The sequence below is a fragment of the Cajanus cajan genome, chromosome 6, assembly GCF_000230855.2.
Source record: "Cajanus cajan strain Asha chromosome 6, NIPB_CcT2T_4, whole genome shotgun sequence".
In the NCBI taxonomy this organism is placed as follows: Eukaryota; Viridiplantae; Streptophyta; class Magnoliopsida; order Fabales; family Fabaceae; genus Cajanus; species Cajanus cajan.
The window spans coordinates 60,639,397-60,779,603 of NC_138522.1; the positions used below are offsets into that span (position 1 = coordinate 60,639,397).

General features: G+C 31.8%; 20 protein-coding genes and 1 non-coding gene across 34 annotated transcripts in view; 10 read left to right on the forward strand and 11 right to left on the reverse strand.

The window, feature by feature from the left end:
* The first annotated feature begins 2,825 nt into the window (after positions 1–2,825).
* Positions 2,826–13,019, forward strand: SWP (RNA polymerase II transcription mediator). 2 transcript variants are annotated; one of them, XM_020356465.3, is made up of 8 exons: positions 2,826–3,334; positions 3,416–4,483; positions 5,505–5,602; positions 5,685–5,859; positions 5,964–6,954; positions 7,067–8,088; positions 9,693–10,756; positions 11,799–13,019. In XM_020356465.3, the coding sequence occupies exons 1-8, from the start codon at positions 3,122–3,124 to the stop codon at positions 12,598–12,600; spliced, it is 5,433 nt and encodes a 1,810-aa protein (XP_020212054.1). In that variant the 5' UTR covers positions 2,826–3,121; the 3' UTR covers positions 12,601–13,019. The 2 variants fall into 2 exon arrangements, with proteins under 2 accessions (XP_020212054.1, XP_020212055.1); XM_020356466.3 differs by having other exon boundaries at positions 5,508–5,602.
* Positions 13,020–14,547: 1,528 nt separating this feature from the next.
* Positions 14,548–15,264, reverse strand: LOC109797756 (Bacterial sec-independent translocation protein mttA/Hcf106). Its single transcript, XM_020357885.3, has 2 exons — positions 14,853–15,264; positions 14,548–14,777 (listed from the first exon to the last, which is right to left on the reverse strand). Exons 1-2 carry the CDS (start codon positions 15,165–15,167, stop codon positions 14,661–14,663), a joined length of 432 nt encoding a protein of 143 aa, XP_020213474.1. The 5' UTR covers positions 15,168–15,264; the 3' UTR covers positions 14,548–14,660.
* A 2,113-nt stretch (positions 15,265–17,377) lies between these two features.
* On the reverse strand, positions 17,378–17,947 carry LOC145958799 (uncharacterized). Its single transcript, XM_083076345.1, has one exon. It carries the CDS (start codon positions 17,945–17,947, stop codon positions 17,378–17,380), a length of 570 nt encoding a protein of 189 aa, XP_082932471.1.
* Positions 17,948–19,161: 1,214 nt separating this feature from the next.
* On the reverse strand, positions 19,162–22,850 carry BZO2H3 (bZIP transcription factor family protein). The gene is made up of 6 exons (XM_083059207.1): positions 22,443–22,850; positions 21,933–21,999; positions 21,381–21,600; positions 20,572–20,647; positions 20,366–20,491; positions 19,162–19,665 (listed from the first exon to the last, which is right to left on the reverse strand). Exons 1-6 carry the CDS (start codon positions 22,698–22,700, stop codon positions 19,312–19,314), a joined length of 1,101 nt encoding a protein of 366 aa, XP_082915333.1. The 5' UTR covers positions 22,701–22,850; the 3' UTR covers positions 19,162–19,311.
* Positions 22,851–32,650: 9,800 nt separating this feature from the next.
* Positions 32,651–35,814, forward strand: LOC109797468 (GDP-mannose 3,5-epimerase 2). Its single transcript, XM_020357518.3, has 7 exons — positions 32,651–32,803; positions 33,197–33,607; positions 33,708–33,801; positions 33,891–34,020; positions 34,138–34,270; positions 34,765–34,972; positions 35,340–35,814. The coding sequence occupies exons 1-7, from the start codon at positions 32,751–32,753 to the stop codon at positions 35,493–35,495; spliced, it is 1,185 nt and encodes a 394-aa protein (XP_020213107.1). The 5' UTR covers positions 32,651–32,750; the 3' UTR covers positions 35,496–35,814.
* On the reverse strand, positions 35,461–42,818 carry LOC109797778 (calcium-binding EF hand family protein). The gene is made up of 4 exons (XM_020357913.3): positions 42,448–42,818; positions 41,608–41,802; positions 40,404–40,585; positions 35,461–39,680 (listed from the first exon to the last, which is right to left on the reverse strand). Exons 1-4 carry the CDS (start codon positions 42,728–42,730, stop codon positions 39,369–39,371), a joined length of 972 nt encoding a protein of 323 aa, XP_020213502.1. The 5' UTR covers positions 42,731–42,818; the 3' UTR covers positions 35,461–39,368.
* Positions 42,819–45,544: 2,726 nt separating this feature from the next.
* LOC109797987 (ammonium transporter 2 member 4-like) lies at positions 45,545–47,969 on the reverse strand. Its single transcript, XM_083059208.1, is given in 3 exon segments — positions 45,545–46,805; positions 47,079–47,784; positions 47,787–47,969. Coding segments are annotated over 3 exon segments (1,449 nt in total). The 3' UTR covers positions 45,545–46,245.
* Positions 47,970–53,719: 5,750 nt separating this feature from the next.
* Positions 53,720–54,804, forward strand: LOC109797652 (calmodulin). Its single transcript, XM_020357753.3, has 4 exons — positions 53,720–53,918; positions 54,027–54,184; positions 54,371–54,451; positions 54,541–54,804. Exons 1-4 carry the CDS (start codon positions 53,843–53,845, stop codon positions 54,673–54,675), a joined length of 450 nt encoding a protein of 149 aa, XP_020213342.1. The 5' UTR covers positions 53,720–53,842; the 3' UTR covers positions 54,676–54,804.
* Positions 54,805–57,303: 2,499 nt separating this feature from the next.
* On the forward strand, positions 57,304–59,275 carry LOC109797278 (putative aldo-keto reductase 1). The gene is made up of 7 exons (XM_020357262.3): positions 57,304–57,429; positions 57,563–57,733; positions 57,880–58,083; positions 58,222–58,394; positions 58,501–58,597; positions 58,693–58,846; positions 58,953–59,275. The coding sequence occupies exons 1-7, from the start codon at positions 57,376–57,378 to the stop codon at positions 59,138–59,140; spliced, it is 1,041 nt and encodes a 346-aa protein (XP_020212851.1). The 5' UTR covers positions 57,304–57,375; the 3' UTR covers positions 59,141–59,275.
* Positions 59,276–62,510: 3,235 nt separating this feature from the next.
* On the forward strand, positions 62,511–65,078 carry LOC109797537 (putative aldo-keto reductase 1). Its single transcript, XM_020357598.3, has 7 exons — positions 62,511–62,682; positions 62,800–62,967; positions 63,074–63,277; positions 63,393–63,565; positions 63,989–64,085; positions 64,178–64,331; positions 64,583–65,078. Exons 1-7 carry the CDS (start codon positions 62,638–62,640, stop codon positions 64,759–64,761), a joined length of 1,020 nt encoding a protein of 339 aa, XP_020213187.1. The 5' UTR covers positions 62,511–62,637; the 3' UTR covers positions 64,762–65,078.
* A 1,392-nt stretch (positions 65,079–66,470) lies between these two features.
* Positions 66,471–70,262, forward strand: LOC109796749 (putative aldo-keto reductase 1). The gene is made up of 7 exons (XM_020356523.3): positions 66,471–66,627; positions 66,707–66,874; positions 66,983–67,186; positions 67,299–67,471; positions 68,734–68,830; positions 68,904–69,057; positions 69,844–70,262. The coding sequence occupies exons 1-7, from the start codon at positions 66,583–66,585 to the stop codon at positions 70,020–70,022; spliced, it is 1,020 nt and encodes a 339-aa protein (XP_020212112.1). The 5' UTR covers positions 66,471–66,582; the 3' UTR covers positions 70,023–70,262.
* A 1,496-nt stretch (positions 70,263–71,758) lies between these two features.
* LOC145949385 (cinnamoyl-CoA reductase-like SNL6) lies at positions 71,759–78,071 on the forward strand. The gene is made up of 3 exons (XM_083059210.1): positions 71,759–76,692; positions 77,239–77,392; positions 77,685–78,071. Exons 1-3 carry the CDS (start codon positions 76,618–76,620, stop codon positions 77,954–77,956), a joined length of 501 nt encoding a protein of 166 aa, XP_082915336.1. The 5' UTR covers positions 71,759–76,617; the 3' UTR covers positions 77,957–78,071.
* Positions 78,072–78,946: 875 nt separating this feature from the next.
* On the reverse strand, positions 78,947–80,788 carry LOC109797282 (protein ECERIFERUM 26-like). The gene is made up of 2 exons (XM_020357267.3): positions 80,213–80,788; positions 78,947–79,877 (listed from the first exon to the last, which is right to left on the reverse strand). Exons 1-2 carry the CDS (start codon positions 80,639–80,641, stop codon positions 79,056–79,058), a joined length of 1,251 nt encoding a protein of 416 aa, XP_020212856.1. The 5' UTR covers positions 80,642–80,788; the 3' UTR covers positions 78,947–79,055.
* An 11,891-nt stretch (positions 80,789–92,679) lies between these two features.
* Positions 92,680–102,970, forward strand: PNG1 (peptide-N-glycanase 1). 9 transcript variants are annotated; one of them, XR_014427590.1, is made up of 19 exons: positions 92,680–92,836; positions 92,920–92,973; positions 93,051–93,212; positions 93,286–93,384; positions 93,815–93,901; positions 94,175–94,257; positions 94,539–94,652; positions 95,157–95,211; positions 95,326–95,412; positions 95,995–96,050; positions 96,141–96,200; positions 96,358–96,445; positions 96,574–97,317; positions 97,409–97,469; positions 99,319–99,421; positions 99,922–100,056; positions 100,684–100,788; positions 102,145–102,192; positions 102,650–102,970. XR_014427590.1 is itself a non-coding variant. In XM_020355384.3 (18 exons), the coding sequence occupies exons 1-17, from the start codon at positions 92,759–92,761 to the stop codon at positions 100,779–100,781; spliced, it is 2,151 nt and encodes a 716-aa protein (XP_020210973.1). In that variant the 5' UTR covers positions 92,680–92,758; the 3' UTR covers positions 100,782–100,788; positions 102,650–102,970. The 9 variants fall into 9 exon arrangements, 5 of the variants coding, with proteins under 5 accessions (XP_020210973.1, XP_020210974.1, XP_020210975.1 ...); XR_014427589.1 differs by having other exon boundaries at positions 100,697–100,788; XR_003804043.2 differs by lacking the exon at positions 102,145–102,192.
* On the reverse strand, positions 101,469–105,991 carry LOC109795839 (putative B3 domain-containing protein At5g66980). The gene is made up of 4 exons (XM_020355389.3): positions 105,469–105,991; positions 102,883–103,330; positions 102,638–102,795; positions 101,469–102,083 (listed from the first exon to the last, which is right to left on the reverse strand). The coding sequence occupies exons 1-4, from the start codon at positions 105,556–105,558 to the stop codon at positions 101,799–101,801; spliced, it is 981 nt and encodes a 326-aa protein (XP_020210978.2). The 5' UTR covers positions 105,559–105,991; the 3' UTR covers positions 101,469–101,798.
* Positions 105,992–107,684: 1,693 nt separating this feature from the next.
* Positions 107,685–108,827, forward strand: EMB3119 (Ribose 5-phosphate isomerase, type A protein). The gene has a single exon (XM_020355388.3). The coding sequence runs from the start codon at positions 107,843–107,845 to the stop codon at positions 108,677–108,679; it is 837 nt and encodes a 278-aa protein (XP_020210977.1). The 5' UTR covers positions 107,685–107,842; the 3' UTR covers positions 108,680–108,827.
* Positions 108,828–109,063: 236 nt separating this feature from the next.
* On the reverse strand, positions 109,064–109,135 carry TRNAH-GUG (transfer RNA histidin (anticodon GUG)). The gene has a single exon. It is a non-coding gene; the product is annotated as a tRNA-His (tRNA).
* An 879-nt stretch (positions 109,136–110,014) lies between these two features.
* LOC109795778 (protein IQ-DOMAIN 19) lies at positions 110,015–112,765 on the forward strand. 2 transcript variants are annotated; one of them, XM_083059214.1, is made up of 4 exons: positions 110,015–110,958; positions 111,054–111,420; positions 111,508–111,747; positions 111,957–112,765. In XM_083059214.1, the coding sequence occupies exons 2-4, from the start codon at positions 111,064–111,066 to the stop codon at positions 112,467–112,469; spliced, it is 1,110 nt and encodes a 369-aa protein (XP_082915340.1). In that variant the 5' UTR covers positions 110,015–110,958; positions 111,054–111,063; the 3' UTR covers positions 112,470–112,765. The 2 variants fall into 2 exon arrangements, with proteins under 2 accessions (XP_082915340.1, XP_020210907.1); XM_020355318.3 differs by having other exon boundaries at positions 110,017–111,420; positions 111,957–112,764.
* Positions 112,766–112,944: 179 nt separating this feature from the next.
* On the reverse strand, positions 112,945–120,039 carry NEK2 (NIMA-related kinase 2). Of its 4 annotated transcripts, XM_083059212.1 has the most exons (16): positions 119,736–120,010; positions 119,452–119,489; positions 119,045–119,159; positions 118,873–118,939; positions 118,500–118,565; positions 117,996–118,042; positions 117,829–117,874; positions 117,606–117,686; positions 117,466–117,508; positions 117,323–117,372; positions 117,149–117,230; positions 117,004–117,053; positions 116,249–116,322; positions 115,947–115,998; positions 113,969–114,415; positions 112,945–113,782 (listed from the first exon to the last, which is right to left on the reverse strand). In XM_083059212.1, the coding sequence occupies exons 3-16, from the start codon at positions 119,128–119,130 to the stop codon at positions 113,126–113,128; spliced, it is 1,848 nt and encodes a 615-aa protein (XP_082915338.1). In that variant the 5' UTR covers positions 119,131–119,159; positions 119,452–119,489; positions 119,736–120,010; the 3' UTR covers positions 112,945–113,125. The 4 variants fall into 4 exon arrangements, with proteins under 4 accessions (XP_082915338.1, XP_082915339.1, XP_020213730.2 ...); XM_083059213.1 differs by lacking the exons at positions 119,452–119,489; positions 119,736–120,010 and adding an exon at positions 120,019–120,039; XM_020358141.3 differs by lacking the exon at positions 119,452–119,489.
* A 10,110-nt stretch (positions 120,040–130,149) lies between these two features.
* Positions 130,150–132,878, reverse strand: LOC109796661 (trihelix transcription factor GTL2). Its single transcript, XM_020356406.3, has 2 exons — positions 132,258–132,878; positions 130,150–131,728 (listed from the first exon to the last, which is right to left on the reverse strand). Exons 1-2 carry the CDS (start codon positions 132,605–132,607, stop codon positions 130,462–130,464), a joined length of 1,617 nt encoding a protein of 538 aa, XP_020211995.1. The 5' UTR covers positions 132,608–132,878; the 3' UTR covers positions 130,150–130,461.
* A 5,004-nt stretch (positions 132,879–137,882) lies between these two features.
* Positions 137,883–140,207, reverse strand: part of LOC109796954 (Pseudouridine synthase family protein) — a 10,385-nt gene continuing 8,060 nt past the window's right edge. Inside the window, exons 15-20 of the mRNA XM_083059215.1 lie at positions 139,921–139,988; positions 139,718–139,778; positions 138,884–138,921; positions 138,694–138,762; positions 138,239–138,581; positions 137,883–138,168 (exon numbers count right to left, since the gene is read on the reverse strand). Of these exons, the coding sequence (XP_082915341.1) occupies positions 138,139–138,168; positions 138,239–138,581; positions 138,694–138,762; positions 138,884–138,921; positions 139,718–139,778; positions 139,921–139,988 (609 nt within the window). The 3' untranslated portion in view covers positions 137,883–138,138. The remainder of the gene's footprint in view (positions 138,169–138,238; positions 138,582–138,693; positions 138,763–138,883; positions 138,922–139,717; positions 139,779–139,920; positions 139,989–140,207) is intronic.

Sequence of the window (140,207 nt, forward strand, 5' to 3'; positions counted from 1 at the left end):
AATACTTACGAGTACAAATTTATTTGTCATTCCTAACTCCAACTCATTGCACATAGTTGTGTTGGGTTTGGTTATTTTTTTAGGCTTATGTGGTTATATTAAGTTACTTGATGTGTATTTTTGTGAAATATGTGGGATTTGACTCCATATGTCATTAATGTGGCTTTACACAATTCACTATTGGTTTGGTGTTTTAGATTTGGAATCACTAAGTAGTATATTCCAACCAATCAATGTTCAAAAAATTGGTTCAAGCCGACCAGTCGAACTAATTGAATTAGTAGTCCAACTAGTATGAGTCTTGAGTTGGATCAATCATGGATTTAACTCATTATAAATTAGAGCAAACCAAAGGGTTGAACCAATTCAACTAGTGCTCTAAAAATTAGCTCGGACCGATTGATCAGTTGAATCGAAAAACTAGCCAATCTGACCCTTGGTTGGACCAATTCAGCCATGGAGATGTTGTCTATCGCTTAAAAAAAAAAATCAAAGGAAATCACAATATATGGGAATCGAAACCTACTCATGGGAGCATGAAGAACCTTATTAAACACTACAATGATTACATGTTCCAGTACATTTGTTTGTAACATGTGCAACTTAAATATTTTTTATAGTATATTATCAAATTTCAATTACATATTTAATAACATAGTATATATGCAGATATTATATAAACTATTTTGTGATACCAATTACAAGTATATTATATTTATATATATGCTTATTATTTATCTTTCTAATTTGTAATAATTTATGCAGTTTAACATGCAACTTTTTCATGTATTTTTTATACAAAATAAAAATAATGATAATTTTAAATAAGATGGAAATTGAAAGTTGATATACGATATGAACTTTATTGAATTTTATAGGTATAAAATATATACATCATTAATATTTTATTTTAAAAAATAATAAAAACAATGTCATGCAGTTTAATTAGTGATCTATTGATTTAACTTCAGATTTATTGACGCAATATCTTAATCGATTTGATGATTGGTTCAATTTTTAAAACTATGATCCTAACTATCAATATTTTGTCATAAAACATTGCATAACCCTTTAAGTCCACGTAAGTAGGATGACAATGGGATGAGTGTTGGTTTCAATGTCTCCATCCCTGTATTTTATACCCATCTTCATTTCCCTGTTTGACAGATATAAAATTTGTGTCTCATACTCATTTTCGTTGTGTTCGTCTCGTACTAGTTCAAAAATTAGTTATTTTTTCACAAACAAATATAAAAAATTAAGATTTTTGACATAGAATAAAAATTTTAAAGTTGCATTAATTAACTTTTATTTGACTTAGAAGAATAAGAATTACATAAGACTCAAGTAAAAATATATAAAAAAAAAATTAAATTTCTATAATATATGTACGGGTACGAGACCATCCCTGTACCTACTTTGATAAATAAAATATTACCTGTATTCGTGATTAATTAAATTAAGAATTTTTTTGTCAACATTAGGATAAATTTAAATATTAGTAATAGGTACAAGGTTACTTGTGACTCCTAAGTGCAAATATCTACTTATGGGTGAAATGTAAGTAAATGAGTTGGAGTTTGGGGATAACATGAAAGATATCCATTATCTATTGTGAAACATAATAGACCCATATGCATTTAGTGTGAAGCATGAAATGTGAAAGGGTCAGAGTGAATCGTAAGTTTAGGAAGAGTTTTTTTTTGAAAGAAAAAAAATGTAATCTACTTATTTATATATGAATGCTCCAAATGCAGAATCATATTATATCTATATGACTTGTATAAATATTTAATAACCTTAAACTTTTCGATACAGTGAAAAGTTTTTATTAAGTACATTTAATTAATACAAACTTTTGCTTATAAAAAGATTATAAGAACAATGTATTCATATTAAAAATATATTTTAGTTGTGTGATCTACTTATTCTTTTGTTCATATATATATATATATATATATATATATATATATATATGTTTTTTTCATGAATAATATTTATTGGACAGACGTTCCTATCATGCAAACAGTATGATATTGAGATACTCCAAGAAGAATTCCATTTTCTTCAAAATTCTAAATCATATATTACCATGCAATGACTATGATGAATATTATTATTATTATTATTATTTATTATTTATTATTATTTTTAATTATTTATCGAGCAAAGGAAAGGGCATTTGCATCCATTTTTAATTTGTAGTAAGAGCATCCAACGTAGTTTAGGGCATTTGAGTCCATTCCACCTCAGCAACTTCCATCCAAAGTCATTCATGCTATGGAAAAATGAATATATCTGTTGTCCTAACTTCCAAAGGGAAGAATTAGCGGAGGTAGACCAAACAAAGATCAATTAAAAAAAATAAAATAAAAATACAACAAGTTTTGTAAAATCCCACGTGAATGGGTAAGTATGTTTTGTAAACACCTATATAAGCATATGAATATGTATTGTATCATTTCTTGTAAAGATAATTAGTTATAAGGATAATTTATTATTTTTTCTCAGTGTAAAATAAAATAGTAATATTTACGGATAAACTCGTAAAACATTTTACTAAATACCTTGTACTCTCATTCTCAAATTATAACTTTGAAACTTCTTATATCATATTTTAGAAATCATATTCCTCGATAATTCATTAACTACGTGTTGAATCTATAACATTATTATGGCTTAACTGCACCCAATGAAAGTAAAAAAAATAAAAATATTCCAAGGGAAAACAATTAATTTAAAAACAATTAATATATAATATATATTAGAAACATTTATAGTAAATAAAGGATTTGCGAGTGATGAAAGGAGTATAAAAGCGAAGAGAAGAGGAATATTTATTAGCGAGGGTTGCATTTGCAATCCGAAAATTATTAGTCTTTAGTTGGTGGGCGGTGTGGTGTGAGAGAAGAGAGGAGAGCATTGAGAATTGAGATTGAGTCAAAGGGCTTTTGAAGAAGAAGAAGAAGAAGAAGGAAGAAGGAAAGCAAGAATATATTGGAGAGAGAGGAATCGGGAAATTATTCATTCTGGGGAACAATTTCCCTCTTTCTTTCCCTAAAACCCTAGTTTCGATGCGCTGACACACCAGATCGGGAACAACCCTAACGAGCGACAACCAATGGCTGCGGAGTTAGGGCAACAGACGGTGGAGCTCTCCACCCTCGTCACACGCGCCGCTCACGATTCCTACGCCTCCCTCAAAGAACTCGTCGACAAATGCAGGTCCTCCGAATTATCCGACACCGACAAGAAGATTAGCATCCTCAAATTCCTCAGCAAGACGCAGCAGCGCATGATCCGCCTCAATGTCCTCTCCAAGTGGTGCCAACAGGTTATTCAATTCTCCCTCTCTTCCCTTTCCCTTCCCTTCTTCAATTCACCTTCTTATTCCCTTGTTATCAAATTCTTGCAGGTTCCTTTGATACAGCACTGTCAGCAACTCGCTTCCACTGTTTCCAATCACGACATGTGTTTCACTCAAGCCGCGGATTCCCTATTTTTCATGCACGAGGGCCTTCAGCAGGCGCGTGCACCCGTTTACGATGTTCCCTCCGCAATTGATATTCTTCTCACCGGAAGTTACCAGCGTTTGCCCAAGTGTATAGAGGATGTGGGGACTCAGTATGCCTTGACCGAGGATCAGCAGAAGCCTGCGTTGAAGAAGCTCGACATGCTTGTTCGCTCCAAATTGCTTCAGCTTTCTATTCCCAAGGACTTTTCTGATATTAAGGTTTCTGATGGTACCGCAACGCTTAGGGTGGATGGGGAGTTTAAGGTTTTGATAACGCTTGGCTATAGAGGGCACTTGTCTCTCTGGAGGATATTGCATTTGGAGCTGCTTGTTGGTGAGAAAAATAAGCCTGTCAAGTTGGAGGAACTGCGGCGGCATATTCTTGGAGATGATTTGGAGAGGCGAATGGCCGCCGCGGAGAATCCGTTTTCGGTGTTGTATTCGGTTCTTCATGAGCTGTGTGTTGCGCTTGTCATGGACACGGTGTTAAGGCAAGTGCAGGTTCTTCGACAGGGGAGGTGGAAGGATGCAATTCGGTTTGAGCTAATATCTGATAGTCATGGTGCGAGTTCTAGTTCTGCGCAGAACCCTGATGGGGAATCTGATTCCTCTGCCCTGCGAACTCCAGGGTTGAAAATTGTGTACTGGCTGGATTTTGATAAGAATGCCGGTGTGTCGGAATCCGGTACATCCCCGTTTATTAAAATTGAACCAGGGCCAGATCTTCAGATAAAGTGTCTCCACAGCAACTTTGTCATAGATCCCTTGACGGGCAAGGAGGCAGAGTTTATTTTGGACCAGAGTTGTATTGATGTTGAGAGGTTGCTGTTGAGAGCTATTTGTTGCAACAGATATACTCGTTTGCTAGAAATTAAAAGAGAACTGGTGAAAAATGTTCAGGTCTGTCGAACGGCTGATGATGTTGTGCTCCAGTCTCGAATGGGTGAACCTGATATTGAATATAAGCAGGTTGGTTTACATTTATTGGGGAAAGTTTTCTCTCATTGGGAGTTTGGACTTCCAATTTGGTGTGTTGCAATTGTCCTTAGAGTAGGTTTGGTAAGGATTAAATTTGGACAAATACTCCAGTGTCTTTTAAAGGTTCTCTCAGGAAGCTGGCTAACACCTGCGATTGTTTTCAAAAAATAAGCTGAACCAAACATATAGTGAGAAGATTATTTTTGGGGTTTTGTTTTATTGCTTGTTTGGTGTCACTAGGGGTTTAAATTGTGGTTTCACGGTAAACCTTAATATGGTGGGAGATTGCGAGCAAATGAGTCAAAAAACCTTGTTGTGACAATGCGGTCAGAGACTTTTTTGAAACCATGGGTAATCAGTCCTTTTGGGGTTTGACTTTGTTAACATTCTTTTAGTTTCAGAAGTAGATCCTCAGTTTCTGGATATTCAATTTTTTTAAATCCTTGATTATCAAAGTTCTATGCCAGATACTTTTGTTGCTTAACAGTCAATTTTGGCTAATTATGCTTTATGTAGGTTAAGATAGATGGATTTTAAGTTCTGGCCAAAATTATATTCATCTTAATACTGAACATGTTCAAGTAGTGTTCTGACTAATATAGTTCTTATTAGGGTTCTACAGTCCTCAACCTCACCCAACCAGCTTGTAAGGTGGGACCTGCCCAAGCCTTACAAGGACGACATTAGCTGTATCTTCGGTTGTGTGATATTGACCCAAGCCCCCACCCCATGTTGATACTCATGTTTAGGCGGGAACTGCCCAAGCTTTATAAGCCTTATAAGGACTACATTAGCCGTATCTCTAGTTATTGTGTGATCTTAACCCCAACCCTCCACCCCCATCCCATGTTCATACAAATGTCCGTTCCTGAATATACACTTTCACATCATTCAAACTGCTGTTGCGATTTTATAATTTCATTCTTTAGTGTAATGTGTATAATCCAATGCCCTACCTTCTTCCATTCAATCTTGATGGGGTTTTTAAATTAAAATCTGCTTCTGTATGTAGAAGGATGATAAATGTGGCAGCAAGGTCTCTGAGGGGCATGAGGTATTGCGTGTGCGTGCCTATGGCTCTTCTATTTTCACTCTTGGAATTAATATCAGGTATCTCACTTTCTCTTTTCTTATCTCTTGCATTTTAATTTGAGAGGTTTTTTCAAATCCATTCCCCTGTTTTGCTATTCAGGAATGGCCGTTTTCTTCTTAAATCATCACAAAACATAGTGGTTTCTTCCGCTTTATTAGAATGTGAAGAAGCTTTGAATCAGGGATCTATGACTGCAGCTGAGGTCTTCATAAGCCTGAGAAGCAAAAGTATCTTGCACTTATTTGCATCTATTGGAAGGGTTTTAGGTCTTGAGGTATATTTACCTTTTTGCTCACCTTGGACTGTATTGAGTTTATTATTTGAATTATTGGCTTACCCTGGAGTCTAAGACCTATGGATTGTGGGGCAATCTTGCAGGTATATGAGCATGGATTCAGTACAGTTAAAATACCCAAGGAGGTTTCAAATGGTTCAGCTATGCTATTGATGGGATTTCCGGACTGTGGAAGCTCTTACTTCCTGCTGATGCAACTTGATAAGGATTTTAAACCCTTGTTTAAGTTGTTAGAGACTCAGCCTGACCCATCTGGAAAAGATAATTTATCTGGTGGTGACCTTAATCAGGTGCTGCGGATTAAGAAAATTGATATAGGACAGATGCAGGTTCATGAAGATGAAATGAATTTAAGCCTGGTTGACTGGGGAAAATTGTGTTCTGTTTTGCCCAATGCTGTTTGTTCAAATCAAACATCTGGACATGAGTTTTTTTCTGATATTCGCCTTGAGAATTCCGTACAGGTTGCAAGAGGTCATCCATCAGGATTTTCATCACTTGTTGATGAAGTGTTTGGACTCGAGAAAGGGTCATCAGCACCCCCATTTTCCATGAATGCATCCCTTCCTTCTCAATATGGCTCTGTCCCTATGAATCTCCATACTTTAAAGGCTGGAAGCCCTTCTCCAAAGTGGGAAGGAGGAATGCAGATGTCACAGGTTAATAATGTATTGAAAGCTTCTGGTGCTACTAACCACTATAGTGGTTCCTTGTTCACATCAGGCAGCATGAAGGGCCCAGTTCAGTCCAGTTCTGTTGGCTCCATTCCAACTGGACAAGGGAGGAACACTTCTGGGAAAAAGCTATCTGCTTCCAAGTCTGAACAGGATTTGGCTTCTCTTAAATCTCCACATTCAGCTGACATTAGTTCCTCTGCTGCAATGGATGAAGAACAGTTAAGAGTGTTGAGTGATACTTCTAATGATGCTCTATCTGGAAGTCGGTCAGCTCGACTGCTATCTCCTCCACGACCGACTGGCTCTCGAATGGCGATACCTAATTCCAGACCTAATGGACCTCAAGTTGAATCATTTAAGGCTGCTGGGTCGGGTTCATGTGCTACAACTCCCGTATGTAAGATACTTTCTTTGAATCTTCATCTTTATCGTGTGAAGTTTATTCTTGCCGATATTTTTTTTTTATCTTTTGTTAAGCAATATATGACTGGAAAAGTGAATGTCTGCAGCCCAACCACTGGAACCCACAACTAGTTATAGCACAGGTGAAGATGTTACCTCCAAAAATGATAAGAAATCTAGAAAAAGAACAGCTTCTGATATGTTGACTTTGATTCCATCTCTTCAAGGCGTTGAAAACAACCCAGGAATCTGCAAGAAAAGAAAAATTTCAGATTCATCTAACTGTCAACTGTCTTTGCCACAAGGTGCCATGTCCACTGACATGATACCCAAAACAGAAGGATACAGTTATGGAAGTTTAATAGCAGAAGCGAACAAAGGGAATGTTCCATCTAGCATTTATATTGCGGCTCTTCTTCATGTGGTCAGGCATTGTTCACTTTGCCTTAAGCATGCTAGACTAACCAGTCAGATGGATGCATTAGACATCTCATATGTTGAAGAAGTGGGTTTGAGAAATGCATCCTCTAACATTTGGTTTCGACTTCCATTTGCTAGAGGTGACTCATGGCAACATATATGTTTGCGACTTGGCAGACCTGGTTGCATGTATTGGGATGTTAAAATAAATGATCAGCACTTCAGGGATTTGTGGGAGCTTCAGAAAGGGAGCAATAATACACCATGGGGTTCTGGTGTTCGAATAGCTAATACATCCGATATAGATTCACATATACATTATGATCCAGATGGTGTTGTTTTGAGTTATCAATCTGTTGAGGTAGATAGTATAAAGAAATTAGTGGCTGATATCCAAAGGCTTGCCAATGCAAGAACATTCGCCCTTGGCATGAGGAAATTGCTTGGTGTAAGAGCAGATGAGAAGTCAGAAGAGCTAGTTACAAGTTCTGATACCAAAACATCTGGTGGTGCGAAGGGTGCTTCAGATACTGCAGACAAACTATCTGAACAGATGAGAAGGGCATTTAGAATTGAGGCAGTTGGACTGATGAGCTTGTGGTTTAGCTTTGGTTCAAGTGTCCTTGCTCGTTTTGTTGTTGAATGGGAATCGGGTAAAGAGGGTTGCACTATGCATGTATCTCCTGATCAACTTTGGCCTCATACCAAGGTTTGCTAATTCCTCTTCAACTGATTACTATTTGTCTCTTGTTTTTTCCCCATTGTGTTAATTTTGGAATCAGTAATATATGCATTTTTTTTTCCATTTAGCTTCAAAATTTTTTATAGTTATGTGAAATTAAAATGGTATATGCATGCCAGTCATGATTGTTGGCTTTGATCTGTTTTTTTGGTTCACCATTAGAGATGACAATGGCTAGGGTCTTACAGTACACGTCCCTGTACCTGCATTTAAAAATAATACATTTATCCAACTCCATACCTACGTGGGTAACAATTTCGATATCCATACCTGTATTTGCAACCTGCACTTTACTTATAAATGAGGTTAATAATAGTAAATCAATAAAAAAAATAATTAAAATAATTACTACAATTATATTAAAAATTCATTCTTAAATAATCCATGTTTATAATAGTACATACTCTGACAAAAATACTCTGAAGCTTTCCTTATGTAAAACCAAACCAATATGAACAATAAAGAACACAACCAATGTTTATAGAACATATCCTTCATCATTCAATTCTCTACCCCTCAAAAGATAATCCTTATATCTGACTTCAAATTAATAAATGATTTAACTCTCTACCACCAAAAAAGGACACAGAAGTTAAAAAATTAAAACACCCCCAGTACCATTAAAATACCAGAATTTAGCAAACAAATTTTTGGTTCACAATTGAAGAGCCAAACAGAATATTGGAATTAAAATCAATATTAATTAAATTTCTCTTTTCAATATTTCCAATTTAGAAACAACTTTCAGTTAAATAAAACTAATTTAGCAATTTCTCTTTTTAATAGTACCAAACGAAAATTAGCAACTGCAGTTTTGAGTTCAACCTAGCAAGATGGAAAAAACAAACCCGATATAGTGAAGCCTTAAGGCCAGACAGGTCAAGGTGGTGTCTAGATGAGTTGGTGAGAGAGTGAAACAATGGTGGTGTGCAAATGGCAAACTAGATGGTGTGGTTGTGTGTTGCTTCAACCGGTGGTGTTGCACTCGCAGTGTAGCTTGAAGTCACAATCGTGCAAGCCATGGATTCATAGTGGTGTCTCGTAGTCACGAGGTGTTGGTGTCATGATAGAGTCGTGCAAACAGTGAAGCTCAAACTGTCACACTATAGAGACGCACAGCACCATCATGACTCGGGAAGGGAATGAGATTAGATCTAGGGTTTCTCTATATTGTTAGACTTGTAGTATTAGTCTTAAAATTAAATAATATAATTTGCTCTGACTGTAGCTGGTTGATTTCATATTTACTCTGATGGTTTATGCTACCTTTTGGGTGAAATTACTGTGGAAGATTTTTCTTTTTGCTTTTTTGGCCAACTATGCAAAGTTTGAATATGAACTGCATTAATTTAATTGGTGCGGTTATTTCTGCTGATGTATGTGTATGATGGTGACAGGTAATGCTTGATGCCATTTTTTTCTTTTGATATTTCAGTGGTTATAAGAAACCAATTCCTTAATGTTAAGTTGTCTTTTTTATAGTTGTATCTAAAACTTTGTCCTGATTCTGTTCCCAAGACAAATTCCTGGCCCTATATATTTACTGTATTAGATGCTTGTATTCTATACAGTTTCTGGAAGATTTCATAAATGGAGCTGAAGTTTCACCGCTTTTGGACTGCATTCGGCTGACTGCAGGACCCTTGCATGCTCTGGCAGCTGCAACCAGGCCAGCACGAGCTGGTCCTGTTCCAGGGGTTGCAGCTGCTCTGTCTTCTATTCCTAAACAGACTGGTGGCTATATATCCTCACAGGGACTTCTGCTTGGTAATTCAACTACTAATGTTGGTCAGCCTACATCTGGTCCTGGGGCAAACACTGTCTTGCCTACTGCTAGTGGTCTCACTAACCAACAAACCCTTTCAATGTTAGCTGCTGCTGGGCGTGGTGGCCCGGGCATTGTTCCAAGTTCACTTTTGCCCATTGATGTCTCTGTTGTGCTCCGTGGTCCGTATTGGATACGAATCATGTACAGGAAACTATTTGCAATTGACATGCGTTGCTTTGCCGGAGATCAGGTGTGGTTGCAGCCGGCAACACCACCTAAAGAGGGTCCTCTTTCTGGAGGGTCATTGCCATGCCCCCAGTTTCGGCCTTTTATCATGGAACATGTTGCTCAGGAGTTGAATGGATTGGATCCTAGTTTCACTGGACAACAGGCAGGTGGGCTGGCAAATTCAAATAATCCAAACCCTAGTTCAGGATCCCAGATGATGGCTGCAAATGGAAATAGAATAAACCTGCCAATTTCTGCTGCAATGTCTAGGACAGGAAACCAAGTAGCTAGTTTAAACCGTGTGGGAAATGCTTTAGCAGGCTCTTCAAACTTAGCTATGATGACATCAGCTGTCTCTCTGCGGAGGCCACCTGGAACAGTTGTCCCAGCACACGTCAGAGGCGAGCTGAACACAGCCATTATTGGTCTTGGTGATGATGGAGGATATGGAGGTGGTTGGGTTCCTCTAGTTGCTCTTAAGAAGGTTTTGAGAGGTGTTCTCAAGTATCTTGGAGTGCTATGGCTTTTTGCCCAGTTACCCAATCTTTTGAAAGAGATCCTAGGATCTATTTTGAAGGAAAATGAAGGTGCACTTTTAAATTTGGACCTTGAGCAGCCAGCCTTGCGTTTTTTTGTTGGGTAAGTACTTATTCCCCTCCTCTTCCTCTCTCTCTCTCTCTCTATGCTACTCCACTTCTTTTGTTTCTAGAATTTTTGTATTTAAATACCTCTGCTATAATTTTTGCATTCTTTCTTGATACAAGGATTTCCTTTTCCATATGTTTACCCTTCCTGAGGGAAATGATTGCAGCATGATATTGCCAAGTTGGTGCTTGATTGTATGCCTCATTTTCTTATTTCACTGTTTGTTTCATTGCATTGTTTCCCTGGGTAATTTAGCCGGGTAAATTCTTGCAACAATAATTTAGAATTATTGAATTTTTATTTGGATGTAAAATAAAATGCCTTCAACCAATTGTTCTTATTTTTATATCTTTTATGATACATCAAATTGATTTTACTATGTTAATGAACATTATGCATATTGATACTTTATGACTTATTAGTTGACAAAAGGAAAAAAAGTTGATTGCGTTTTGTTCTCTTCAGTATTATGAGAGTTCAATTTTAGACCCCCTTAATTTCAGTTGGAACAATATCTCCGGTTTAGAAGTTGACGCAAAATATTAAATCCCCCTCCCCTCCCCTCCCGTACATAAGCTGTTGGAAGTGGCTATTTTTGCTAATGGACCATTTTTGTCAGACTGTCATCGAAACTAGAAATTGGGTGGTGCTTCCCTACGGTTTCCCTTTCTTTATTATTTGTACCTGTACTGTCTAAGCTTTAGCTTTATAATTGTAGTTAGAGTGGGATACAGTGATGACCTACTTCATAACTAAGGTTCTACACATTCAATATTACAAGAGTAAGAAATCAAATGTAAAGCCATGTGAGCAAAAACAGTTGTTTGGGGGGCGGGGGGGATTGCTTATATACGGAAACTACAGGGTAACGTAGCAATTGTAACCAAAGTCATATTTGGTGAAACTAGGTCTAAAATTTTAACTAAGCTAAAAAATGAAAACAGCTAGCGTCTTCTCGGGCTCCTAAATATTTGCTATTTTTATTCCAGTTATTAAACACACTAAACTGAAATGCTGTCTTTTCATCCTTCTGCAGAGGATATGTATTTGCTGTTAGTGTCCACAGAGTCCAGCTTCTTCTTCAGGTATTAAGTGTAAAACGATTTCACCAACAGCAACAGCAACAGCAGCAAAATTCAAATCCTGCACCAGAGGAATTAAGTCAATCTGAAATAAGTGAAATATGTGACTACTTTAGCCGTCGGGTGGCATCAGAACCCTATGACGCCTCTCGTGTTGCATCATTCATAACTATGCTCACTTTACCGGTATCAGTACTGAGAGAATTCTTGAAATTAATTGCTTGGAAAAAAGGATTATCCCAGGCACAAGTTGGAGATGTTGTGTCAGCTCAAAAGCCACGGATTGAGTTATGTCTTGAAAATCATTCTGGGTTGAATGTGGATGAGAACTCAGAGAGCTCATCTACATTCAGAAGCAACATCCATTATGATCGTCTGCATAATTCTGTTGATTTTGCGCTTACTGTTGTCCTTGATTCTGCTCACATCCCTCATGTCAATGCTGCTGGTGGTGCCGCATGGTTGCCTTACTGTGTTTCGGTAAGATTGAGATATTCATTTGGGGAAAGTCCTAATGTATCATTTCTTGGCATGAATGGTAGCCATGGTGGTAGGGCCTGTTGGTTGCGTGTTGATGATTGGGAGAAATGCAAACAGAGGGTGGCACGAATAGTGGAGGTTAATGGGAGCTCAGCAACGGATGTAAGTCAAGGTAGGTTGAAGCTGGTCGCTGATAGTGTGCAAAGAAATCTGCATATGTGCATTCAAGGGCTAAGAGATGGTAGTGGGGTAACATCCAGCTCTGGTGCAACGTGATTGTTTTGTTAATAGCAGCAGTATGTTGGGTTAGTGCTGTCAATTTTGCAATTTGGTTTACCATAATGTGAAATGGTGCCATGCTGAATTTAAGCATGCCCCCATCCCAGCACGTCTCTTCTGCTCAGGTTATGCAGTTCTATTCAAGAAGAGCTTTGGTGTAACGAAGAAAGTGCACAGGTGATTACAGATATTTTTGATAAAACTATTTTTGATACTCAAGCTTAGATTTGCAGGCACCAATTTCAGATTACTAACCAAATATATATAACGAGTATTCGACGTTTCTCAGATCATTAATTAGGTTGTACAATATCTTTGCTGATAGTGTAGTATCATGGTATAACTTCTTGGCTGGTGGCTGTTGTACAGATGACATCAAATGAATAGATTTAGTAAAGGAAATTTGTTACGCTCAACCCCTATTTACAATGAACACGTCCAAGTTATTGAAAGATCTTGCTGCGCATTTAATTTTGCATTCAATCATTCATCTTGTCCTTGGCGATGCGCTCTTTTTCAACCGCGATTGCTTTAATGTAATTCGTAATAACTCATTTGCCAGGTTCTTATTTGTGTTACGTGCATGTTATTCTTACCATTGAAACAGCTGCAAGGGAAATTATTTGAATTTTGAATTCAATTATTTGGACACAAGTGATTTTGACTGTTCAAAAATACTATTTTCGCATTATTTGAAAATATTTCTAATTTAGAAAAAATCGTGAAGAAAATTTAGCAATGTTGAAGGGTCTATACATTGTTTGTGTGAGGAGAAATTCAGATTAAGAAAACGAAGATAAAATAAAGAATGAAGTTAACGATGGAGAAATGGTATAGAAAGAAATGAGAAATAAAGAAAAAGTAATTATAACTAAAATTACGGTGATTTTGTTATTTTACCGTTTTCATACTCTTTTCCCTTGTATGCAAACTGAAGAGAGACCTAGTTATGTAGGCACCTACACGTTTTTATTCTCTATAATTTATCAGCCAGACCAAATTGAGAGAAATGCCTAATGATTTATTTTTTTCTTTTTCCCATCTTCTCGTCCTTCACCCTCTGCGTTACCAAATGAAGTATCCAATTTATAAATTTGATATGAATTAAAATTTAAATTCAAATTTAGTTAAATTGTATTTTTAATCTTACTATTTTTTATTACATTATTTTAATTTCTTTATTTTAAAATAGAAATATTTTTTTTTATTTTAAAAATACAAAACTATGATTCTATTATCAATTGATTTTTATTGATTATTGAATTTTGACGTTCAATAATATGATATTTAATGCTGTGATATATAAAAATAAAAATTAAAAATAATATATAAAATATTTTTATTTTTATCTATTTAAACACCTAATTGTATTTATATCATTGATAAATTTTATTTACAAGTTTTTTTTATTGTTTTTATCAATCATGTTACTAAATATTATATTATTTATGCATGAATAAATATTAAAATTTAATAATTAATAAATATTAACTTGATAGAAAAACTAAAATTTTATATTTTAAAATTAAAAAAATTAAATGTCTTTATTTTAAAATAGAAAGACAAATAAAAAACCAAAAATATAAGTTATTCTTTTAAGTGTGTTTGGTTGAGTTAAAATTGAGCTTAACATACGCTTCATCTATGTAGCGTTGTTTAAAAAAAACAAAAGTATATGAATTTAATATATGGAGTGGATTATCGTATATAGTGGTAATGGTAAACCACTCCACTCCTGTTAGATTGACAAGCATTGTTGTGCTGATTGAAGGGATGAAGAATGTAATGCAGCAATCGAAATATCCGCGAAGGGAAGAGATAACTGATTCATAATTTAGACGATGAGGAGGTTGGAACACGGTGAGTGGTGAGTGGTGTTATGTAATGGGGTATGCATCAAGAAAACAACATTTTAATGTAACGAGCAAAGTGAATTTGTTAAAGTTGAAAGGATAGAAGCATGAGCATGGCATGATATATTAAAAGCATAGTGAGGATTTAAATAATGAAAGCGAGAAAGGCAAAAATACTAAACAGTTCTTAGAGAAGAATGAAATTTAATTTGATAGAGTGTCCTTAGAAGTAGACACCTCCGTCTCCTGCTTCTCCTGAGAGTCGTCTCCATCTGCAGAATCAGGTTCCTTCTTAAGCTCCGACTCAAACTCCTTCGCAGCCTACAACGTTCACAAAATAGAATAAATAACCTTAAAAGCAGCAATACGATTATAGTAAAGAAAGAGATGAAAAACCTGTTGGAAGCTCTTGACGGTTTTGCCGATGCTGCGGCCCACTTCAGGCAATTTCTTGGGCCCAAAAACGAGGGCTGCCACGCCGGCAATGACGACGAGTTCCGGCATCCCCAATCCAAACAAGGCCCTGCAAGTGAGACCTTTGGGTTTGGGGGCCTTCAGCGATACCCTTGCCCTCGCTCTCACTGTTGCACAATTCAACGATTTGGGGCTACACAAATAAGAAGAAGAAGAGGAAGCGAGGCCAATACCGCCTTTTCTTGCTGTTGGGATTGAACTCCAAATCGATACGCAGCTCATCATCATCGTCTCCATCTCCCACTCTTTCTCTCTCTCCGCTCTGTGGCTAAGATTTTTAGATTTTTAGATTTTTTTTAATTAGATGATAACCTAACAAGACTTTACCCAAAAACAAAAACCACTACTAACTACACCGCCAACATTGACTATGCTCTATGGGTATTTATGGAAACACAATAAAATTAATAGATAATCACTTATACACCGTCAGCCAATCATATCTTTTAACAGTGTCATGTCAGTTGCTTATTTAATAAAATAATAATAAAATAAAATAATTTAAAAGATATAATTCGTTGTTAGTGTATAAATTCACTGAACAGTGTATGAATAATTAACTCTAAAATTAAACCCTCCTCCTTTTATATATATAGCCAGGATTTTATTCCTCAAACGTAAAATTTTATTCACCCTACAAATGTTCAAGAGTACTCTTACAAGCAGTATTTTTTTTTTGTTCGTCCCTAAAGAATCCACCGTCGGTAACAGTGACTAATTTCCTCGTTACGTTGAAGGCACCTCAAAGAGTAGGATAGTTGGTCCCAAGATTTAACGCGACTGCATACACAAGTAGTATTACTTTTCTATTCCTCCAAAAGAAAAAAGAATATATAAATTCTATATTGTTTTTAAAGTCTAATTAGGTTATAATAATTTCAAAAATAAAGGTGAAATCTTTTTTTAATAATTTTTTTAAAGTTTATTTGACTCAATAATTTGGTGAATCAAATTAAATTAAACTAAACTTTTAATTTTAAGACCTAAAAAAGATCAATTAAATTAAATTGATGGGTCAAATAAGTTAAATAAAATGATAAAAAAGCTAATCAGAAAGTTACTAAACTTATTTCATTCAATCATAAAAATACATGAGAAAGTAACAATAACAAAATGAATTAATTTGATTCAATCATGTATATGGAATAAAAAAAACACAAGTCAAAAGATTTATCTAGCTGGTTCAAATTAAAGAACTTATTTCAACAATACTATTAAAATCACAAAAATCAGTTTAATGGTGAAAATTGAAATAATATATACAAAGTGTTAAATTTAAATTTTAATGTCGTAATTGTAATTCTTATTAATAAAAAATATCGTTGAACATTATTTAGTCTTTCCTGTATAATTTGATATATATATAAAGAATTATTTTTGATGATCTATTTTTCATTTAAATTATAAAATAAAGAGGAACTTCGAAGGACATTTATACGGTGTATAAATTATAAACATATTTCTCATTATTAAGTTTTATTTAAGAATTGTATATTCATACATCCGTAAACTCTTTTGTTTCTTTCTTTTTTTTTAAATAAGTTCCTACACTATAAAATTTGTAATCGAATGCTTAATTTTTTTTTTAATTAAGTCTTTGGTGTCTAAAAGAAATAAAGAATATTATGTTAAGGTTAACTGTTTGTAAATAAATTATCTTCCTAAGGACTTAATCACAAAATTTGAAAAAAAAAATTAAAGACTCAATTATAATTTTTTTATAAACTAACCTATTTAAAAAAAGAGTTAATCACCTGTACACTGCAAGTATAAATTTTTTTACACGGGCAATCTATCAGAATCGTTAATAGTGCCTTTTTTTTATTTTAATTTAATTAAATGAGCAGATAAAAAGATACTATTAACAGCTCTGATTAACATTGTATAGGTGATTAACTCTTAAAAAAATAACCTAAAAAATTGGTAATTACATGTTTCGATAAAATATTTGATTATCTCAATAAAAATTATGTTTTTAGAGCATGTAAGAATCTTAAATATTAAAGATGTCATTATTATGTGTAAATAAGATTAGGTAGAAATCCTTATCATATCATTATAGGATATCATAGAAAAGATGAAATGAATATGGTGTCATAAATAAAGTTAAAAGAATGTTATTATCTAAAATTTATAGTTATACATATGATAAAACTTTGTTAAAACTTTGTTAGTTACAATAAAAAGTTATAAATAAAATTAGATATATGTTGTATAATGGAGGATTATATTATAGTTCAAGAGAGATCTGACCGTGAAAAATTATTCTTTAGCTTAATTTTCATTCTTTTCTTTAATCAATTAATCTTGATTTTTAAAATCCTCAATTCTTCCATTTTCTCAAAGCATCGAATTTTCCAATTAAGTTCTCAATCACCTCTTTTGCCCACACATAATTTTTTTTTTTGGTAAGCCAAAGCTAAGAAAACAAACAGAAAAAAGGAAGATTACATCCTACGAAACACTGTTCCAGCTGCATCCGCCGTCACAAACGGGTGTAAACCCTCAGGCATGGTATCCAAAACTACTAGATCAACACCACAATTTGGCCCTAATTTTGACAAAAAATCAGCACTTTGGTTTCCTTCTCGAAGAGAATGGCAAAAACAAACACTCCAAGATTGTTGCAGTAACTCCTTAATGTGAGCAATGATAGGAGTATACTTATGCAACACATCCAATGGTCCCAACACCAAATTGACTGCCAGTAACGAATCAGAAACACAAAGTATATTGCAAAAGTTAGCTCTCCACGCCAACTTCATACCATGTAGGATAGCTAATAACTCCGCTTTGAGATTGTCCCCAACTCCAGCATCCCCATAAAAACCCATAAGCCAACGACCAAAGTTGTCTCTACATAAACCTCCATAACCCGTCAGACCCGGGCTACCAAGCGCATTGCCATCCACATGCACCGTGACTTGCCCTTGGCTAGCTTGTAAGCATGTAACGTGACGCTCCTGTCGAGCCACCCTTTCCTGTGGTCCCCATAACGTTCTAAACAGAGATGACATAGCCTGAATACAACCAACCAAAATTTTGTAAGGAAAATGATGAAAACTCAATATTTTTTTTATAACCATATTATTAGTTTAAGACTTAAATATAAAATTTTATTTAAAAAAAGTGAGTTTAATCCATTCAAAATGATGATTTGTTGGTATAAAACTTAACTCTAATAATGCATTTGAAATAATAATTCTTTTTTTGTGTATAAATAAATCTCTCATGTCTTGAGAGAAAGGGAATTGACATAATAATTCTATATTTGATTCTCGTTTGTAGTAAAATAATATTTGATTATCAGAAGTTACGTTCTACAAACACAAATTAGTCTTTAATTATCAACTTTATAATATTGTATATACCATATTAATAAATAAAAAATAATGCATGTCTTTTTCTTTTTCGTCGGGATTGAGGTAATTTCTAGTGAGTGTACACTTTCTTGTACTCTTGATATTTGTAAACATTTACTCTACATTGAAATAAAAGTTGAAGTTTTCATCTTATTTCAATAACCCTTTTCATTCTTGTGCAAAATTTCCATTATTTAGTCTCTTCAACTTTGTAAGGATTTAAATTATTTCATACCTTACATTTATCATTATCTTGTATAAGATCATGAACGTCGTCGCTATTTTCTTCGTTGGATAAGGGAATATGGAAAGAGAACATTGTAAGTTCAAACTTGTACATTCACAAATCACAATTCATGTCTTGTACTTTAAGCAACTAAACTTATTTGAGAGGCTAAGGGAACATATTTTTAGCCTCCACAATTTCTGGGGAGCATAACATTTCAATTCGTATGAATTTTTTGAAAACAAATCACAATTCATGTCACCTGTGACGTAGATACTGCGGTATGATTGCATTGTTGAAACTTGAAAGAGTTGGAATGTATTGGACGCATTAACAACAGTGTTTAAAGAAAGCATCACGGTGAAAGAAAGGGATGTGTAACTAACGTTCCATCGTAGCAGTAGATGATTGATTCTATTGACATACAGAGTATCAAATTAATTGATTGTTGAATTGAAAGCAAATGTTATCCAATTTGGATACTGCCACTAAGCGTGACAAGAACTCAAATAAATTAAGAAAACAATATCCAATTTGGATAATAAGCCTAACTCTACCAACACTCTGACCCCATCATATCTAACTAACTAATCTAGGTTATACATCAGCCATGTATTAAGATTTGAAGGGGTCCACACAAAAATAAATAGAAGAAAAATAGGATTGTCCAGTAGAATTAGAATGTGCTCAATAAGATTCACATACATCAAATTGACTTACAAGTAGTCAACAAGAATTTGCTCCTACTAACAACTAGCAGAAACAAGAGTTGTATGAAAGCATAATGTTATTGTTATTGGTCTCCATTAGAAGGAGGTGCACGTGAATCTACACGACCACGAATCCGCTTCTGAAGATGTTCCAAACTAGCCACTCTATGCAGGGAAGTTTTGTTGTCACCTACCACTGCTGCAACGTTATGCTGCACACTTTCAATTGAAGAAATGCATCCCAACCCATTATTACTAGAAGTGGGTTCACAAAGGTGGTGATTTGGGTCTTCTTGCACAGAAACGGCCGCATCAGCTGATGTCTCAGAAGGACTTTCATCAAACAGCTGCATTCCCATAGATGACATCTCAGTCATGGCATGAAACATTGGGTTCAACCCAGTAATTCTTTTGAGTGTCTCTTCAGCCATCTTCACCTACAAAAGAAAGCATGGAAGAAAATGATACACATGTCAAATCATTGTCAATACACATGAACAAATATTAAGGTATGAACAAGTCTAAGAGTGTGTTTAGGTAAATTTCTCCACAAGTATTTTTAGGAGAGAAAAATATGAAAATAAAAATTGAATTAAGTTTTTCCATAAATTGAAATTAGCTTATACATGAGTTAACTTGTAAAAAGCTTTCTTATATTAGCTTTTTCAAAATTTTATTTTTAACTCCATGCATAAGCTAGTTTTAATTATTTATGAAGAAAACATTGTTAAATCATTATGAATACTCATGAACAAATATTACAGTATGAACAATTATAAATCTTCTTAACATTGCCCTAATAATCTTCCTACTAGTTTTGCATAGCAAGTATTGAATGTTTCTCATGATTTCAATACATTTTCTAATACACTCTTTTAAATACATACTTTATTATTGGATGAAATTTATTGAAAATCTATAACTCATTATTTTTATTATATCATAAGTGGAAGATATTTATCAATTTTGTCAATGATTAATTTTTTTTTTGGGAATTGATCATTTTTAGTGGAGTCTTTCTTTTAAACCACGTTTCTTTTCTTATTCACAAGACTTTGAAGACTTTGTCCAGAGGATTCGAATCCAGTTCCACTCCAACTAATGTAACATTAGTATATACTTAAATCAAAGATTTACCTTTGCTCTTAATGTTTCAACATCAGCTTTCAGTACTCTGTTGTCAACTGCAGCATCACCGTATTTCTGGCTCACATCCGTTAAGCGCTTTAACAGTGAAGAATTTTCACCTCTTAATTGTGAGACCTAAGATAGAATATTAGGTCAGAAAATATACAATTTTTTGAGGAAACTATTATGGATACAGAAAAAAGAAATAAGCACACCTGTGTCTCCAGCTCAGTTAAATGAGCCTGTTTTCTTCGTCTTGAGCGTCTAGCAGACTCCCTATTAGAAAGCATCCTGAAAGATAAATTTGTTAGGTTTAAATTGAACAAGGCAGAATTTGTACCATAACTAAACAAAATGAATGTTTTCCAATAAAGAAAGAATCAGTTTAGGAAGAAACAATAAAATCCAGATTCATTATGCTCAACCACTAAAACAAAAATGATCGGATAAAATATGAAGAGCACAATTGCTTTAAGAGTAACTGTAATGCTTATGCAACCTTTCGTCATTATAGTACATATGAATTTGGTTTGAGCTTGACATAAAAAAGTCTACTTGAACTAAAGGCCCTTGCACTCTTGCAGCTACATCAGATGTTTGAAAAATAATTTCTGAAATTTATAGTGTAAGTCACATTATTTCTCTTTAAAGATCTAGTATGATACTGGAAGCAGTGTGTCTGGTAGGCCAAACTTTTTGATTTAATTATCACGACATGATATGCAACCTTTCTTCATAATAGTACTGATGAATTTGCATTTGAGCCTAACATATAAAATTTCAACTCTAACTGAGCTGAACGTCCTTGCATTTACATCAAAAGTTTTTGCACAATTTATGAAAACAATAGTGTAAGCCACACATTATTTCACTTTAAAGATCTACTATGATACTGGAAGCAGTTTGTCTGGCAGACCAAACATTTGGTCCATTTATCAGGACATTATATTACAATCAATTTCCGGAGACGAGAAACATTAACGTTTTCTATGCTAAACATAGTAATTTCTGAGACTATTGTTACCTCCTTACTCGTTTTGCATCAAGAGGGTTCATGTTTTCACTCATATTAATCTCTCCATCTGCTTCCTCATCATCTGATAGCTCTCTTGATGATCCACTTATTGTTGGCCTCATTGCAACAGCAGGTTTCTTTTGCATGGAAGGTGAGGAAGGAGCCCCGGTTGGTGCTTTGACATCTATATTTTGTAATTTAGATGGATCACTTCCGCAAGGGCCAGATCCTACGCAGCAAATACAAAGACAGTGACAGATGTAGTAAATATTATAGTTCAATAAGTGTTAGGAGAGAAAAAACTACACGTCTAAAGCATTCTAAAGGAAACAAAATTGTCTCCCTAGATTTCTCATTAACCCTACTCTTGCAATATCAAGTAGTCAATACTTTATTTCACATTTCACATTCACCCTCATTCTACGCTTTGAGCTGTATTATCATGGAAGTCCCCTTAAAAGGTGACCTACTTCCGCAATGAACCTTCCATGTTTTCATATATACATGCATAAAATTAAAAAATCATAAACACATCCAAAGTAGTAATATGTTAATTCTAACCTTTTAAGGTAGCCTGCAAATCAACTTCAGAAGTACTGTCAGGATTTTGAGATTTGCCCAACGATCCCTATTGCCATGAGCAGAAGAAAACATTAGATACTGGTTCAATTCCAAGGAAAAAGAGGTGACAGAAATGGGGGATTGGTAACCTACTATTTAAACAAGGAAATAAGTTATAGATCATGCATAGTAAATCCAAGATTGAGAAACAGAAAAGCCATATAAGATAGGTGGAGTGCAGGCATCACATAAATGAAAGTACTTCAATATTTCAAAGTACATGGAAAGAATGGAATTGAAGCAAAATATCAATTTGGGAATAAGAATGGGAAAAGTTTCCGTGAGAACCGCCACTAGAAGGTTAATTAATGAAGTTAACCACTGGTCCAGAACCACCAAGTTTAACTATTAAGTCATAATTTTCCATTTACGAAACTTGCGTGATATGAAGCAAGTTGAATTTAACCATTAGTTGAAAGAGTCTCAAATCTTCTAGCGACATTAACGTACCCGAGTGAAAGCAACGGCTGCACATGCAAGATTAAGCTTGGTCTTGAGAATAGCTTGGTAGTCATCGGAATCAACGATGTCCATGTTTGTGAGTTTAACATCGGAAGAGGACGAAGAAGAAGCAGCTTCCTGCAGAAACTGCTGAAAGGCCCACTCAGAGTCGCTCCGATTCATGTTTGACTTTGACTTGCACGTTTCTTTCCTGGCTGCAACCCAATACTGTTCCGATATTTCATCCACTGATAACACTCTTTCCATATCTTCTTCTTCTTCTAATCTTCTTCTTCTTCTTCTTCTTCTTCTTCTTCTTCCTCTTCCCACTACCTTTTAAGTTTCTATATTAATAAAATGAGTTAGTGACGTGGCATGACATGGCAGCCTCATCCGTTTCGGCTGGTTGGTCTTCTCTTCTCTTCTGCATCCTAATCCAATCCAACCATCTCTCGCTTTCATTCCACCAACTCTTTCTACTTTTCCTATCCAATCTATATGCTACACATCATCCTTAATATATATATAATAGTGTATTCTTTTTTATACTTTTAATCTCTTTATGAATACACGTTTTGGAAGAAGGAAGAGAAGAATTAGTTTCCGACAGGCGACAGATGCGGCTTCATGTCTTGTGTTGTGTTGTGAGTAGTGACTCACTGCGGATAGACACAAGTTCCTGTCTCCAAGGTGGGATCCACATTCTCTTTTCCTTATTTTTCTATGTATTCTCTTATTACTAAACAAAATAATTAAATACAAAAATTGAATATAATTAATGTCTTAAATTTAAAATTTTAAAAAATTATTATTTATCATAAAATAAAATACTTGCAACATTTTTTCTATTGATGAAATACTCGGAAGTCGGAAGATATTATACATGCAGTTTATCAACTAAAATAAAATATAACACACATTCTTCAAACCACATTATAGTTTATTTGAAAGATTTATAACTTTATTTGATCAAACACGTGATTTTACTATGGGAAAAAATTGCTAACAAGTGCACTTAGGAATTAAAAAAAATTATAAAAAGAACAGAAAGATTTTTATTGGAATGTTTTTCAGTACTGTATCCTTAAAAAAATAAAGAAAAACATTTTGAATTCCTTAATTAACAATTATCTTGCTTAGGAGATTTCGTTTTCAATTGATTCTTTGATTGTTTAATATATTCGGTCCTTGAACTTTATTATCTCGATACTACAAAAAAATTACAATTGAATCATTAATTTTCTGTATTTTTTTTTGTAATTTTGTCAATAAAATTAGTTTATAAGGATAACTTAAATATGTTTTATTCTCTCAAAATTAAGTTAAATTTATTTTTAGTCTCTCAAATTTAAAATTTATTTTTTTAGTTCATATAATTTTAATAAATCTTATTTTAATCCTTATATTTAAATTTTATAAGAAAATTATCAAATATTATCATATAAAATTTACTTATTAATGTTTCTGATGGTAAAAATTAAAAATATTACATTAAATCTAACTAATATTATATAATTAAATCTAACTAATATTATATAATTGTCTCAATCTGTCACTTTTAAATATATTATTAATAAATTGAGATATCAAGACAATATTTTTTAAAATTACATATATTAAAAAAATTAATTTTAAATTTAAAAAATAAAATATAAATTAATTTTAAATTTAAGAGATTAAAAATATATTTAAACCAAAGTAAAATTGGCAAGAAATCATTGAGAGTTGTCAATTATCAATTTTTGGGTCCAACGTAGTCGTCCACTGTTTCTGTTGTTATTTGGGCCTCGCTTTGGATCTAATAAGCCATCTCTGATTATATGTTTGTTTGACACTGACCAACAAAAGAAGAAAAACCATCAATATTGCCCAAAAATAAAAAAGACTCACAGACTGATAAAAGAAAAACATTGATGAATGACAAAAGATAAACTCAAGATCCACAACTAATAAATACAGATACGTGAACAATATTTTTTTCTAACACTTAATATAATTAGTTAGTTTATACGCGCAATGCACGGATTGTTTATATTTAATGTTATGTTAATTAATATTTTATTTAATACATGGGTATTTATAGTATATTTTTATCATTGGCTTAGAAAAATATTTACTTTATTATTATTATTTTTAAATATAATCAATAAATATAATTCTCTCGCGATCGTCCCATCTTAAAAATAAAATATATCTCTAGTCACAATTTTATAATTAATTTAGAATTAAATTTTAAAAAGATAAGTGTTAAATTACATTAATGACTTTTGATATTATTATTCAAATTTAATAAACCTATTTTACCCTGTCTTTTCACATTTTTTTAATCCTTTTATACATTCTTGTTTATATATATACTTTCTCCTTTAAATTGAAAATATAAATAATTATTTTTTTACTACACTTATTTGTAGCTCGTTTCTCTTTGCAACATGGTAATGGTTAGACAAAAATATTCAAACAAATTATTACCAATTGCTGTTAAATTGCATATACGGATTATTGATATTTCTGTAAGAAAATCATTTTAGTATTGGATTAACTTCCATTGGTATAGTCAATAAAAAACAAACTATTAACTTATACATATACAAATATATATTAATAATGTTATATTATCGGACACTTTTTTTTATAGGTCAAATGAGTATTTCAATCCATTACAAAAATACCATATGTGATATATAGTATATTCTTAATTTGATCTTTATTTATTTTATTGGTAAATATTTTCTTAATTTAGTTTTTATATAAAAAGATCAAATTATAATTTAATTTCTATATAGTAAATTCTTAATTTAAATTTAAACTTTACTCACTCAACCACTATAATATCTTCTTAATTTAATTTTTGCATAAAGAGATTAAATTAAGAATGTGTAAAGAAGTTAAAGGTGATCAAAACTAATTAGGTAACTGTTTATTAGAATAAAAATCAAATTAAAAATCTGAGATCAAATCACATGTTTAATATTCACAAAAAACAAAACCATATGTTTAACTTTATAAAGAATTAGAATTATAAAATTGATAACTCAAATCGGTCCGATTTAATTTACCACAAGTTGAGTAATAGATGGGTCAATTCAATTTGACTTGACTCTTAGTAAGCTTAGAAAAATCAATGCCGCCTAATTCATTATAGGTTGGTGAATTAAATAAATTGACTCACTTAAATTAAAAAAAAATTATCAAACTTCACAAAAAAATATATATTATTTGTCGAATAAAATCTCACTTGACAAATTTGACAATCAGCTTAACAATATTTATATTATTAAATTTTATAATATCTAATATTAATATATATATATATATATATATATATATATATATATATATATATATCCTACATTTTGTTAGAATACATATACAAGAGAGAATATTTCTTAATATAGAGCAACATTTTTTTATATGTATTATTATAACTATGTTCATGATAGGAGAAAAATGTCACAAAAAAAAAAAAAAGACATCGTATAATATTAAAGTTATTATATAAAATATTGATAAATAATATCATATTAATATTAATTATCATACTTCATAAATAATATATACAAAATATAATTAATAATATAAATATATAATTATATAAATTAATTTAAAAATAAAATATTTATTGTGGATCAACTTATGAATCACCATGACTTATTACAAGTCGGTGAATTGAACCAAATTTTATTTATAATCACTAAGTTAAAATAAATTGAGTTGGCTCATGGTTTCTGATTGATTTTTCCGGGTCAATAAAAAATAATATGACATCTTTTCAATATGAAGTATTATTTAGACTAATATGAAATGTTATTCAGACTAGTTAAATACATAACTCAGAAGTAATGTATGGAATAGCTTGCTGCGAGGGAAATATAAAATATGTGAATAAAACTTATTGATATGTTTGAGATTTTTTTATATTTTTTTTTATTGAGTGTAATGTATAAAGGATATTGATATGATGTTAAAAAAAAAAAAAAAAAAATAACAGCGTAAGATTGTGCATTCTACTTCTGATTTTATTTTTTTATCCGACACTCGTAATATGATTCGTTTTTGTTATATTTTGTTTTATACATGGCAACACTTTCTTACCATTATAATTAGGTGAATCATATATGCAAATTCGATTAAATATATTACAAATCAAAATTATTTAATAAATCAATTCACATGTAATTCATTTTTAAATAACTCTCACATCCATGGTATGGTGAGAAGAGTGGAAAGCCACGTACATAATATTAGTATTGTTTAATTGTGCTGACTGTTGATGAAATTAATAATGTTCATTGGCATTGTCACGAGTCTAGATAAGGAAATGAAAAAAAGATAGAAGGAAGGTGCGTGATGCATATTCTTCCAAATCCAAATCACAATATAATGATTTTCTAAGAAAGATAAAAACAGAAAGAGGAACGTGCATTTGATTCAGTACCACCGATACAAGTCAAAAAAGGAAAGCACAATTCCAACACTACTTTCTCCTTCGTCCTCTCTTTTCTTCCAATTTCCTCATTCTCTGTCATCAATGTGCGTTCATCCTCAATTATGTTCCAAGTACTACCAATGATGTTTTTATTTTTTGGCCTACTAAGACTAATTTTTCAATCTACTTCAGTTTTGCATTTAACATCTTTCGCAAGGAAAATTGTCTAAATTACTCTACAAACAATTTGTAGAAGATATAAATGTATAATATCACTAGTAATGAATAATTAGTTATTATTTTATTCAAGTAAAAATATTTATTATTTTCAAAAATATTATGTTATTTCGTTTATTATATAACTAATATTTTAGATTATATGTTGCATGTGTAAATTTTTTATTTGTATAATTAACATTTTAATGAATAATATTAAAGATGTTCATCAACTCACATAATCTAATAAAAGACACCAAAAAGCTGAAAACCAAACAAATTGAAAATAACAAAAATGGAATTTTTTCATTGGATTGGATTATATCTTTGACATGATTTTGAAAGTGATAGAGTTCGATCTGAAATATACATACATATATTTTTTTAATTTATATTATTTCACTTTTTGATCATTATAATCTAGAATAATTTTTTTTATTTTTATATTCATCTTTTTTAATTTTTTTAATTAATGTTGTTAATTTTTGTGTAACTTCGTTGCTCGTATTAACATGACAAATGTCTTAAACTTTATGTTTTAAATGTCTAATGTAATAATAGTATCCTTGTTGAAGTTACCTTAAATTACGTTAATTTATTATCTAGTTTTTTTGCAAGCAACATTGTTAAAGTTAATTAATAAGAATATGAGTCAATTTTCTTCAAGAGAAAGAAAAATGACATATCATCGTTCAAAAATTAAATATATTATTATCACATGAATTTAATAAACTCGTGTTACTCATATGAAAACATTAAAAAAAATAAATTAATTAATATATGGAGACTAAAAAAGATTAAAAAGATAAATATAAGGACTAAAAATATTTATTTTAAATTATATATACATTTAATTGTTATTTTAAAATTATTATGAATTTTTTCAAATTAAGTAATATATTTTAAAAATATTTATTTTATTTGTTATTTTCAGAAAACATATTTTAAAATAATCAAATTAAATAATATATATATATATATATATGTGTGTATTATTAAAATAAATCAAATACAAATATTAAGATAGTATTTAATTGATGCTATTGATATTATATATAAAAAATTAAACAAACTAGTGTTTTTATAAGATAATGTCAATGTATAAATATGTTTTTATCTTTGTAATATGTTGTATTTTAGTTATCATACTATTTTAAAAATTATCCTCGTAAACATTATCCTTTTTATTTTGGTTATTGTCATTTTATGTTAATTATTGTAATACATTGTATAATTTTATTTAATAATTGTTGATTTTATTAAATTAAGTGTTGTGGTGTTTTTTTTGTTTAATGTTGAGAAACTTTAAAAATTCAAGAATTCTTATGAGGTTTAGTTGTTTAGAAGTTTTTCTGAGTAAAAGTTAAGTTTGACCTGTAGGAGAAGGTATATAAGATTTTCTTTAAGATTTTGAGATTCATAAGTTCATTCTTAAAGAGAGATTCAAAGTGATAGTCTAGAGAGAAGCACTATAAAGTTAGTAAGATTTCTTTTCCTCTTGTTGACTTCTTTGAGCATCAAATCCTTCTTTAGAGTGTGGTTGATTTGTTGTATTTGGTTTCAAGGTGTTGGAGAATCGAGAATCTAGTTGTGAGGATCATTGTGCAGAGTTGCCTCAAAGAATTTTCGTTCTTCCTTTTTCTCTTTTTCTCTTAGGGTTAGAGGTAACGAAAACTAAAATATGATTTCTTGTTGATTCATGAAGTTGATCGTCATTTGATTTCATTAAAGCCATGGTTGCATTGTTGAATTCTTGAGATGTAATTGGTGTATGGTTAGTTTTGGTGTTTTGAAGTGTGTTAAGGTGAAATTAGTGATCCTAGCCAATTCGTTGTTGCATGTTACTATCTTGGTGAAAAATTAGTTGTTTATGATGAATAGATATGTCTTATTGTATTGCATGCTTGGGTTTCTTAATTTTTAGGTGAAGAGAGTCAATTTCATGAATCTTCTAAGTGCAAAATTCATTATCGCATCATCTACAGCTTTAAGACGCTAGACTACCTCACGAACGTTAGGCGTGGGTTGAATGACATCAAGTATAGGTGCCTTTGGAATTCTTTGACTTGGTGATGTCGAGCTCCAGTTGAGTGGCACTAAGCGTGATCATGATAAAAGTTCTCTACCTAGACGATATTGGATGCTCATGTTATGACACTGGGCATGAGTTAGGCAAAGGCTCTTTGCTTGAAATGAGGTTGGGCTTGGGCTTAGCCATGCTATGCGTGATTGCCACATGAGTTCTCTGTCTTAGTCATGTCGGGCACAGATAGATTGACGCCGAGCATGAGCGAGTTGGAGGCTTTTTATCTCATTCATGTTGGGCGCAAGTAGATTGATGTTAAGCATAGACAAGCCAAAGGCTCTCTATCTCAATGACGTCAGACGTGGGTTACTTGATGAAGATATATTGATTTTTGTGAATAAGTGTTAAACATGTATATGTTAGTTGAATCTATTACATATTGTATGCTGATATATGATGTTATTTCTTTAAACATTGATATAGGATAATGTATATTGATGACTGAAATCATTCATAGTTATAAGTTGAGTTGTTTATTGAAATGTTGAGGTGGTTGTGTTGAGAATGCTTAAGGCATTAAATTGTATTGTGTTAATTGATTTAACATTAGATGATAAATTGTTTTAACGTTTAATATCTCATTGTGAAGATATTGTGTTGTGCTGCTCTACAACCTTAGTTATTGAAAATATTTCTTGAGAAGTTGACTATTGAAATGAATTATTGAGTTTCCTTTAAGACCTTAGTTGATGTGGTATGAGGGCTAGGTTGAGCCATAATGTGTATAAGTGACCACAATACAGGGGTCAATTTGAGTTATACTGATTATAAAGTGACTGGATGTTAATTCATATGGGAACCAAGTTGAGTTACACGTGTACAAAGTGATCAAACCAAGAAAGTTACAAAGCTTGGGGTCAAATCCTTAATTAAGTACCAAAAAGACGTAATATTTAAAGGGTAGTCGATGGACTAATCCCATAAGAGGCCTAATTATGCATGTTTAGGTCGTGGTAAATTCACACTCAAATTGTTATGTTCTAACATGAATACTAAACTTTCATAGTTTAAATGACAAAATCCAAGAAGGCATGTTGATTATCCAAATTAGTTATTGATCTAGATGGTGTAAAATGATTGCATCGTTAGTTAGTTTAGTAGGACCAAATCACTTAAAATGCTCATTTGATTTGTAAGAGATCTTTAAGTTGAATGTGTGACCATACATGTTATGCGTATGTGGTTAAACTATTTAGTTGTGTGTTGCATATGCTATAATGTTATGTGGATAAGTTGCAATGTTGTTGATCATATTGTGTTGTTCACATACTTTGAAGATAGGTTGATGTATGATTGGTGTTGTAAGTTGAAATCATGTTGCGTTGAATAGTTGAATTTCAAGTGGATAATTGTTGGTGTATGTTGAGTTGTAGTATAGTTATATAACTCTTTTATACTTGTTGACTATTTTGAATTACTAGTTTACTTTTATATGTTTTCTTATGGTTGGACTATGATGATCATACTTGGTAAGAGAGTAAGACAAAGACAAGTTGGAGGAGGAGTTCAAGTTGGGAGCCATGTTGGATGGTGTTGTTGTTGTGTACTACCTTTGTGTAATAATTATTTTGTAATTATTGCTTGATCAATAACTTACCTTTACATTTTTGATATTGAATTACTTTGTGTGTAATATATATATATATATATATATATATATATATATATATTATTTACATGTTTAACTCATATAGTAATATTTATATTTTTTGTTTCGAGTAAATGAATTATAAAGTTTGACCAAATGAGCTATTACATACATTAACTTTTTTTTTAATATGTGAATAATTTATTTTTATTCTCTAATATTTTGTTTCAAAGGACTAATTCAAAAGCGATAAGATGTTATACAGATTAAAATAAAAAATGAAATATATTATAAAGATTAAAATAATTAAAAAGATAAAATAATAATAATAAATATTTTTTTCAACTTTTGTATAATGTTTGTATTTTTTTAGAATTGAAAAATATAATTTACTTTAATGATACTAAATTAAATTATATATTCTAATATAAGACTGAGAAGCAATGTAATACTTTAGGAGGTTGTGTAACTATGTAAATATTATTTTATGATTTATTTTTATTATTTTTTAAGAACAATGAATTTTATTACTTTTTAATATCGTTTTTATGTTTTAATTTATTAATTATCCTTTAATATTGTATTTTTCAAAATATTATAATTTACTTAGAGTTTTATAATATTTTTTAAAATATTATTTTTTATCTGTAGAGACAAAATCATTCCTTTTGATGTATTTAAAAAAAATATTTATTGTAACTAATATATTAATGCTAATTAAAAAAACTAATATATAATTTGGATTGCTTTAAATAAATAATTTAATTTATTTATTCTTTAATTAATGTATTTAATTTAATTTAATTTATTTTTTGTGAATAGCATTTAATATACTTTTTAGTAAGGTTTGTATAAAAGATATCTGATATTCTTTTTTTTAATAAACTCTAAAGGATTTAAATAAATAATTTAATTTATTTATTCTTTAATTAATGTATTTAATTTAATTTAATTTATTTTTGTAAATAGCATTTAATATATTTTTACTAAGGTTTGTATAAAGGATATCTGATATTCATTTTTTTTAATAAACTCTAAAGGATTTAGGGTTTATGTTTTGTTTTTATATATATAGTTATATTTTTAGTCAAACCATTAATGAAACACTTGTTATTACTTAAAACAATTGTTTTGCCAATTATCAAATAAAGACATATTTTTTCCTCACGTTACTAAAAAATAAATAAAGGCATGATATATAAATTATTATAAGGACTAAAATAAAATTACAAGAACCAAAATAAAAAAAAAAGATATTACATTTTACGAGAATTATTTTGAAAATAATAATTCTAATAAGACTAAAATGAAAAAAAAAAATATATTATACGTATAAAAAATATTTAAAGATAGTATTAATTATTATAGTTATTAAATGTAATATATAAGTATAAAGGTAGTATATAATTTTCTTACCACTAAATAAAAAATTAAAATGATATGATTTTTTAGTTATTAATTATAAAGATTAAATAAATCATGTAATACTTGTGATTAAAAATAGAGTTAATCATTTATATATTGCTAGTGTAAAATTTTTTTACACTGATAATTAATCATATCTCTTAATAGTGTCATGTCAGTTACTTATTTAATGAAATAAAAATAAAATAAAATAATTTAAAAAATATGATTAGTTACTAGTGTAAAAAACTTTACAATGACAATGTATAGGTGATTAACTCTTAAAAATATTATAAAGTTACTTGATAGTGTATTCTTTCATATATTAATTTTATACGTTAAATACATTAATAATTTTTTATCACTCAAACATAATATTAAGCAAATTATTAAATTTTTTGATAAGTCAAGCATAACATTAAAGTATTAAACACATTAATATTAATATTGATTTTACAAATTAAATAAGAGATTTAAAATGATTGAGAGAAGGAGAAAGAAAAATGTAGAATTGAGTTGTTTTTGAGTGGAGTGGATCCAATAGATGTAGAGAAGAAATAAATGAGTGGCTATGCCTATATATAGGAAACAGCAATGACACCCACCACACAACCATTTCACCATCCATTCTTCTCTTCAGTTCTCAGGTATCTCTCAAATCCCTTTTCTTCCCACTCTTTTCTTCAACCTTTTTCACTTTTAATAATGCCTCACACTCACTATTCTCTCATGCTGCTTATTCCCCTTCACTCTTTTTCTTTAATCTTCATAGCTGCCAGTGCCACCCATTTCGGTGCTAAAATTATTTTTTTATATGCACCCTTTAATTATTTTATTGCTTTTTTTACAACGTTGTTCCATTCCATGCGCCCTCTGTGGGGTATGATGTTCTTCCAATCTCTGTCGGCTGGTTTTCATCTCCCAAGATGCTGTCTTTGTTTCTCTGCCCCTTAAAAACCGCAACATGCATGGTGATGAATTTGTTTTCTTTCTGCTAAAGTTTTATGCTTTTATGACTAATCAATCGATGTGGGATGCAGCATGGGAAGTTCTGGAACAACCGACTATGGAGCCTACACTTACGAAAACCTTGAGAGGGAACCTTACTGGCCCTCTGAGAAGCTCAGAATTTCCATAACTGGGGCTGGTGGTTTCATTGCCTCACACATTGCACGCCGCCTCAAGACTGAGGGGCATTACATCATTGCTTCTGATTGGAAGAAGAATGAGCACATGACTGAGGACATGTTCTGCCATGAGTTCCATCTTGTCGACCTTAGGGTCATGGATAACTGCTTGACAGTTACCAAGGGTGTGGATCATGTCTTCAACCTTGCTGCTGACATGGGTGGGATGGGTTTCATCCAGTCCAACCACTCTGTCATCATGTACAACAACACCATGATTAGCTTCAACATGATTGAGGCAGCCAGGATCAATGGTGTTAAGAGGTTATTGAATTTGAACAAACATGTGTTATGGTGTCACTTTCAACTGCATAATAGTTTTTATCCCTGTCTTGATTAAAGATCTTTGGTTTGTGTTTTTTAGGTTTTTTTATGCCTCTAGTGCTTGTATCTACCCTGAATTTAAACAGTTGGAAACAAATGTGAGTTTGAAGGAGTCTGATGCCTGGCCCGCTGAGGTTTGTTGGTGATCCTTTTAACAATTTGTTCAAGTTATGCTTTTGTTATTCACTTGTATACAACATGTTTAATTTGTGACATTTTGTAGCCACAAGATGCATATGGACTAGAGAAGCTTGCAACTGAAGAATTATGCAAGCATTACAACAAGGATTTTGGAATTGAGTGCCGCATTGGGAGATTCCATAACATATATGGCCCTTTTGGGACATGGAAAGGTATGCTCTCGACTGAATTGCAAGTTTTTGCAGTTGTCCTATCTGAGTCAATAAATTAGTGGACATTCTTTTGTAGCCTTTTGGATTTAAGAAGTTTGTTGCTTTGTTATCATACAGGTGGAAGGGAGAAGGCTCCTGCTGCTTTCTGTAGGAAGACACTTACTTCCAAAGATCGATTTGAGATGTGGGGAGATGGATTGCAAACAAGATCCTTCACCTTCATTGATGAGTGTGTTGAAGGTGTGCTTAGGTATGTGTTGCTGATTTTGTGGTTGTTACGTCTAAATTAATGATTTATTTCCAGGGTTTCTCGTTTTAAAATTTAAATTATAGATTTGTGTGTTTATGAATGCTGAAAATGAATCTAGTCGAGTGCATTTGCCATTAATAAGCTATATTTTGTCTCTATATTTATTTGAAGTTGCTAGTTCTGAAGATGTTTAAGATGATCCAAGAATTTTCAATTGCCAATTTTCATTAGTAGGTTCCTTTGTTAAATCCAGTTGTTTAAATTGGGAAGAAACATTATTATCTCAATCAAAATCTATACTGAATTAAATGGAAGCATGAGGGATTTTAGAGACTTCACAAAAATTAAGATTTCACCATATGGTTGTATTAGGAAATACAATATAGTGTTTATCTTGTCAAGTATATGTTAGCTTCTTCATGTGTTTTGTCAGTTAGTTCTAAATCTTTGGTGAGATTTAAAACATTATGGTCCTGGACCATTTTTGTGTTTAGATTGACTAAATCAGACTTCCGTGAGCCCGTGAATATTGGAAGTGATGAAATGGTCAGCATGAATGAGATGGCTGAGATTGTTCTTGGTTTTGAGAATAAGGATATACCAATATACCACATTCCTGGCCCAGAAGGTGTTCGTGGCCGTAATTCAGACAATACATTAATCAAAGAGAAACTTGGCTGGGCTCCAACTATGAAATTGAAGGTATTGTTATTATTTTAGTGAAGCAAGAATACTTTGTTTTCACTTTATACAATTTATTCCTAGTTCTGACTTCAGATAAAGGTCATTTTAATTGTGTAAAATTAATTTTTTTATTATCTGGGAAAAAAAAAGTTTTACTGATTTTGATTTCTCATTAACAAGAAAAGGGTCATGGAATGAGATATACTTACGTACGTTTGTATTTTCCTATCATACATTTTCAAAGTGTTCAAATTTTACTTCACTTCAATGTCTGAATTTTGTAGTTGATCTTATCTTTTCTAGGGGGTTACTTCTGCTTTATGATATTGTCTCAATCAACAGGATTGTATGTTTTAGTCATAGTATCTGAATTGTCATATTGCAGGATGGGCTGAGAATTACATACTTTTGGATTAAGGAGCAGCTTGAAAAAGAGAAGGCTGAAGGTGTTGATTTATCAGTTTATGGATCATCCAAAGTGGTAGAGACTCAAGCCCCGGTTCAACTTGGCTCACTTCGTGCTGCAGATGGCAAAGAGTAAAGCGACTTATGCATGGATGTAGTAGTAGTAATAATAATAAATTATGTGTTGCAAGGAAAGGGTTCGTTTTATATTATGCTATTTTTTTTAGATCAGTTCGTGCAGCAGATGGTAAAGAATAGAGTGGTTAATGCATTGTCTTAGTGTTTCAAGTGAAGGCTTGGTTTTAATGTTGTCGAAATTTGATTTTAGATTTTAGCTGTTCAAGTTATTTCTGAAATTTGTTCACATGTTTGAACGAAGCTGTTATGTTATTGAATGCTATGTAAGCTTGTTTGAGGTAATAACTGCTGCTTAAGGTCATGCTATTCCATTGGAATTTTTTTAGTGTTTTAAATCTGAATATTTGGTTAATAATCATAAAAACAATGGTAAACAGTTTATGCGCTAACCGAGGAGATAATTTTATATTATTCAATTACAAACCGTTGTATATGGTAAAGAAGTTGATTCTTAAAATAATTACTTAAAAATCATACAATCGATAGTTTTGGTTGGTTGGGAATATATTTTACGCTAACAATGTACAGAAATTAAATTCTAAAATTAACATCTAGTGTGGATTTCAAATTTGTTTTGAACAAAATTTACTAAATCTTAATTTCAACTAGTGCTCTCTAATAAAATTTGAATTTTAAACTTAAGTAAAAATATATATATAAAATCGAAGTTTATGTACTATTATATTCATATCATAACTACATTGATGAAATAATTTTAGAGAAAAATAAATAAATTACTGTTATTATAAGATGCTATTATCTTCAAATTCAAATTAGATATTATTTTATTTTAAATTCTAATAAATCTTATTGTTTTTAAAATATCATTTTTAAAATTATATTATCGTCTTTAAATTTAAATAGTTTTAAATATTTTTATATTAATTTGATTCATAAAGAATAAATAGCATAGTAAAGTGATTTTAATTTATAATCAAATTATTCCATATAAAAATATTTATCACATATTTTCGGAGTTGTTCTTGCATCAACTATTGCGTTAAAAGTTGTTCATATTCAAGGAGATGGTTAAAACATTCAGACTCGGTGCTGAAAAATTGTCCTCTTCATGACATTCATATGTGAAGTCATAATAATGACAAACACAACAAAATTATAAGTTGTTTCTTACTATCCGAACTCATTCTAGTCATTGTAAACTCCATCCACTGATTTTGTCATAAATCATTTAGTCTTGAGTAACTCTAATCACCTGGTTGAAACGAACAAACAAGCTTAAACTTTCTTTTTATTCATTGGAAATATGAGAAAAAGCAATTATCCTTCGACAGAATGAATACAGAGGGGAGAGGTTACTTCCTGATCTTCACCCTTTAGAGAAAAAATAATATCATTATATAAGTTATGAATCATTCTTAAGATATAATGAATATCCCATATCTTGGTATAAAAAATGCGATTGTTGCGCCATCTAATTATATTAACATAACATGTGCAAAGCTAAAGATGACCGTACAGCATACTAGTTTTCGATTAAAGTGGCGTCGGTGGTTTTTGAAAAGGAAGATAGACAAGGGTTGGGCCATGTAGGGCAAGAAAGTGTCATTTTATGATTGTGATACCCAGAAATTGGACAATGGGCTTTGGATTTTATTGCTTGGTGTATTTGATGAGAGTTAGGATTAGGACATGTTTGTTTTATTATAAAATATATGTTTCAAAGCATTAAATTAATAAGTAACATTTTTTATCTTCTTCGTTGAATATAATTTTGTAAGTTTTCAATGAAAAATTAAAGACACACTTACGGGTAAAAAAATCTTCGATCCAAAATTATCATTCAAAATTGCAAGCGATAATTGTATCTCCAATATTAACATCAATGAGTAATTGAAGTGTTTATGTATTGTGCATAAAATTATCATTAAGGATGTTAATATTAAGGATTTAAACATATAAATGCATTTAAAATTATGTAATACCATGTATCGATCGGGCATTACTTTCTACCATGATTTAGGAGTCCTTCTAAGGCTGAGAAGTGAGAACCAATAATATGCTGGCTCCAACCTATCCATTACACTTGGATTTGCCGTTCTCTATCTGTCTTTCTAACTACACTGTGGTTTGGAATGGGAAGAACACAAAGGTGGTCCACATGAAGTGTGAGGGCGAACGTTAACCCTCCAATTGTTTGCTTAAACTGCTAACCGCATGTTTTTCACGTCATTCTCTCGGCCAAAATGATTGAAGCCAATGACAACTCATCTGGTAAAATTCGTAACTATTTGGGAAAAGCATGATGCCTTTCGGCTAAAGTCGATTTAGAGATGCAGAATTTCAGTAATTTGTACTACAAGATTATAGATTCTAAGTTTGTTGTCGCTATTTTATATTCACTCACAAAAAAATCAATTGACGCTTTCCCACAAGAGACTGTCGTTTTGATATTTGTATAAACGAGTTGAATTAAATTGTAACATTAAAATTTAGGTTGTCTCATTTAACTTGTTTAAAAGTGGCGCTTAAGTTTGTGTACCAATAAAAGTGGTGCTTGAGTTTAATTTCTTTATTTAAATTGTGACAAAAAAAAATGTATTTAAATATGTTAAATTTGAAGTTTAAATTAAAAATATGAAACTTGAATTTTAATCGTTTAATGTATTTATAACATTTTTATTTATTTATCCAACCTCTTCTTAAGTGGTTCATTTTTTAATTTAATATTTAATAGATGTTTTCATATTTATTTATTTATTTATTCTAATTTCTCATCACATCGTCAACTCTAATAGATACATATTTAAATATGACACCCATTTTTTTCTTCCATTAACAAACTTGAAAAGGGACCCTCTCTTTTAATCAAACCAAACCAGATTTTTTTTTCTCTCGTCTAAACTACATATGTTTTAATAACATACTTATAAAATTCGATACTACTATAATTAGTATAGTGGTTAAAAGAATGAATTGAGATAGTTCAAAATATAAAAAATTAAATTTGATTTTTATTACAACCATTTTTATTAAAAAAAATATACTTATAAAGCTTGAACTTAGCTGAGGAAGTTATAACTTTTACTATCATCATCATCATTAAAAAAGGCACTTTGTACCTGTATTATATTAAAAGAAAAAATAATTATTTTTATAAATAATTATAGTAATTTTAAAATAAAATAGAAAAGAGGAAAAAAATGAGAAGTTACTCATAAAAAAAAGTAATCTTAAAAAATTATAGAAAATAAGCAAGATAAAATTTAAAAGTAGTTATTGAAAATTGTATCCTTTTATATATTAGTATAAATTATTATTATTATTATTATTATTAAAACAAGTTTATTGAACATTTTTGGAGTATAAATAATCCATGAATCATTTAATTTATTCACACCATGTTCATGACTTCTCAATTTTCATGTTTACTACTTGCCAACATTATTTTAAGTTGTATTTACAACTAACTACTTTAAAAAAGTTTTTTAAAAAAATTAAAGTCTAAAATATCAATTACAATTTTGTATTTTATTATTAAAGAATAAAATATAAAAGTGAAGTAGATGATTCTATGCAAAATATCATTTATTTTCATTATTTTCCTTCCTCTCACATTTTTATATTTAAAGCTCACGATTTGAAATGGTCATCCATAATCAGAACTCACCCTATTTTAAAAATTTATTCAAAATTTACACTAATATAATAAATTTGAAGCAAAAATACCTCGGATAGGTATAGAAGCCCGTGAGCATGCTATTTAAGGTACCTCCGCATAAGTAAAATTCATTATACATTATAAATTTCGCTGCAAGAGGGTGGATGCGAATCCCAATTGCTCTGCAATGTAATGACACAAAGTTTCAGACATAACATACGATATGAAATGTGGCCCATTAACCCAACTTTCTCAAGCTAAGTCCTGATACACAGGATTAACCTCAAGCTGCTCTGAGAATTTCTCGAGGATATCCTTCACAAGTTTTGCCAGCTCTTCTTTATCTAATTCCACACCATCTTTTTCTTTTGCTATATCAGCAAAGATAGCGTCATAAAGAAGAACGACTGCCTCGTCAGCTACTACAGGTAAACCTAGTTCCTTAGCGTTTCTCTCCAGGAAATTCCGTATTATTTCTGTGCTTCCTAAGCCGTCCTTTGCTTCCTGTTTTTCCCACAATGCCTTCTCCACAATGCTGTTTAGTTCCTGTTCATTGGCTAATAGCTGCAGCATTGTCCACAATATAAGTTGATAAGAGTTGGCTGGACTTAAGTGTTCCAGATGTCACAAAAATCACAACCAATAAATTGAGTTATTTTATTAACTTCTACAATCGTCTCAGACGATTGAAGGATAGTGTAACGAGCATAAGGCTAAGGAGGGGAACCATCCCTCAAAAGCCGGCCCAAGAGGTTGGAGAACCTCCCGCCTTATAAGGCCTCCTCACCGACCTCCCCGATGTGGGACTTGTTACATTACCACCTCCTTCGAAAGCCAGCGTCCTCGATGACTGCACTCCACAGTACTTCACTCACCGGCACTTCACTCGGCCTTCTTGCCGGTCAGAACCCTCCGATGGTCAGAACCCTCCGTGGGTAGCTCTTCTCGATTTGGCTGGCTCTCAATGAAAGCACCATTGTAACGAGCATAAGGCTAAGGAGGGGAACTATCCCTCAAAAGCCGGTCCAAGAAGTTGGAGAACCTCCCGCCTTATAAGGCCTCCTTGATGAGGAGACCTCCCCGATATGGGACTTGTTACAAATAGTGGGATTAGGTACACTCTTTAATGGGTTTCTTATGTTTTTCAATAATGATGTTGTATTTTACATAAACTAAAAGGATGATCAGTCTCTAATTTGCAAAATATAGAAATAATGGTATAGAATCTATAGATATGTGACAAAAAAGACTAAAACTTAGTATTGTTAAATAATATATGAAAAATACCTGTCTTAGCTTAGAGCCATTAATGATTTGAATATTCTGGATGGAAACAACATTCTCTTTTGAAAGTTCCACTTCTAGATCTTGCAGTACAGACTGCAGAAGCTGTGCAAACTGTGCCTGACCCAATTTTTCTTCCCCATCCACCCCGTGTTTTCTCAACAAGTCATTTAGCTGAGGAAATTCTGCTCATTTATGCTTAAAAGGTCAGTTTTATCAGGCCGAGAAAATAGACTTGTATGCTACTGACAAATTAAATAAATCCTACATATCAAAATACAGTAAATACCACCTATTGTGATCGGTGTATATATATATATATATATACTGTTAATCAAATCAAACACTACATTGGCAAATGGCAAATAAGACATTAAATCATTAATACTAATAAAAAAAAGATGATGAATAATCAGCACAAGTACACAAAGGTCCCAGCCATGTTGCATAACATATGGCTTGTGATGACGATGTGAGAGCCACCTTAATTTTAAAGGCCAAAAATTATAACTGTAGAAGCCAGTGCTAGATTATAATATAAAACATCCTTAAGGCAATCCAAAAATTATAACTGTAGAAGCCAGTGCTAGATATAATATTTTTGGAACCTTATTCCTGTTAAAAGTACTTCTTAAAATTGCATATCCATTGAGAAAACCGTTCTGACACTACAAATCCACCGAGGAAACCAACAAACAAGAATGCAATTGTTTATTACAGATTATACAATTATATTACTTGCCTCTTTCAATCTAACAAAAAATTGGGCATAGTAATTCGCTGGAGCAAAGGAAAAAGGTGAGGAACCCAGGATATAGCAGAAACTTGCTAATGACAGGAAAAGGTCCATGAATAAAATAAAACAAATTATATCTTTCACTTTGATATGTCTAAATCACATTATGAGATTAAGAAATGCTTTCAATCCACAGACGAGGACAAGGCCTAAAGTACATATTAATCAAGATGAAATAGGAATAGCGAACTGTTTCATGCTTTACATCTTACAGATGAGGGTCATAGAAACAGAATACTGGTAATAATAATAATAATAATAATAATAATAATAATAATGAGAACATGAGATGAACAGACAAAATTGCAGCTGCAAAATAATTGTGTTATCCATATTCTATTCACCTGAAATCAAAAACCATAATAAAGAGCAAAATAAACACAATTTCCAAAACTAAAAAGTAAAATGAACCTGAGAAAGGAGGAACGCCCATCTCAACTCCCATCTGGACAAGAGCATTCCGAATTTCACTCTTGCTGATTTTCCCCTTGTCTTCCACATCTAAATCAGTGAAAAGATTTTCTGCTAGCATAGCAAAGTCATCCTCGTCCTCTAATAACATACGGAGAGTACTTCCATCCAAGATTGACACAACAAGGGGATTATCTACAGACATACATACAAATGAAAACCCGAATTTATTTTCTTGTAAAAATATTAAGAACCAATTATTTGCTCGTAAAAGCATGACACGCATAGATAAAACACGAAAACTAATCCAATTTCACACGTTCTACAAAGTAACAAAATTATTATCCACGTCACGTTTCAGTCAAATTCCATCAGACAGGGAACTCGAGGTTTTTGTGGCTTTATTTTCTCTACAATCAATCGTCCTAGTTCAGTCTTTTCAGCAACCGGCAACTGAAAATTACAACAACAACAGGGAGAGATCTACGCAACCGTGTGCGATAATTAGTGAAGAAAATAAATAGACTCTTTGCAATTTCAACTGAACGAAATAGTAAAATAAATTCAGACGTATTTCATACGAATTGAAAAGGAAAAAAAGCATCAGAATCACGGATCGATATTAAAGAAGGCATATCTTAATAATCAGAATTCGCACTTAATCGATCATCTACTAGTGCAGAGACTATATAACCTCCCTGCATCCTGAGATAAAACGCTAAACCTAAACAACTAGAATTGTTTTGTTTATTGTTTTGAGTTTTGAGCGCGAGGAGGTTAATCGACGCACGCGCAAGTTTACCTATAGTGCGTCATGATCAGCAGAAGAAGATAATAAACCTTTGAGTTCATCGGCGATGGCGGTGATGTAGTCTCGGAGAATCGAAGACGCCTTGTCCTCGGCGTACTCGGCGGAGCGGAAGGCGTGGACGTCGGGTGTGCGGAGGCGCGTGAGAGCAGAGGCTTTGAGGGAATCGGGTAATGAGAGACCGAAGAGAGAAGACGAGACGCGGGAATGGGCAATGTCGAGAATTTTAACTCCGCTGAATGAACCGTCGGGGAGGGACAGATCCACGCCTCTCAGGTTCGTTCCGTCCAGTACCTGCAATGCTGCGTCTGACATTTTTCGACTCTTTCTTTGCTTTGCGTTGTTGCTTGGAGTAAAGAATACTTCAACTGTTGCTACGCGTGACTGCGTCTTTGTCTCCCAAATCAAATTGAAACAAATAATATATATTAACCCTTTTCCACCTAACAACACTTGACAAAATTCATTATGTATTTTAATATTTTTTTGCAATGTACTATTTTTTTTTTTTTCCTTTTTGATAATTTGTTCAAGAATAGTTATCCCTCAACCCTGAAGAAAAATTAATAAATATAAACTTATTATAAACTCACTTTTGATTTTTTTATTTTGTGAATGCAATTTTAGTTATCCAAATTTTTTTATTGTGAATCTGGTCTTTATTATTTTTAAAATTAAGTAATATTGACCTACTCATTAACACTGTATTCTAAATTAAATAGAAAAATATTGATATATATATCTGAAAGATACTTTCAGAGAGTTAGTTAAACATGTAGAAAAATAATAATATTAATAAATTTTAAAATTACTTTTAAAGATTACAAACTTTAGTTAAAATAAATAAATAAAGCATATGTAGTGAAAAAATAATTTTATTCTTTACGTAAAAGTCAACCTAACTAAATATTTATTAGATGGTATCATTCACAAATATATTAATATTTCCTGTGTGTAACTTTGGATGACATGTTAATTAGTGGACTAATATTACTTATTTTTAAAATCTTAAGAGACCAAATTTATAATTAAAAAAATTTAGAGACAAAAAATTATACAATCGTGAAATTATAAGAATTAAAAGTGGATTTAACTATCTTATTTTCAATATATTTTTTTTCTTTTTATATCATATCAGTTATTATATTTTTTATTACTTTTTTATAATTTTTTAATATCTTTTTCTTCTACCTAAATCCACTTCATTTTGGGCTGGACAATTAGCATTTTCTTAAATATAATGTTATTAAATAAATAAAAGATAATAATAAAATAAAATAATTATTATAAATGAGATGTATAAAATATAAAATATTAATATTATAATGGTATTACGATTAATTAAGAAAAAAGTTAAATGCTTGCAACATATATCATTAAATAAGATGTAGAATTAAAAAAGTTTATAATTTTGAAAAAATAATCGTGTTAAGAATATTTTTCAAATCACTGAACTAGCTAGATACTAACATCACTCGCAGTATTGTATCGGCCGGAAGGATTATTTATTTATTAATTTTATTTTATTTTAAAGATTTAGAATAAAATTTAGTTAATGATAGAGTATGTAACTAATTTTTCTCAACTATGTGTATGTAGTCCATTCCACTAGTAATATTTTGCTACGTGTATCAACAACTGAATGCTGATTGGATAAGACGCTCATAGTTAATATATTTTAATTAAAGCATCCTCTTTTAATTAAAGAATTGTGTTACTTGTCAATTTTGGAGTTCTTATTACTGAAACAACTCGTTACAAATATGCAAAATCCTAAACCATCTTAAATTTGCATCTGATTAAAAGAAAACATTGAATATGTATCGGCGATTAATTATCAAAATTATTCTCTTTCCCGTACAAAAAAAAAGGAATTTTAACGTAAGAATTAGTGGTATCAAATAAATTACAAAATTTAAAAGCAGTTTACTTTTTAAAGTAAGAAAAGTTTCGTGTTAGTAATTATGTTGACATTTAAAGCAGATATTTATTATGAATATTATTAAAATAAAACTTTAACTTCATTCAAAACTATATCTGTCTCATAAGAAGTGGTACATTAGAAAAAAATCAAAATAATTAATATGTTTATTTTTTAATACAATATTAATTACTCTATTTTATTTATACTTCTAATAATATTATATAATAGAATTTTTTTGTGTTTAATCATTTTTAATAATAAAAAATAATCATAAGATTAATTTTATAAAATTGTTGTTCTCTTTCATCTATTTATTAAAATTTTTTAATATGTAAAATAGTTTAAAATGACACTTATTATGAAACATGAAGAGTAAATAATATCAAAAGTACATAATTATATTTATTAGAATTGTTATTTTATATGTTCAATCCATTCAAATTGACCCTTCTGAAAAGTTGACGTGTTATCTGCAAATAAAAACTCTCGAATGAATTTTTTCAACTATAAAATCTTGACTAAAAAGTTCTTATCTAGATAATAAGTTCTCATTCGAGATTTTTTCAACTATAAAAATCTTGGCCAACAAGTTCACATATGATAAACCACCATGTTATTATCTAAGTAAAAATTCTTGGATGATTTTCCAGTATAAATTCTTGGTCGACAAATTCCCATTTGAGAAGCTCACAAGTTCTCGTTTGAGTAAAAACTTTTGGTTGGATTTTCCCTAACATATTGGTCAATAAGTTTTCATCCAAAAAAAAGCAACATGTTATCATCCGAGTAAAAACTTTTAGATGAATTTTTCAAGTATAAAATTTTGGCCAACAAGTTATCACCTAGGTAAAAACCTTCAAATGAATTTTCCTATTTATAAAATCTTGGTCATAAGTCCTCATCTAACCAACATGTTGTCATCCTATATTTTTTCAAGTATAAAATCTTGGTCGACAAATTCTTATCAAAAAAATCAACATGTTGTCATTTGACTAAAAATACTTGAATGAATTTATCAAGTATAAAATATTAGTTGACAAATTTTCTTCCATCCAATAAGTTTTAAGTTCTCATCTGTTTAAAATCTCTCAAATAGATTTTTTCAAGTAAATTTTGGTCATAAATTCTCATATGAGAAGTCGATGTATTATCATTCAAGTAAATGTTCAAATGAATTTTTCTAAATATAAAATATTTATTGAAAGTTCTTATAAGAGAACTTGATATGTTTTCACTTGAGTAAAAAATACTCTCCAATAAATTTTTGATTAAAATATTTGTAGATATGTTTGAAACAATTAAACCTCTTCTTCCATATACTCAAGCTTTGGGTGCTTATTTCACCAAAAAAAAATTTCATCGATTCTGTGTCTATTTGAAACTGCCTGGCTCCACCAAAATTTAACGTCTAAAATTCACATAAAAAGATAAGTTATATATATTAACTTATGATTTTTCATATCTTGAATCCAAACACGCTCTCATTCATCCTCAACTGAGGTAGTCTAGGGTATTTTCCACCAGTTATCGATATAAGAAATTATATTCTACACCAGCTCGTTGTTTGATGTGAAATGCCCCGTAAATTCGTATTACCGGTTGTACAAGTTATATTTTATCGCTGTAAAGAAAGAAAAAAAAGTTCATAGTTTTCAATAAATGTAACTAAAGACAAGTTGACTTGGTGAAAAGAAATGTAAGGAAAACACGCATAAGGCAAAGCATAAATTTTTCCTCTCCGTTTACCTAACCTCATTCATTGATATTAAACGCGAATTGAAACATGAATTTGGACGGCAGGAACATGGAAGCAGACATGAGTGGTCCTAGGACGGACATTTAAATTCCTTGGGTTACCGGGCGGAAAAAAATCACATTTCTTTTATTGACTAATTGAATTACCTCATTAAACCATTTGAAGCTGGTTAAATACCTTTGACTCGCCAACGAACGAAAAGTCATGAGTATCATAAATTTTATTGTGCTTCATGTTCTCCAATTTCGTAGGCTCACCAAACAAGGCGAAAGCCTCTTCTCCATGCACCGCCTTGTCACCCATTTGCAATGCATTGGTGTCAAGCCTGAGTGGTACAATGACACCCACAAGCAAGCAAATCAAGGTGGTGGTGACAAAGTTGAAGATAATGACGAAAACCATGGCCCCAACTTGGATGCCCATTTGTCTTAACCCCGCTTGCGTTTTTCCGTTTTGGAGGCCATAGGCCAGCCCAATGTATTTATCCCAATCGGGCACCATGTAGAAGAGACGGCACAGTTTAGGGACGGCGAAGAGGCCGGTCAGAACGCCGCCGAGAGCGCCGGCGACGGCGTGGGTGTGGAACACCGCCATGGGGTCGTCGATTTGCTTTAGGAAGGGCACTTTGTTATGGAGTACCATCATTGTGTACCATGGAACGCTTCCCGAGATCAAACCCATCAAGATCGCTGCCCACCCTTGCACAACCCCTATATTCACTTGACCACAACATGTTAAGACACATGCACATCCATTTTTTTTCTTTCTATTTATATATAAAATAAAGTGGTTTGTTTTCATTATTAATCAAAGAAATTAATGGAAGAAAGGGTTAAGTCTGCTATTAATATTTTATAACACCGATTGATCAAAGTTTGATTTTTTTGTTAAACGAGATAGATCTCAAGTAGAATTATCTGAAAAAAGATAAATGTGAAAAATTTATTATTTGAAAGCATGGAAAAGATGATTTGTAATTGTACCTGCGGCAGGTGTGATGCAAACGAGGCCAGTGATCATGCCCTGTACGGCGCCGAACACAGTGGGCTTACCAAAGTAGAAAGTGTCGAGTAGGAGCCAAACAATGATGCTAGCAGAAGCGCACACGTGTGTGTTAAGAACGGCGAGAGATGCGACCGTGTTGACCGCAAACGGTCCTCCACCGTTGAAGCCAGTCCAGCCCATCCAAAGCAGGCCTGCGCCCGCAAGCACCATAATCATGTTGTTTGAATTTGATGGAAACATTTCCCTCTCCTTCTCACATCGTGGGCCCACCCAATAAGCAGCAGTAAAACCCGCAACGCCAGCGGAGAGGTGAATAACGTATCCTCCAGAGAAGTCAATAAGCCCAAGCTTGGCCAACCACCCATGGGGGCACCAAATGCTGAAGGCAGTGACAGTGTATGAAAAAGTAAGCCAAAGCGGCACAAACAGCATCCACGCACGAATGTTCATCCTCCCTAGTAGCGCACCCGCTATGAGAATCAACGTAATCCCAGCAAACACGCCCTGAAAGAGCACCATAGTTGCGGTGGGGAAGAATCCCAGAAAAGCTTTCCCCAGAAGGAACTTGTCGTCCAACGCCACCCCGGGCTTCCCCAAGAAGAATACCATCTTGTCGCCGAATGACATGCGGAAAGCCCACGCCACCCAGCATAGGAGGACCGCCGCGAAGGAACTTGTCGTCCAACGCCACCCCTGAAGGCGGAGTTAATGGCCCATGTTTTCTTCACTAGGCTTCCGTACAGAATGACGAGGCCCGGAATGCTTTGGAGGCCCACCACTGTGGCTGCCATCAGCTGCCATGCATTGTCTCCTTTGTTCATCCATTCGGGGCTCGCTTCGTCTGTCAAAAGGCTCGGAGGAAGCTCCATGTGTTTTAATTACTGTTCATATTAAGCTGCATGGGCTTGCTCCACTATACTATATACAAAATTACGTCAATTTTCATTTCGATATATATGAGACATATTAACGTGACTCTAGGGGGCGGCTAGGAGAATGATTTTTCTTCATTCATTCATATTCATGGTATGTATGTCGCGGTATATAGAGTAGACTACGATCGAGATAATTAAATGACGTGAACTCTATTCAACTAGACGCCTTCCATTTGTTTTTGCTTAACAAAATCATGCTTATTTTTTGCTTTTTAAAATAAACTGTCCCCGTCGACTAGGATCACAACAATGTCATGAGTAAATTGAAAACACGTCAAATTAAGTGATTCATTTCTTCCTTCGTTGCATTATTGGGGTTGGGGTGTAACATAGATAGTATCGATTCATTCCTAACATATTTGCCAACCATTATCAACGTACGACAGGTTTGCAGGCAGGTCATTATATTTTTCTTCTTAAGTCTATAGTCTATACTGATCGATAATGACCGATTCCTACTAAACTCATAGGATTAACTCAACTAGATGTTACACCAGTCTGTACTTTTTTTTATCTCAATCATTTTTTACTGTTGTTATTAATTGAATTGATAAATTGTATTTTCTATATAAGCTCGAGAAAAAAATAATCGTATTTTTATCCTTTCAAAATATTCAATTACAATAATAATAACGACTCATTTTTAACATCAACAAATTTAATTTGAATAAAATCTAAAAAGTATCAGCTCAGTTTTATATGTAAATTATGAAGATTGAACTATAAAAAAAAGTCCAAACTCTTAGGGTCATCTCATTACCCATTTAAATTGAGTTGAGTCAAATTATAATTTTTTTTGTTCATTTTAGTTACCCATTTAAAACTTGGTTCAAAATGGTTGAACTTGTAAGTCAAGCTAAATTACATTTTTGTCTCTTTATTTTTGTTAATATACAATTTTAGTCATCTTGTTTTAAATAAAATAAAGGTATAGTCCCTTTAATCTTAAAAATATAAAATTTTAATTCTCTTGACAAATTAACATCAATTAATCGTTAAATCTTAGTATTTATTCATATTTAAGTGTTATAACATTTAATAATGTGACATTTGAAGATAAAACAAAATTAAAAACAAAATCATGCAAAAAAATATTTATTAATTAAACAAAAATTAATCATTTGTTAAAATAGATACAAATAAAAAAATTTGTTATTTTTAAAATATTTATTCTAATATATATCACATCAATGAATATCATGTCACTTAAGTGTTGACAGATTATTGGACAAGGTCAAAATTTAACAATTAATGAATATCAAATTGATGATAAGACCAAAACATTGTATTTTAAAAAATAGAAAAATTATATGTCTCTATTTTAAAATAAAAGAACAAAAATTATAAATTGAAAAAATATAAGACCAAAAGTGTAATTTTATCTTTACCCTTTTGAGTAATAAATACTATAATTTATTTGATTATACATTTATATCAATGCTTGAGTTTTATACTTATTAATTATGATAATCAGTCTTAATTTGATATTATTTATTATAATTTTTGTTTTTAATCATAATATCCTTTCAATTAAATCACACCCTTTAAGAAATTTAACTAATTTAGTCAAGAAAATTAAATTTGACAATAATTCAAATTATTTTTTCAAAGTTATCCTTAACATATCTTAAATTAACTTTCTCTCTCTTAATTAATTAATATTTAAAAGAAAAAATATTTATTGTATATTTATCTTCTCCACTCCTAAAATGAGAAAATTTTTACCTAATTAATTTTAAATATTTATTATCTCTTGTCTAAAATAATTATTAACTAAATAAACATATTTTTTAAAAAAATATTATTTCAATTAAAAAATGGTCTTACAAAAGGGGCAAATTTATATATATATAATTGTTACAGACAGTTTTTTTAGGCCCATTTTTTTTTAAAAGTAAACTAACCCGCTTAATATGGTGTAAAAAAGGACTTTAATCTATCAACCTGTGGACCGGACTGTATAGGGTTGGAAACCACTCTATAAAAAGATATGGAAAAAATAAATGAACTGCCAATTTTGACTTTTGCAATAATAAAACATTTTTTTTATAAATTAATCTGACTTTAAATTGCGGCATTAATTTTTATGTGAGACTTTATAAAAGACGTTTTAAAATTCAGGTGTTGAATAAAAATATAGAAAATAAAAATTATTTTTATAAACAGATTAGAAAGATAAAAAATGTGAAAAAAAATTAAATAAATGTGAATTAATATTTACCATTTTATAAATTAGTACATAAATATAAAAAAAAGGTACAAAAAAAATTAAAATCAATTAAATAATATTAAAGTACATAAATAATGAAAAATATTTAGTTCTTATTGTCTGTAAAGTATATTTTAAAGTTATAAAATTATAACAGTAAAATAAATATAAGAAAAATTTGTTTTAGTTCTAAATTGTAGTGTTAGGATAATAAATATATTTTCTTTATTTAATATTACTTATTGTATGTATTTATTAAGTATAATACGTATTTAATAATATTATGTTTTTTTTATAAAAAAATTATAATTTTATTTTTTATTAATTCCTCTAAAATCTGAAATATTTTGTTCCTAACATTTATTTTTAAGTTAATAAATAACATTTATTTTGAAAATTTAAAAAATATTAAGATATCACATTAATTATATCACATGAATTTTCTCGATTGATCTTTTATTGAATATATTAACGATTAACAAGTGACAAGCTAATGTCACATACCAGTAAAGACATAAAAGAAATAATATTAGTTTTTAACTATTAAATAGTTGGAAAATAATTGTATAGAAGAAAATATTAGTTTTAAATATTTAAAAAATGTTATTTTTACCATTAATTATCGAAAATCACAAAAACTTGTTAATATAATAACCACAATAACAAAAATAAAACAATCAATTTTATATATATTATTGAGGTTTATTTTTAAAATATAATTAAATTAAGTACATTATTGGTACTTTTTATACAATTAAATGTATTAATAACGATTGAACAACTAGTAACATATTTTTTAATACACATTTTTTAATATACTCTTCTTAACGTACTCGTTCTCATTGATCAAAATTTATTGAAAATTACAAAATAAAAAAAAATATTAATTAGAATATAATAAGTTTTATTAATTTATATTTTTTTTTAATGAATTTCAACTAAATAAAAATAATTTGTTTAAAAAAGTCTAGTGAAAGATTTTTCATAGGAGATTCTTATTTGAGATGAAGAAAGTAATATTATAATAATAAATATAAATAGTTAAATCGATGCAACATAAAGATTTAAAATATAGTATGTTATATAATTTTTAATAAAAATATGTTATAATATGTTTGTATAATTCAATAAAAAATGAATAATAGTCGATGTCTTGAATTATTGAAGTGCAGATGATTATATTTGTGAAAACTAGATTTTAAGTTTTAACCGATAATAATGCTACCCTATGAATGGTAAATTAACTATCAGCGATTAAGCATATTTGATTAACCATTCCGATTGGATGAATATGAATCAACTCGAATTAATACTCACCCTTACGTATTATTTGAAATATTTTGGTCGTAAATTTATTAAAAAATGCGAATCCCAAACTCAAATCTAAACATGTAAAGAAATTGAACAATCTTATTATCACGCCAATCTATAATTTAAAATATTTTTAACATAGCTAAATTTGATATATTTTTTAGCTAAATATTTTTATTAAATATTATTTTCATTTAAATTAACAAAATACTAATATTATAAATATAGATAATATAAACAAAAGTTTATTTTTTTTTAATTTATAATCTTATTATTTAATTTATTTTTATGAATTTGACTGAGATAGTTTTGGCAACAAAAATATGGAATGACATATTTCCGAAGAAGGTACTAGTGTATTGACGAGATGAAGTGACGTCCATTTGCGAATGAAGCAAAGTCAAAAACAAGTTGCCTTGGCGTTAGAGATGGGAAGTGCCAACCACCAAACCCGCCACTGTTTCAGGAAATTTCCGCACCAAAAACCGTACAACCTTTTTTCTTCCATTCTATTTCCGGCACTGTTATTTCATCATATATGATATACCCTAAAGCTGTTCGGAAATTGTATATTTTGACCGTTATTACCTCCATCACTTTCCATCATATTAGTCCATGCATGTAATAGTTAAATGTCGAATTTGTTTAAGCTATGTTTGAATGTACGAAAAAGTAGATTGAGAATATATATATATATATTAAATGTTTTAGTTATTTTTTAAAATATTTGTTTCTTCATAAATTTTAAAAAATTAATTTTTTAATACTACCCTTATTTGTTGTTATCATACTTAAGTAATTATATGAATTTATAATTATATTTTAACTTTTTGATAAAGATAAATTAAGTAATTTTATTAAAAGAATTTGCGTAACTAATATTATTCTTAACAAGTAGTACTATCTTTGTTCTTATTTATAAAGTTTAATTTAAAATATTTACTTATTTCTTTATAATATTTATTTTATATTATTTTTATGTATTAATTATATATATTTTAAATTAATTAGTAAGGAGAGAGACAAATATTAATTAAGAAAGATAAGCAATATAAAACATGAACTCTAATTAATTAAAAAATAAAAATAGTATTTAAAATGTAATTTTAAAAAAAATATAAAAATATGATAAATTTATTATTATTAATTACTTTTTTAATCTTAATAAATTAAATATTTTAATATTATATTTATGATCGGAGGAGGTAATATACATTAAAGATGTTTATATTTCCGTTCATAGGTTCTAGAAACAATATCTCCACAAAGATGGTATTAAAAGAGTCATAAAATATAAAATATTTAGGATTTGAATCTGAAATAGATGATATTTTAAAAAGAAATAATTGCTTTATATGTATTTAGACTCTCCATAAAAAATTAATTAGTCATTACTATCATTAACTTGATTAAAAATAATAATAAAATAACTCTTTGGTGGCTACTTTTCTTGTCGTGGGATATGGGATTAATTTTTTGTGGGGCTTAATTACTGGTCTTTTTTCCTCTTTCATTGTCAGTTCTGGTGTTTCCAAATGGTACAACTCAGATTTTTCTACTTCATTTTCATTATACCTTTTTTTACGCTATAAAATTATCTTTTGTTTTATATGTTTATTTATATAAAAAAAGTGAAAAGAAAGAAAATTAAAAAAAAAATAGAGAAGAAAAAAATGAATTGAAAGTACTGAGATAATTTTATAGGTTAATTTGGTTTTAAAAACAAGTTACTTTTTTCTTATTTAATTGAATGAAAAGTGATAATATATACATATATTTGTCAAACTCAATTGTACATATATGCAGAATGGTCGCTTTGACCAACTATAGAGTTCACATATTTGTACTTCTTCACTATCGAATTAGGCAAATTAGTTTGTACGAAAGAGAGTGTACTTGGGTTTGAAAAAATTAAAACAAAAAAACAAATTTTTTTTGTTTGCCAAAAATTTTAATTAAGCATACGTGCACAATTACATATATAACTGAATTATTATATTTATATAATCAATTTTTCTTTCATTGTGTTTTCATTCAAATTTTTTTATACTAATAATTATTTAATTATTGTTCATTTTCTTCTATATATATTATTTTATACATCCAAATAATAGAGCGTACTGTAGGGTTTATAATTTTGCAATACGTTATAATTGAAAGAGTGAATATATATAACATGAGTGCTGTCTTCCCTCTTTCCCCCTCCTGTCTCTGTGTAGCGTGCCATGAGCTGAAAGTTACTTAGTTAAAATCTTTTTATTTTATTATTATTATAGAAAAAGGGAGCATGAAGGAGACCTTGAGGGAAGAGCAAATTGGTGAGTTTTTGGAGGCCTTCTGTCTTTTTGACAAAGATGGAGATGGTATGTAATTAAAACCATAACATTTCAAATTATTTTTTCCTTTATTTTTCTCTTTCTGTTACCTCTATTGCCTGCTTGCTGAATTTGTCTCTTGATATTGGAGAAAAGGTTGCATAACCATCGAAGAATTAGGCACTGCAATCAGGTCACTAGACGAAAATCCAACGCTGGAAGAATTGCAAATCATGATGAACCAAGTGGATACCGACGGCAATGGAACCATAGAATTCGGGGAATTCATGAATCTCATGGCCACAAAAATGAAGGTGCATCAAAACAAATTAACTCAATTATTTTATGATGCAATTAATTAATTCATTTTGATCCAAGTGTTGACCGCGCGTGATTAAGATGCTTAGCTATGTAAATTAATGGATGGGTGCACGTGTGAAGAATTAATTTGATGTAATTATGATGAAGTTATATATTGTTTTTGTGTTTGTTGCGAAAAGGAAAGTGAAGCAGAAGAGGAATTGAAGGAAGCTTTCAGGGTGTTTGACAAAGATCAAGATGGTTACATATCGGCCAGCGAGGTTGAATTTTGTTAATTAATTGATCTGATGAGAATCATAATTAAATTTGTGTAATATTGAAGCATGCATGCATGTTTATGTGGGTGCAGTTGAGGTCAGTAATGAGAACTATTGGAGAGAAGGTAACAGAGGAAGAAGTGGAGCAGATGGTGAAAGAGGCTGATTTAGATGGCGACGGTCTCGTTGATTATCAAGAGTTTGTGAAGATGATGTTGGCTGTTTAATTAAATATACACAATTACATAATAATTTTAGTCTTTGTTTCGTTACTATTTCCTCAACCTACCTATATATGTACGACGGAAACAAATAACCATGCCTCCTTATTAATTATATATATATTATTCTCTATAGATTACCACTACAACAATATTCTAAAATTATATATCTATTTCATATTTCATTTCTTATTGCATACCTAATGACTAATGAGTGATCAAAGCACAACAGGTTTTTAGTGAAATTAATTAATTAATTAATTAATAAATAGAATTGACTAGAAGAAAATCTCTGACTCACATATATATACAACTCTCTAAAATCTACCTATATAAAAGTGTCACATTCGTAAGAACGCGATGCCTTAACTTTTTATTCAAGAAATAAGCTCATTTCAACTAACCAAACGCGTTTTCACATCTTGAATATAAATATTTCAAATATACATAATATATATAGGAACTTACTAACTTACACTCATTTATTTTTAGAAGGAGTAACTTAGAAGCCTACACACCTTGATGTATTTTAGTTTTTTTTTAATTTAAAATTTTAATTTTATTATTATCATTACTAAATAAATAAAATTGAATATTAAATATATATTTACTAATATTATATATATATATATATATATATATATTTGTAATATTGTTAATATTAAGAATATTGTATATATATATATACATATTAATTTATAATAATATATTGTATTTTTTTATATATTCTAATTATGTATGATTTATTTGATAGAAGTTAGATTCGTATTGATTTTTAACAGTTTTTTCTTTAATTTTACTTTCTAAATTTACAATTCATCTATTAATTTAAATTATAGCAAGTTATAACTATTAATATTTTACTAAAGAATATATATTTAATATTAATAATTAAATAAAATATAAATTATCATTATTGATAAGTTAATAATAATATTTAATATTTGTATATAAACTAAAATTTAAAAGATATAAATTAGTATATATTAATATATTTTTAAAGAAAAATAAATATATTATTTAAAATAAATTTAATTAAAAATATATAATACAGTCCTTTCAAAGACATCTGATAAAATTAAAAATCAATGTGTGAATATAAACTTTAGTAAATCAATCTCTATATATTGAACATGAATTTTTAAAGTTTTTTTTGGATGAAAAGATTTTTTATTAAGATTTTCTTAACTTCTTATGTAATTATATTTTTATTATCATAATTATTATGAATTAAAATTTAATATTTTAAAATAAATTATCAATAAATAAATAATATTATACTACAATATAAATTTTTATCATAAATAAAAATATTATTTATATATTACTTAAAAATATATAATTTACATATTTATAAATATCTATTTATTCAAATTTTAAATATAATTAATATATTTAAATATAATATTTATTTATATATAATTTATTATAAATTATAATTATATATAATAAATATTTATACACATATTAAAATATTAGTAAAATTTAGAAATCAGATACTCGATGCTGTGGAGATTGTTTTGAAAAGCGGCATCCAACGCTTATATTGGGCTTGGGCTTGGGCCTGTGCGTTCTGATTTCTCCAACTTTGAGTGTAGAATCGGATCCAATATATATTTTGTCGTCCAACAATCTGGTGAGGGCTTAGAGGCAAAGTACTTTTTGATGGCTGCTACGCTCATGCGCTTGTCTGTTTTCAATATCAAAATCAAATCACTCCAATAGGGTAAATTCCATGAATGTTTCACTTTTTCAAACAAGTGGCCATGAAATTCCACATCTATTACTTTACTTCTCATCTCATCTTTATATTCTTAACTGCCTACTCTATTTTATTTATTACTTGTAACAATTCCATATACTTGTCATACTATATTTAAATAATTTAATTCATATACATGACATGATGACTTGAAAGCCACAACAAGTGTTGTGAGTCGTCGTATTTGCTTAATATGGTTTCTTATTTTATAAATAAAAAATAATTTCGTAGTATTAAGAAAGGAGAGATGGAAGAAAAATAAACTTTTGGAGAATCCATTTAATTGTAAATTAAAAAAATATGAAAGTGAGTTATTTATTAAGGTGTATCATTGAAATAAAATGTACATAATTTTTTTTATAGATCGCTTAAACATGATGTGACATTATAAGAATTAAAATAAATGAAGTAAACAATGTACTAAAATGAGAAATACACCAATGAAAGATGCTATTATAATCGAGTTGTTCAGATGAAATTAGAGAACGAAAAGAAGAAAAAAAAAGGTAAAAGCAAAATCGAATTATTGCTTCTAATTGGTGACATAATCAGTGACGAATAATACGCGCAGATCTGTTCCTGTTATTTTACCGAAAAAGAGAGTGTGGTTTTAAGATTTTACTATAAACATGAGTTTCATTTAAATTTTGAATGCTCTTTGAGGAATCTTATTGTTCTAAAATGAACAAGAGTAAAGTAAATAAATTCATATTTAACTAAAAGAAATTAATTTAAGTAGACTTGAATTTACTGTAACATAATTCTAAGACCACAAAAAAGTAGACTTTAATTTACTCAAACATAATTCTAACCCCTCCAAATAGTAAACTTACTGGCTCTCTCTATTTCTATATATATCTTTAGTTTCAAACGTAGTATGTAGTAATTCATCAAGCTAATTAACAGCACTAGAGCATTGCAATTTGCAACCAAGAACTGATCAAATGGCGCAGAGTGTGCATATTCCTCGTGTCAAACTCGGAACTCAAGGTTTTGAGGTATATATGATCACTATATCCTATCTAATGACTTACGCTCACACCAATTAATTTCTCTCCTTTATATGATTCCAGTTTATTATTTTGACAAACATATATGTTCTGTTCTCTATGTTCTCATCTTATTTTATAGGTTTCAAAATTGGGATTCGGCTGTCTGGGCCTCACTGGAGCCTATAATAATCCTGTTCCAGAAGAGGAAGGCATATCTATCATTAAGCATGCATTCAATAAGGGGATCACATTTTTTGACACTTCTGATATTTATGGGGTCGACAATGCTAATGAACTTTTGGTCGGAAAGGTATACAAACAATTTCTTTGCATTTTCACCCTTAAACTCCAATTTTCTTTGAAATTTATTCTCTTAAACTTTACACATGTACGTTAATTTTTTTGATTAGTGGAATCCCTTACTCATGGCGTTATTTTTTTTATTTTAATGACCAGGCTTTAAAGCAGCTACCAAGAGAAAAGATCCAACTAGCAACCAAATTTGGCATTACAAAGATTGATTCTTCTGGAATGAATGTTAAGGGCACACCAGATTATGTGCGTTCATGTTGTGAAGCCAGCTTGAAACGTCTTGGTGTTGAATACATTGATCTCTATTATCAGCATAGAGTGGACTTATCTGTGCCTATAGAGGAAACAGTTAAGCATATCTTCCTCTAGGAAAACCCATCCATGATTTTCATCACAGTAGACATTATTATACACCTGTCAATTTTTTAACTAACAATCTGGTTTAACTAGTAGATATACATATCATTAATGTTTGTTATATTATAGGTGGGTGAACTTAAAAAACTGGTGGAAGAGGGCAAAGTGAGGTATATTGGGTTATCTGAAGCTAGTCCAGACACAATAAGGAGAGCACATGCAGTTCATCCCATCACTGCTGTGCAAATGGAATGGTCTCTTTGGACTCGTGACATTGAGGAGGAGATAGTTCCTCTTTGCAGGTATAGGAATACATGGTTCTTCCCTAACAATCTATTTGATCATGAGCTACATTAAATAAAATTAAAATGCACATTACTTACTTTGTCATACATTTTATTGATACAGGGAGCTTGGCATTGGAATCGTACCATATAGCCCTCTTGGTCGAGGTTTCTTTGGTGGAAAAGGAGTTCTGGAAACTGTGTCAACAGTTAGCTCCCTGGTATAATATTATTTTGTTAGCTAACAAAAAATGAATGGCCTAATACTTTAATCAATCGATCTGGTTGTGTGATAAATATTTATTTCACTCATCAGATGACGCATCCACGCTTTCAAGCTGAGAACCTGGACAAGAACAAAAAATTGTATGACAAAATAGAAAGCCTTGCTACGAAACACCAGTGTACTCCTTCCCAGTTGGCATTGGGATGGGTGCTCCACCAAGGCAATGATGTTGTGCCTATTCCTGGTCAGTCACAAAAATATATTTTCCTGTTATCTTAATATATACTGACTACTCCAATTAGTTGTATAACTAATAAATTATTTGTCTGAATTAATTTGGACTGTTACAGGAACTACTAAGGTTAAGAACCTAGATCAAAACGTGGGTGCAATATCATTGAAATTCGCAGAAAGTGAGCTGAAAGAAATTTCTGAGGCAGTTCCCATTGATGACGTAGCAGGTACTCGACACTACTATGGATCGGCTACTTTTTCTTGGACCATTGCTAATACACCTCCAAAAAATCCCAATGTCTAAACTTGAAGGCAGCACTCCAAATCCTTTCAATAATGGAATATCACACTTACTCAGTTACTGGTGAACTGAGAGCAAGTTAATTGTCATTTGTGGTCATATGCAGAATTTATGGATATTAGTACTTGAATATGCAAATTAAGTTTAATAACAACCCATAAGTCAATTCTCGGTGATTGGCCAATGGATATTTGGTTTGGTTCAAGTTTGAAGTTTGCAGTACAAGTTTGTGATGTAACAAAAAGCAGCGAATAATGTTTTATATAAGTGTGAGGGCTTTGCTCCTAATGTTCACTCGAGTCTTTCTTTTTCTTAATATACGTTGTCTAAACTCTAATGTAATGTGCATGACCACTTTTTTACGTATGAATCCTTTTATATCTTCAAATTATATTTTAGTTTTGAATATTTTGGAGTCAAGTCAAATCCGTACACTAATTAAATTGTCTTTATTTATAACCAGAGGAAAAAAAAATTACGGCCTCTAAATTTTTTAAACAATAAAAATAAATTAAAAAATTATAGTTAGTGGTTATTATGTGAGTAGTGAATGAAAATAAAGAGAACCATTGTAAATTTGGGGGAAAGAATCTCCCAACGACTTTAGCCCAAGTTAATTTACTGTGATGCCTGCTCGTAAAGATGACAAAAGTTGTTATCAATATTGAAAATGCAACATAGTAATTCCAAAGTCAAACTTAAGGTATTTATTGGATTAGATAAACACGAGAAATTTAATGACCTAAACTGAATTAAACTAAATCAATTAATTTCAAACAATTCAGTACATTTCAAATTAAACTAAATCGATTACTAATAAAAATATTTTTCATAATTTTTTAATTAATATTTTAAAAGGTTGAGTAATTTCATGAGTAATTAATTCATTTTTTTTTTATCATGTTGATTTGATTTGAATTTGTTAAAAAATAATTCTAAATAAAATTATACCAATTAATTTTAATTTATTCTAATTTTTTTTCTAAAATCAAATTAAATTGAGATTATTATAACTTGTAATTGGAGGATTTGCAGGAAGATAAGATAGAAATTAATCATCGTTGAAGAAGAAAAATAACAGAAAAAGGAAAGAAAAAATAATTATATTATTTTTGTTTTATTCTTATATTTCCTATAAAACATATAACTTTTTTTTGTCGTCAAAGAACAATTTAACTGTTTTGAATTTTGTCTATGTATTATTGTATTAATTTATTTCTTTGATTCCAAAACCATATGATTATGAGAAGCAAAGTGTGGTTTGTTTGTGCTAGCTAATTATATATCTGATTCCTCAATCAGCTTTATAAGGAGTAAAACTATTTGAAGAAAGTGGCTTAGTCGAAATTTCCAAGGCAGTTCCCATTGATGATGCAGCAATAGAATAACTTGTTGGATATCACATATCGTTTAAAAATAAGATTATATATATATATATATATATATATATAATAATTTTCATATTATAAATTAATTTTTTAAAGTAAAATCCGTCTCTTAACTCACTTTCTTAAAATAATATCAAATTCATAATAATTATTAATTATTGATTATCAATAAAAAATTTAAATTATCTATTATCGAGTTATTATTATATTACTTACAAATATTTTATATTACTAATTTTATGTTTGAGATATTCAATTCACAATATAATAAAAATGTATTATAAATTTTATATTGTCTAAAAATAAGATTATATTAATATATATAAGTTAAGAGTAACTTATAATTAATATTAGAAAGTTGAATCAGCACATATCTCAAAATTTAAGATTTAAGATACTAGTTACTCAACACTGATTGAGCAGCTCGAGTTTCTTGGAACTTTGCTAATACACCTCTAATAGATCCATGACTCTCAACTTAAAGCAATAGAAATCCTTTATTGGACGATGCCCTAATTTGTGAATTGAACTCAAGTTGGTTGATGGTATTTGTCATTGCCTGATGGATATTTGGCTGGTTAAAATTTCTTGTCTGCGGTACAAGTTTTTAATTGTAACAAAGACTATTACTAATAATTTTTAATTGTAACAAAGACTATTACTAATAATTAATGTTATATAGAAGTGAGGGCTTAACTAGCTTCATAGTTCACAACTTCACATGTTTTATGTATGCGGAAGTGCACTCAAGTATTTCTTTCTTTAATATCTTGTTTAAACTCTAATGTGCTTGTGCATGCCGTTTTATGTATATATTTTTTTATTATTTTGGTTTACGTATAAATCATTTTATTGTAATTAATGTTCCAAATTCCAACATAAAATTTCTTTTAAGAGGAGTAAGTTTCGTATCCCATAAATTAATTAATATATATTAGTGTCTGACTTTGTTGACGTGTGATTTAATTGGGTTATGTAAATTCCTTATATTAGTAAGAATGTTTCTTATTCTAAGATAAACTTTTATCATTTTATATTATTCTTTTCATTCTTTTCTCATTTCTTATCACCAACTCTCTCAAAATAATATATATATATATAGTCTTATTAATTACATAAACAAATATCACGGTTTCTTTATTCTTCTTTTTTTCACCCACTTTATTAGGCATGTAATTAAAATTGTTGCAATTTGTTTAAGGCAAATGAATCATTTATTAATTGTATACCACAAACAAAAGTGCGAGATCCAGGTTCATCCTAATTAACCTAACACAAAGAAAATTAAAAACTAAAGCAAAAAGGAAAAGAAAACAAATACAAGAGATGAAGATAAAGCAATATATAATCTTCAAGAATTGTTGTCACCTCATCGATTTTTAACGATAAAGGTTGATTCTCAAAATGCTCCTCTATTGCTTCTAATCCTTATAGGAGCCAAAGAATGTCTCTAAATATGTAATTTCATCCTTTTTACAGTGAGTTTGGGTTTTTCGTATTATAAAACAGCTAACCCAATCTCGTAAAAAAAAGGGGTAAAAGTCTCACCAATAAAATGTCATATTGTATTAATTATTATTATTATTATTTATATAAAATACATATAATTAAAATTATTTATCTTAATTCAATAAATAGTTAGTAAATTAATAGTAGTTTTAGATAAATAATATATATAAGACAAATTTAATATTATTAATTAAAATGATTTATCTTAATTCAATAAATAGTTAGTAAATTAATAGTAGTTTTAGATAAATAATATATATATATAAGACAAATTTAATATTATTAATTAAAATGATTAATTTGCTTTATTTTAATAAATTATGCAAACAGTCTTGTAAAAAAATTGAACCAAGTACATATCATTATTAATTCTGTAGCAGCCTCATAAGCATACAAAATTGGCAGTTCTTCTATAATATTTGTAAAAAGTATTTGTTTGCTTCACTATCGTGATTGAGAAGTCAAATATATAATCATCGGAATAAAAAATAAAAGTTAAATTCACCAACCACATAGGACCAAGTCACTTGATACATGTTTGAAGAACAGAGAAGAGATAGCTAGAAAATTTGCAGAAGAATTTGCATAGGAACACAAAAAATAATGGCAAATATTCCTCGAGTGAAGCTTGGAAGCCAAGGCCTGGAGGTTAGTTTTTATTTTGTGGGATTGATTCAATATTATCTTTCGTTCAAATCATGGTTCTGAGTTGGTAGCATGTTAGTCTTGTGTGAATCATTTTTGATTGATACTTTTGGTTTCAAGGTTTCCAAGTTGGGATATGGTTGTATGGGCCTGACTGGAGTATACAACGATCCTGTTCCTCAAGAGGTTGGCATCTCTTTGATCAAATACGCTTTCACCAAAGGGATCACCTTCTTTGATACTGCGGATATGTATGGATCACATGCCAACGAGGTTTTGGTCGGAAAGGTTAACTAATAACAACCTTAACACTTTAACACATCTCTTTCACTTTAATACTACTAACAAATACAAACCGACGATGTTATGTAACACAACATTTTAATTAACTCAGGCGCTCAGGGACCTGCCTCGAGATCAAATTCAGATTGCAACAAAGTTTGGGATTGTCAAAATGGAATCTGGTAATGTGATAGTGAACGGTTCCCCTGAGTATGTTCGATCCTGCTGCGAGGGTAGCCTCCAGCGTCTTGGTGTGAGCTACATTGATCTGTATTATCAGCACCGTGTTGACACCACTGTACCCATTGAGGACACTGTCAGTGTTGCCAGTTGCCACTAACACTTTTTGTTGCTTCTCTTCTTTATGAGAGCATTCTTTGGTGGCTCTGTCTCTGTCTTTGATATGTTGTTTGGTTTTCTTTGAATGTTAGATGGAAGAGCTTAAGAAGTTGGTTCAAGAGGGAAAGATAAGGTACATAGGATTGTCGGAAGCAAGCCCTGACACAATTAGGAGGGCACATGCTGTTCATCCCATTACTGCTCTGCAAATGGAGTGGTCCCTTTGGACTCGTGAAATTGAACAAGATATTGTTCCACTTTGCAGGTACTTCTCCAAGATAATGCTAAACGTTGTTTCTTTGGAGATTTTTGATTTGTTTCCTCTTTCCCTAATTGGGTTTGTATGTTTAGATTGCTTAAAGCTCTCTACATGTAAATTTGGTGACATGTGATAAACTACGAGACATGACATATAAATATTTGTCAAGTCATTCAAATGAAATACATTAATAGTACAAAAAACTAACGAAAGAACCAACTTGGTCTATCAGAGACAGATCTGAAACTAAAAAAAAAAAAAATAATATGATGAATCAAAAGTGTATTTTAGTGTTCTTATTTTCTAGACATACACCTTTGATCAAATAGTTTTACTTGGTTGAATCGGAACCTGTTTAATTTTAGTGCTATGTAAAGTCCTTCACGAATCTTCATTAAATGACTTTGGTGGCAACACTCTAATTTACAGGGAACTTGGAATTGGATTAGTACCATACAGTCCCCTGGGGCGTGGATTTTTTGGTGGCAAGGCTATCACAGAAAGTGTACCTGCAGATAGTTTTCTGGTATGGACTTAATTATCCTTGATTTCTGAATTCTGATGACAGTTGTTGGCCTTTTCATTGAATCGTTGTTCATCAACATCTCTTTTCACCAGGCAATTCAACCAAGGTTACAAGGGGAGAACTTTGACAAGAACAAAATCATATATTCTAAGATAGAAAAGTTGGCAGAGAAGTATGGATGTACATCTTCACAACTGGCTCTTGCATGGATTCTTCATCAAGGAGACGATGTGGCTCCCATCCCTGGTGAGTTATATGAGTTACGACCAGTATTATGTTATATGAAATTATTTTTTAGCCCCTTAATGTTAAAGCCCATCAATTTCATCCTTGACTTTGACAATTATCGAGCTTCAAATTAATTCTTGACTTTCTAGTGCGTTAGATCAATTATATAGTATGATCATGGGCTCATACTATATACCTTGTCACCTTTTAAGTATGAATTATTTTTGCCTGGGAATTAACATTTATGGAACCTCTCGTGTGTGTTGTAGGAACAACGAAGATAAAAAATCTCGATAGTAATATCGGTTCATTTGAAGTGAAGCTTAGCAAAGACGACATAAGGGAGATTACAGATGCTGTACCAATATCTGATGTGGCTGGAGATTGGACTACTGATACGTTTGTTAGATGTTCTTGGAAGTTTGCTGATACTCCACCAAAAGCATAACTAGATATACCAGTTATAGTTAAGCGCTCAGATCTTTCTTTTCATCGAGTTTCTGGTCTCCTTGCATGCTCCCAAATACAATGGCTCCTCAAAAACTATTGTTACAGACTTATAGGTCATTTGGTGCTGTACGGGTAACTTACAAAACTTATGTTGTATGCGTAATTATGTGCATGTTATTCAAGGATGACACAGACAATGTAGGTGATCTAAATTATGACAAATCATGGTTCAATCAATGTGTGACTGATTATTTTTCGGAGTTCAATATATAGTTCAAACTCGTCAGATAAGATTGGTTTATTGTTTGTTGGTGACTTGGTGTTGTCTGTTGCAGGTAACTGAATTTCCTCACACGACATTCCGACAATTTTTTTTGTCATGACAACCATAAATTATGCTCATAGTCTTTTTTTTTTTTTTTTTTTTAGAGGTGCTCATAGTCTTTTATTATAATTAAAATGCTAATAAAGTATAAGATTTTTTCTATTATCATCCGATAAAAAATTGTCATTTATGGTCAAATTAATAACTTATATTTTAACATGTAGATCACTTCAATATAAACAAATTCTTTTTATATAACTATAATATTTTATTTGTATAAATCAGAATAATTATATTAACATGTGATTATGTGTCAAAGAAAATATTAACATGACATCTTCTTGAGTGGAATTGGGCTTGTCCCTTAAGCAAGTTTTTGAATTGGAACCCGTGAGTGAAAAAAGGTAGCGAATAGAATAATTATTTTAAATGAGAGAATTATTTAGAAGTTATTATTCAATCATTCAATAAAAATGTTTTTATGAGTTTTTCTTTAATGAATTTTTTAATGGATTTTTTTTAATCTTTTATCTCTTTCAATAAATTTATAAATGAAATTATTTATAGTTAGAAATAATCTTATATTATAATATAATTCACTCATCATAAATCTAAATTACAAGTTATATGATCAAATATTAATTTATTAAAAAATTTAATAATAATATAATTAATAAATTCATAATTATTTATTTATTTTAAATATAAGTTGTATATTATACAAACTAAAATATTAGCTTATAATAAATAAATTTTAAAATTTACAAATTATATTATAATAAAAAAATTAAATATATAAATTATATTTTGGATTATTTTAATATAAATATTTTTAAATTTTTATGTTATACTTCTATTTGATTGATAATTTCTCTTTATATTTATTTAATATTTTATTAATATAAATAAATATTAAATTATAATAGTTTAATACGTCCTACTACTTGTTTAAGTTATGCATATCAATTCTTCAAATCCCAAAAGTCATCAACAACAGAACATGTATAAAACATGTTAAGAATTATTTTTCTAATATAAGTACTAACGTAAAAAAAAAAAAAAATCTTTGTCTCCATAAATTAGTTTTAAAAATAATAAATTATATAATAATTAGGTTATTATTAAAAATAATAACAGTTATAGAGTCAAATCTTTAAAAAATAAAAGTTTTATAATTTATAAAAAGATACTTGTAAAAATTAATAGTATACATTTAAACAAATCAATTGTCAACTCATGATTGTACATAACTAAAATAAAAGAGAATTGTTATATTCTCCTAAACAAAACATCCGAAACAGCCTCCGACATTTAAAAAATTGATATTTCTTAATAATTATATTATAAAATATTATTAAGTTCAAACTCTCAAAAGTGTTAGGTTCAGCAACCACATACCACACAACCACTTAACTAATACTCCAACACCAATTGAAGAAAGAAAGCAAGAAAGAGAGATAGATAGTGGCAAAGTTCCAAAGAGGAAGAGAGACAATGGCAGATATTCCTCGAGTGAAGCTAGGAAGCCAAGGCCTCCAGGTTAGTTTTTTGTTCTTTCATTTACTTTATATCCTTCCTTCATTCTCAATCATTTCTGCTTGCTGCTTTTCGTTTTAAGGTTTCCAAGTTAGGATTTGGGTGTATGGGCCTCACCGGAGTCTACAACGATCCTGTTTCCGAAGAGGTGGCCATCTCTTTGATCAAACACGCATTCGGCCAAGGGATCACCTTCTTTGATACTGCGGATGTGTATGGAGCACATGCCAACGAGGTTTTGGTCGGAAAGGTTAACTAATAACAACCTTAACACTTTATCACGTCTCTTTCACTTAAATACTACTAACATATACAAACCGACGATGTTATGTAACACAACATTTTCATTAACTCTCAGGCGCTCAGGGACCTGCCTCGAGATCAAATTCAGATTGCAACGAAGTTTGGGATTGTCAAAATGGAATCTGGTAATGTGATAGTGAACGGTTCCCCTGAGTATGTTCGATCCTGCTGCGAGGGTAGCCTCCAGCGCCTTGGTGTGAGCTACATTGATCTGTATTATCAGCACCGTGTTGACACCACTGTACCCATTGAGGACACTGTCAGTGCTGCCACTAACACTTTTTGTTGCTTCTCTTCTTTATGAGAGCATTATTAATTTGGTGGCTCTGTCTCTGTCTTTGATATTTTGTTTGGTTATCTTTGAATGTTAGATGGGAGAGCTTAAGAAGTTGGTTCAAGAGGGAAAGATAAGGTACATAGGGTTGTCGGAAGCAAGCCCTGACACAATTAGGAGGGCACATGCTGTTCATCCCATTACTGCTCTGCAAATGGAGTGGTCCCTTTGGACTCGTGAAATTGAACAAGATATTGTTCCACTTTGCAGGTACTTCTCCAAGATAATGTTAAATGTTGTTTCTTTGCAAAAATTTGCTGATTTGTGCCCTACTTCCTGTTCACAATTAAGTTTGGACTGCTTAAAGCTCTACCTTAGAAGTGGAACTTGTGGATTATCTTCCATTATGCACAAATATATATAGAGGTTTTAACCATTATTTCACCAAAATAAAATTGAGATTAAGTTGAGTCAGTTTTTGTGTTGACGGGATTCCTGTTTCGAGGGTCATAAGTATTTATTCAGGAAAGAGTTAAGACATTTTCTTTTTATCCTAAGGAAAACATCACCTTTTTGCAAGTTCATAACTCTGTGGGATTGCTCTCGGGAAATCAAACATTTAAGGTGTCAATTTCATTAATTGATGGTTTCTACACCTTTCTTTTTGATGTCTCTTTTGCAGTCTATTTATATCTTTTGGTCGAACTAGAAAATGGTTCTTTGAATCATTGGTGTTGGAGAACTACAAAGTCCCATGTTGGATAAATAATGACAAATCTTTTTTGCAATCTATTTATATTTTCTGGACCCAGAAATTGGCTTGAATTATTGGTGTTGGAGAACTATTTTGTTATATAACCATATTATTGATATAAAATATTTGTCAGTTTTGTCAATTATTAATCTTTATCAGAGAACCTGATTGACCATATTTAATAGTATCTCACCTTCTAACCATGTTTTTTCTACCACAAGACTCAAACTAGAGACCTTATTTAAAAAGATCAAGTTGGTATTGAAGAACTATAAAATCCCACATCCAATATATAAAGACAAATATAAGTGTAACAAGCATGAGAGATGTGTTGTCTAAAAGATTCAAACCATTTATTTGGATGCCAGCCCTCTATGCTTATTAATACACTTTTTGCTTTTCTTTATTTTCTCGGTGTAGGACTTTATAATTCTCCAACAATCGTGTTTATGGTTAACATCTTTAATGGTTGCAGAAATGGTAGCAACATAAACTGCTTTTCTGTGATATCTTTGGACAAGGGTCTTCTACAGTACAGTTTAATTGCACTATGTGCAATTCATTAATATTATAATCTTTGGTTTTAAATGTAATAAAGAAAATTAATGGTCGGGATCCGATTTCTTACAAGCGAAGAAAGTTGTTTATTTCTGGCGATACACTTCTGATCAAATAGTTTTACTTGCCTGAATTGGAAACTTTCTTTCATTTCCTGACTTGTGCATTTCAATGTCCTTCATGAATCTTCATTAAATGACTTTATTGGCAACACTTACAGGGAACTTGGAATTGGATTAGTACCATATAGTCCCCTTGGGCGTGGATTTTTTGGTGGCAAGGCTGTCATAGAAAGTGTACCTGCAAACAGTTTTCTGGTTTGGACTTAAATCCTTTCTTTGTGGTGACAGTTGACCTTGTTCCTTTTTCACCTATATCTCTTTCCACCAGGCATTTCAACCAAGGTTAAAAGGGGAGAACTTTGACAAGAACAAAGTCTTATATTCTAGGATAGAAAAGTTGGCTGAAAAGTATGGATGTACATCTTCACAACTTGCTCTTGCATGGATACTTTATCAAGGAGATGATGTGGTACCCATCCCCGGTGAGTTATTTTCCGCATCAGCATCAAATTTGTTCTGAGTTGTGACAGAGTAATAGTACTATACGAAATTTTTTGAAAATGTATTATCTATAGTAATTTCTTCATTTTTCATCTTGCTTGGATGGGCCTTTTAGGAAATTTCGTGTTTTATAAATTTTTTAACATTCCCTAAATGTTAACAATCCATCTTTTCATCCTTGACTTTTAATATTATCAGTCATTTTTGTTTCCTGATTTTGGTATGCAAGATTCGATTTAATTCTTGACTTTGCTGTGTGTTTGTCAATTTGATCTCTAATACCAAGGATCAAATCTATTTATGATAGTCAATTTTAGTGACCAAATTGACAATGGTTATCAAATTCCCAAAGCACATTGAACATGAATCCTCCTCTCACATTGGATTCACTTTCAATGTAATGTAATGTGGCTGAACAGGAATATAAACACAACCATAAACTACTATTTCCCATGAGAACACAGAAATCACCTCTCTCAGTCGTTCTCTCCTCCTTTCCCTTTGGTGGTCTTCTTCCATTTTGCCTTCCTATAATTGTTGTTGTCATCCATGGCCTTACCATCTAGAGGAATTTGAACTTCTTGCCTACTTTATCCCCCTGGTGCTTTCCTTTATAGCGTTGCTTCGAAATAGGAATTTCTTTCTTGTTTTTTTCATTCAAGAACCCTCTTGATGATGGGTTCATAATATTATATCATGTCACCTTTTAATTACGAATTGTTTTTTGCCAGCGAATTAACGTTTCCGGATCCTCTCATGTATTGCAGGAACAACTAAGATAAAAAATCTTGATAGTAATGTCGGTTCATTTAAAGTGAAACTGAGCAAAGATGATTTAAAGGAGATTACAGATGCTGTACCGATATCTGAAGTGGCAGGGGATCGGACTACTGATGCATTTGTTAAATGTTCATGGAAGTTTGCTAATACTCCACCAAAAGCATAACCTGATATGCCATTATGCACCTTGGAGCTCAGATCTTTCTTTTTTAATCAAGTTTCCTGTCTCCTTGCATGCTCCCGAGTTTTATCGCTTCTCAGTAAAACTGTCATTGGTCCTATGCGGATAACTCGCAAAAGTTATGTTTTATGCTTAATAATGCACATGTTAATGTTATTAAATGACGAGACAGAGAGTGTGATATGAGCCAAGGTATCCATCATTTTGCCTGCCGACGGCGCCGAATCATGATGCATTCAATATTCCTCTGATTATTTTTAAGAGATCCATACATGGTGGATGAATTGAAAAATTCAACACACAATTTTTAGGATAGATATTCTAATATTAATTTTAAAAAATTGAGTTATTCTTAAAATAATGGATTACTTTTCACTTATATTTTTTAATTGTCTCATCTCACTTAAGTTTTTTTTTCTTCTCTTTTTAATGATTTAGGATAGATATGATACTATCTTAGAATAGTGAATTTGAACCTAACTCAATTCTACAAAATCGGTTTGTAAGATAAGGATTATTCTTTTTTATATACTCTTTAATTGTCTTATCTCTGATTAATGTGAGACTTGAATTTTTTTTATAATAATTATTGATCTAATTTAATCTTTTAAAAATTAATTTGTGAAATGAAAATTGCTTCATACTTGTACACATTATTTTGATTATATCATTAATTAATATGAAATATCCTACAATACTTCAAACTTATCAGATTATTTTTAGGATTATAAAATGGTAATCTTTTCAGAAAGATTTATAATTCATGAAAAGAATAAAATAGATATTCAAGTAGTGGTGGGCAAATCTTTCATGTAGGCTGGACCAAGTTGGTATTTTTACAGTTAAGATCAATGTTTTGATGTTGATGGTAGGTAGCTGTAGCCGAGTAATAAAGCTGGTATTGAAGGGCCGTGGCTCATTTGGGACAGCAAAGTTAATGGGAATTATTGCTGCCATGGGTAGATCCAAACGTTTCATCTCCTACTATCAGAATTGTTAGCTATTAAGCATGGATATTGAGCCTCTCCAATTTGGTTGAGTTTCTGTTTTACTAAGGGCGTCATATATGTTAAAAGAAAAGACAAGTGCAAACAAGTAATTCAGAGAGAATGATTAAGGAAATAAAAGAAATACTTTTTTTATTATTTTTATTTTATCGAAATACATATTTATTATAAATCACGAATATTTATTATATCTATGGTGAGTAATATTGTTATAATTTCTTATAGTGTATGTTTTATTAATATTATTAATGCTACTACGACATTTTTCTTCACTTCATTCTGGAAGATAATACATAAATTAAGAAATTTATTAATATCCTCGTTTTAATAATTTTTTATCTTCCGTTATGATTCTAATTATTAATGATTTTTCTCATTATAAATTTGTAAGATCTTTAATAATTGTGTAGAAATAAGAACATAATTGAATATATAACAAATAATTAATATTGTCTTATACTTTTAAAATACTAGTAACAGATAAATAAAAATAAAATATTTACTTTGAAAATAGACAAGATAAAAAAGGGCAGTATTTTATAGTAAAAAATATATTAATACATATAATATCTTTAAAATGTATGTATAAAAAAGTTCTGCATCTAATAAGAATAATATGATTAGTATTTGTTAAAGCGTTAAATACTCTATTAAATGTTTCTAACTATAAATTCATTCCATATAATACTCTATTGTTGTAGACTTATTTTTTTGTTCGGTCGATCATATTTCTCCTCATATCAATTTTAGTTAGGTAAATGCATTTAGTTAAAAAATTAAAGGCACCCACATTCAGCGTCCCTGCATCAGCGTCGTCGTCTCCGTGGCCACCGTCGCCTTATCTCCGTCAGCGTCCACTCCGCCTTCCTCTCGTCACTCGACGCACTCCACGGCAACGTCGGGATCCTCAGCCACCAGCCACGGCCAACACCCACCATAAAGTGGAGGTGTGAGAGAAAAAGGAAAAGAACAGAACACAGAGGCAAAACGGTCATGAAAAGGTTTAGAACATGTTTAGTTTTCAGTTTTAATATTTTAAAATGGACTTTCACAGATTCCGATACTCCAAATGACAAATCAACTATAATTAAAAAAAACGTGGATTAGGTTTAACGTAACGTTTTTCCAAACCTGGAGAGGACAGCGGAGCTTTTCAAATTCAACTTTTTTAATAATAATCCCAACAGTTTTATTTTGTTTCACTTTTACTATCTCTTATATGTTTTAATTTGATTGTCGCTTACAATCTTAAACATTAAATATGTTTTTCTTATTATATTTTTAATTATTATTTATATATTATCTATAATAATTAATTTTTAAAAAATTTATTATAAAAATATAGTGTGAGTTATAAAAAAGTGAAGGTACTTATAAATAATTTTTATTGAAATAAAAATTATAAAAATATAATATAAATTATTTATAAATAACGTGACATAGTAAGATTCATTGAAAGTGGATGACAGGTACTCATTTCAATCTTGCAATCTTACTTTACAAAAAGTTTCTACTTCGGCCAAATTTAACGTCTTCGAGAAGTGTTGGTGTGTATATAAAAAAATTTATTATTTTTATTTTTTATTTTTAAGAAACTTTATTTTTTTATCTTCCAAAAAGCTCAAGTAAGTTATTATTTTTAAAATTAAGAATAAAATTATTATTTTTAAAATTAAGAAACAATAAAAATTTTCATAAAAAGATATAAAATTGTACGTAATTAAGAAATAAAAGATATAGACACATATACGATTTGTGAAATTTTTACCCAAATAATATATTTTTTTTAAAATTACACATTTAACACATGTGCATCTTTATTTACTGAACTAGACCTTTTTACTGTGCATGTTCAGAATTCGATTCCCGGAAAACCGAATTCTGAGCTTCTATATATTTTTTTTTCTTCTCAGAATTCGGTTCCCCGAGAACCGAGTTCTGAGTTATATTTATTTTTTCGCGTTTGTGGACCAATCTGGACAAATTTTGAAAGTGGAACGGCCCGTTCCGAAAGCAGAACGGGCCGTTCTCCTTAAAGCCACAGAGTATTATTTTTTAAATTAAAACGGGCCAAGAATGGGCCGTTCTTGGGCCAAGAACGGTCCGTTCTTGTTTTAGAACGGACCGTTCCAGAGTAGAAATTTAAACAATTTTTTGAATCTGGAACGGCCTTGGAACGACCCGTTCTAGAAGACGATTTTACGCATTATAACGTGGTTTGGACGGGCCGTTCTGGTTTTGGAACGGCCCGTTCTGGGCAAACAGTAAAAACGCTGGTTTTTCTATAAATAGGCCCTCTCCCCTTCATTTTTTCCACACGATTTCAGCCAACCTTCTCTCCTTTATTTCTTCCGTTTACCCCTTTTGAATCAGTTTCTTAGAATCACGTTCATTTCCTTTAAACCTTTCAGAAAATGACTTCTTCAATCTATGTTATTGTTCATTCTGATGGTTCCATTAACCAATGTCCGAATGAAGGAATCACCTTCTTCTCTCCATCTGCAAAATTAGTTCGTATCAAGAGAGGAATTACTCTAGAAAGGCTTCAAAGAGTCATCCACACAAAGCTACATCGACAAGATTCTGAGAGGGTCGCTACCATACATTTTCGGTACCCTATTAGACTTGACTCAGGGGTTAGTAACTATACCTGCGTTGAGTTGACGGATGATGAAGACGTTGAGGCACTTTTCAATGTTCACGATACTAATCAACTTCAATCAGGTATTGAATTATATACTACATTTACTACAGTTGAATCATATGCACCACAAGTTTCACCTTCATGTTCACCTTACGAAATTTATCAAAGTTACCAGAACACTAACCCATATGGCCCTTCTTATGATATCCCCTCCAACTACGACATTGAGTCATACACACAGCTTTTAACTGATCCAATCATGGACCTTAATCAAATACCTTCTCAGCCATTTGAGCAAGCTACACCTTCTGCTTCTCAACCCAATGTTGAAACCAACATTGAAGATCATGTTGTTGTTGGTCTCCCAACAGAAAATGTCTTTGATCCTTTTAGCGAGGACGAAGACGAAATTCTCTCTGCACATGAAGATGATAATGAAGAATATAAATTAACTTATATTTTTTCTTATATTTTTCTCACTTTAATTAATAAACTTATTCTAAAAAAATAAGTAATTTTTAAAAATTAGAGGAGAAACATCTATCACTACAACATTTTTTATATTAGGCAACGAGTTTTTAGGCAACGCCTAAAAAAATGTTCTCGAAATATAGAATAAGCAACAATTTTGTAAACTGTTGGCATTTTGTTTGACAATAATCATAAAATCGTTCCCAAAAGCACATATAGGCAACAAATTTGTAAACTGTTGGCATTTTATTTGACAACAATCATAAAACCGTTCCCAAAAGCATATATAGGCAACAATTCATCAAAGCGTGCACTATTCTCTTTTCGATATTAATAAAACTATTCTTGCACTACTAAGAAAAATACCTTCACACCCCCTTCCCCACCTCTTCACATACCCTTCCTCATCTCCCAACCCCACACCCTTTCTCTCTTCATCATCGCCCTCTCCACCCCCTCCCTCGCCCTCTTCCGTTGCCTCCACTACTACAAAATTATTATTTTACATCATTATATTTTACAAAATTATTATTTTACATCATCACCCTCTCGACACAACACTTTGGTGGGCACTCTCGCGGGCTCTGGACAGAACACATATGGTCACTAGAGGCACCCCTGGGCGACGCCGACAAGCTCAAGCCCCACATTGCCCTCTCCAACCTCTCCCTCCCCTCCGACTACGCCGTCGCCATGGTCGTCTCGCGCCTCGCCCACGGCCTCTCTGCCAAAACCCTAGCCTCCCGCTATTCCCTCAAACCCTACCTCGTCTCCAAAATCACCAACATGGTCACGCGCCTCCTCGCCACCAAGTTCTACCTGGAGTTCATTAAGATCCCGGTGGGACGGCGCCGCCTCCTGGAAACCACCCAGGCCTTCGAGGAACTCACCTCCCTCCCCAACATGTGCGGCGCCATCGACACCACCCCCGTCCACCTCCGCTCCAACCCTAACCCAACACCTACCGTTGTCGCTACGAATTCCTGGGTCGCAATGCAGGCTGGCATTGACAAGCTCGTCGATGCTGTTGGCCTTACTCTTGGGCCCAGAGGTGGGCCTGGGCCTTAGCCATTCTAGATTGAAAATCACTCACACTTTTGAAAACATGTTGACTTTGTTATTGAGGTTTCATCTATTTACGCATGGGGTGCGCGAATTACCGGGACTCAATCAATTGGCAATGCTGCATTAGTGGGATTGGTTCCGCGAGATTCTTTATCTTATATGCTAATTCCCAAGGTTAGGGCACAAGATTAAGAAGCACACTTAACCTTGATCTTTAGTTACACATTAGCTTTGTTAACAGTGATCAGCTTCCTGTGTTAAGGTATGTTTATTTGTAATTTTGTTGCCTTATGCTATGATGCTTTTGTTGATATACGAGGTTTCATTGAAGCATATATGGGTTACATCTTACGTGAACATGTTTTTGCAGAATTGTTGTGTTTGCCTTCTGAACATTTTCTTGTTTTGTTGAACAGCGCTGGAAATTTTAGTGCCTGACTTACTACTGTACTGAGGAATTCATTTCATGTATTTTTATTATATTGAGTTAGGAAAACAGTAGATTCCTTCAATGCAAGGGCAGAGAGGTACAATTGGTTCAATGCCTGAAACTTTAGAATTTGATTGTGGATCTGCATCAAGTAGTTCTACCATGGATCAGCAGATTTGCTGGAATAATGTGAATCCTGCAGAAAATCAAATACCTAATTATATACTTTCTCCTGGTGATATGAACTCATCTTATGTTAATTCTATTAATCATAAATGGAAAAACTTGAGTGGCTGGAGCTTAGGCGAACCAAATTCCAGTAATACCCCTAATGAGATTAACAATAATAAGTTGCTGGAATTATTTTCTCTATGGCACAGTTGCTCTGTTTAGGGAGGTTATAGTTATCTTTGTTCTCTCTATCAAATAATGCAATTATCTCTGTTTTACATATCTCTGTTCCTAGGTTTCCATTTTAAATCCTTGAACCCCAAGTTTAGTGTGGAGTACATTTATTTTGGTATGGATTGATGCCAACAGCGAGATTCTATAAACTTGATAAGAGATACATTATCAGAATCATAATAATCGCAACTTTATTTGATTTTGGCAATTGAGTGTTGGCCTAATTTATCATTTACTTTTGCTGAGGGGTGTCTTTTGTGAGGATACCTTTTGGTTTGCTGTGACAACATTTATTTGGAGCCTGGTCTTGCTTGAGCTTATGTATGCATTAATGTAGGAGGTTTAGAAAAAATTATTCCCTCCCAGATGGATAAGTAATGCTGTTTGTGATGGAGATAGTGGTTTTTGTAGAATGATCATGGTAAAACATTCGATATTTATTTTAAAGCTTTTGAATTGGGTAATGTCAAAATGAGTAGGGTCAGAATTCAAATCATTGTTACGTTGATGTCATATCAAAATTTTGAACTATTATTTTGAACATATGCACTTGAGCAAATGGTGCAAGCTGCGAATGCTTCCGCTGGACTTAGGACTATCAAACGGGTGGAGCAAACTTTGCAAGATCTTGGGGTTTGTCTTTACTCCCTTGAACTTTTAATTCAGTTTAGATGTTTCATTTGTTTTTGTCCCTGGTACAGTTGCTAGTATTCACTTATCTGTGTTTTTAACAATATATAGGCAAATGTTAACTAGTGAACACTTGTTAAGGATTAAAAAATGGAAAATATTGTTTATTTTTTATAAGAACCTTTTTTTTTGGTGAATTTGTAAGAACTGTTTTTGACGTTTGCTTTGGTCCTTTTCATAGGACCCCTTCTAAATTATTTACTGCATTAAAAAAAAATTAACAGAAAATGTTCTTAATTACTCATCTATTTTTTCTAGTCTATGAATAATAATTGCAGTAAATTAATTTCTTGGACTCTCACAAAGATAGGGGATCCCAATAATTTAGAGGGTAATTCTGGACAAATAATACAAATTATTTCAAACTTTAAATATAGAGCGTTGGTCATAATATGCAATAATGAAAAATTTGAAAACAATATATTGGATAACATGTTTATGTAGGAGATATATCATATGACCCTGACGTTTCTTTTGAATATATGGCAGCTTTGGTATGCATTGGGAAAGATGAGGGCAGAGAAAGCTTCTTGGAGAATAGCTAATGAAAGGGGTTTGAAGCTCACTACCATTTGTCCAGCTCTAGTTACCGGTCCTGAATTTTGTCATAGGAATCCAACAGCAACAATTTCTTATCTCAAAGGTAATAATACTATTAATTAACCTAAGGTATAATTTGTTTTTAAGCCTTGAAAATTTGACTAAACTTGATCTTAATTGGTTTCTATACTTTAAAAGCAATAGAATCTAAAGAATAGAGCAACTTAAAACACATTTTACCTTGATCAAAATTGGTTTATATACTTTAAAGAAATATGGACCAAGACCAAATTTAATCAAAAATAGAGCAACTTAAAACACATTTTACCTTGATTAAAATTTTCCTTTTGATGTTGATGTAATAGAATCTAAAGATTTTACAATTGCAAATTCAGGTGCCCAAGAAATGTACTCTCATGGTTTGCTAGCAAGAGTGGATGTGACCAAATTGGCTGAAGCTCATGCATGTGTATTCAAGGCAATGAACAACAATGCTTCTGGTAGATACATTTGCTTTGACCATGTGATTGATTCCCTTAGTGAGGCAGAGAACCTGGCTAAGGAGATTGGAATGCCTTATAAGGAAAAGATACCTGGAGATAATGCATCAAACAATTCTATTTGTTACATCTTTTCACTTGTTTTATGTTCAAACTTGTTTCCATAAACATGCCAATATAAATGTCCGTGCTATAGCTCAAGGTTGTTCTGAGTACAATGTTATTGTTGTTGTTAAGCGAGAGGATTGTATAAAGGCTTTACGAGCTGTGGATAATATAATGTATAGTTCTTCTTATTAATATGAGTTGTTTAATATACTATTTGTATCATAATTATAGGTGCGTATTACATATATATGATTTCACAGGATAAAGTAAAATTTAGACAATATTTTAGACAACATTAAAAAAATGTTAAATTTAGTCTAAATTTTTAAATTTAGACAACGTTGGGTGTTTATTTAGACACTATTTACAAAATTGTAGCTTAAATTTAGTCTAAATTGTTACCTATATTATCTCATTGACAACCTTAAAAAAATATTCCCTGATGCCACTAGCAACGGTCATAAAAGTGTTGCCTATAAAAATAGACTACATTTCTAAAACTGTTCTTTAAAAATTAATAATGTTGCCTTAAATTAAAAAAAAAACCGTTGCCACTGAAGATCATGAAAACCGTTCTTGGAAGTTTAGGTAACGGTTTTTTTGACATCGTGGGCACAAGCCAAAAAACCGTTGCATATTGAAATAGGCAACGGTTGATAAATCCACGCTTGAAAAACCGTTGCCAAACCGTTCCCTAAACTTTTAGGAACGGTTTTTTGGCTTTCAACAACGTTTTTTTATTGTTGCCATAAATAACAAATGTTGTAGTGTATCATTTAAATAGATTTCAAGAGAAGTGAATCCAAATTTTCAACAAAAAAAAAAATTACTTAGTAAAAAAGTGAGAAAAAAACAAGAAACAAAAGAGAATTAGCAAAAAATAAATAAATATTTGTTTTGTTTGGATAGACAGAAATAAAAAAATATATAATTTAGTTAGATAAAAAGAACGAGGTTTTCTTAAAAATAATATATATTTATAATGATATTACAATTATAATTTTGCTTATATATCTCACACTTTTTTAAAAAAAAATTTCCTTTGTCAATGATTATTGAAAGAGATTTTTTATTAGCCTTGAGGCGTTTCCATCAACCAAACAACATAAAACAATTATTTTGACTCCCACAAACATGTTGTGATTTGAAAAAAGAAAATCAACTTTGTCCTTGGAGAGATCCAGAAAGAACCATGGCTGGCTCCAATTCCAATATGACTTCATCTTTGATTAGTTTAGCGAGTTCCTCCTCTTCCGGCAGCGTCACGGTCACGGTTCTTGAAAAGCCTCCTTCTCTCGAAGGCATGACGAGGATCAAACCACCACTCCCCACATTCCCCACGCGGCACGAAACATGAAGCGGCTTCTCGTCAGCGCAAAACGAGGGCGCATAGAGCAACGACGAGGTTTGGTCTCCCTCACGGGTCAGCAAGTGCTCCATGCAAACGCATGTTAACTCAGCCCCATACTCGTAGTTACTCCCTCCCTCACTTTCCTCCTCCAAGTGGGCATGCACAGCACTCACCACATGCCCCAGTTCTTCTCCCTCCACTTTCCGCGAGACCCTTGAGAAACGCATGGCGTTGCCCAAGTAGCCAAGAGGAAGCGACTCTTTCGCCCTGAAGTCGGTGCACAAGGTTATGTGGCCGTCGCTTTTTATGCGCGTCCAGAACACAGCGGCGAGGAGGTCGAAGGGGGTGGCGTTGGGACACGTGTGGCGGAGGTCGGAGAGGCGTTGCTTAATGGCTGAACCGGGAAACTTGAAGGTGGCTGTGGGAAGGGTTGCGTTTGTTGGAGATGGAGACTCTGCGTGTGGGAGCGCGTGATTTGGGAGTGGAGCGACTCGAGTGGGGTGGGTGATGGGCACGTGGCGGTGAACTTGGGTCCATGACTCGAAGAAGGAGGCTAAGAAAGTTAGGTCTGCCAGCATGTGAGTACAACTTAGCCCTATGGCCACACCTCCTCCTTCGAAGCTGTTTATCTGCAACGTACCAATCAATCTATTTCTATCAGTATCATCAATTACCTAATTTCTACCATATATAGCAACATTCTTCTGATGGCTAATAAGAGGACTCCAAATAAAGAAATAAAATGAGATCCATATTGTTAAATCAATACCTTTTGTATTTCTCATAAATAGTATGACCAAGAGTGTCTAGTGTCAAGTATTTCAAATCGAAAAAAATAAATAACTCTCACTCTATTTATGAATCTTTATGTAGTCCTATTATTTTGTATTTTATAATCAATAAAAAAATGTGTTGAATGCTTCGTTATTAGCACTTCAATGTGAGCGTGGGAGTGATAGGGTACCTGAATTCGGAAGGGTGGCCATGTGGAAGGATCGTGATGAGGAGGCATATGATCCCAAGCAACGAGAAGCTTCTCCTCCGATCCAGAGGCAGATCTGAGCCATTGATGAAGGGTGGCATCCACCGTGGCCTTTATGACCCTCACGCCCGCATCGTTACACTTAACCTCCCAGCCACCATCCACCCCTGGGCCCAACCGGCCCGTCAAAGTTGGGCTCAGAGTCAGAACCTCACACAAGGATTCCCTCAGCGGGTCCAAATCGAAGGACTCAAACCACTTGTCCTCATTCTCGTAGTAGAAAATGACGTGGAGAGTGTGGGAAGCCATGGCTTGGTCCAGCGCGGATAGGGCATGAACCTTACCCGAACTAACGGGCTTGCTTGACACAACCGTTAGTTTTGAGTTCAGAGTTACCCTGGAGTTGGACATAATCGTTTATGCTTTCACCACAAACACAAACACAAACACAAACACAAACACTTTATGTGTATTTGGTTACTTTACATAACATAAACAAACTACTATATTTGTAGAGCTCTCAAGTCTAACCCTTCAACAAATGGGATGAAATGAAGAATGAAGACTGCTGATTATTCTTAAATGGACAGTTGAGAGTTAAAGAGGACGGTGGTGGTTGGTGGCTTTATTTATGACTTACCACTCCGATATCATATAATGCTTTTCAAATCTTCTAACCACTATGCCAATTTATGTGGGATATCATTCCATGCTTTTCAAATCTTTACAATTTTTACTTTTTTTTTTTTTTTTGTTAACATATACTACTAGCAGAAACTTTTGTTCCGAGTTTTACTAATACTAAAATTTAAGTAAATTTTAAAAATAAAAATGTACGAGCTATATTAAAGGTGAGTAAATTAAGTATTTTTATAATATTTTTTATCTTTAAAAAAAAAGTGAATAAGCATTGTATTATTATTTTATACTGTTTTTAATTATTTATATTAAATTTTATTAAAATTGAATATAAAAAATATTAATATTTTATTATATTTTAAAAATACATATTTCACTAATTTTGATTTATATCAATAAGATATAAAATAATTTTGGATTAATATAAATTTATGTATATATAATTTAAATAAAAGAAATTTTAATATTTATTTTAATAATCATGTTATTGGACCAAATTTAGTATTATTCGGACCAATAATCTATTAATAAAAATAATAAAAATTACAATACTAACTTACCAATTACTAATTTTTATTGAAAATTTGATTAATTATTTTTAATGAATTATTTCTTTTAATAATATTTTTTTATATATAAATTCGAATCTATTTGTTAAAGAAATCAAGTATCATATCACTCAAATCAATAATTATATAATTTAATCCCTTCTCAAATATTGAAAAATATTTTGCAGATTAAAAGGTGAAGCATAGGATAATAAGATAGTAAAGTTAAAGTTAGTCGGCAGCAAATTACACGGCCAAACTTTATGTGCACTTAAGACAATTAAATATAAGTAATTAGTTCTCTTAATTAAATGTAATTAGAACTTAATTTGTAATTAAATGATCTTTAATTATGAATTCCAATATTAATAATTTTTTTAGATTAGTGAAATGACTAAATTGTGTTTAATAATGCTCTTTCTGCTTGTGAATAAAAGTAATAACAATATAAAACTAATTCAATTTGATTAAGAAAGTTGTTAACATCATTTAATTTTGTAAATCCCATCTTAGAAAAAAAAAACTTATTTTTTAAACTATTATTTCTTGAAACTTCATGTTCAACATTACTGTTTTAATTATCAATAGATGAATATTCACTATTAACATTGGTTGATGCAGACGATAATAACTTATCCCTTGATCAAGTTGTATAGGATTTTAACGATAGTAGATATATATTTCATACTAATATTGTAGTTACAAAAAAAAAAGTATGCATATTTGATAAGAGAACCAAAATTATATAATTGAAAATAAGGAGACTAATATTACAAAATAGACATTATAAAGAGGTCAAATATGCGATTTAATTATCCAATCAAAACTCTTTCGTTTTACAAAAATTATTTTAGTTGGTACTCAAAATTTATAATTAGCGTATTAACCCTCGAGTAAAAATTCAATTTAATGTCTAAAAGATATATAATAGAGGTGACCAATAGGTTTATGAAAGAATTTTTGTGACATCTAGGTCCATAAAGTTAAATTCCATTATACAAGTTAGTCATTTCGTTATATTTAATTACTAACTTTGTTAGTTTCTTAAATAGTCAACAGATAAGTGTCAAGTTGACACTTATTCTTTATCTCAATTGCATGTTCTCTCTCCTAATAACCTCATATGGACCATAATGTAAGGTTCTGAAACTTTTCAACCAATAATAGACACTTTATCATGTTTAAATATCGTGGTCATGGATGTTCTGGTTAAAATGGAAGGTTATTGGATTTTGTAAGATTTCTTGTAGTTAGATTTTGTAAAATAAGTGGTCGTTCTAAAATATCTTAAATAAGAATGCGACAATTGAATATTAATAATTTTATTATATTTAATTATGGATCACAAAACTTTTCTAGTAGAAATAGGAAAGAACTAAGTGATAATAGTTCTCTCTGTTACTGTGAAAACATGTTTTTGTTGAAAGTTTTACGAACAACTAGAAACTCAAGTATCTTTTTTTTCATTTGTCCTTTGCCAAGGATATTATAATTATGTTATTGATGTTTCTATTTTTTCTTTCCTCTTAATGGTCTAACATTTCATTTTTTTGTTGGGTTACATTGTGGTTCATATTAAGTGATTAGGAAAAAAAATAATCAACTCAAAAAGAGAATACATATCAACGTGACAATTAACTACTGACTAATCATGAGACTAACAAAGTTAGTAACTGAGTATAACAAAATGACTAACTTGCATAATAGTTTTAAAATTTAGGAACCCATATGTGATAAAAAAAAATCTTTTACACACTTATCAATCACATCTACCATCTTTCAAAGATCAAATTGAGTATTTATTCATTAACCCTCATAAATAAATAAAAAACACAAATGACTATCTTATGTGAGAATATTTTTAGGTGTTTTCTTTGACAAGAGTATTTTTAGAAATTATTTCAACTTTATATCTAGTTTAATTTTTATCTATCACAAATATTTATAAATTAAATTTTACTTTTTTAAAAATAATTTATCAAAAAATTAAAATAATCGCGTGTTACAATAAAAATTATTTTCATCAATCTAAAATATATTTTATATATTTAAAAAATACAGTTATTCAAATTTTAAATATAATTTATATATTTAAATATAATATTTATTTATATACATTTTTTATTTTAAATTTTAGTTATATATAATAATCATTTAACTTGTACATTACACATGCTAAATATACTAGTATAAATGTGTATTCAAATAATAATAAATCTTTTGTCAATTACTAACAAGTTATTGGTTCAAGTGATAGTGTGACCCGACTGAATTTCTTTAAATAAAATATTGAGTTTGAGTATTGTGGACAAAAAATGGTTAAAATGGGAAATCTTACTAGTTAGATTCCTCGACAAAGATAAATTAATTATTCACATAAATGATAGATATTTTGTACCAATTAATGACATGTTTACTAAAAAAAAATTATTTTATCAATTAAAATTATTTTTAAAAGCCTTAAATTTTTTTGTATTCATATTTTATGAATTATTTTTTTCTATTTGATCCATTAGAATCACAAAGACAATATTAGAGTTTGAACTTAAAATCTTTTACATATTATCTCAATTCCTACCACTAGATCAATCTTAATGATTCTTTTACGCATTAGTTTATATTTTTGTTATCAATAAACTAAAAATTTAGATATTTCAAATATATATTATTAAAGACTCTGTTTTTTTTTTTATTTTAGTTCTTAGAATAATTAATTAGAAAATTACATGTGAAAGTTGATAACCAATGAACATTTAAGTGAATTAATTAATTACACAAAGTTTAAATAACTATACTACCTCAAATTTAAATAATTTATTGCACACTACTTTTTTCTTATTTAATTTTTTTAATTGAATATTCAAATAAAAAATATTTTTAACAGCAAAAGAATAATAAAACAGTGTTTAGATTTTTTATTTGATTATCTAGTGTACTATCCGTACTGCCATGCCGAGCTCGAGCTCGGTATCACAGCGTGGAATAACCTCGGGCATGCACTGGGAGATCTCGGCCTAAGCGAGATCCACAATCTAATCAGATCATAACTGATCTCGGAGATCTCGCTCCAAATGAGATCCGCAATCTAATCAGATCATAACTGATCTCGGAGATCTCGCTCAAGATGAGATCCGCAATCTAATCAGATCATAACTGATCTCGGGGATCTCGCTCCAGACGAGATCTACTATCTAATCAGATCATAATAGATCTTAGGCCCAAGGTCCAACACAACCCTAATTCACACAAAGGTACGTGCATTATTTATACGAGACTCATACTCCCACAAATACTAACTTTAGCATCGGAGTCTCTTTTGCAGGTACCACCCCCATCTTGGAGCACTAGCGTACCCGTGAAGGAGGCTCACCGATCTTACCTGGCGGATCAGCTCTACAGCAGATTTTCGGTAAGAATATTTGGCGCCCACCGTGGGGCCGATCAAGACAGCTCTTATCGGCCACCTATATGGTTTTCACCAGAAGCCACAACAGACGCGCAACAGACGACCTGGATCACTCAACTACCATGGATAGTGACGCAGCAACGTTTAGGAGGCTGATCGACCAGGTCGAACAGATGCGGCAACAACACGCCGCCGACCTACAAAGCATGCGTGCCAAGCACGAAACTGATCTAGCAGCAATGCGCACTGCTAATGAAGCCGACCTAGCGGCACTACGCGCCGAGAACGAGCGCATTCGTGCCCAACTCCCTCGGCGTCCCTCAGATCAACCCCCTCTGCAGAGTAACCTGAATGAGGACGAAGGGCATTCGGTTTCTAAACCCCGAACTACGACCAGAGCACCGACTCCACGACCTGCCACGCATCGGTCTCATGCACCGACGCACAAGTCGACTCAGGATGTCAGTAGGGCCCCCACTCATGTCACAGAGGGTCAAGAAACTTTCTGCAGTCATCTTTTTGTGGATGGCATCATGGAGACTCCACTCCCCCGCAGATGGAAGCCTCTCCACCTTGATCGCTATGATGGCACGACGGACCCCGATGAACATATTGACCTGTATACGACCCAGGTAAACCTCTACACTAACAATGATGCTATCTTGTGTAGGGTTTTTCTGACCTCGCTCAAAGGGGCCGCACTCAACTGGTATACCCAGCTACCTGCCGAGTCAATTGACAGCTTCAACACTCTGGTCAGACGATTCACGGTGCAGTATGCAACGAGTCGACCTCACCTCGTAACGTTGGCTGCTCTGGCCAGCCTCAGACAGGGCGACGACGAACCACTACGGACGTTCATGGAACGTTTTGCAGGCATCTCGGTGAAGATTCGCAACTTGAATCCCGAGGTCGCCCTACACACCATGCTCATGGTGCTCAAGCCGGGACCTTTTGTGGACAGCCTGTGTCGCCGAGCTCTCGCTGATATGGACGAACTTCGTGCCCGAGCTGCCAGGTACATACAGATGGAAGAGCACTCTGCTTTTCGTGACCAGGTTCGCAAAAACCACAAGGAAAACAAGACCAAGGTCAGGCCACAAACATTTAAAGTTGGCGACCTTGTTTGGTGGGGTGAGAGAGGCAAGAATAGACCCCTCCGAAGGGAAATTCCGAACTTGGAATGTCACCCACCTCAAATTTTATTTCTCTTAACTTGTAAATCCAGGTGACGTACTCTTTTTCCTCCTCAGCCTTTTTTCCCACTAAGGAAAAGGGTTTTTGGCCAAGGAAGGTTTTAACGAGGCACACCTAAAAAATAATCAACAAAACAACTCTATTCCCATACATTTTTGGTATTGGCACATTAATCGTGATGACTTGCCGAGGCCGAGTCTGAACCTCGAGATCTCATTTTATTAACCGAGGTCGAGTCCGAACCTCGAGATCACATTTTCTTAATCAAGGTCGAGTTCGAACCTTGTTATGCCGAGGTCGAGTCCGAACCTCGAGATCACATTTTCTTAACCAAGGTCGAGTTCGAACCTTGTTATGCCGAGGTCGAGTCCGAACCTTGAGATCACATTTTCTTCACCAAGGTCGAGTTCGAACCTTGTTATTCCGAGGTCGAGTCCGAACCTTGAGATCACATTTTATTAACCAAGGTCGAGTTCGAACCTTGATATGCCAAGGTCGAGTCCGAACCTTGAGATCACATTTTCTTAACCAAGGTCGAGTCCGAACCTTGAGATCACATTTTCTTAACCAAGGTCGAGTTCGAACCTTGTTATGCCGAGGTCGAGTCCGAACCTTGAGATCTCATTTTATTAACCAAGGTCGAGTTCGAACCTTGTTATGCCGAGGTCGAGTCCGAACCTCGAGATCACATTTTCTTAACCAAGGTCGAGTTCGAACCTTGTTATTCTGAGGTCGAGTCCGAACCTCGAGATCACATTTTATTAACCAAGGTCGAGTTCGAACCTTGATATGCCAAGGTCAAGTCCGAACCTTGAGATTACATTTTCTTAACCAAGGTCGAGTACGAACCTTGTTATGTCGAGGTCGAGTCCGAACCTTGAGATTGCATTTTCTTAACCAAGGTCGAGTACGAACCTTGTTATGCCGAGGTCGAGTCCGAACCTCGAGATTGCATTTTCTTAACCAAGGTCGAGTACGAACCTTGTTATGCCGAGGTCGAGTCCGAACCTCGAGATTGCATTTTCTTAACCAAGGTCGAATTCGAACCTTGTTATGCCGAGGTTGATTCCAAATCTCGAGATTGCATTTTCTTAACCAAGGTCGATTTCGAACCTTGTTATGCCAAGGTCGAGTCCGAACCTTGAGATTACATTTTCTTAACCAAGGTCGAATTCGAACCTTGTTATGCCGAGGTCGAGTCCAAACCTCGAGATTGCATTTTCTTAACCAAGGTCGATTTCGAACCTTGTTATGCCAAGGTCGAGTCCGAACCTTGAGATTACATTTTCTTAACCAAGGTCGAGTACGAACCTTGTTATGCCAAAGTCGAGTCCGAATCTTGAGATTACATTTTCTTAACCAAGGTCGAGTACGAACCTTGTTATGCCGAGGTCGAGTCCGAACCTCGAGATTGCATTTTCTTAACCAAGGTCGATTTCGAACCTTGTTATGCCAACGTTGAGTCCGAACCTTGAGATTACATTTTCTTAACCAAGGTCGAGTATGAACCTTGTTATGCCAAGGTCAAGTTCGAACCTTGAGATTATATTTTCTTAACCAAGGTCGAGTACGAACCTTGTTATGCCGAGGTCGAGTCCGAACCTCGAGATTTCATTTTCTTAACCAAGGTCGAGTACGAACCTTTTTATGCCAAGGTCGAGTCCAAACCTTGAGATTACATTTTCTTAACCAAGGTCGAGTACGAACCTTGTTATGCCGAGGTCGAGTCCGAACCTCGATATTGCATTTTCTTCACCAAGGTCGAGTTCAAACCTTGTTATGCCAAGGTCGAGTCCGAACCTTGAGATTACATTTTCTTAACCAAGGTCGAGTACGAACCTTGTTATGCCGAGGTCGAGTCCGAACCTTGAGATTGCATTTTCTTAACCAAGGTCGAGTACGAACCTTGTTTTGCCGAGGTCGAGTCCGAACCTCGAGATTGCATTTTCTTAACCAAGGTCGAATTCGAACCTTGTTATGCCGAGGTCGAGTCCGAACCTTGAGATTACATTTTCTTAACCAAGGTCGAATTCGAACCTTGTTATGCCGAGGTCGAGTCCGAACCTCGAGATTGCATTTTCTTAACCAAGGTCGAGTACGAACCTTGTTATGCCAAGGTCGAGTCCGAACCTTGAGATTACATTTTCTTAACCAAGGTCGAGTACGAACCTTGTTATGCCGAGGTCGAGTCCGAACCTTGAGATTGCATTTTCTTAACCAAGGTCGAGTACGAACCTTGTTTTGCCGAGGTCGAGTCCGAACCTCGAGATTGCATTTTCTTAACCAAGGTCGAATTCGAACCTTGTTATGCCGAGGTCGAGTCCGAACCTTGAGATTACATTTTCTTAACCAAGGTCGAATTCGAACCTTGTTATGCCGAGGTCGAGTCCGAACCTTGAGATTACATTTTCTTAACCAAGGTCGAATTCGAACCTTGTTATGCCGAGGTCGAGTCCGAACCTTGAGATTACATTTTCTTAACCAAGGTCGAATTCGAACCTTGTTATGCCGAGGTCGAGTCCGAACCTTGAGATTACATTTTCTTAACCAAGGTCGAGTACGAACCTTATTATGCCAAGGTCGAGTCCGAACCTTGAGATCACATCTACTTAACAAGGTCGAATTTGAACCTTCAAACAACAAATTTGGGAACTCCTCAAAAGCCCCTTTGCTCTTACATCACTCGGTGCTTGGGGGGCAAGTGTACTGGCCAACCGAGTTATCGACTTGTCCTTCACCAAACTGCTGACTCGGTCAAAGGTTTACCAGCCTAACCAAGCTGTAAGCTCATTATTGCTGAGCTCCTTAGCTCGACCATGAAACATAGACATCGGAACACCACATCGGCCCAAAAAGGCCACGCCATCAAAACAAATAAAAATACAATCTTGTCGTCGCGCTGCCCACGCGTTATGGGAACGAGGTGACGACTATGACACATGGCATCTCGACAGGCAGATGTACGCGAAGGGCCACAGCCACTTGACGAGCTCGGACTTAACTCCTCGACCTACGGTCTTCGGAGCTCGGGGGGCTAATGTACTATCCGTACTGCCATGCCGAGCTCGAGCTCGGTATCACAGCGTGGAATAACCTCGGGCACGCACTGGGAGATCTCGGCCTAAGCGAGATCCGCAATCTAATCAGATCATAACTGATCTCGGAGATCTCGCTCCAGATGAGATCCGCAATCTAATCAGATCATAACTGATCTCGGAGATCTCGCTCAAGATGAGATCCGCAATCTAATCAGATCATAACTGATCTCGGGGATCTCGCTCCAGACGAGATCTACTATCTAATCAGATCATAACAGATCTCAGGCCCAAGGCCCAACACAACCCTAATTCACACAAAGGTACGTGCATTATTTATACGAGACTCATACTCCCACAAACACTAACTTTAACATCGGAGTCTCTTTTGCAGGTGCCACCCCCATCTTGGAGCACCAGCGTACCCGTGAAGGAGGCTCACCGATCTTACCTGGCGGATCAACTCTACAGCAGATTTCTGGTAAGAACATCTAGTAATTTTTTTTAAATTGCTCTAAGTAACACTAAACAAATTATAATTAACATTAAATAAAGTGATAATATATATATATATATATATATATATATATATTCAAATCATAATTAATCTTTTAATCAATTGAAATTAATTTTTATAACTTCATAAATTAAAAGTTTTGAATGACTACATATGTGTTAGATATTTGACAAGCATGTTAATTGTCGCAAATAATAAAATATACATAAGTTCAATTATCGAATCTATATGTATTTGCGCAAAAACTAATTAATTTACTTTTTTTTATTAATAACTAAGATAAATGGCGGATTAGGTATTCGCGAATCCCGTCATACAAAGATTGCTTTACCGGAAAAACTTATTTGAAAATTTATTGATAAGTCGGAGACTCCATGGGTAAACTTCTTAAAGCACAAATACTTGAGAGATTACTCCATTCTTGCTCTCAAAAGGTCACATAACCATTCCTACACATGGCGCAGTATTCTGAATTTTCACCAAGGAACTAGTAAACCTTCTTAGGCTTGCTAACTGGAGTAGATCAATAACGGATTGGGACCTGCACTGGTTTAGCCTTCCTAATAGCATACTAGAGCTCTTAGTTTTATATATTTTGAAACCCATGTGATCTTGCATGCATGAGGTTGCATCGGTTTTAGTTTTGGCTTTGTTTGATAGCTTAATTTGTTTACTTTTCTGTATTTTTTTTAATTTCCCTTGTACCGAAGAAAAAAATCTAATTTAATGTTCATCAAACAAAACATGTTAAAGATATTTGCATAAAGATACATAAATAATTTTTTAGGTTTTTTTAATTGATAAGTTTAATGATAAATGAAGCAAATTAAAAATATTGTAAAATTGAAGATAAAATATCTAGAGATTGATTTCACTTTTCTTATAGGTATCTTTATCGATTATTATTCAATTTCAGTAATTATTTAATTAATTTAATAACTAACAAAAATTGACTAATAAAACTTATTTTATCCTAGTCATAGTCAATTCATTATTGGTTAGGTGTATATCATTCTCATTCAAAAGAAAATCTCTTAAAATTTTAGATTTCAATCGTTGTCGGATACTATATAAGTGACACCAACCAAACAAATTTTAGCCCTCACATCTATTTTTACCTTTTTCTCTAGCATAAGTACAACAAATAATTCATCAAGAGATGGTAACAATTTCTGAAGTTTGGGGTTATTTAGAAGTGAATTGATGGAGGTCGTTTTTGTTTTATATAAGGGGAATTGCAAAGATCCAAGAGAATTCATTTAGTAATTTGGAGTTCTTAAACAACTTCAGACTTTGTAAGCTTTTCCCCCAACAAATTGATAAAGGACAACATGATATGCAATATAAATCTTTGTCACATGTTCAACTATATGCACAAATGAATTGGTCAAGTAGAAGAACTTAGCTTATTCAACCAAAATCTAATATGGATTTGGGCTATTCCTCATTACCACTTCTTTTAGGTAACGATGAGAGTGACTCGTCATTTTCAGCATGTAAACTTCTCTCAAGTTCTTTGTTTTCTTCCATATCACAGGCTTCAATAATTGAAAGTTGTTGAGATGCAAACTTCTTCTACTTTCTTTTTCAATTTTTTTGTTATATTAAGAGTACATAATCTTTATTTTTTTGTCTAATTTGAACCTTTTACTTTTTAAAACGATGATGAGCCTATTTACATTGTATTTTAAGATCTAATAGGACAAAATGACCAAGTTAGATATCATACATTTCACTATGTTGCTATTATAAATCATGTGAACTTTGAATTTTACCATCAACTTAACTAGAGAATATAGTAAAACATATTAACTAAATTTCACTATACAAAAAGTAAAAATATTATATGTATTACAATTTAGCTAGTAAGATTATAATTTCGAAAGAGTCTATTAGTTACAAAATGCCATGAATGACTAATAAATCAAGTTGCACTCCCCAAGTTCCTATTCCAGCTGATACATGCCTAAAGGCCTAAACAAGAAATGGTTAAAATGATCGATGGATGACTTTGCAATAATCCAAATCAAATTAATCAAAAGTTGATAAGAGTCACCCACACTATTCGATCAACGCCTAATTAATATTTCCGATCCTTGTTTTCAATCACAATATATGCTATGCATGGCCAATCTATTCCACCACTGTAATATATAATTGAGAATTTCAATTCTTAATTATTTTCCATTCTTAAATACCTTATTGCAAATGTGTTCTTCATCGAAAGTTTTGGAAGCTCTTTCGTACTTTATTCCACCCATAATAATATATATCTCTCATGTACACTCGTTTTCTTTGCATTTTGCTCTAGCTTAACCTTATATCATTCTTTACCCACTTAATTTGCTTACCATGGAATGTGTCGTAACCCCTCACATCAGTGTTAAAACTCTTCAAACCACTAAAACTCCAATCTAAAAAACACACCTTTTACACAACCTTCATTTTCTTCACCTATGTTGCTTGGACTTTTAAGTTATTTCAAAATGGTATCGAAGTCTATAGTCATTGCCCTTGGCGTTTTTATATATAATCATATGACAACTTCTTGTATGTTGGTTTTATGCTCCCACATTAATATCTACTTCTTTAACCTTGATACGAGGTTCACGTGCAAATTCAACACCATCTCTTGTGGTAACAAGATGCTTATATCACAACTCACGTGTGCACCTCATTGCCATTCTGGTAGATGTGATGCGTATGTTCACTGTTTATTTTTCACATCATGCAAACTATTCTTCATTAATTCCCAAGCACAAGTGCTTTATTTGTTTTTGTAAAAATAAAGTTTAAATTAAAATTTATTTTTTAAATATAAATAGCTACTTAATAAATATGAAATGTAATATTTTAGCCAGGAAAACATTTGTTTATATATAAAATGTTCACGTACCGTGTTTGTTTTTTCATGATCTAGTGAAAAAAGGTGTTATAACATATAATATAATTTACTAATAATACTATTATGTCTCGTTTGCTTTGGTGAAAAAGATTAAACGAAAGATCATTAATTATAATTATTTATATTTTAAAATTAAAAAACTAATAAAATGTAGTAATAGATTATTATACCTTAGTTTCCATAACTTGCTTGGAAGAAAAGGAGTTAAAGTATAAGTGTAGGTTCTGTTTTGATTCCACGGAGTAGTTGCGGTCGAAGAGAGAGAGAGAGAGAGAAAGAATATGGTGGCGCGCAGGTTTCAGGTGTTCCACAACGACTCTGACTTTGATCTCCATTACGACACCGACGATGGCTTCGAAGTGCTCCTCTTTCTCCATCTTTCTCACAACTCAATTTCACTATCAAACAAAAATCTAACTCATTCATTATTCCACTGTTGCAGGTTTTTCAATTCCAGCTTTACTCTCTCACTTCCGTTCCACCTCACCAGCAAAAGGTTCTGATTCCTCTCCTAAATTTCCGCATGCTTAATTGCGTATTCCTAAACATTGATTCTTTTCTTGAACTGCATAGCTTTATGGAGCCGAACAAGATACTCCACTGCTCGATGACTCTGATCTCATCGCCATTTCTGATAAACTACGACTCGTCTCGGTCAACGACTCCGAGCCTCAACCAGAACCAAGCGCTGCTGATTTGTTGAAATCCGATGAGGAATTGGCCAGACTCTTGCAGGTTTCACCTATTCTCTGTTCACTGTCATCAATTTCGGAAATGGATAGCGTTTCTATATGCGTCATCCGTGCAGGCAGAGGAGGAAGCGCTTATGTTGCAGCAGTATGTGGCGAACCAAAATCCTCAACAATTTGAGAGTAGAGTACGGCCCTACGTTAGTCAAGTACTCATGGTATTTTTCACCTTTTTGATTTGCAAATATTTTTATCTTTTTAATTTCTTTTGAATAAGGAGAGCACGATATTTGGTTCATGGAGCTGCTTAGCATGTGAAAACCAGGGTTTGTTTTAGTGAAGTAGATAAACTCTAACTCTCTAACAAACGGTCTTCCATGTTGTCCTTATTATAAGCAACTATAAGGGAAGAAAATTAGAAGGTAAAATGAATCAAGTTTTTCTCATAAGTTAAAATTAACCGCGTAAAAGAGAAAGGTTCTATAAAATTAAGTACACAAGTTGATTTTAACTTATGGGAGAAGTTGAATTCATTTTACTTTCTTATTTATTTCTCCTATAAGTGCTTATAAAAAAGTTTATGCAAACAGGGGTAATATCACAACTGATTCCATCCTTCCATGTGCTCAACGTTTTGATGTATTGCAGTATGAGGATGAAAAGCGCCAGGAGGCTGCTCGGAAGTCCGTTCCTGTGGAAGAGCTCGAAGAGAAAGCATTGGTCTCTTTGGCCAAGGTAAGAGCATTTATATTTCTCTTTCAAGAGAACATCTTAATTCATAGGACAAATGTGTAGTTTCATTTTAGAGGATTTTAATAGTGTTAACTAAAACCAGCTCTTTTACTGTAACTCTGTACAACTATTGTAGAAATTCATTTACCTTGGAATTAGACTTTTTCTTCATTTTGACAAGCACTGTGTGTGGATTGCAATGCTGTTGCCATTTCATAAGCATAGCCTTTCCTATTATGCTTTTATAAATCAGTAAGCCTGATAAACTTTTTCCAGGAGGGAAACTTCAAGCCATCGAAAATAGAACAAGATCATGCTTTCCTGCTGCAGCTTCTGTTTTGGTTCAAACAATCCTTCAGGTTTAAACTGGTTATTATGTTGGCTATTCTGCTTTAATTAGTTCCAAATGAACCAAACATTTCAATGGACAATAACTCCATAAGGGAAGAACAAAGTAGACCATAGGTCTCATGCTTCATTAAATTGCTGACTTATCTGTGATCTAACTCAAATACAATTCATGCAATGTTCGTGGCTGAGTTATATATTTTACTTTGTCACTGTATACCTGTTCTCTTTTTCCATTTGCATCTGATTCTTTTCTTCTTCTTTCTTTCTTTTTCTTGTTCTTGTCAAATAGATGGGTGAATTCACCATCTTGTCATGATTGTGGCAACCAAACTGTAGGCCAGGGCATGACGACTCCACTTCCTCCTGAGACTCTTTATGGAGCTTCTAGGGTTGAACTCTATCGGTATGAACATTGAATGTCTGCTTTAGTGAGAAATTACTCCATTTTCCTTATACTGAAATAAGGAAAATGACTTTGCTAATTACCATAATTATATATATCTTAATTTTCTTATGACATGCATTTGAACTAATTGTAAACCTTCTTTAAGATATAGTTAATCAACGGATATGCCTGCAACATATTTTTACTATATTAACTTAATAGTTTCTTTAAATTTGAAAGAATTATATTTATCAAGAAAAACAAACTGTTTCCTGTTTGATTTTATGTAGAACAGGTCTTTGCTAGCAAATCCTATTTTTATATGAATGGAATTATTCCTCCATTACATATTACATATCTATTTACATTTTACAGTTAGGAGATCTGGTGATAACAAATTAGTTTGGTCATTCTTACTTGGATTTTGTCCTTTCGCTTATAAAGCATTTTAGAAAGTTTTTGCTCATGTTCACTAACTTATAGATTTTTCCTGTTATTCACATCTATCTTTTCACAACCCAGCTGCACCTTTTGCTCCAAACCAACTCGCTTCCCTCGGTACAATGATCCAATAAAGGTATTCAATTCATGTCAAATTGTTATAATTTACATTTGATCAACTGCCAATCCAACTGCTATGCCAATCACATTTACTTTGGATACTGATGTTCCATTCTCGTTAACTCTGCAGCTTGTGGAAACAAGAGAGGGCCGCTGTGGGGAATGGGCCAATTGTTTTACACTCTATTGTCGAGCTTTTGGCTATGAGTCACGTCTGGTCTGTATCTTGATTTAATTCAGTCTGTTTATTTTTCTGGTTATTTTTAGTTTTAATCTTTGAGCTACATATTTTGTGGCATGGCACATGATGATTCTGATATTACAAATGAAGTGCCAAATGTCTTGTGTTAAACATCTACTTGACAAAATCTTGTCCTTTGGTAACTGGTTTAATTTTTAGTTTTACTTACATGAAATATATGTTCAGTTCACATGTATTAGGATAAAAAAAAAAAGAAGTTATGCTTGATATTCTAATTAAATTCCTATCTGTAAGAAAAAGATAGCCAAGGTATAGACTTGTAAGTCTAAATTCAATTCTTGAATTTAGCTCATTTTCTTATCAGGAACACGTTGCCCTTTACAGTATTTTGGTGCTGGTGTTTGTTGATACATATGGAATGATTGGGTATTGTGTAATGATGTCAGTACAGTTTTGCCAGTGAACTTTATCTATGGAAAATTGAAGTCTGTTAAACTTTTCTTTGCATATATTCTCAACCTAGGGTATACATGTGCTTGTTTTTCTTGTGATTTTTGAGGAATGGGTTTCCTGTCACTGACTTTGGTTGATCTCCAGATCTTGGACTTCACAGATCATGTTTGGACAGAGTGCTTCTCTCAATTCTTGGGAAGGTAAACACAAAAGTTGCTGGTTATCATAAACTGCTCTTAAAACTATTTCTGGGCAGACGTTTTTGTTTCTGAAGATCTACAATCTTACAGATGGATGCATCTTGACCCATGTGAAGGAATCTATGACAAACCATTATTATATGAAAAAGGGTATTATTCATTTATGCATCACTTTCTCTTTACTGTATTCATTGCTATCATCCATCTAATAGACAGTGAGAAAATAGTTGTTTTTGTCCTCATTAGGAGTCCATCTTGATTTCATGTTTCCTCATTTTTATTTTTATTTTTAAAATATATGGCATAGGTGGGGGAAAAAATTGGATTATGTAATAGCCATAGCGAAAGATGGTGTTTATGATGTCACCAAACGATACACAAGGAAGTGGCATGAGGTAGGTTTTACAATTTATGCTTGTTCTTTCTCTTTGTTCTCTTGATATGAAAGCTTTTTTTCACATGCACAAGGATCCTGTTTTGCTTATGATTTATGATGAATTTTTGTATCTTTTTCAAAATTGAGGTCCTATCTCGACGTACTATGGTTACAGAGCCTTCTTTGTCAACTGTACTCGCTAATATAACAAAAGAAAGTCGAAGAGGCTTTGCATCTCAACTACTTTCAATTATTGAAGCCCGTGATATGGAAGAAAACAAAGAACTCGAGAGGAGTTTACATGCTGAAGAGGATGAGTCACTCTCATTACCTGGAAGAAGAAGTGGGAATGAGGAATGGCGTAAATCCAGATTAGAATTTGGTTCTGATAATCTAAGTTCTTCTACTTGCCCCGTTCGTTTGTGCATAGATGAGCATGTGACAAGGATTTATAATGCATTCCATCCTATCCTTTATCAATTTGTTGGGGAAGAACTAACAAAGTCTGAAGCTGTTGAAGTACTCAGGATTACCAAAGGAATTCTCTTGGATCTTCGCAATTTCCCCTATAAAACAAGAAGGGCCTCCATCAGTTCAGTTCTAGATGACCCAAAATTTCAGAAACTGTTGCCATCTTTTGATGAATTACTTGGTGCTCTTTCACTGGAGAAGGTGAATACAGATGGGAGAGTTGAAATTTGTTTGGTTGGTGACCCTGTAGTAACTTCTTTAGCATTGCCTGTTGCGCTAGATGCCCTGGATGACATGATTTACAATCTTAACAAGTGTGAAAACTATGGGAAAGATATGTTTCTGTTGCCACTTCTAAAGTTAAATAGAATACATTCCGGTTCAGCCATTGCAAGTTCAGAGGAGTTGCCTTTTGGGATTGTGAGTTTGTATATAGCTGGCTTTTTTATATGTTTACCATACTTGTGCCCTATAGCATCCATAAAGTTGTTCCTGTTTTATCAAATTTCAGATAACAGCAGCATTTGATGGAACTCGAAATTCTAAATGGGAAGAACCGAATGGAGCAAAAGGTATAGTTAACCAAATAAATAACTTAGAACAGATTCTAGTTCAAGCTTACACATAATTCTATAGAATATATTAAGGTGTTGCTTTATTTCACCGGCAATGGAAAAGCATGATTTCTACTCTCCCATTAGAAAAAGAACAAGTTGCCATATGTCACCTACCATATGATTATACTATATATACTTCCATTCTTGAAGAAACTTTATTAATGGATATTTTATTTATTGTAACTCCATAGTGGATGATTTTTCTGCCAGCTACATCCAACTATCTTATCATATGGTGACTACGTGGCTTGGTATTTTTCTTTGCAAGTATTTTGTCCTAGTCCTTCAATCTTCTCATTTATATTTCCTTACCATCAATCTTATTTTATAAATAGATTGTGTGGAAACCACCCCACTTACAATTTATAGTTTTAAGCTACTAAATGTTAGTAAATTGACTTTGTCTAGTTGGTTTCTCTGCACTGTTATGTAAATGTAATTCCATGTTAAATCACTCATTCTTTGGAGTTTTGCGTTGTTTGTATTCTGTCTTTAAAGACATAGATTCTAAGATTAATGAAAAATAATCCGTAGTTATTCTTAAATTTTGGATTTTGGGTCTAACTCGACACCAAAAGCTAAACTCTAGAGGTGAGGGTTGGTCTCTCACTTATATACACTATTTTAGTCATAATGTCATATTACTAGTCTATGCGTCTGTTTGGTTCAACTAATTTTGAACATATAATTGTTTATTTTTATTGACTTCATAATAAATTTTTTGAAAAATAAGCAATTATTTCTAAGAGATAAGTTATTCCTAAACACTCATTGTGTGGGACCTTTAATACACTCTTGTTGAGGACTAGATATCTCGATTATCAAGTTTGTAGGACTAGATCTGTGGATAGCTAAAGAATGGCCTGATAACAATCACAATGATAAGTTCTAATATCATCTTAGAATTTGGGTTTGAACCTAACTTAAACCCAAAAACTAGCTCTAGAGGTGAGCAATTATTTATGATAAATAAGTTGTTCCCTAACACCCACTATATCTTCAATACACCTCACTTGTGATAAGGCCCATATATCTCAAGTATGAAGTTTGCAAAATTAGACATGCGAATAGTCTGATAATGGGTGGTATGGTAGGTTCAACTAGGCATGGCAACGAGACGGGACGGATACAGGTTTCACTGTCTCTGTTCTCGTACCCTATATTCATCCCCATTCCCATATTTGACGAAAGTGAAATTTGTGTTCTCATCTTCGTTCTCGTCGGGTATTGGATATTTCTGTACTCACCTTGTATCTGTTCAAAATTTATTTTTTTTCAAAAAATATTTAAAAAATAAGAATTTCAACATAGAGTAGCAATTACAAGATTACATTAAGTTTTTTTTTTACATAAATTTAAAATAAAGTAAGAATTACATAAATGTTAAGTAAATTTTAAAAAAATAAAATAAAATTCTAGAAATTGAAAGCAAGTACGAGTATGGGATGGGTAAGTATATACTTATCCCCGTTTCCGTACTTGATTTAATATCCGGCAGTGTATCAATGAGGAGGCTTGTGGAAGGAGAATGCTGAATGTTTATAGTCCTTGGTATTTATTTATTTATTTATTTTTATCTTTTCTGTTTCTGAATAATTGTTTTCCAGAGGACTTTTCTCTGTTCTGAGGGACTATGCTCCCGTTTTGTTAGATAAATAATGTTCAGAGATTTCCATTCCTTACCAAAATGCTAGTGTCAAAAGTGTAATTTCGTTTTATTGCTATTTTCCGCCTCATTTTAAAGGTGCAGACACTGCTTTCTTGATGCTGATTTCAAAATATTGTTATACATCTGACTGTGTAGGTTGTTGGATCATGTATAGAACATTTGATAACAAGATGGTTGAGCTTGTAGCATATGAGTTGATGTCAGCTAATGATGCACCAGAAAGGGATCCAATGGACTGGTACGAGAATAATGGGATATATATGCTAAACTACTCCTGATTCTTTCCATTGTTATTGTTGTTATTATTATTAATTTAGTCAAGTTACTCTGCCTTACCTTTTAGCGTTCTCCAATCCTAGTAAGCTTCATCATTCCAAATTAAAGTAATGCAACTACTTCTCCCTCCACATATGATTAACCTTGAATAAATTGTTTAAATTTAATTGTAGTAATTTAAAACTTACTGTCTTACTTGACTGTAGTAACTTCAATTTTACTTTCAGAATAGACTTAAAATGTTTTTTAAACAGCTGGCACACTATAGCTATTGGTAGTATAAAATTTATGCTGTCATTTTATCAAAATCAAATCCTTAAAAATAACATGGAATCCAAGCTGAGCTAAGCCAATTGTGCCATACGAGTGTGTCCTGCTTTTGATCTACCTGTCAGCAACCAGTTGCATATTCTGTTAAAGTCTGTCTTTTTTTCCTTAGTAACTGGTATGTTTCGTTCTCAGGGTTCTTGAAGGGAGCAGTGATGACGGGATCAGCTGGCAAGTTTTGGACAAGCAAGCCTCTCAGTTCTTTGAAGACCGTTTCCAGCGCAGAACATACATAATCAGTTCTGCAAGTTTCCCGTGTAATGTTTTCAGGTAATATACCATAACTCACTGGAGAAACTTGAGCGAAAACTTTGGAAGTGGGGACTGGGGATGATAGAGTAAACCAGTTGAATCTATTTTTCTTTATTAAAATAATTATTATGTTTTATACTTTATGGAACAAAAATAATGTATATGCTTATCTTTTAAACCGTTTAAAAAGTATATACTTCTCTTAAAATAGCTTATACAAAGAGTTTTGAAACATTTCGACAAATGAATAGTTTTTTTTTTTTTTTGTATAAAATTTAAACATGAGTTAAGAATTTTATTTCAAAGATTCTTGTTCTTTTTATATTTTAATTATTTTTATTTGTGGTAAGTCTACATATGCTGGGCTCACAAAATTAGAAAATGATAATTAACTTTATCATTTTTCCTTTATCTATACCTTATTTAAATGTAATGATTAATTTCATTTTATAAATTATTTTTTTAGTAAACATGACCTTCAAATGAATATATTCTAAAGTGAGATGGCAATTAAGAGTAGAAGGTTACATGTATTAATTGCATTTACGTGGTTTAGTTCATGGTCGAGATTGTGATTTTATGATTGATTATTAATTGGCATCCGATGAATCTCTCAAATTCTTATTCTTTCCAAATCACAAAAAGTTTGTCTTTGCAGGTTTAGGTTTCTGGCAGTTAGAGATATTCGGTCTACTTCCCGGCTGCAAATCGGTAGCATTGACTTCTATGCTAAATCTAAATGAAATATAGGTAAATTGCGAGCTTAATTGAGCAAATTTTTTATGTCTACATTTCTTCTCAGTTTAAGAAATGAAATTAAATTTGTCTATACCGTTAAAAGAATCCCATCACCGTGGATGAATATCATCTAAAGGAGGAGGCAAACTAAAACTTCATGGTTTGGGTGTACAATTAAACACCATACATAACAGTATTGTTATTCATACTGGTCAATGTTTTCAATAGAATTAGAAAAGTTATGTGGGACAGCCTAGATTTTAAATTATTTTATCAACTTGCCTTAGCTAGAGGTTTTACTTATTCTTTTGGCAGCCTATTGCAACTTGTGTTCTATCTCCTATACAATGTTACTAAATGATCAAGTTCAATTGTACTGAAATATCTTTTGAAGCATTTGAACTTTCCGGGGTAGTATTTCCCTCTATGGATTTGTTTCTCCCGGAAGTTATTTGCATTTGATTGATGTTGTCCTACTATAGTAGCTACTTTACAATGGGGTGGTTTTAATGCCATAACCGATGTCTTCCATTCGTATTTGAACAATTGTTTAAAAAATATGTGCACATCCTTTGAAAAATGAAAAGACTTAAGTTCCGAGACCCATTTTATTCTGCATGTAATAGGGATTTACCGGTCTCACAAAATTTCACGTTTTTGCACGCTAGTATCTGAAATATACTTTTAATAGGTTTCAGGAACAAATAATTCAGCAAATTTATAGGCTTGTGCTAAAAGTGTGTACAAATTCGAAAGAGTCGTGATGAAATGAGTACACCTTGGTCTTGATGGCAATGGTATAGAATTAACAACTTACAAGTAAAACATATATAAAGCAAAAACATCTTATCCGCATCTCTCTCCAGATGCAACTATCACATCGTAACCCTGTTAACCAAGTAAGCTCACAGGGATAACACACCTGCAAGGTGTTTGATGAATAGATAGATTGTAAAATTATCAAAAAATTTAAAAAGTCACAGCCCAGACCCAATATGCAAAATAAGCAGCCATGACCTAAATTATTTACAGTCCACCCAACTCATAGTGCATTTTGAATGTACGCGCACTAGCATTTCTTGGACTACGTTTGCTTTGTCAACAACAAACTGAAAATCACATTGTTGGCCTTCTTGAATGTTGTTACTCCGCTGGAAAACAGACCATCCACTTCCCAAAAAATAACGATCTCCGAACCCTGCAGTAATGATCACCGGCCATAATGTGTCATTCTCATCTCTCAGATTTATGATCCTATTCGGCATCAACTTGATATTCATTTTCCTCAGCACTCTTCTTGGAAGTTCCTGCATCCCACCAACACCAATTATATCATCCAATCTAACTCACCAAACTATTTTATTACAGAAACCGAATTGAGCAAGAATATATATCCTACATTATCTCAAAGTCAAGGTATGATGAGTTGAAAATCAACTGTGGGGAGACACTATCCATGTTAGATACATATTCGGCAAATTATGTTTGTTATTTGCTTTCCTCTTTTTCTTAAAGATTGCATACTCAAAAATCATTAAAAAAAATGATTTTGGTTATAGTGTATTTGGTACGCTTTAAAGTTGCTTTCAACTTATCTGAGCACATTCCTATAATGTTCTACACCATCTACATACATAATATGGGAAAGTAATTTCTCCTCATAAAATGCACTATTCTGAAAATACAGTTCAGTGCCAATTACTGAAACAAACATTTTCATTTAAGTAAAATTGTTTTACACATTATCATCGAACATATAATACTTATAATTTTTTAAGTAATTTTTGTAAAAGTCAATAATAAATTTATTATACTTGGTGAATTATGATTGAATGATAGTGTGAAACATCTTTATACTAACCACTTTTTTAAGTCTCCAAGCAGCATCAAAATATATCTGAAAATGAGGATTCTGCAATGGAACACACTTGGTCAGACAAGGTTTCTTCTCATGGTGGTTATCATTTTCTTCAGCAACTCTTGTTGGTTTGCACCGAGATTCTTCGGATGGACGTATACCTATGAACATTAAGGACATAGAGTTGCCTTTAGCTTAAGGATAACAATGAGATGAGGCAATACAAATACTTAAAGTAAACAACTGACCCTCTAACACTGATTTCTCATCTGTTTCCTCTAACACTGACTTCTCATTTGATTCCTTTAACACTAATTTCTCATTTGTTTTGAGACTTGGCGATGAGTGTTTCCGTTTACAACCGCGCTGAATTTTATTACTACGCAGATCAGAATCCTTATTCAAAATCACAGAGGGAACAATCTTTTCACAACTTGAAGGTGCAGCTACTTTCCTGCATCCGGTTCTCGAAAATATCTTCACATTAAACGTAGACTTGCCATCATACTGAAAAACCAAGAAGTCCTCTTCTTCTAAACCTTTCTCCTTGGCAAATTGCTGCCACCCATTTTTAAAAACCAAGCGACCCTCGATTTTCTCCAAGTAAATATCCCAGAAATTTCTATCATGGTCTACAAGAGTTGTCTTGCATGGCGTGATTCCATTGAAGAACTTGGTGAAAGATGTGGGTAATTTCTAAAAAACGAACAAATCCCCATGAGTATCACTGTCAATTACACAAAATTGACATTTGCTAAGCATAAAATATCAGACAAAATTAGCAAACATTAAAACCTATTCAAGAGAATATGAAAGTTGTTTTAAATTGTGGTTAACAATTCCTCCTACACTATAAATTAAACAACACAGCACACTTAAATGGGACTCTCTTTTAGATATTATTTTATAGGCTTTATTATATTTTGTGTCACAAACTTTTATTTTCTCACAAATTTTGCCCTCGAATTTTAATAATATTGTGAATTATATCTCTTTGTCAATTGTCCATTAAAATACAAATAAAACATTGTGTTTAATTATATTTTGTACACTAAACTATTACGGTCACAATTTACCCTTAAATAACTTTTTCACAAATTTTAGTCCTCAAATTTTGAAAATGTTAAGAATTGTAACCCTTCATCAAACCAAACTATACTTGACATGATTGTAAACAATCATTTTAAATTTATATTAATATTCAGATAATTCATATATATCAAATAATTCAATTCGTTAATGCAAATGTCTCATATATTACTATATATATCACATATTAATACAAATATTACATGTATTTATAAATACTACATAAATAATTTAAATTTTTAAGAAATATATTGATGTACTAACTTTTTCTTTTAATATTATCGAGTTGTTTGACATCTATATTAGTTAGGAATGAAAATAACCATTCTACTCAACAAGAGCCTATAACCTAACCTACATTAGGCCTAAGTTAATCATTTTAAGCTATTACTTTTATAATTTTTTCTAAATGAAATTTCAATAACTTTTTTTTAGAAAAGATTATCAATAATTAAAAATAACTTTCATCACAATTTAAACTGTTCATCACAAATATCAATAGTTGTAACAAATTATTCGAATATATAAATTATAATTGAAACTTGTAATAATTAAATATTTTAAAACTATTTTAAATTTACAATAAAAAAATTATACTGTGATACAAGGTTATTTATTATTGATAATTTATTAAAAATATTAAAATTCAATATAGAAATAATGATGAAAAGAATAGATTGAAATTGATAAGATTAGAAATTCCTTAAAAATATTATCGTTAATGAATGATTCCTAAAAATATTGTCATCCAATGTAGCTATTCGAATTTTTATATATAGGGAATTACAATTTTTAATTAGATAAAGAAAGATAATCCCTCTATAAAAAAAAAAAAAAAACGAAAGATAATTTGATATGATTAAGAAAAAAAAAATTCAGCTAATTGCTCAATTAACATGAAATGCACATCAAAAGAAAATTATTAAAAATATTTAATTCAGAGAATAGTGAAAGATTTTTTTTATCTAAATTATATATTCTAATTTATAATATAAAATAGATTTAAATATGTTTCTAGTTATTTAAGATGATTTTTTCAGTCTCTCAAATTTAAAACTAATCTTTTAAGTTATTATAATTTCAAAAAAAATCTATTTTAATTCTTAAACTCAAATTTTTGTTTGAGTTTGTCAAATATTGTACTAGAATTTTATTAATGAAAACATCACATTAAATTACATTAAACTCAATTGATGGTGTATAAATGTTTCAATATTAAACTCAACTGTATAAATATTTTATTATGACACTTTCAGATATATTATTTGTAATTTGAGGGGTTAAAACATGTAATTTTATCTGAGAGATTAAAAATAAATTTATTAGAAACTAAAAACATGCTTATAGAATATCATGTTTAAGAAATCAATTATCAAGCAAGAGAAGGGAGAGTAAGAAAAAAACAAAAAAAAAAAAGAGGTAACAAAAAAAAAACAAGAGCAGGGAGAAAATATTATTTCTCTCATTCCATTTAGGGGAAAAAATGCACCCATTGATTAAAGATCAGAGTAAAATCAAATATCAACCAATCTAATTAATTTAGTTTAAATTGTTTTGTTGATCAAGTGAATTCGCTCTGATGAATACCTTGTTGAAAGCAGCATAATACAATTACAGACGAGTTATTGTACATTGTATCAAATAATACCTTGTTTTTGTGATTCTTTGACACTAGAGAAAGACATAATGCATAAATAAGAAAAGACTGCAAGAATTGAAAGCAAAAGAGAGAGATAAGAGTATACCAACTGGGAAGAACCTGTTTGGAGCAGGAAAACTTTAAAGAATTCTTGTACTATGCTTTTATCGCCGCAACAGGGCACTGCGCTCTCCATGCTTTCAATAACAATGCGAGAGATAGCGGAGCAGAAACCACAAAGGACCGGGCGTCAAATATTTGTTAGCATTAATTTATGGAAATTGATAAAAGGCAACCGATGAAAATCTTGCTTCTTTTTAAAAGATTGCGTTACATATACGGAGTTATTTCTCTACCGATAAATTAGGGTGTCATGGTATACTCAATTTTTTAAATTAATAAAAATAATATACAGTGTGAATTTTTTTTTTATTTTATATTAAGTGATGTGTTATTAACAAATAAATGATTTAGATAATTAATTAATTTTTTTTCTTATCAAATATTGATGCGTACTTTGAATTGTTTTGTAAAAATTAAAATAACTTTAAAAAAATACAAAAAAAATTATTTGACAAAGTAGTGAGAAATTCTAGGAATTTTTTATTCAACATGATCCTTATAATTCATACACAAATGTAAAAAATCTCAATTTATCATAAATTATAATATATATAAAAATATCCTTATTAAATTCAAATATTTCATTTTCATATATATATATATATATTAATAATTTTAATAAAAAAAATATTAAAATAAAAGGTCAAGTTTCAAGTCTTGAATTAATAAAAAAAATCAAAATTGTATCATAAAATTAAAAATAATTTTTGTCTAAAAAAGGTGAAATCAATCAAAATATAAGAATTGAAAGGATTAAAATGAACATTTTAAAAAATATAAGGACACATACAAAGGTGCATTATAAGATTAATTCAAAAAAAATACAAATTTTAAAATATTTTAAGCATACTATTTTATTTTTTTTGAAAAAATAAGATACTAAAAGCTCATTTTCTGGCCAGATAAGATATAAAAGTTGATCAAATGAACAAAAACAAAATAAGAATATCATAAACTGTTATTTGATGTTTGGAGCATTATTAGATAATCCCTCATGTATAAGATCACATAATATCAAGATATGGTAATTGTTTGAACTTTATATATATATATATATATATATATATATATATATATATATATATATATAAAGTGATTATTATTTAATAAAATAAGTTTTTTTTTTTTACTTTTTCTGTGTTTGTCTTAATTACTTTTTTTAAAAAATAAAAACATAGGTTTTTTTATAAAGCAATTCTCATTTATTTTAAAAAAAATCACTTTTCTTAAACAAAATATGGACACAAGTTTTGTCCCTTTATTTTATTCATCATAATTACAATCATCTCATTAATAAGATTCAACATATTTACCTAAGTTTTTATCATCAGGTCAAAACAATTATTATATAATTAAGATAATGTATGATGTATTATCTAGCAAGTAGTAACTTATATCAAAATAAGTATATTTTATCTTTAGAATTAAAATATTATTACTAGGTATCATTTTTATATTTATTTCAACATTTTTGACTTTCTAGCTTTTTAAATATATCATTTTAATAATTATTTAATATTTTTAAAATCTCATATTCTTGAATATTTACATATAAATTCCCTCAAAAAAATAATTAAAAAAAAATATATAAAAATATAAATTATTTATCATAAATCTAAACTTCAATTTTATATCAAAAAATTATTTATTTATTATAAATTTATTCATATACTTTTAACTACAATATTTTTTTAGCATTGATAATTTTTAATATATATTAAAGTTTAATTTTAAAATAATAATGAAAATGTTAGACTAAAAAAGTAAGAGAAGAACAGCTCTAAAATCACTTTCATTTCATAAAATTTCATGAAAATATTTTGGCTAAAAAAATTTATAATAATGTATATGTTCAATTTTTTTATATATTTAGTATGAAATAAGTTATATCAAAAGAAAAATAATTATCTTGTACATTCATGATTGTCTGATAAAAATTAATTACTACCTTTAATAATAAATATTTCGTAACAATAATCATCATTACTTAAAAAAAATTGTTAATTATTATAATTTATATACAATGTATATGTTAATATATATATAAATAATCATTAAATAATGCATTATTATTATTATTATTATTATTATTATTATTACAATTTATTGAATATGATATATAATAGAAGCAATTAATGGAGGAGTATTTATTCATTAAAAATATAGAGATAAGGGGAAGAAAAGCAGAAAAAAGGTAGGTGAAGGAATGAGGAGGAGGTTTCAATTTCATGTCCATCCAAGAAACAAAAGCAACCCACCCAATGAGAAGTTTGAAGAGATAGATAAAGTAATGAAAAAGGGCCAACCAAAGCAAACAAACCTGGGTGAGTGTGGCTTAAGATCACAAAACCTCTTCAATGGCCTCCTTATCCATCCCCTCAGCCCCATCCCTCTCATCCGCAAACCACAACGCCTCCACGCGCCTTATCCTGCGCACCCCCGCCTCCCTTAACCTGCGCACCCGCCCCCACGCCATCCGCGCCATCACCCTCACGCAGGACGACCTCAAGAGGCTCGCCGCCGACAAGGCCGTCGAGTCCGTCAAGAGCGGCATGGTCCTCGGCCTCGGCACCGGCTCCACCGCCGCCTTCGTCGTCGCCAAGCTCGGCTCCCTCCTCGCCTCCGGCCACCTCACCAACATCGTCGGCGTCCCCACCTCCAAGCGCACCGAGGAGCAGGCCCGCTCCCTCGGCATCCCCCTCTCCGTCCTCGACGACAATCCCCGCCTCGATCTCGCCATCGACGGCGCCGACGAGGTGGACCCCGACCTCAACCTCGTCAAAGGCCGCGGCGGCGCCCTCCTCCGCGAGAAGATGGTCGAGGCCGCCTCCGACAAGTTCATCGTGGTGGCCGACGACACCAAGCTGGTGGAGGGCCTCGGCGGCAGCGGCCTGGCCATGCCGGTGGAGGTGGTTCAGTTCTGCTGGAAGTACAATCTGGTGAGGCTCCAGGAACTGTTCAAGGAAGAAGGATGCGATGCCAAATTGAGATTGGAGGAGAGTGGGAAACCCTACGTCACCGATAATTCCAATTACATCGTCGATTTGTACTTCAAGACTCCAATTAGGGATGCATTGGCCGCTGGCGCTGAAATTTCGGCTCTCGAAGGCGTCGTGGAGCATGGATTGTTCCTCAACATGGCTACCTCTGTCATCATTGCTGCCAAATCTGGCGTTCAAGTCAAGAACAAGTGAGTCAGACAAAGAGACGCATCGCTGAGTAATTCACAATTTCCGGTTTTTTTTCTTTTTTTCTTCTTTTTTTCAATGTGTCCTCCGTGTATTGGTAGTATTTTGTTTTGGAAGAAATAAGTGATCCATATATGCACCCATTTATGCACAATATTCATCTCCGCCCATGTGAGCTTATTATACCACTAGTTTTAACTTTTAAAAAGAAGAAAAAAAAGGTTCAGGAAGAGAGAAAGAAGGGATCCATTGGGCCTGAGAGTGAGAGGTAGAAAGTCCAATGTCACCTTGACGTAGTAGTTGAATTGGTGACTTTAGTTCCAAGCCTACCTAAGCGATCATATGTTTAAAACAAAATCTAAATTTGTTTCAAGTTAAAAAGTATTTAATTGTGGCTGCTGGGATTCGAGCCCAGGTCTCCACGGCCACAACGTGGAATTCTTACCACTAAACTACAGCCACACTTGCTTTGGGCTTGGTACATTAAGAAATAACAAATATGGGGATGTTGAGAAGGATAAAATAATTGGGGTTGTATTCGCTGCAGGCACCATCAACAAAAGACACCCAACGTCAAGCTATAATGTATTTCATTTAAATACATTAAATATTTAATGAGCTACAATTCGTGACACAAAATTGTAAAGAATAAACTTATTAAGTGTGATTTTATTAATTAAAAAATAGCGTAACTTATGAGAAGGGAATTTCCCACGCATAAAACCACATACAAAATTCTTATTCTGGCGTACAAGATTCAAACAATTGCAGAATGAAAATTAACAAAAGACTCCATTTTTTTAAATTTATTTTAAGAACAAATTTCTATCATTCTCGCCGTTAAGTTTTCTAATAAAAAAATAACACGTAAATATTTATTTAAATTCTGCAACACATATTTAATCAAAAATATGTAATACTGAAAAGGACATTCACATGTAGATTGTTGAACTGGATGACAAAGATATATTAAAAAAAAAAAAAAAACTTGATCTATTTTTTTTTATTGATATGGATGAATTAGTGCGTGTTTGTATTGAATTCCAAACGTGGATTTTCACGTTTGAGTAAAAGTAACAAATAATAACTTCAGTCCAAATTCATTGTTGGACGTGGAGAGAGTAAAAAAAATTGCTTTCCAAAATGAAATCCAAACACACGCTTGGTCGACAAAGAGGATACAGAGAACCGGAAAATAAGCAAAAGTACAACAGCATAATTAGATAACAAATTGACTCGTGATTGTTTACTCATTTTTTTTTTCTAATGTCTTTCTTTTCTTCATCCAAGTTGTATTAAGTAAATGTTAATCCTATTTCTTTTAGTGAGTAGAAGTGAAAGGCTCTTGAAGTCTTGTATTTTCGGAGTAGCTACCGCTGTATACTCTTGACTAAATCAGAGCCAAACCCAAAAGAGTACAACAGCGTAGAGATGAATTCGAAGTCAACACGCATACTTAAGTAGTTTGTGTCAATTTATTTATCTTCGACATTAACATCCGGGTGATAAATGTTGAGTTGAACTAAACAACTAAATACCATAGTGATCAGTGTTCACCTTTCTCTAATTCATCTTCCATCATAGAAGCACCACATTTTCGTGATCCCGGTCAATTTTCGTATAACATGTATTTGATTTTTCAGTCTATGAAAATGAGTTAATAAAATTTGATTATGCATCACTCTGAGATTAACTGAAACAGTAAATACATAGTTTCAAACAATACAATAATTTCTCCATGGAATAGAATTTTTTTTTTTTATCGTATTAATTGATTTTCTTAAGATCTTTATTGCCTCGACGTACACTTGCGTACAAACCATGCATGGCCCTTGAATCCCGTATTAAGCCTCAAAGAAGCAAAAAAAAAAAAAAAGGTTATAAAACCGTGACATTTCCACCTTCTTATTTCTATAGAGAGGCACTGTCATTGAATATTTGAATGTATGTTTACTCTACCACAACCAGCTAGTAGATCCTGATTAAAAAAAGTGAGAAAGAAAGATTTTATTTATTTATTAATTATTTTCACAGCACGGTCCCTTAACAATTACTGAAGTCAGAAAAAATTACAGCTCTTGACGATCAAGCTGAGGCAACGTTGAAGTGGAAAGCTCCTCGAATTATATTGAGGAAGCTCCACGAGGGTGGCAAGTGGCTTTAACAGAGAAAGCTTAATTTGCAGGCCAAAGCCAGCAATGAATTGTTAAATAGCAGCACAAGAACCGAAAAAGAGTCACGGTGAACAAGTAGAACAGTAGAAGAATGCAGTGTATTTAATGCACGTGTGTATCTAATTCCTTTTCTGGGTAGTATATCAGAAGCTCCGTGGCTTGTTCAGTTGACTTGCTAGGTCTCATTAACTGGTGTTTTGGAACAGAAAACAAGAAATGGGGAAGGCGAGCAAATGGATTAGAAACTTCCTTCTAGGGAAGAAAGAAGAGAAACTCAAGAAGATCGATGGGTTCTGCCCTGAGGATAAGAGTGTCAACAAGGGGAGTCAGATTGTGAGTTCCAAAGTGAAGCGCAGATGGAGCTTCGGGAAGCTAACAGGTGGAAGAATAACAAGCAAGGTAGCAGGGCATAAATTTTCAAGATCTTTTGACTCAGGTGACTCTGCCAAACTGCAAATACAAGCCTTATTGGAAGCCAAGACTCCAAGGCGTCTTCCAACACCGCTGGCCAAGGCTTCTAGAGATAAAAACAAAGCTGCTATAAAGATTCAAGCTGGCTTTCGCTCATATTTGGTGAATATTTTATGGCCACGTCTATATAAGCTTTTTCTCTTTAATGTTGTAACCTTACAATTTAATAGATTTTCTTACAATTTTCAGGCAAAGAGAGCATTGCATGCTTTAAAGGGATTAGTCAAGTTGCAGGCACTGGTGAGGGGTCACCTTGTGAGGAAACAAACCACTGCTACACTGCGTGGCATGCATGCGTTAATGGCCATACAAGTTAGAGCTCGGATTCACAGAATTCAGATGGCAGAGGAAGCTAACCTCCTCGGGAAACAGCCTCCGCAACATACAGAAGTTACACACTTCAGTGATTTTATAACAGAAGAAAATAAAGTAAGATCCAGATTCTAAACAATATTTGCATCTGAAGATTGATATAGTATGGTTATTTAAGTAACAGAAACATAAAACCACTATATTCAATTTAGACGTAAATGCTAATGAAAGTTCATCCTATTACAGCTTTTTTTGGCTAATTTTTAGTTAGATGTTACGTTATGCTGCATTCTAGATAATACTTGTAATATGGTTATTATGTGTAGGATTCATGGGATATGAGTGTGGAAGAAATGTTGGAGGTTTTGAAAAGCAGAAGTGGCCCTCTAGATGGTTCGCATGTTAAGAGCAGAGAGCGTGATTCCATGACATTCTATTCCAAGCATCTGCCGGTTGTTTCTAAACGACAAAACCAATACAAGAATACTCTAATTATGTCTGAAATTAACCCAACGACAATGGCCTTATCAACTTCTCAGCGCCATTCAGTGACTCACCGCCAATCATTGTCACCAAATTACATGAACAAGACAGAATCTTCAAGGGCAAAAGCAAGGTCGCAGAGTGAACCGAAACAACGACCCAAACAGGGAACGAGGCACAAAGGCAAGTCTGTGGAATACCCATTGAATGGCCCAAGACAAAATCTTTTTTCAAACTCGTTACGCTACGATCATGGAAGCCTGGACCATTGGGTTATCAATCTTCATGGGTCAATGAAGGACAGCAGACGCGATTCCTTTGGTAGCAGCTCGGTCACTACTGATTCCTATTATTGAATTCTCCTGCTGAGTTACAGAACAAGCTAGTAATTCAATTTTGAACCTAATGCTTGTCATATATCATTATAAAACGCTTTGTAGCCCTTCTGACTTTGATTGAGCAACGCAATTTCATCCCATCTACTTTGCAGCAAAAGTCTGGTGTATGGTAGGATGCCAGATTAACAACTCAATCATTAATGAAATGATAAAACTCATGCAATTTGTAAGTGTTGTAGGGTGTGATTATCTAATTAATTGATGTTTTATTTCAATAACTCATAAGTTATCACCTTTATTTTATAGATTACTTATTTAAAACTAATGTTGATTAGATAACATCAAAAACATCTATAGAAGTACATCTAAATTTTGTCTTTAATGGGAAGGACAATACAACAGCTGTGAAGTGTGAATTGAAATAAAAAGTTATAAAACGTTTCTAAAATTTATCATTTTAGTTAATTCTGGTCAGATAGGTAATGCTATCAAGTCATGAAAAGATCTACCTTCTTTCTCATTCAACAGATTGAAAGTGAGAGTTATCATTGTTCAGTAAGTGAAATAGTGGGTAATTGAAAACACATTGTTGCCTATAAAAATCAGCTGTCTAAATGTAAGTGTGAGGAGAAACACCGAACTCTACAAACATGACTCTGAGATATTGCAGCAGTTTAGATGGATTGTTCCCGGTTGAAAGTGTTCTCTTTGAAACTCTTGCTCAACCAAATAGCAGTTTCCCTTGGGGAAGCTTTCCCTGGCCCAAAAGGTTTTAATAAAACTCCGAGTTCTCCATACCTTTCCTGCTGTAGTAATCTTGCACTAAATTCAAGCAAGCCTTCTAAGGCTTCAGCCCTTTGTTGAAATGACGACGTATCAAATTGTCGGTGATGCAAGTCTGAAGAGTTGTGGCTTGATGCTCCAGCAGTTGCATTTTGATCAGATGAGCCACTTTTGTATATGCTGCGCTTGATTCCCTGCCAAGCATCTGTACAACCTGGCCTAACATAGGCTGTGTCACATACCTTGATTGTGCATTTGTCTATCAAAGTTGAATCATTGCCACAAGGAGGAGAGCCTGAGGACCCCTGCACCGAGTTTGGTGAAGATCTATTGACAGGAAACAATGGATCTTCATATGATGCTAATGGGAATTCTGCTATCCTATCAATACGGGGAGAGTTAACTGAAATATTGGGCGAGTTTACATGGTCAAGTAAACCAATACTGGACCTACGAGGAGGCTGCTGAATGGCACAACTTTTTGGCAATGGCAATGATACTCGGCGAGTTGTATGGACTGGTTGTTTCGTATTGTGTGAAACAGGAAGCTGCAACCATAGACTTCAGAAAGTCAGGCATCTAAAATTCTTAATTGGATAATACCGTTACACAGTTATTACAAGCGCAGTAGTTCATCGTAAAACAACCCACTCAATAGAAGTGGAATGCTTAAGTTTGTTCATGATATACCGTGTGGAAAACATTAAAACATGATTGATTCCAGCTTGCCTTACCGTCTTATGATTCTTTGAGGGCACCGTTAATTTCTTGGAGGTGGCAGAAGCTTTTGATGCAGTTAGTTTAGGAGTCTTGGCATTACTGGAATTTTTGGAAACAGCTGGCTTATGGAGTGACTTCACGTCATGGTTGTCTCCAACACAAAGTTCAGCAAATCTTTGATTTAAATTATCAGTAGTACAGTCTATCTCTAGCGTAGAGCATAGAGAATCTTGTTCTGCTCTTGATACACTAGGGTTTAAAGTCCGATCATTGCTAAAAGAATGCCACTTATACCCAGAGAGGGAAACAGGATCAGCTTCTGACTTCAAAAATCTAGTTTTCTTTATGTAATTGGATTCTGGCCAATGACCTGGCAATGTATTTCGCCTTGGGCTATTGATTTTAAGATGGACCTTAAGAACATAAGGTTGAAGATGTTGGTGCCCAAGTAGCTCTGCCGCCTGCATCCAGAAGCACATGAAAGAAAATAAGCAAGAAAGCATGGTTACAGAAGACCCCTTCACAACCAATGTCATTTAATAGTCTGTCTCCAAACTTGAAAAACAAGGCATTAATTTAAAAGCTAGATCAATCACTGAATTGACAAAGGTACTCACTGGTTCACGGTTCATTGATCTATCTCTAGTTAAAGCGTAAACCAGCGATAATCAAATATATTTTTAATATTTTTAACATATTATATAATAGACTAAAATAAAATTACAAGAAATCAGGTTAGTAAACAATAAGTTAAATTATAATTTTAGTCTTTTATTTTTAAATTTTGGTCAATTTAGTCCTTCCAAAACAGTCATCATTTTTTATTTTGAAACACGATTTTGAATCCTTGAATGATTGATTTGAGATGTGAAATTTGTTTCATTAGATTCACTTACATAAAAATTATTATATTTAATTGATGTTCAAACTAAAAAAGTCATAAATATGATAAAAATTGCATACAAATGTATTCAACAAGCAACTGAAAATTAAAAAAGAAAATCTAATATCAAATTCTTTTTTAGTTGCTCATGTGATTTATTTTTCACACAATTTTATTATATTTAGTCTTTTTTGGTTTGAACATAAATTCAGTTTCATAGTTTTGATGTTGGTGAATCTAACAAGACAATTTCCACATCTAAAATCAGGAAAAAAAAAACAGATTTAAAATCATATCTCAAATAAATAAATAAAATCATTATTTCAAAAGGACCAAAATAGACCCAAATTTAAAAGATGAAGGATAAAAATGATTCTTTCTTTATAGAGGATCAAAATGAATTTTTTTTAAAAAATAAGATAGAACACCAAAAGTAAAATTTAGCCTAAACAATATTTAAATTAGCGTAAAATGATCAAATTACATGCCCTACAAGATTAAAAAATTGATAACAGTATGTGTTGACCTCGTGTGTGAGACTAAATAATAACAATGTGCATTTCGTGTAAGCCTTTATTTTGCTAAACACAATTTTTTGAATTAAAAATTACAAAAAAAAAATGTTATTCACATGTTTTAGATCGATTTGACTAATTGTGACCATTTGGTCTTAAGGTTAAATGAACTGAACACCTGACCAGTTTTTTACCCAATTTCTATTTCTCAATAAATCTATCCAAATAAATTAAGTCTGGTTCCGATAATGTAGAATCACTTATTACAGAGTTTATTAAATTTCAGCAGACTGCTTTAAAATATTACAAATGTTTAACCAATCTTTACTCATTAAGATACCTAGTTGCCTATGTAAGTGACAAATTTATTATTGATTTAATGAAAAAATTATAATTATTCTTTCACAATGGAGGATTTGTTTATATGAATGGAGAAAATAGGTAAAATTTCTAGGTAATATATTAAAGAAATTTCTCATAACGTTTAATGTGGAACCCATCACCAAGCCAACCCGTCCCCAAAATGGTACATGGTACTAGATGCTGCACCATTAAATTGAATTGAATTATTCAGAGGAGAACTTTTATACATACACTAGGCCTAAGCTCTGGATTTTTCCGCAGCATGCTTTTAACAAGACCTCGACTGCCAAAAATGAAATAAAAAATTGTTAAGAACAATCATACAGTTCATGATATAACTAATTGATTGAGATTAATTTATAAGAAACCTCACTTTCAATGAGATTTGTCTTTGCTTAAAGCTGCTTAGTTAGGACAATTTTAGGCATTAGGTCAATAAAAATTCCAAATTTAACAGCATTAAGACATGACAATGCAATTTGTAACTGACAATGTTAGCCAAAGTAACTGTGACAAAAGAAACAAGGACTTACAATGCACCAGAATATTTTGTTGGCAATGGAGCCACTATGGACTTGTTAATCTTGTTAATCAGGGATTGTATATCCTGTTCGAAAAAATTGAAAGACAATTATATATATATAATTTAATAAAAAAGCAACGTTTGCCGAAAATATATAAAAGCAGAAAATGCAAGTAGTTTTAAGCCTTCGAGAGATAATATATGTAATTATGTATAGCCATGAAGCTAGACAAGTGCAGCTGATAATCAATTAAGAAAGTCATAAAAAAAGACATAAGCTCAAAATATATCAAATCAGACAGTAATTTTTTGGATTTGAATGTATTGGTCAGTAAATAGAGCACAAAAACATGATCAAACTAGGTAATGTAACGGGATTTGGCTGGTTTAAAGCGGAGTGTATTTTAATCTTTAGTGAATAAAGTGCAGTGTTATAACCATTGATTTAAAAACTAACACAGCAGATTTTAACAACTTATTAGTTATGAGGCGCATACATAACAAACTATAAAGTTGATAAAATCTATGCAGTTGATTTAAGTCAACAATTATAACTCCACAATTTATCCTGTATTCTAGAGTGCACCCCTCACTTTAAAAGAACCAAATTCAACCGATAATAGTGAAATTGATATGCAGACATTGTATCTGATTGATAACAAGGAGAAAAATGGTAACACGACAGCAGCAATGAAATAATTAAATCATTTCCAAGAAGATGAGATACAGACAAGAAAAATCTTCTGATTATAGAGGAAAACTTACAAATGCTTTGAATGCAGGCTTAAGAGACGTCATTTCATATATACAACATCCTGAACAACCAATTTCAAAGATCATGAATACACAGTCAACTAGATAACAACAAAACTTATCAAGAAAAAAATAACCTTAATATATGAGTAATTACCCAAGGACCAAATATCTGATTTAGAACCGTAAGGAATATCGGCAAGGAGCTCAGGGCACATGTAGCTAGGAGTTCCCACAACCTAAATTACAAGACAATATTGATATTGATGATGACCATACAGAAGTTACAATCACGAAGGTAAACTCAGTTCTTAGATTAAATATTTCTTACAGAGGAAGTTAGATCATCTGAAGTCAACATTTTGGCAAGTCCAAAATCACCTGATTCATCATTGATCACTTATAAGCAAACTTGTAACCATCTATAGCTTCTTTGTGACTATGCTTTATTAAAGGAACAATAAAATAACTTACCAAGGCGTATGTCATGATCTTTTGTCAAGAATATATTTGAACACTGATAGAATCATGTAATTCTCATTAATATATTGCTTGAAGGAATTTAGATTCAAATATGAATTTTGTCACTAAACACAGAAGATTCTGTGGCTAACCTTGACATCACGATGAAGAATATGGTTCACATGCAAGTAATCAAGTGCCATGAGAAGTTGAACAAGCCACTTACACAGTTTCTGCAAACAGATGACCATTTTAGATTTTAAAAGTCCAAATATAAATATTATCTCATTTAATGAAAAAAGAATATTCATATCTGAAGGAAAAGAGACATAAAGATTTATAATTTCTGCAAGGAAAAACAAAATCAGACATAACCTCCTCAGGAAACATAACACCACTAGCTTTCTTTATAGCTTCCGCCCTATGTTTCATCAATGATATTTTTTAAAACAATATTAAAGACCGAATTATTAAAATAGCCAGGTGAAAGAATACAGAACCATAAATTGTAAGCGAGTAAAAATCTGAGAAAAGACACTTACATGTCTCCACCCTCACAATAACCTATAATTATGCACACATAGCAACCCTGAGAAGGAAGTTAGGTTAATATGTCATCCATCAACAATCAACAAAAAAAGAAAAAACATAATAATAAAAGGTAATAGCTGAAATAATGATCCAAAAAAGAGAATAAACTTAAATCTTAACTATTAACAAAGCTACATTCCTAGTCTTAGTCAAATTACTGTACATATCCATCGAAGATACAAACTAACCCATAAATGGAGACACCAATTTATTTTTATTAAGGCGAATGAAACAATACATTAGTCTTAGCAAGAGTTAAAACTTCATGAAATATTTTATAATGCAAATGTAGAGATTTAATACTTCATGTAGAGATTTAATACTTCATGTAGAGTTAAAACTTCATGGAATCAACCACTAGAAGCTTAACGGGCCAAGTGCCTTGTAGAAACCATTCTTGACTTCTTGAAATTAACTGAGGAGGTGAAGAGAAGTAGAAGTCACGAACCACATACCTTTTCTACCCATGAATCTTTATACTCCACAATAAATGGATTTCTTAATTTGGAGAGGAGCTCCATCTAAACAGATCAAAAGAAAAAAAGAAATGAATAACATACTGAATCATATCCACAAATATTTCGCATCAAATGTTTTGATACAACAGAAGTTGTTAAGTTTACAGCCTAATTCATATTGAGGTTTGAAACTTCTTTCAGCCTATTAGAAAATGAAATTTCTCGAGTCTAGAGCACAGCACACAAACAAAAAAAGGTGCAATAGGAAGACAAAACCATGTAGCAGAACACAAGCCCAGAAAGGAAGATTCTAGAAAACAACACAAGATGTTTAGTTAGTCCATTTTCTGAAACGCAATTAAGCACAAACCTCCTGGTGTGCAGACCTACGAGAGCGCTCAGTTTGGCGGGCAAGGCGAATCTTCTTCAGCACATATCTACATAATTGGCGTGAAAAAGTTGAAAAACTCGGATGAATTAGCAGGAGATGATATAGACGCTGAAAGGGAAAATAACGACAGTAACATAAGTTCGATTCTCACTTTTTCTTCTCATGCTTATGCTTCACAAGAAGAGCAGAACCAAAAGCACCTTTTCCAATTTGCTCAAGTATTTCATACTGCTCCATGTCATCAATTAGTAATATATTTCCCTCTCCTGGATACAAAAGGACAAGCATGTTCAATTCTTTCCAAAACAAAAAAAAAATTGCAAAGAAAAAATGGCGAATACTAAACCATGTCAAATTTCAAAGCTAAGAAACCGATTACTGAAATGTAATGGTACATCAGAAGGAATTAACTAAAATGTCAGCGGAAGTTGCTCAAAAAGTACATATGCTTGATTGCTTGTAGGCAAAACTCTGTCTCATTCTCATTCTCATTGTAGGATACAGCATTGTAATAATGTGCACAATAGCAACAAGTAAGAAACGATTGCATTAACTTACGTACGAAGGTTGAAGAATCAGGTATGGTAGCGAGAAACCTAGAGAAATAGAAATTGTGGAATGAATTAAGGAATGGTGAGAATTGTTTCCTCTCCTAATATTTTTTTAACACAATTAATATAACATTGACGAACACTGCAGAGTAAGAAAAACGGTCACAGACCAAGAATTTCCCGGAGCGGAGTACAGTGGAAGCAAACGCCGAAAACGCAAACGCGGAAAATGGAGAGAAATCCAAAACTAACATTTGAGGTATCAGAAAGAAAATAAAAGGCAAAGTGTACCTAAGTTGAGAAGTTGAGCGGGTAGAACTATAGAAAGGATTCAACAGGTAGAGGGAAGAGACGAATCTGAGAATGCGAGGTTCGACATTGGCAGAGGAAATGCAAAACGACACCGTTTTTGGAGAAGCAGCTGCAGCAGCAGCAGCAGCAGAAGCTCTTTCGCCATTGTAGTGGTTGGTTGAAGAAAGAAAATGACAATTTACATTGAAATTTATCAAAGCAAACGCGATAATTGGTTCACGAGAGTAAGGGAAAATGATGCAAGGGTCAACATTACACTCACTAATTCATAATTAATACGCTTCAGATCTCTTAACTGAAATTCATTCGTAAATCCACATAACAAATTATAGTAATCGTCAACACGTTTTACTAGTATTTAGTTTAGTAATAAATTTTCTTCCGCATGTAACCGAAAAAAATGAAGCAAGTTCTAACGAAGGAAATACCAATTCTGAATTAAAGTGGAGATTATAGGATTCTAAACCAATATAAAACCTTCAAAAAAAAAAAAAAGGTTTATCATTGAATTCGGTTTAATGGATTTAGTCATCTTAATTCATGTTGGTTAATTTATAAATATATAGAAAAGTGTGTAGAAATCTGTAAGAAGATTTTCTTTATATGTCTGATTAATTTTTCAGAATCTCTCTCTATTTATATAAGAAATTGAAAAGCTTTAATAAATATGAATTTTAAAAGAAATATTCTTTTAATAAACCAGTAGGGGAAAAAAGAGATGCACTATAGGCAAAGGAAAGCTAGATTGACAACAAAAACATAGTGTAAGAATTACTTATTGTAAATAAAAAAGATCAAAGTGTAACTAATAATAATAGTGTTAATCATATATTATTAGTGTAAAATTTTTTACATTAATAATCAATCATATCTTTTAAATTATTTTATTTTATTTTTATTTTAATTAAATGAGTAAATAATATGATATTATTAAAAGATATAATTAATTATTAATATAATTTTTTTTTATAAAAATAATGTATAAATGATTAATTCGTAATAATAATGGAATTTGTTTGTATAATCTCCGCGTATATATGACAGTGAGACACGGAGGGCACGGGTTTTTTTTTTCCTTCTCAATTACAAACCTTATGATCCGGCGCTTAATTTCACGCCTTACCAAACATCACATTTATTTAGAGTTACTGCATGCCATTGCCGTGACTCACGACCAAAAGTTCATTATCATTACAATGCATGTTTTCATTGTTTTGATTGTGTAGCAAGAGTAATATGCAAGTAACATAATACTATTACTACCACGTGTAATGTAAGGAATATTTTTTTATTTTATGATAAATAAATATTTTTAAATATATAAACTATATTATAATTAAAAATTTTAATGAATAAGTATTTTTATTATATAAATTATATTTTAGATTTATGATAAATAATTTATATTGTGATATAGTTTTATTTTTATCTTATGATAATTTTTTAAAACATTAAATTTAATTTAAAACAAAAAAAAATGATAGACTACTATATATAAGAGGTTGAGAAAAAATTTCAGCATTCTCGAAAAAAAAAATCAAAAACACTTTCATTAAAAAAAAAATTCTTTGAAAGCATTCTCCTTTAATGTGATTATTTCAACTTACATAAAAGATTATTCGAAGCAAAATATTGAAAGTATTGTACATATTAAAAAAAAACTGAATAGGTTGAGTCAAAATGACATTTTCCCCCCTAAATTCACGTGAATTTACAAATAAAATTAAATTAAAATAATAAATAATGTCATACTAAATAAAACGAATTATTTTCAAGTCTATATTTTGTAGATTAATTACAAATTATTGAACATTTGGGCTCATCATCAATCCGAGTCGAATTAGATTGATTTTTTTCATTCCTAAATTTTTAGAATTCAACTTATAACTTTACTAATAAATTGTCCAAACAGACCCATCAGGTCAGATTTATTTTTTCACATCTAGTTTCATCTTATTATTTAATATATATTTAATTAGTTTAGCTCATAATTTTGAATTGAATTATTTAATTTTAATTGAGTCTAAAACGTTTCTTCATTTGTTTACCAAAAAATAAGATAAAATTATATATATATATATATATATATATATATATATATATATATATTATATATATATGAAGACTTATATGTTTCGAGTCAAAATAGTTAGGTTATTTTGGTGTATTTGGAATGAAGGAAATAAATGGATGATAAATAAGATAGATAAAAGTAGGGAAGAGAAAAATTGAATAAATAAAAATAGGTAACAATAGAGTAAACTTTTCTTGTTTTTAGTTCGTGAGAAGTAAATAAAATTATCAATTTTATTTTTGAAAATTGATTTTTTTTGGCAATTTCTGACAATTATTTTTTTGTTACATATAAATTTGTTTCTAATAGTTTTAAACAACCACAAAATACAAATGGCCTTCGAAAAGGACAAATTTTGGCTTATGAAAAAATAATATGCATTTCTCGTTCTTTTTATTTCTCTCTCATTTTCATACAATCAGCTGACCTTAATTTTTCATTTTTTCCCCCTTATTTTTCATCAATTTTACTCTACCAAACAAGGTGTTAGAATAATTAAGGTCTCACTCGAGACTCATAATATCGATTTTACATTGTATTTCATGTACCTAAATTAAAATATTTTTAATACTTATTCAAAATTTGCACCAATATTTCTGAAATATTTAATGATTAAACAACTTGTACTCATTTAGATTACATCAATAGTAAGATTTGTAACTATATTTAAATATTATAAGTTCATAATTGTGATCACTCATCTTCATCCTAGCATTATAAATAGAGTTCACCTAAATGACTCAATGTTGGTATGTATAATAATATATGTACTAACAAGATACGAATCCTCTACTAATTATTATTATTTTTTAATTTAGGTATTAGCGTGTGTATGTAAGTGTTTTTATTGTTTGAATCAACACTTGATCACTATGACGTGCAATTTATAAATCCAACTTAGTTTAGAAATCCTTAAAATTAAGTTTAGCCAAATCATTATCATAATTTCCATAAACTTTACTATAAATGCTTCTGTGCTGTTTTTTTTTTTTTAAAGACAAGGAGGACTTATAGTTATTATTAGTTTTGATTTAATAATAAATAAATTTTAAAGTTAAAACGATGAAAGCATTCAATATTAAAATAGACCTTAAAATCTATTATTTTATTATTATTTAGAAAATTAATTTTGAAAACAATTTAAAATAGAACAATATAAATTTTAAAATATAATATGTGGTGATAGATAAAAAAAAAAAAAACATATGCCAAGCGAGTAGGGACATAACAAGGAAAGCTGAAATTGTATGGAACCTTGAAAGAGATAAATAAACAAACAAAATCTAAAGGCGGTGGGATTTGGGGACAGCGATCTACGCGGCTGAGGAGTGAATCTCAATGTGTTTCCCATTATCAGATATTATTATCATATTTTAACTACAAAAATGCATGTCCATAATTAACAATAGTGGTTGAAAAAGGAGTTTGAATTTCTTAACTAAAGTCTTAAATTCGAATATTAATGTAGTTGAATGTTAGTAACAGAGAATATCAACACGAAGAGTAAAAAAATTGAATACTCATAATTGATAATTCATTCCTACTCTCCTAGAAGTCAGTCAACTTTTTCCAACACGGGAGAAAGTTACTATTGGACCTCCAGCATTTATATTCTCTATAATAGAATATTATATTATCTATTTTCAATCTAAACTTTTATAATTTTAATTTTGATATTTTTTAAAAGATCTCATATTAATAAAAGAATTATGTATATTTTATAAATTTTTATTTTTTTCTATAATTCAATGAGGTGAGATTTTGTTCATAATAATTACATCAAGAAACAGAAAAAGAAAAACTGAGTAAAGCTTGAATAGTTCACTCATCGTACGACAATAACACAAGGATTCTTGCCATGGAATTGTGCAGCCAAATTTATATCATTATCGACTTGTGTTCTTTTGTCTTGCGTACCTTATATTGGGTTAAACCAAGAACAATACTTGTTATTTTTCTTTTTCCTGTTTCAGAAGTGATACTAATACTAACAAAATTATGCTATCATATTTCATCCTTAAATATATGTATGATGTTTGACAATTATTTGAAATTAGAAATCGACAATGTCCAAATAGTACTACCCGATCAAGTCAAATGGTTAGGTTTGTCCAATTTATGGTATGTTAACTGGTTGGCAAAATGTGGTGCAGAGTATTCTACTCCTACGTCTGCCCCTCATCTTAATTTATTAGTAGTTGCAGATATTTCTGACACTGTTTATTATTATTATTATTATTATTAGGCTTTCTTAGTTTATCTTTTTCTATTATTTTCTCCCGATAAAAAATATATTAAAAAAATTGGCGTTATAAGGAAAATAAGTGTAAGCATGACTTGGAATAAGTGAGTTCCTTTCTCTACTATATTCAAACATCCTTTTTTTCTGTTTTGCCCTATACTGAATTTTTTTTTCTTTTAATTTTTGTTTAAAATAAAAAATTAACTTGATTTTGTTGGAGGGAAATTTATCTCCACCGACTTATGTCTACCACACTAAACATAAACAATGTAAACGTGTTGGAGACAACTGTGTGACGAACTTGACAGCATGGTGGGCCTGTGAGAGATAACATAACTATGGGCCGTGTGAGCGGAAGAGAGCCCAAGCGTTATTTCCGGTGGGCTAGGGTTAATTACGTTGACTTGAATGGTTAAAGTCAAATAATGGAGAGGGTGAGAAGCAATGCACGTGTGAGTAAAGGGTTTGCAGAGCAGCACATGGGCATGATGTACGTGGCAGCGTGTGACAGTGAAAGATAAATGGGTCTGTGTTTCTGCAGAGAAGTGTGGGGCCCCAAGGAGCCTCATATGAGATATACAGTACTTTGCTTCTGCGAAAGGAAAAACACCATATCAGTGGGACCCTCTCAACTCTACATCAATATTATCATTATTTTAATATATTTCTCACATTTTGTCCCTCTACTCTCTATTGTCTTCCACCTCACTCTCTCTAACGTAAAACCATTAAACAAAAAAACAATATGAATTTTATAATTTTTTAAAATTATTATTATGTTGTATTTTTTAATAGTTAACCTCTAACGTAGTGAGTAGATATCAGAGTTTAGCTGATTCTAGAGAAAAGAGTATATAAGGGTTTCTCTAAAAAGGAAACTTCATAAGTTCATTCTCAAAATAAACTTAGAGAGAAATTTTAGGGAGAAGAACTCTGAATTTGTGAACTCTCTTCTCTCCCAAATTTCTCTGATTAATTCTTCTTCTTCTCTAGGCACTAACTTCTTCTGTCTTCTCTTGGATTTCAGGCTAAGAAGCTTGTTTTTGGTGGATTGAAATCTGGGAGTCGAGCTTCGTAAGAATTTCTTTGCTTCTTCTTAATTCTTGGCTTTCTTGAGCCAATCTTCAGGTGAGGGAAGCTAGAATGTAGGTTGTTTGGTTGCATGTGAGTTTAGGAACTCAATTAATGCATGAATTTTGAGAATCCATGGTTGGATTGGAGAAACTTCTCATTTTCGAGGTTTTGGAAAAAAATGAGGGTTTTTGATAAATTTGATGCTTGAATGGTTACATGTTGAAATTGAGTTTGTTTTTGAGTTGTATGGAGTTTATGAATTGCATTTCTTGGATTGCATGTGGTAGAAATCTTTTGATTTTCAGGTTTTTGATGAAACTTTTGAAGTTGGGAGGTTGTTGTTTGAACTTGTGTCGGGCGCAGCTCTTGGCGCCGGGTGCATTCATCAGGGACCTATCAAATCACGCCGGGTGCGAGGTTAGTCGCGCGGGGCGCAATTTAAAATGGGAATCTCTGGATGAATCGCACCGGGCGTGTGAGAACCACATCAGACGCGAAATCAAATGGTAGCCTTGTTAGGTGATTTACTGATGTGGTGTTGGGCGCAGGGTTGATGTGTCGAGCGTGGAGACCCTTGGAGGTCTCTGTCTAACGTCGTGCCGGGCGCAAGGTTGATGCGCCAGGCGTGGAGACTCTTTTGAGTCTCTGACTTGAGGGCGTCGGGTGCAGGGTTGATGCGCCAAGCGTGGAGAAGCCTTAGAACTCTCGGGTTGGATATCACGTCGGGCACGAGATGGCTGTGCCGAGCGTGGGTATGCTGAATGATTTGGTTAAGTTGTTAAGTTGTTTGATAAAGATGAGTTGAGTAGGTGTTGATCTAAGTCGTTTATATGTTGCTATTGATGAAATATGTGTAAGTTGAAGTAGTCTATTGTTATAAAGTGGTAAGTTGCTCTAAAGTTGTTGAAGTTGAGATTTTGATGACTATAGTTGTTTAAATTGTTTACTCAAGATGCTATTATGTTGCTTATTGTTGTAAAGATGATTATTGTTGTAAAGTTGTTAAAATACATATTGTTGTAAAAGTTGTAAAGTTGGGGATATATGATGAAGATATATGTCCTATGTTGAGATACATCGTACTAAAACGATAAGTTGAAAGTTGTTTCAAAAGTTGAACCCCTTAGTACAGTGTGGGTGATATGGAAATAGTCAATCCATGTCATGATTGAATGACCAATTTGAGTAAGGTATCTAGTTAAAGATATAGTCTTTGACTAGGTACTGGAGGGTGCGTGGTACTTAGAGGGCAGTAGGTGGGCTAATTCCATATATGTGGATTGGTGATGCAAGTCAAGGCCACGGTAGGCCCATACCCAAACCCTTCTGTCCTGACAATAGTGTTGGACCTCTGAGTCTAAGTGGCACACTTGAGTAATCGCCTATTATTGTCTATACCTGGTTCTCTTCGGAGTTCATAACGATGCCCTATACCTGACTTGGTTAAGATAGGTCAAACGTTGGATTCGGTAGGGTTTATGCCACCTAAACTACTCAACCTCAATTGTTGGAGATCTCCTAGTTGTATATGCGTGACGACACATTAGTTGATGTTGCATGTGTTGTTGCATTTAAATTGCCTATAAAGTTGTATGAATGAAATGATAGTTGAACTATTATGATAAACTGTGATGATGTGTTGTGATGATGATTGGGATGAATGAGTAGTATAGATTATTGTTCTATACTTGTATGGTTGTTTATTGAACTCTAGCTTACCCTTCTGTTCCCATGTGGGTGGACTACAATGATCATACTGTGTATGAGAGCAGATCAGGGTTAGGTTGGAGATGGTTGTCATGTCCGCTGCGAGACGAGGAATTTTGCCTATGTTGTTAAAGTTACCACTTGGGTAGCTTTTTTGTATGTGATTGACCGACACTAGGAGGATATTATCTATTGGAATGACTGTACATATTAGGTGTTATATTTTGTTCATAGAAACATTATTATTATTATTATTATTATATTTTTAATTACTTGTATATATGAATTATTCAATTTTAATATCTTTTCTTAGTCTTTCTATGTAGCTAGTACGATTTTTCTAAGTGTAGAAATCATGACAGGTTGTTACATAACCATTATCGTTTGTTAACAAAAAGTATCTTCTTGCATTATTAACTAATATTTTTCTTCTTTTTTTAAGGGAAGTAATATTAATAAATTATAAGGGAAATTAGTTACTACTTTTTATGTTAATAAATTGATATCGATTTATATCGAATAAATTATACTTTTTTCTTTATTTTTAAAATTCATTTAAATTTTCATTTTTTAAATTACTTATTTTGATTCTGATATCTTAAATATTTATTTTCACTTTTTATCTAATAAATATAATAAAATAAATTTTAAATTTTCAATCAATCAAAACATAATTCAAAACCCTAAAAAATAAAAGACAAAATAAATATTTTAAATGATAAAAGATCAAAATAAATGTTAAAAATAAGATAAAAAAGACTTAAAATATAGCTAGTGGTATAAAAAATATAATTTAATCATTTATACATAATGATATTTTTTTAAAATTATTTATAAAATATTTACATGACATTTTGATATTTTTTTAAATAATTAATTACCAAACATTTATTTGCAGCAAGTTAAAATTGGAAAAAAATTCTTAAAAGTTAGACAAAGACTGTGATGAACGACTTTCATGAGTTTCATAAGGGGTTCATAGAATCATAGTACACTACTAATTAAGTCTATGTCGATTAGACAAACTTTATCTAGTGAGTGTAAAAAAAAGTCGACATAACCACACTAATGTTGAATATGTTTAATTCGGATGTGTGCTTATTGTAAAGAAGACTCTATTTACATGATAGAGTTAGTCTTGGTTTATTAACTCTAAATCACAGTTTTCTTATAGGTGTCAGTGTTGGATCCATTTAATTATTATAGTAAACCCTATATCTTCTGTGATGGATTATCGCTCTTCCTAACTTGTTCCATAACCCCCTAGTGTATCCCTTTCATAGTTATTGAGCATCACAATTATCGCAATTAAAAAGGATGAAGGGGAGAGTAGCAAGAGGTTGTTGAATAGTATGGATGGTATTTGGTAAGCATGTGTGGGGGAGAGAGGATTATTATTTTCACAACCAACTTTAGGGACAGGCTTCATCCTGCTCTTATTAGGACAGGTAGGATGGACATACACATTGAATTGTCCTATTGCAAAGAACTATTTGGAAACTTTAAAAATGACTTTGGCGCTAAAAATCATTCACAATATTCATAAATCAAAATCTACGGTACCATTTTCCTTAATTTTTTTTTAGTATGATATTGGTACGAAAATATGAATAATCTCTTTTAAGTATAGTTTATTATATATCTAAAATTAAAATTTAAACTCTATACTTAATTAAAAAACATAAATTATTATCACTTAGGTCATTAATATTAGTTATCTTTCGTAACATTCGGTAGGCAGGATTTTGAAATGATAAAACATAACCCTATGAATTTCGTTTCATATATATATATTTGATTTATTTTTATAGATAATACATAAAATCAAGAAGCATATCAAATCACAACATGTATCAAAGTTTTAAACTTATATCACTCGATAATTTTTTATAAAATTAATGTAGAATTAATCAATTTTGCTATTAATTATTTTATTATTATCTTTTTAATTATGCATATCAAAATTTACATAATTTAATTATTTGTTGGTATGTTATCTGACTAAAGATGTCTACTTATATACATTTTAAATTATATATTATCTATTAAAATAAAACAACGGGATAAAATAACAATTATTTTTTTATCTACATAAAATTTTATAAACTTAATTTATTATATCACAACTTTCAATTTAATTGTTAGATATACTTATTTTAAATTCGAAAAAGAAGTTATTAAGTGATATAATTATAAAAGTTTGATTTGAGGTTAATCAATCACGTTTCTAAAATTAAATAATTATATAATTATATAATTTGATTTTACTAATAAAATGTATAATAAATAAATATTAATTAAATAAAAACATTTTTAAGATCATTCTTTTTAATAATTTTAATTTTTATTTAAAGTGTTTATTCCTTCCAAATGTTATTCTTAAATTGATTTAAATTTTAAATCTTAATATACTTTATTAAATTGAAGATATATACTTTCTTTATTAGATACAACATTTTTTTTTTATATTATTGTATTTTTATTTTGTCCTAATTAATTAGATTTTATTTTCTTTCTAAGTTTTGAAATTTGATACTTCATGTTCTACAAACTTTTCAGATTTTATAGTTTTCCCAGTATACGAGTTCTTAGTACAAATGTACGAAGATGACTCTCTTTACGGTGGTGCTCTTGTATATACATTAAAAGGATGGTTATTTTGGAGATGGGGTGATCCTGAAAGATGATTGAACCTGATGATCTGCTAAATTTTGATTTTAAATTATTTTTAACTATTAATATATATATATATATATATATATATTATAATTTAGAGATAAAAATAAAAGAGGATAGATTAAAAATATAAAAAATATTGTAATTAATTATTGAGTAGTATGTGAAATATACATTAAAAAATTATCAAATGAGAAAAATAAGAAGAATGAAAAATGAGAGTGTTGTATATTATAATTCTAATTTATAAAATTAGAATGAGAAATTCTAGTTCCTTCAAAAACTTGAGTCGGAAAAATAGTAAATCCATTTAAAGATTTACACCTGCCATTACATTTGATTATAAATTAATTAATTTTAAGTTTTAAAAACTTTTATCAGAGGATGATTCGACTTATTTCATTATGAGGATATATCAATTCTCAATTAGAATATATTGATATTCCCATCCCAGTAGATTATACATTACAAAAACGAAAAATATAATTAATATTTTATTAAAATTTGGTGTACCAAAATTATTATTCCCGAAGAATGTCTCATCCACCGCTCTCTTTTTCCTGGGACAGTGTGTTCCCAATTAATGGACATTAGCCTATATGTATGAAACATCAATCACATGAAAGAAAAAAAATGTAAAATTGAAATGGCAATAATTATAAAGTCATACACAGAACACAAACATTGTTCTAATTCCTCAAGCTTTCGGTGCTCACCAAAATCTTTCGATAAATTTATGCTATATATATAGATTAAAAAAAAAAAAAAAAGTCCTCCCACCACCAAAAACAAAAAAAAAAGGGAAAATAGTGGAGCTTATTACGCCATAGAAAATGGGCAAATTAATGAATTTTAACCTAATCACAATCCAAATGAAGGAGTAGGTATTACTCAGTTTCTTAAAAGTTTGATGAATTTTCTCACCTGCATGATCAACATGCATACTGCACCAAACCAGCAGACCCCACTTGAGGAGACTCATCAGCTTCCGGTGGCACTTCACAGGAATTCGCGGTTGGATTAGAATCAAACCCTTCCCTTTCGGACTGTGGCACAATTTTTCCCTGACCAATGCCATACAAACAACTGAGTTGATGAAAATAGGGACAAGTCCTAGAATTAAGGGACCTTTTCTTGTTAACATCCTTGGTTTTTCTGAAGTACTTGTTTATGTTCTCCCACTTCTCCTTGCACCTCTTTGCACTCCTCTTGTATCCAAGCTCCAACATCCCTTGCGAGATTCTCTCCCACAGAGGACCCTTGTTCCCCTCCTTCTCTTCATTGTTGCTGTTACTTACACTTGTGCACCTCAGGTTTATCAGTGCTAACACTTCATCTCTTGGCCATCTCCTCCCAACATCCTCTTTCCAACTCTCACTTGTGGCCAAAGTGCTCTTATATGTGGAAACTGAATTTGACTCTAATGGAATAATACTATTGTGGCTATTCAGGGAAGAAGAACTAGGGTTGTTGTGGGGGGCTGGGGAAGAATTGGAGGAAGAAGGAACTTGTAGTACTAATGTGTCATTTGTGCTAGGGTTTTCTGCTTCCCATGTAGCTTGATCATCATGATTTGGATCAAGATTGTTGCCCTCATTGGAAGGGTTATTATTAGGGTTTTGCGGGTGCAATTGGGAAGGTGAAGAAGAAGAACAGTTTGGAAGATTTGTAGTAGTTGCGCACTTCTTCAAGAATTCAATGATGGTGGCATGTCTATCACCAGCAATGGCTTGCTCTTGCGCCATGATCTCAAGCTCCTTGTTCATTCTTTCCATCTCTTTCTTCTTCCACGCTTCTTCTCTGGCGAACTTCTCTTGGTCCCTCTTCATCATGTCGTGGAGGAGCTTGTTGTGTATCTCTTCTTGCTGAGCCATCATCTTGTTCACAACACTCTCGCAGAAACCCTTGAACATTTCGAACCTATCACGCCGCTTCCTCTTGCGCTCCTTTGACTTTTCCACCACCACCTCATCATCACATTGTTTGGTCTCAATGTCTCTCGAATTTTCCTTCAATGCGTGGTGGTGGCTGTCCCCACCACAACCACCAGGATCAGAGTTTTGACAAAGCTCCTCAAGCTCGCTGAGAAACCGGTAGTTGTTCTTGCCGAGGTTAATGTTGTCGAAGTATCTACTCTCATCTTCGAACTTCTCCTTGCACTTCTCAGCACTCTTCTTAAAGCCAAGCTCTGCTAGCTTCCTGCACACATCATAAATACAAAAAATCCAAAACCAACCACATAAGCATTTTTTTTTAATTTGCACATATCACTTAACTACGTACACGTACTGTCCCCAACACTTCAAACTAATGCCCTCCTTCAACTTCTTCCTCCCCCAGAAGTCTCAGCCATGAACCCTTCTGTCGGGGTTTGTGTCTTGCTGTGTCAGCGTGGTAGCTAAAGTAGTAGTAGTAATAGTACCTACTATATAGCGCGTTGGTGCACGTGTGCGTTAATTGTTCCACCACATAAAGGTCACATAACATGATTAATCGAATAGAGTCCAGCTAGGTCATTAATTTTTCATTCTTCCGGTCTCAATTCAGAGCATGTTTAAATTCTCATCAATTTTAGTTGGCTGGACGTAGATCAGTAAAGCAACAACAATCATTTACTTTTGCATTAGATTCAAATTCCAACATGGATTATAAATGTGAAACCAAACTTGCACTTAGTTAACACTGACTTGTAGAAAGGAATGAGTTAATTGAAAGCATGGAGTAGTACCTTGAGACATGGTCCCATGTGAGGTCTGGGAACCAATTTTCCATGGTAGATCTGATTCTGAAAAGTGCAAGGACTTCATCGTTGGTCCAGGAATCGGTTAGGTCTGGCAATTGTGTTTGAACGTTGACATTTGGTTGCTTGTGTTTGTGGGAGGGAGAAGGAGAAGGAGAAGGAGAAGGAGAAGGGTGGTGCAAGAGATTGGTTTGGAGAGGAAAGTGAGGGTTATAGAGATCAAAGGGTAGGAAGGTATTTGGGGTTGAAGAGGAATGGAGAGGGAAAGACAAGTTAAGAGGAAGAGTGGTCCTTGGTGCTATGAATTGGTGGAACTGGTCTGTTTCTCCATCGAACATGTTTGTGTTTGTGTTGGAGTATTGCTATTGCTATCTCCTTTCTTCTTGGTGGTTGCTCACAGGAGAATGCTACAAGAAAGTTTTGAAAACGCTAACTTCTCTCTTGTGTTCATCAAGGAGATTGTCCTTGCATGAAAAGGAAAAGATAGCCCCCCGACACCCTTTTAGGATAAAGTGAACTCACCGGCCACACCCTAATAAAATATTGTGTGACCTTGGACAAGTCAATCCAACCACGTTGCTGTTCAAGGCATATTCAATTCATTTCAAACTTGTCCAACCCTTTTTCTCTTTTCAAACAAAATCCAAACTCATCCTAATTAAACACTAGAAAAGAATAATAATAATAATATTATAGTTGTGAGCAAAGTAATTGGTTATGGGATAATGGGGTTGATATAGACGCGCGAGGAGAGTGAGGGTGTAATTAACGGCATAGGGATGGCAGGACACGTGAAAAGGAGCAGAGAGTGGGACCAATGCTTTAAGGATGGGAATCTTCACTTGGTACAAAGGCACACAATGCTGTCGTACTGGAACAGCAGCCAGCACGTGCAAGCTTGCATACAGATACAGTCACAGAACACAGAGCACATGGCATGGCCATGGGATATATAAGACCTTATGCTTAATCTTATTCAAGCTCTTTGTTTTGCATGGTTTTTCTTTATCATGCAGGGAAAATAATGTTAATTTACATAATGTGTGTAAATATATATAGCATTATCTGAGTTAAATTAAATACACAGAAAATAAAATTAATGAAACATGAACAGAACTGTTTGAGACAGTGTCTGCCCATGGAAGAGTGGGGCCTAAGAGCCTCATATAAGACAATGTGGGACCTCTCTAGCTCCTTACATAAACATTGCACTATATGCAATTCGTGTGTTGTCACTATATATTAAATAGTTTATGTACAACTTGTAAATTTACTACCTTCTCGCAATTACCCTAAGCCATTGGTTTAAGAATTAATTCAGTCTTGTATAGTTCGTGTTAGGGGTGGGCAAAAAAAACTGAACTAAACTGAACTGGTGGTGAACTGAACTGTACTGTACTATAAAAAAACTGAACTGTTTGTAAAAAAACTGAACTAAACTGTTTATAAAAAAAACTGAACTGAACTGAACTGTTGGATAGTTAACTGTATTGAACTATAAAACTGAACTGAATTATAAAAATTGAACTATTTTTATAAAAGGATAAAAATTAAATGTGTCTAACATGTTATGTCTTAATGGATTAACTTGATAGTCTAATAACCAAAACTTAAAAAAAAAAAAAGTGATCCAAAAAAAATTGTATCAATTTTGTCGAATCTAACGGATCAATTGAGCTATGTTGGACTACTTATTTTTAGGCTTAAAATTCAATGAGTTTGTTTGACTTAATTATATATATATATATTTTGAAAATTTTAAATAAAATGGAAAATAAAGTAATATTGGCAAATGTGTCTTATTTTGATAGATCAATGAGTCAAAATTGTTCAATTCAAAATATCATAACAGTTCAGTGCAGTTTAAACTGCAGTTCAGTTCAAGTTTTTATAGTATAGTTCAGTTCAGTTCAATGACACAAAAAAATAGTTCAGTTCAGTTAGTCTGAACTAATATTTAGTTTAGTTCAGTTCATAAGAACTATTTTTAAGTTCAGTATAGTTTTTATAAGTTCAGTTCAGTTCAGTTCATTTTGCCCACCCCTAGTTCGTGTACACGGTTGTAAATAAATTACTAGCTCGCTGTATAATAAGCTTAAGCCATTAATATTAGACTAGTTAAGAATTTAGTCTGGATTTTTAAGTTTTCTATTTTTAATGAAAAAATACACATTTTAATATGAATTTGTGTCTGAAATTAATTAATTTAAACACAGATCAATCTCTACTACATTTAATAGTTTAAAATTAATTTTATCAACATTCTATTGCCTTCATTTGGTAGGTGATCGAATTGGTGAATGGTGGATGAATTTTGTGTTAACTGGCCCCGAGTAAGGGAAGTGTTGTGTTGTCAGAATTGCTCGTGTGATTGATCACCTGTTGCTGCTTTCCTTACACGTGAGTTTGTTTCTCAAGTTCTGTAGTGCTTTGGTGGCTCAGTTAAAAGGGCATTGCTTATTGTTTCCGGTTTTGTGGATGTTGTAAAAGGGTTTGCTAGCTTTTGTTGAGTTTTATTCTTGATGCTTTGGTTAAAACTTATAATTTATTATCACCAGTGTATGTTTTCATTGGTGGGAATTATTTCGATCTCCTGGAGTTTTTATTTGAATTATAGATTCAGTCTTGATATGATTTTTCACTTTTGATTCTAACAAATATAATGTTTATGAGATTTTCACTTGTGCGTGTGTTTTTCACCAAACCTGCTTAACTTTTAATTGAAAAATATTAAGTTGAGTGAAAATCTTATTTTAATACTCTGATTAAGATCTTGATGTACAAGTCTCAAAATTCGATTTGTTAAAATCAAATTGAAGTATAAAGAATGTTGGGATTTAAATTACTTTGAAAGGTAAATGTGTAATAAAAAATAATATCTTAGTTTGCACGACTATTCATGCAAAGGACAGGTGGCAGCAACATTGCACTTGGCCGGTCTGAACAGCTACATGCTTTAGCTCAGTTATGTTGATGATGCAAGCACCTGGTCTGAACTTGGAAATTCCGGATTGTACAGGGGTGTGGTTATTCAATTTAGCATACAAGTTTGTTCATTTTTGTGTTTTTCTTTTCAGATTTAGTCTTTGATTCATTGAAAATGGAACAAAGAAAAATTACACCTTTGAAAATGATTCTGCAGAGGTTAAGACTCAGATATTGACAGCTTTGTTCTATCTTTTCTAGTGTAACCAAAATATATTTCATTTTTATTTTATTTTTTTGGATTTATGACTTGTTATGTTCTATTTGTAATATGCAACAACGTGAAACAAAACTCATTTTGTTTTGTTTAGTTTTAATTTATCTATCAAAAACTATCTAAGAATTCTTATTTGTATAGATTTCAATTGATTAACATATTAAAAATTATATTCTACATATAAAAATAGAACTATACAAGCGTCTTATATTGCCTATTCTACATCTTTACATATTGCAGACTATAGCTGATATTGCCTACTTTATATCTTAACATATTGCAGCCGCTTCAACTCACTGTACCAATTAATACTGAATGCACCCCTTTCATTATGGTGCTTTATTCAACAAACTTCATCCAATTTATTATTATTTTGTGCCGTGTTTCTGTCTGCACTGCTTTAGTTAGGTGGAAGAAAGTACTTATTCATGTCACCTACTTTATTCATTGGTATTTTCTCATTGCTTTGTATTCTGATGGGTTTCTTCCTTTCCTACTTGAACCGCAAATTTCCGATTGATGTTGGGTCCTCCCAAGAGTTGTGAAACTGATATTTGATATATTGGAAGTTAAGAATAGCAAGTTTAGCTAGAAAGTAATATTTTTAGGGCTTTATCTCTTCTTCTTTACAATGTATCAATTTGTACTACAAATATGAATTTAAGTATGTCTTTCAATAAACTTATGCAATATTTGACTTAAATGACTAATTAATAATTATACTAAATTAAATTATTTGAAATCGAAATCTCAATTGATTATTAAAATAATTAACTTGAATAATAGTAAAATGTTAAAATAGATAAATTTAATAATAATATTTTTAGTATTTTAATAAATACTTGAGACACAACAACTAATTTTAACATAATAATAAAATATATTAGAATTTGACTTCATCAAACCATAAATTATGCTTCCAACCAAGTTTTGATCTAGTTATAAGTTTATAAATTATTATTTAACAAGAAATTTTACTCAAACCGTAATTTTTTATAAGTAAAAGGTTTTTTTTTACCAAATTACTAATTCTTTGAATAATGTAACTTTACTAATAAGTGTTTGAAAATGATCAATAGCATTTACTTCATTTTTAGAGACAAACAACATTAGTTGCTCTACTTTAATTGAAAAGTTTACAAACATTTTTTTTATCATTTTAAATCCATAAAATTAAGTTAAGAAAAACATTAAGTAACGAAGAGAACAATAATACTAATTAATAATTAAGATTAATAACTTAGAATATATACATGAAAATATGTCAGATTACATCAAACTTCAACAAATGTGAATTTAAATTACATACATAAAGACATTAATTTTGAGATAAAAAAAAACTAAAAAAACTTAGGTATTGAAGTCATAAGAAATCTTTTAAGTACCACACAATATCATTAATAGGAATCCTCTTTCATTTTAGGTCAAATATTTTTTCCTCTTCTCGTTGATTACATATTAGCATCCAAGTGTGGATATTCTTTTTATTGTAATTATATATAACTAGTAAAATCAAGACACTTTATACATCTAATAAAAATAAAATAAAAATTAAGTAATAAAAATATGTTAGTGTAACTAATGTTATGATTAACCTATTAATTTTAAAGTATTGAATTTAATAAAAAAAATTATTTTTTAAAATAAAAGAATATAATGGTCAACAAAAATATAGAAATCAAGATAGTTATTAAAAAAAATATCTCCTTTATATATTGATATAGATATAGATTAAAAAAAATAGTAAAATAATAGGTAGTTTGGAGGGTAATCTATTATTATTATTATTATTATTATTATTATTATTATTATTGTTATTGTTGTTATTAATAGCAGTAATAATACTAGTAGATAAAATGAAAGAGAAAATAACATGACCCCTGACACTATTGCCCACTCCTTAAAATATGTTTGAAAATAAGATTATTTAAAAAAAAAGAAGAATTTTTTATCAAGAAAATTATATGTTTATAAAAACAGTGTTAAGATATTAAACTTACATCAATCTCAGTTTATTTTTTATTTTTAAAAATGTCAAATTACAGTATATTAAAAAATAAAAAAAGTATCCCAACTTAGGAGACAGTGCACACAAATGTACAACTTGAACAAGACAGACGTCAACCAAGAAGATCAATTTGGTTTGAGTAGAACTAAACCTACAGCTGCATGCTTTCACTTCACAAGTATAAGACACCAAATCGACTACTAACAAGGAGAGCAGATGTTCAATTTCCAAAATATTCATTACCCTAAACTTCCGCCAAACTTATCACATGGATCATGTGTCTAGGAAAGCATAAGAATGAGACGTTGCAGCTAAAAATAAACAGGAAGCAAAGAGGTGGTATGTTATTGCTAGAATTGAAAAAAGAACTGCGCACAAGGTACTAAAATCCAACACATGGAAATCATCCAGTACAATAACGAAATTAATAGCATTTGAAAATGTAGAACTATTTAGTAGCGTTAAATTTCACAGTTCTCCGACAATATACAAAGAATATACAAAGAGTACCCAAGCGGATTTTGCTCTCTTCTGACAATATACGATTATTAAAACATAAAATTAGTAGCATACGATCTGAAACTTCTCTTTGCAGTTTTCTCTCTGTTCTATAAATCACTCCTGCAGAAAACATTGCTAAATGGGTAGCTGCGTGCTTATTACTGGTTTAGTGTCTTGTGATATGCAACCTGCAAAACATTAAATGTTTAAGTTGAGCACTAGTAGAAATAGACACGACTTTTCAAATTGGGTGCTTACAGAGGTTGAAGTCTTCAGCAGCTCCCTTATGGCCATTGTTGCATAACATGAAGCAGGAAGAGTAAAGCTCAATTTGAGAGCAATATGGGGATCTTGAGAGTCGGAGCCACCAAGAGACTCGTCATGTGATAATTTTACTTCCTCACCTGCAATCTCATTATAATTCTCAACCTTTGCACCGTCATTGGAGCTCTCTAATTCTCTGATGCCATCAAAGGCTTCTTCCTTTTTCTCATTTACTGCACCCATTGGTTTGACAGTGTTCATAGGTTTAGACTTGTTAATTTTGTCTAAATCCGTCTCTACCAATTGTGTATTATTGTCAGTATATGTAAGTAATTCCCTGCAATTGCAGACATCAAAGACATAAGTCAATAAGTGAACTACATGCAAAAACAAAAAACGAGTTAAAAGTAAGACTCTACGCAATGTGGAGGGTTGATTTAGGTAAATACCATTCAAAGTTAATAGGCTTCTGAAAAACCCTCCTGTAACATCCGGTGATACTAGTTATTGAGAATTCCCTAATAAAAAATGGGAGAATCCAGGGTAAGAGATCGGGCAGGAGGGGAAAAGAAGATTAAGATAAAGAATGAAAGTAGAATTAGACTAATCAAGATTTGAGTTGAGATTCCTATTACATACTCCACATTATGCATGCTCTCAGTCAAACTGATTCCATCCTGACCAATACAAATAAAACAGGTGAATGGGAAGAAAAAGAACAACCCTGGGAAGATTAACAATAAAGAAGGTTGCAGAAAGGCTAGGACAGCAACCCAAACGTAATGTAACAACTAGTTGACTATACTTCTTGAAGTAACAGAAGGAGGAAGGGGGGAGACAGACAAGCAGTGGAGGGGCTCTGCACATGCATACATAATTATATCTCCACTAAAGTGCAGTTCCAAGAATCAATATCAATTGTCGGAGTATTAATATAATCTTGATAACATATATACGGCAGGCTCTTCAGGTTGCTATTCTAGAGCATATTTGAATCAGAATCTATAGCCTTCAAGACAACTTACTTGAAAAGTCCACTCATCTCAAATCTAAGTGCATTCTTTATTTCGTCACCAATGAACTATTCTGCTTGACACAGTAAAATGAACCCGGGGAGCAACTTTTTATTTCCTCCACTATAAAATAAAATTATTTGCTAAAATACCCCAAAATCCAGTGATTAATATAACCTTGAATCATTGTTTATAAGGGATAAATCTACTCCTACACGACATTTTTACCACAATTGTTACAATGTAAGATAAGAAGAGATGAAAGAGAAGTGTGGGATAAAATGGGTAATTTGATATACAGATAGAAAGAAAAAATTAATTGTAAAAAGTATTGTAAGAATTTGTTGTTTGTCATTACTAGTAAAATATATGACATGACATCCGGCCTTAGCTGCTCTGATATCTCAAATGCATACAAATTCAGAACATCGAAAATACAAGGGGCCAAATTGATACGTACTTTTTTTGCCAAATCTTCATAAACACTGGCAATATGATTGGTTGGATAATTTACCCGGGAACTGCAAGATAATAAACACACAAAAGTCAGAGAGACGGAGACTTACTTCTCCCAAAATAAATCGGAAAGACAATGGAAAATTGGTAGACGATCCGAGTTATCTAAATCAAAGAATCTGAGCCGTATTAACCAGTCATGCTTACCCTGGCATAGGAAGGATGACATCATCAATTGTGTAAGATCCTGAATTAAGATCTTCAGCATCGACAGCCTGTCATACAAATTAAACCCACTTTAAATTGTCTAGCTTATTTCGGAACACCATTCACAACTTTGGTTGTTCCTTGTTGGGTAATTCTTTTTTGTTCTAATTGATGAATTATCCTTCCTTAGTTGTACTTCCCTTCGTTTCTCCTAAATGAAAATCTTTTTTAAAAACAAAAAAAAGTGTTCATCATATAATTCTTTGAAATCATCTTTTCATCTAAAT

Bases quoted from the DNA above. Each gene is read 5' to 3' on its own strand.
- SWP (XM_020356465.3), top strand. From the start codon at position 3,122: ATGGCTGCGGAGTTAGGGCAACAGACGGTGGAGCTCTCCACCCTCGTC. The intron at 6,955-7,066 runs GTAAGATACTTT...GAATGTCTGCAG, and splicing joins ATGTGCTACAACTCCCGTAT to CCCAACCACTGGAACCCACA. The intron at 10,757-11,798 runs GTAAGTACTTAT...ATCCTTCTGCAG, and splicing joins GCCTTGCGTTTTTTTGTTGG to AGGATATGTATTTGCTGTTA.
- LOC109797756 (XM_020357885.3), bottom strand. From the start codon at position 15,167: ATGGAGACGATGATGATGAGCTGCGTATCGATTTGGAGTTCAATCCCA. The intron at 14,778-14,852 runs GTTTTTCATCTC...TGAACGTTGTAG, and splicing joins CCGTCAAGAGCTTCCAACAG to GCTGCGAAGGAGTTTGAGTC.
- LOC145958799 (XM_083076345.1), bottom strand. From the start codon at position 17,947: ATGTCATCTCTGTTTAGAACGTTATGGGGACCACAGGAAAGGGTGGCT.
- BZO2H3 (XM_083059207.1), bottom strand. From the start codon at position 22,700: ATGGAAAGAGTGTTATCAGTGGATGAAATATCGGAACAGTATTGGGTT. The intron at 22,000-22,442 runs GTACGTTAATGT...TCATGGCAATAG, and splicing joins CAGCCGTTGCTTTCACTCGG to GGATCGTTGGGCAAATCTCA. The intron at 19,666-20,365 runs GTAAATCTTTGA...TTTCTTTTGTAG, and splicing joins TTGAAACATTAAGAGCAAAG to GTGAAGATGGCTGAAGAGAC.
- LOC109797468 (XM_020357518.3), top strand. From the start codon at position 32,751: ATGACACCCACCACACAACCATTTCACCATCCATTCTTCTCTTCAGTT. The intron at 32,804-33,196 runs GTATCTCTCAAA...TGTGGGATGCAG, and splicing joins TTCTTCTCTTCAGTTCTCAG to CATGGGAAGTTCTGGAACAA. The intron at 34,271-34,764 runs GTATGTGTTGCT...TTTTGTGTTTAG, and splicing joins TGTGTTGAAGGTGTGCTTAG to ATTGACTAAATCAGACTTCC.
- LOC109797778 (XM_020357913.3), bottom strand. From the start codon at position 42,730: ATGTCAGACGCAGCATTGCAGGTACTGGACGGAACGAACCTGAGAGGC. The intron at 41,803-42,447 runs GTTTATTATCTT...GTATGTCTGTAG, and splicing joins CATCGCCGATGAACTCAAAG to ATAATCCCCTTGTTGTGTCA. The intron at 40,586-41,607 runs GTTCATTTTACT...ATAAATGAGCAG, and splicing joins GGGCGTTCCTCCTTTCTCAG to AATTTCCTCAGCTAAATGAC.
- LOC109797652 (XM_020357753.3), top strand. From the start codon at position 53,843: ATGAAGGAGACCTTGAGGGAAGAGCAAATTGGTGAGTTTTTGGAGGCC. The intron at 53,919-54,026 runs GTATGTAATTAA...ATTGGAGAAAAG, and splicing joins TTTTGACAAAGATGGAGATG to GTTGCATAACCATCGAAGAA. The intron at 54,452-54,540 runs GTTGAATTTTGT...ATGTGGGTGCAG, and splicing joins GTTACATATCGGCCAGCGAG to TTGAGGTCAGTAATGAGAAC.
- LOC109797278 (XM_020357262.3), top strand. From the start codon at position 57,376: ATGGCGCAGAGTGTGCATATTCCTCGTGTCAAACTCGGAACTCAAGGT. The intron at 57,430-57,562 runs GTATATATGATC...CTTATTTTATAG, and splicing joins TCGGAACTCAAGGTTTTGAG to GTTTCAAAATTGGGATTCGG. The intron at 58,395-58,500 runs GTATAGGAATAC...TTATTGATACAG, and splicing joins GAGATAGTTCCTCTTTGCAG to GGAGCTTGGCATTGGAATCG.
- LOC109797537 (XM_020357598.3), top strand. From the start codon at position 62,638: ATGGCAAATATTCCTCGAGTGAAGCTTGGAAGCCAAGGCCTGGAG. The intron at 62,683-62,799 runs GTTAGTTTTTAT...TTTGGTTTCAAG, and splicing joins TTGGAAGCCAAGGCCTGGAG to GTTTCCAAGTTGGGATATGG. The intron at 62,968-63,073 runs GTTAACTAATAA...TAATTAACTCAG, and splicing joins ACGAGGTTTTGGTCGGAAAG to GCGCTCAGGGACCTGCCTCG.
- LOC109796749 (XM_020356523.3), top strand. From the start codon at position 66,583: ATGGCAGATATTCCTCGAGTGAAGCTAGGAAGCCAAGGCCTCCAG. The intron at 66,628-66,706 runs GTTAGTTTTTTG...TTTCGTTTTAAG, and splicing joins TAGGAAGCCAAGGCCTCCAG to GTTTCCAAGTTAGGATTTGG. The intron at 66,875-66,982 runs GTTAACTAATAA...ATTAACTCTCAG, and splicing joins ACGAGGTTTTGGTCGGAAAG to GCGCTCAGGGACCTGCCTCG.
- LOC145949385 (XM_083059210.1), top strand. From the start codon at position 76,618: ATGGTGCAAGCTGCGAATGCTTCCGCTGGACTTAGGACTATCAAACGG. The intron at 76,693-77,238 runs GTTTGTCTTTAC...AATATATGGCAG, and splicing joins AAACTTTGCAAGATCTTGGG to CTTTGGTATGCATTGGGAAA. The intron at 77,393-77,684 runs GTAATAATACTA...TTGCAAATTCAG, and splicing joins AACAATTTCTTATCTCAAAG to GTGCCCAAGAAATGTACTCT.
- LOC109797282 (XM_020357267.3), bottom strand. From the start codon at position 80,641: ATGTCCAACTCCAGGGTAACTCTGAACTCAAAACTAACGGTTGTGTCA. The intron at 79,878-80,212 runs GTACCCTATCAC...GGTACGTTGCAG, and splicing joins GGCCACCCTTCCGAATTCAG to ATAAACAGCTTCGAAGGAGG.
- PNG1 (XM_020355384.3), top strand. From the start codon at position 92,759: ATGGTGGCGCGCAGGTTTCAGGTGTTCCACAACGACTCTGACTTTGAT. The intron at 92,837-92,919 runs GTGCTCCTCTTT...CCACTGTTGCAG, and splicing joins ACACCGACGATGGCTTCGAA to GTTTTTCAATTCCAGCTTTA. The intron at 96,201-96,357 runs GTATTATTCATT...TATATGGCATAG, and splicing joins CCATTATTATATGAAAAAGG to GTGGGGGAAAAAATTGGATT.
- LOC109795839 (XM_020355389.3), bottom strand. From the start codon at position 105,558: ATGGAGAGCGCAGTGCCCTGTTGCGGCGATAAAAGCATAGTACAAGAA. The intron at 102,796-102,882 runs GTCAGTTGTTTA...TAATGTTCATAG, and splicing joins TGAGAAATCAGTGTTAGAGG to GTATACGTCCATCCGAAGAA. The intron at 102,084-102,637 runs GTTAGTATAAAG...GGTGGGATGCAG, and splicing joins CTTGGAGACTTAAAAAAGTG to GAACTTCCAAGAAGAGTGCT.
- EMB3119 (XM_020355388.3), top strand. From the start codon at position 107,843: ATGGCCTCCTTATCCATCCCCTCAGCCCCATCCCTCTCATCCGCAAAC.
- LOC109795778 (XM_083059214.1), top strand. From the start codon at position 111,064: ATGGGGAAGGCGAGCAAATGGATTAGAAACTTCCTTCTAGGGAAGAAA. The intron at 111,421-111,507 runs GTGAATATTTTA...TACAATTTTCAG, and splicing joins CTGGCTTTCGCTCATATTTG to GCAAAGAGAGCATTGCATGC. The intron at 111,748-111,956 runs GTAAGATCCAGA...TATTATGTGTAG, and splicing joins TTATAACAGAAGAAAATAAA to GATTCATGGGATATGAGTGT.
- NEK2 (XM_083059213.1), bottom strand. From the start codon at position 119,130: ATGGAGCAGTATGAAATACTTGAGCAAATTGGAAAAGGTGCTTTTGGT. The intron at 117,054-117,148 runs GTAATTACTCAT...TTGGTTGTTCAG, and splicing joins ATCAGATATTTGGTCCTTGG to GATGTTGTATATATGAAATG. The intron at 115,999-116,248 runs GTAAGTCCTTGT...CATTTTTGGCAG, and splicing joins ACAAAATATTCTGGTGCATT to TCGAGGTCTTGTTAAAAGCA.
- LOC109796661 (XM_020356406.3), bottom strand. From the start codon at position 132,607: ATGTTCGATGGAGAAACAGACCAGTTCCACCAATTCATAGCACCAAGG. The intron at 131,729-132,257 runs GTACTACTCCAT...TGATGTGTGCAG, and splicing joins ACATGGGACCATGTCTCAAG to GAAGCTAGCAGAGCTTGGCT.